Source organism: Amblyomma americanum, chromosome 1 (assembly GCF_052857255.1).
Source record: "Amblyomma americanum isolate KBUSLIRL-KWMA chromosome 1, ASM5285725v1, whole genome shotgun sequence".
Taxonomy (NCBI): Eukaryota; Metazoa; Arthropoda; class Arachnida; order Ixodida; family Ixodidae; genus Amblyomma; species Amblyomma americanum.
The window spans coordinates 516,725,665-516,869,843 of NC_135497.1; the positions used below are offsets into that span (position 1 = coordinate 516,725,665).

General features: G+C 47.4%; 5 protein-coding genes and 2 long non-coding RNA genes across 17 annotated transcripts; 3 read left to right on the forward strand and 4 right to left on the reverse strand.

The window, feature by feature from the left end:
- Positions 1–48,648: 48,648 nt before the first annotated feature.
- On the reverse strand, positions 48,649–60,132 carry LOC144116208 (BTB/POZ domain-containing protein 3-like). Of its 3 annotated transcripts, none has more exons than XM_077650932.1 (5): positions 59,946–60,132; positions 56,717–56,781; positions 53,429–53,646; positions 51,905–52,196; positions 48,649–50,292 (listed from the first exon to the last, which is right to left on the reverse strand). In XM_077650932.1, exons 2-5 carry the CDS (start codon positions 56,723–56,725, stop codon positions 49,912–49,914), a joined length of 900 nt encoding a protein of 299 aa, XP_077507058.1. In that variant the 5' UTR covers positions 56,726–56,781; positions 59,946–60,132; the 3' UTR covers positions 48,649–49,911. The 3 variants fall into 3 exon arrangements, with proteins under 3 accessions (XP_077507058.1, XP_077507060.1, XP_077507059.1); XM_077650934.1 differs by having other exon boundaries at positions 48,649–50,336; positions 59,946–60,127; XM_077650933.1 differs by lacking the exon at positions 59,946–60,132 and adding an exon at positions 58,556–58,705.
- A 162-nt stretch (positions 60,133–60,294) lies between these two features.
- LOC144116210 (uncharacterized) lies at positions 60,295–70,740 on the forward strand. 2 transcript variants are annotated; one of them, XM_077650936.1, is made up of 6 exons: positions 60,295–60,424; positions 60,537–60,723; positions 63,968–64,075; positions 64,604–64,903; positions 65,175–65,255; positions 67,889–70,740. In XM_077650936.1, the coding sequence occupies exons 1-6, from the start codon at positions 60,357–60,359 to the stop codon at positions 67,961–67,963; spliced, it is 819 nt and encodes a 272-aa protein (XP_077507062.1). In that variant the 5' UTR covers positions 60,295–60,356; the 3' UTR covers positions 67,964–70,740. The 2 variants fall into 2 exon arrangements, with proteins under 2 accessions (XP_077507062.1, XP_077507061.1); XM_077650935.1 differs by having other exon boundaries at positions 65,175–70,740.
- Positions 70,741–72,705: 1,965 nt separating this feature from the next.
- On the reverse strand, positions 72,706–83,440 carry LOC144116211 (BTB/POZ domain-containing protein 3-like). Of its 2 annotated transcripts, none has more exons than XM_077650938.1 (5): positions 83,272–83,440; positions 80,033–80,097; positions 76,743–76,960; positions 75,200–75,491; positions 72,706–73,587 (listed from the first exon to the last, which is right to left on the reverse strand). In XM_077650938.1, exons 2-5 carry the CDS (start codon positions 80,039–80,041, stop codon positions 73,438–73,440), a joined length of 669 nt encoding a protein of 222 aa, XP_077507064.1. In that variant the 5' UTR covers positions 80,042–80,097; positions 83,272–83,440; the 3' UTR covers positions 72,706–73,437. The 2 variants fall into 2 exon arrangements, with proteins under 2 accessions (XP_077507064.1, XP_077507063.1); XM_077650937.1 differs by having other exon boundaries at positions 72,706–73,631; positions 83,272–83,435.
- A 180-nt stretch (positions 83,441–83,620) lies between these two features.
- LOC144116212 (uncharacterized) lies at positions 83,621–87,334 on the forward strand. Its single transcript, XR_013311786.1, has 3 exons — positions 83,621–83,750; positions 83,863–84,049; positions 87,302–87,334. It is a non-coding gene; the product is annotated as an uncharacterized LOC144116212 (long non-coding RNA).
- Positions 87,335–88,206: 872 nt separating this feature from the next.
- On the forward strand, positions 88,207–94,054 carry LOC144116213 (uncharacterized). The gene is made up of 3 exons (XR_013311787.1): positions 88,207–88,239; positions 88,512–88,592; positions 89,704–94,054. It is a non-coding gene; the product is annotated as an uncharacterized LOC144116213 (long non-coding RNA).
- Positions 94,055–95,280: 1,226 nt separating this feature from the next.
- Positions 95,281–106,750, reverse strand: LOC144116215 (BTB/POZ domain-containing protein 3-like). Of its 4 annotated transcripts, none has more exons than XM_077650943.1 (5): positions 106,612–106,750; positions 103,370–103,434; positions 100,080–100,297; positions 98,537–98,828; positions 95,281–96,968 (listed from the first exon to the last, which is right to left on the reverse strand). In XM_077650943.1, exons 2-5 carry the CDS (start codon positions 103,376–103,378, stop codon positions 96,669–96,671), a joined length of 819 nt encoding a protein of 272 aa, XP_077507069.1. In that variant the 5' UTR covers positions 103,379–103,434; positions 106,612–106,750; the 3' UTR covers positions 95,281–96,668. The 4 variants fall into 4 exon arrangements, with proteins under 4 accessions (XP_077507069.1, XP_077507072.1, XP_077507070.1 ...); XM_077650946.1 differs by lacking the exon at positions 106,612–106,750 and adding an exon at positions 105,205–105,305 and having other exon boundaries at positions 95,281–96,924; XM_077650944.1 differs by lacking the exon at positions 106,612–106,750 and adding an exon at positions 105,205–105,305.
- Positions 106,751–108,059: 1,309 nt separating this feature from the next.
- Positions 108,060–119,525, reverse strand: LOC144116214 (BTB/POZ domain-containing protein 3-like). 4 transcript variants are annotated; one of them, XM_077650942.1, is made up of 5 exons: positions 119,387–119,525; positions 116,150–116,214; positions 112,859–113,076; positions 111,316–111,607; positions 108,060–109,703 (listed from the first exon to the last, which is right to left on the reverse strand). In XM_077650942.1, exons 2-5 carry the CDS (start codon positions 116,156–116,158, stop codon positions 109,554–109,556), a joined length of 669 nt encoding a protein of 222 aa, XP_077507068.1. In that variant the 5' UTR covers positions 116,159–116,214; positions 119,387–119,525; the 3' UTR covers positions 108,060–109,553. The 4 variants fall into 4 exon arrangements, with proteins under 4 accessions (XP_077507068.1, XP_077507065.1, XP_077507067.1 ...); XM_077650939.1 differs by having other exon boundaries at positions 108,060–109,747; XM_077650941.1 differs by lacking the exon at positions 119,387–119,525 and adding an exon at positions 118,383–118,894 and having other exon boundaries at positions 108,060–109,747.
- Positions 119,526–144,179: the final 24,654 nt, after the last annotated feature.

A 144,179-nucleotide genomic window follows, 5' to 3' on the forward strand; every position in this document is an offset into this window, starting at 1 on the left:
CAGGTGTACCCGCCTGCTCGAGACATCACTTTAACTTGTTTATTTCAAGTATAGCACGCGATTAACACGCTTGCAAGGGCCACGCACCGGCAGATTGCGCCAGGTGTACCCGCCTGCTCGAGACATCACTTTAACTTGTTTATTTCAAGTATAGCACGCGATTAACACGCTTGCAAGGGCCACGCACCGGCAGATTGCGCCAGGTGTACCCGCCTGCTCGAGACATCACTTTAACTAGTTTATTTCAAGTATAGCACGCGATTAACACGCTTGCAAGGGCCACGCACCGGCAGATTGCGCCAGGTGTACCCGCCTGCTCGAGACATCACTAACTTGTTTATTTCAAGTATAGCACGCGATTAACACGCTTGCAAGGGCCACGCACCGGCAGATTGCGCCAGGTGTACCCGCCTGCTCGAGACATCACTAACTTGTTTATTTCAAGTATAGCACGCGATTAACACGCTTGCAAGGGCCACGCACCGGCAGATTGCGCCAGGTGTACCCGCCTGCTCGAGACATCACTTTAACTTGTTTATTTCAAGTATAGCACGCGATTAACACGCTTGCAAGGGCCACGCACCGGCAGATTGCGCCAGGTGTACCCGCCTGCTCGAGACATCACTTTAACTTGTTTATTTCAAGTATAGCACGCGATTAACACGCTTGCAAGGGCCACGCACCGGCAGATTACGCCAGGTGCACCCGCGTGCTCGAGACATCACTTTAACTTGTTTATTTCAAGTATAGCACGCGATTAACACGCTTGCAAGGGCCACGCACCGGCAGATTACGCCAGGTGCACCCGCGTGCTCGAGACATCACTTTAACGTTTTTATTTCAAATATAGCACGCGATTAACACGCTTGCAAGGGCCACGCACCGGCAGATTACGCCAGGTGTACCCGCCTGCTCGAGACATCACTTTAACTTGTTTATTTCAAGTATAGCACGCGATTAACACGCTTGCAAGGGCCACGCACCGGCAGATTACGTCAGGTGTACCCGCCTGCTCGAGACATCACTTTAACTTGTTTATTTCAAGTATAGCACGCGATTAACACGCTTGCAAGGGACACGCACCGACAGATTACGCCAGGTGTACCCGCCTGCTCGAGACATCACTTTAACTTGTTTATTTCAAGTATAGCGCGCGATTAACACGCTTGCAAGGGCCACTCACCGGCAGATTACGCCAGGTGTACCCGCCTGCTCGAGACGTCACTTTAACGTTTTTATTTCAAGTATAGCACGCGATTAACACGCTCGCAAGGGCCACGCACCGGCAGATTACGCCAGGTGTACCCGCCTGCTCGAGACGTCACTTTAACGTGTTTATTTCAAGTATAGCACGCGATTAACACGCTTGCAAGGGCCACGCACCGGCAGATTACGCCAGGTGTACCCGCCTGCTCGAGACATCACTTTAACGTGTGTATTTCAAGTATAGCACGCGATTAACACGCTTGCAAAGGCCACGCACCGGCAGATTACGTCAGGTGTACCCGCCTGCTCGAGACATCACTTTAACTTGTTTATTTCAAGTATAGCACGCGATTAACACGCTTGCAAGGGCCACGCACCGGCAGATTACGTCAGGTGTACCCGCTTGCTCGAGAGATCACTTTAACTTGTTTATTTCAAGTATAGCACACGATTAACACGCTTGCAAGGGCCACGCACCGGCAGATTACGCCAGGTGTACCCGCCTGCTCGAGACATCACTTTAGCTTGTTTATTTCAAGTATAGCACGCGATTAACACGCTTGCAAGGGCCACGCACCGGCAGATTACGTCAGGTGTACCCGCCTGCTCGAGACATCACTTTAACTTGTTTATTTCAACTATAGCACGAGATTAACACGCTTGCAAGGGCCACGCACCGGCAGATTACGCCAGGTATACCCGCCTGCTCGAGACATCACTTTAACTTGTTTATTTCAAGTATAGCACGCGATTAACACGCTCGCTAGGGCCACGCACCGGCAGATTACGCCACGTGTACCCGCCTGCTCGAGACATCACTTTAACTTGTTTATTTCAAGTATAGCACGCGATTAACACGCTTGCAAGGGCCACGCACCGGCAGATTACGCCAGGTGTACCCGCCTGCTCGAGACATCACTTTAACTTGTTTATTTCAAGTATAGCACGCGATTAACACGCTTGCAAGGGCCACGCACCGGCAGATTACGCCAGGTGTACCCGCCTGCTCGAGACATCACTAACTTGTTTATTTCAAGTATAGCACGCGATTAACACGCTTGCAAGGGCCACGCACCGGCAGATTGCGCCAGGTGTACCCGCCTGCTCGAGACATCACTAACTTGTTTATTTCAAGTATAGCACGCGATTAACACGCTTGCAAGGGCCACGCACCGGCAGATTACGCCAGGTGTACCCGCCTGCTCGAGACATCACTAACTTGTTTATTTCAAGTATAGCACGCGATTAACACGCTTGCAAGGGCCACGCACCGGCAGATTGCGCCAGGTGTACCCGCCTGCTCGAGACATCACTTTAACTTGTTTATTTCAAGTATAGCACGCGATTAACACGCTTGCAAGGGCCACGCACCGGCAGATTACGCCAGGTGTACCCGCCTGCTCGAGACATCACTTTAACTTGTTTATTTCAAGTATAGCACGCGATTAACACGCTTGCAAGGGCCACGCACCGGCAGATTGCGCCAGGTGTACCCGCCTGCTCGAGACATCACTTTAACTTGTTTATTTCAAGTATAGCATGCGATTAACACGCTTGCAAGGGCCACGCACCGGCAGATTGCGCCAGGTGTACCCGCCTGCTCGAGACATCACTAACTTGTTTATTTCAAGTATAGCACGCGATTAACACGCTTGCAAGGGCCACGCACCGGCAGATTGCGCCAGGTGTACCCGCCTGCTCGAGACATCACTTTAACTTGTTTATTTCAAGTATAGCACGCGATTAACACGCTTGCAAGGGCCACGCACCGGCAGATTGCGCCAGGTGTACCCGCCTGCTCGAGACATCCCTAACTTGTTTATTTCAAGTATAGCACGCGATTAACACGCTTGCAAGGGCCACGCACCGGCAGATTGCGCCAGGTGTACCCGCCTGCTCGAGACATCACTTTAACTTGTTTATTTCAAGTATAGCACGCGATTAACACGCTTGCAAGGGCCACGCACCGGCAGATTGCGCCAGGTGTACCCGCCTGCTCGAGACATCACTAACTTGTTTATTTCAAGTATAGCACGCGATTAACACGCTTGCAAGGGCCACGCACCGGCAGATTGCGCCAGGTGTACCCGCCTGCTCAAGACATCACTTTAACTTGTTTATTTCAAGTATAGCTCGCGATTAACACGCTTGCAAGGGCCACGCACCGGCAGATTGCGCCAGGTGTACCCGCCTGCTCGAGACATCACTTTAACTTGTTTATTTCAAGTATAGCACGCGATTAACACGCTTGCAAGGGCCACGCACCGGCAGATTGCGCCAGGTGTACCCGCCTGCTCGAGACATCACTTTAACTTGTTTATTTCAAGTATAGCACGCGATTAACACGCTCGCTTGCAAGGGCCACGCACCGGCAGATTGCGCCAGGTGTACCCGCCTGCTCGAGACATCACTAACTTGTTTATTTCAAGTATAGCACGCGATTAACACGCTTGCAAGGGCCACGCACCGGCAGATTGCGCCTGGTGTACCCGCCTGCTCGAGACATCACTAACTTGTTTATTTCAAGTATAGCACGCGATTAACACGCTTGCAAGGGCCACGCACCGGCCGATTGCGCCAGGTGTACCCGCCTGCTCGAGACATCACTTTAACTTGTTTATTTCAAGTATAGCACGCGATTAACACGCTTGCAAGGGCCACGCACCGGCAGATTGCGCCAGGTGTACCCGCCTGCTCGAGACATCACTAACTTGTTTATTTCAAGTATAGCACGCGATTAACACGCTTGCAAGGGCCACGCACCGGCAGATTGCGCCAGGTGTACCCGCCTGCTCGAGACATCACTTTAACTTGTTTATTTCAAGTATAGCACGCGATTAACACGCTTGCAAGGGCCACGCACCGGCAGATTGCGCCAGGTGTACCCGCCTGCTCGAGACATCACTAACTTGTTTATTTCAAGTATAGCACGCGATTAACACGCTTGCAAGGGCCACGCACCGGCAGATTGCGCCAGGTGTACCCGCCTGCTCGGGACATCACTTTAACTTGTTTATTTCAAGTATAGCACGCGATTAACACGCTTGCAAGGGCCACGCACCGGCAGATTACGTCAGGTGTACCCGCTTGCTCGAGAGATCACTTTAACTTGTTTATTTCAAGTATAGCACACGATTAACACGCTTGCAAGGGCCACGCACCGGCAGATTACGCCAGGTGTACCCGCCTGCTCGAGACATCACTTTAGCTTGTTTATTTCAAGTATAGCACGCGATTAACACGCTTGCAAGGGCCACGCACCGGCAGATTACGTCAGGTGTACCCGCCTGCTCGAGACATCACTTTAACTTGTTTATTTCAAGTATAGCACGCGATTAACACGCTTGCAAGGGCCACGCACCGGCAGATTACGCCAGGTATACCCGCCTGCTCGAGACATCACTTTAACTTGTTTATTTCAAGTATAGCACGCGATTAACACGCTCGCTAGGGCCACGCACCGCAGATTACGCCACGTGTACCCGCCTGCTCGAGACATCACTTTAACTTGTTTATTTCAAGTATAGCACGCGATTAACACGCTTGCAAGGGCCACGCACCGGCAGATTACGCCAGGTGTACCCGCCTGCTCGAGACATCACTTTAACTTGTTTATTTCAAGTATAGCACGCGATTAACACGCTTGCAAGGGCCACGCACCGGCAGATTGCGCCAGGTGTACCCGCCTGCTCGAGACATCACTTTAACTTGTTTATTTCAAGTATAGCACGCGATTAACACGCTTGCAAGGGCCACGCACCGGCAGATTGCGCCAGGTGTACCCGCCTGCTCGAGACATCACTAACTTGTTTATTTCAAGTATAGCACGCGATTAACACGCTTGCAAGGGCCACGCACCGGCAGATTGCGCCAGGTGTACCCGCCTGCTCGAGACATCACTTTAACTTGTTTATTTCAAGTATAGCACGCGATTAACACGCTTGCAAGGGCCACGCACCGGCAGATTGCGCCAGGTGTACCCGCCTGCTCGAGACATCACTAACTTGTTTATTTCAAGTATAGCACGCGATTAACACGCTTGCAAGGGCCACGCACCGGCAGATTGCGCCAGGTGTACCCGCCTGCTCGAGACATCACTTTAACTTGTTTATTTCAAGTATAGCACGCGATTAACACGCTTGCAAGGGCCACGCACCGGCATATTACGCCAGGTGTACCCGCCTGCTCGAGACATCACTTTAACTTGTTTATTTCAAGTATAGCACGCGATTAACACGCTTGCAAGGGCCACGCACCGGCAGATTGCGCCAGGTGTACCCGCCTGCTCGAGACATCACTTTAACTTGTTTATTTCAAGTATAGCACGCGATTAACACGCTTGCAAGGGCCACGCACCGGCAGATTGCGCCAGGTGTACCCGCCTGCTCGAGACATCACTAACTTGTTTATTTCAAGTATAGCACGCGATTAACACGCTTGCAAGGGCCACGCACCGGCAGATTGCGCCAGGTGTACCCGCCTGCTCGAGACATCACTTTAACTTGTTTATTTCAAGTATAGCACGCGATTAACACGCTTGCAAGGGCCACGCACCGGCAGATTGCGCCAGGTGTACCCGCCTGCTCGAGACATCACTAACTTGTTTATTTCAAGTATAGCACGCGATTAACACGCTTGCAAGGGCCACGCACCGGCAGATTGCGCCAGGTGTACCCGCCTGCTCGAGACATCACTTTAACTTGTTTATTTCAAGTATAGCACGCGATTAACACGCTTGCAAGGGCCACGCACCGGCAGATTGCGCCAGGTGTACCCGCCTGCTCGAGACATCACTAACTTGTTTATTTCAAGTATAGCACGCGATTAACACGCTTGCAAGGGCCACGCACCGGCAGATTGCGCCAGGTGTACCCGCCTGCTCGAGACATCACTTTAACTTGTTTATTTCAAGTATAGCACGCGATTAACACGCTTGCAAGGGCCACGCACCGGCAGATTGCGCCAGGTGTACCCGCCTGCTCGAGACATCACTTTAACTTGTTTATTTCAAGTATAGCACGCGATTAACACGCTTGCAAGGGCCACGCACCGGCAGATTGCGCCAGGTGTACCCGCCTGCTCGAGACATCACTTTAACTTGTTTATTTCAAGTATAGCACGCGATTAACACGCTTGCAAGGGCCACGCACCGGCAGATTGCGCCAGGTGTACCGCCTGCTCGAGACATCACTTAACCTTGTTTATTCAAGTATAGCAACGCGATTAACACGCTTGCAAGGGCCACGCACCGCAGATTGCGCCAGGTGTACCCGCCTGCTCGAGACATCACTAACTTGTTTATTTCAAGTATAGCACGCGATTAACACGCTTGCAAGGGCCACGCACCGGCAGATTGCGCCAGGTGTACCCGCCTGCTCGAGACATCACTTTAACTTGTTTATTTCAAGTATAGCACGCGATTAACACGCTTGCAAGGGCCACGCACCGGCAGATTGCGCCAGGTGTACCCGCCTGCTCGAGACATCACTACTTGTTTATTTCAAGTATAGCACGCGATTAACACGCTTGCAAGGGCCACGCACCGGCAGATTGCGCCAGGTGTACCCGCCTGCTCGAGACATCACTTTAACTTGTTTATTTCAAGTATAGCACGCGATTAACACGCTTGCAAGGGCCACGCACACGGCAGATTGCGCCAGGTGTACCCGCCTGCTCGAGACATCACTTAACTTGTTTATTTCAAGTATAGCACGCGATTAACACGCTTGCAAGGGCCACGCACCGGCAGATTGCGCCAGGTGTACCCGCCTGCTCGAGACATCACTTTAACTTGTTTATTTCAAGTATAGCACGCGATTAACACGCTTGCAAGGGCCACGCACCGGCAGATTGCGCCAGGTGTACCCGCCTGCTCGAGACATCACTTTAACTTGTTTATTTCAAGTATAGCACGCGATTAACACGCTTGCAAGGGCCACGCACCGGCAGATTGCGCCAGGTGGTACCCGCCTGCTCGAGACATCACTTTAACTTGTTTATTTCAAGTATAGCACGCGATTAACACGCTTGCAAGGGCCACGCACCGGCAGATTGCGCCAGGTTGTACCCGCCTGCTCGAGACATCACTAACTTGTTTATTTCAAGTATAGCACGCGATTAACACGCTTGCAAGGGCCACGCACCGGCAGATTGCGCCAGGTGTACCCGCCTGCTCGAGACATCACTTTAACTTGTTTATTTCAAGTATAGCACGCGATTAACACGCTTGCAAGGGCCACGCACCGGCAGATTGCGCCAGGTGTACCCGCCTGCTCGAGACATCACTAACTTGTTTATTTCAAGTATAGCACGCGATTAACACGCTTGCAAGGGCCACGCACCGGCAGATTGCGCCAGGTGTACCCGCCTGCTCGAGACATCACTTTAACTTGTTTATTTCAAGTATAGCACGCGATTAACACGCTTGCAAGGGCCACGCACCGGCAGATTGCGCCAGGTGTACCCGCCTGCTCGAGACATCACTTTAACTTGTTTATTTCAAGTATAGAACGCGATTAACACGCTTGCAAGGGCCACGCACCGGCAGATTGCGCCAGGTGTACCCGCCTGCTCGAGACATCACTTTAACTTGTTTTATTTCAAGTATAGCACGCGATTAACACGCTTGCAAGGGCCACGCACCGGCAGATTGCGCCAGGTGTACCCGCCTGCTCGAGACATCACTTTAACTTGTTTATTTCAAGTATAGCACGCGATTAACACGCTTGCAAGGGCCACGCACCGGCAGATTGCGCCAGGTGTACCCGCCTGCTCGAGACATCACTTTAACTTGTTTATTTCAAGTATAGCACAGCGATTAACACGCTTGCAAGGGCCACGCACCGGCAGATTGCGCCAGGTGTACCCGCCTGCTCGAGACATCACTAACTTGTTTATTTCAAGTATAGCACGCGATTAACACGCTTGCAAGGGCACGCACCGGCAGATTGCGCCATGTGTACCCGCCTGCTCGAGACATCACTTTAACTTGTTTATTTCAAGTATAGCACGCGATTAACACGCTTGCAAGGGCCACGCACCGGCAGATTGCGCCAGGTGTACCCGCCTGCTCGAGACATCACTAACTTGTTTATTTCAAGTATAGCACGCGATTAACACGCTTGCAAGGGCCACGCACCGGCAGATTGCGCCAGGTGTACCCGCCTGCTCGAGACATCACTTTAACTTGTTTATTTCAAGTATAGCACGCGATTAACACGCTTGCAAGGGCACGCACCGGCAGATTGCGCCAGGTGTACCCGCCTGCTCGAGACATCACTTTAACTTGTTTATTTCAAGTATAGCACGCGATTAACACGCTTGCAAGGGCCACGCACCGGCAGATTGCGCCAGGTGTACCCGCCTGCTCGAGACATCACTTTAACTTGTTTATTTCAAGTATAGCACGCGATTAACACGCTTGCAAGGGCCACGCACCGGCAGATTGCGCCAGGTGTACCCGCCTGCTCGAGACATCACTTAACTTGTTTTATTTCAAGTATAGCACGCGATTAACACGCTTGCAAGGGCCACGCACCGGCAGATTGCGCCAGGTGTACCCGCCTGCTCGAGACATCACTTTTAACTTGTTTATTTCAAGTATAGCACGCGATTAACACGCTTGCAAGGGCCACGCACCGGCAGATTGCGCCAGGTGTACCGCCTGCTCGAGACATCACTTTAACTTGTTTATTTCAAGTATAGCACGCGATTAACACGCTTGCAAGGGCCACGCACCGGCAGATTGCGCCAGGTGTGCCCGCCTGCTCGAGACATCACTTTAACTTGTTTATTTCAAGTATAGCACGCGATTAACACGCTTGCAAGGGCCACGCACCGGCAGATTGCGCCAGGTGTACCGCCTGCTCGAGACATCACTAACTTGTTTATTTCAAGTATAGCACGCGATTAACACGCTTGCAAGGGCCACGCACCGGCAGATTGCGCAGGTGTACCCGCCTGCTCGAGACATCACTTTAACTTGTTTATTTCAAGTATAGCACGCGATTAACACGCTTGCAAGGGCCACGCACCCGGCAGATTGCGCCAGGTGTACCCGCCTGCTCGAGACATCACTAACTTGTTTATTTCAAGTATAGCACGCGATTAACACGCTTGCAAGGGCCACGCACCGGCAGATTGCGCCAGGTGTACCCGCCTGCTCGAGACATCACTTTAACTTGTTTATTTCAAGTATAGCACGCGATTAACACGCTTGCAAGGGCCACGCACCGGCAGATTGCGCCAGGTGTACCCGCCTGCTCGAGACATCACTTTAACTTGTTTATTTCAAGTATAGCACGCGATTAACACGCTTGCAAGGGCCACGCACCGGCAGATTACGCCAGGTGTACCCGGCCTGCTCGAGACATCACTTTAACTTGTTTATTTCAAGTATAGCACGCGATTAACACGCTTGCAAGGGCCACGCACCGGCAGATTGCGCCAGGTGTACCCGCCTGCTCGAGACATCACTTTAACTTGTTTATTTCAAGTATAGCACGCGATTAACACGCTTGCAAGGGCCACGCACCGGCAGATTACGTCAGGTGTACCCGCTTGCTCGAGAGATCACTTTAACTTGTTTATTTCAAGTATAGCACACGATTAACACGCTTGCAAGGGCCACGCACCGGCAGATTACGCCCAGGTGTACCCGCCTGCTCGAGACATCACTTTAGCTTGTTTATTTCAAGTATAGCACGCGATTAACACGCTTGCAAGGGCCACGCACCGGCAGATTACGTCAGGTGTACCCGCCTGCTCGAGACATCACTTTAACTTGTTTATTTCAAGTATAGCACGCGATTAACACGCTTGCAAGGGCCACGCACCGGCAGATTACGCCAGGTATACCCGCCTGCTCGAGACATCACTTTAACTTGTTTATTTCAAGTATAGCACGCGATTAACACGCTCGCTAGGGCCACGCACCGGCAGATTACGCCACGTGTACCCGCCTGCTCGAGACATCACTTTAACTTGTTTATTTCAAGTATAGCACGCGATTAACACGCTTGCAAGGGCCACGCACCGGCAGATTACGCCAGGTGTACCCGCCTGCTCGAGACATCACTTTAACTTGTTTATTTCAAGTATAGCACGCGATTAACACGCTTGCAAGGGCCACGCACCGGCAGATTACGCCAGGTGTACCCGCCTGCTCGAGACATCACTAACTTGTTTATTTCAAGTATAGCACGCGATTAGCACGCTTGCAAGGGCCACGCACCGGCAGATTGCGCCAGGTGTACCCGCCTGCTCGAGACATCACTAACTTGTTTATTTCAAGTATAGCACGCGATTAACACGCTTGCAAGGGCCACGCACCGGCAGATTACGCCAGGTGTACCCGCCTGCTCGAGACATCACTAACTTGTTTATTTCAAGTATAGCACGCGATTAACACGCTTGCAAGGGCCACGCACCGGCAGATTGCGCCAGGTGTACCCGCCTGCTCGAGACATCACTTTAACTTGTTTATTTCAAGTATAGCACGCGATTAACACGCTTGCAAGGGCCACGCACCGGCATATTACGCCAGGTGTACCCGCCTGCTCGAGACATCACTTTAACTTGTTTATTTCAAGTATAGCACGCGATTAACACGCTTGCAAGGGCCACGCACCGGCAGATTGCGCCAGGTGTACCCGCCTGCTCGAGACATCACTTTAACTTGTTTATTTCAAGTATAGCACGCGATTAACACGCTTGCAAGGGCCACGCACCGGCAGATTGCGCCAGGTGTACCCGCCTGCTCGAGACATCACTAACTTGTTTATTTCAAGTATAGCACGCGATTAACACGCTTGCAAGGGCCACGCACCGGCAGATTGCGCCAGGTGTACCCGCCTGCTCGAGACATCACTTTAACTTGTTTATTTCAAGTATAGCACGCGATTAACACGCTTGCAAGGGCCACGCACCGGCAGATTGCGCCAGGTGTACCCGCCTGCTCGAGACATCACTAACTTGTTTATTTCAAGTATAGCACGCGATTAACACGCTTGCAAGGGCCACGCACCGGCAGATTGCGCCAGGTGTACCCGCCTGCTCGAGACATCACTTTAACTTGTTTATTTCAAGTATAGCACGCGATTAACACGCTTGCAAGGGCCACGCACCGGCAGATTGCGCCAGGTGTACCCGCCTGCTCGAGACATCACTTAACTTGTTTATTTCAAGTATAGCACGCGATTAACACGCTTGCAAGGGCCACGCACCGGCAGATTGCGCCAGGTGTACCCGCCTGCTCGAGACATCACTTTAACTTGTTTATTTCAAGTATAGCACGCGATTAACACGCTTGCAAGGGCCACGCACCGGCAGATTGCGCCAGGTGTACCCGCCTGCTCGAGACATCACTTTAACTTGTTTATTTCAAGTATAGCACGCGATTAACACGCTTGCAAGGGCCACGCACCGGCAGATTGCGCCAGGTGTACCCGCCTGCTCGAGACATCACTTTAACTTGTTTATTTCAAGTATAGCACGCGATTAACACGCTTGCAAGGGCCACGCACCGGCAGATTGCGCCAGGTGTACCCGCCTGCTCGAGACATCACTAACTTGTTTATTTCAAGTATAGCACGCGATTAACACGCTTGCAAGGGGCCACGCACCGGCAGATTGCGCCAGGTGTACCCGCCTGCTCGAGACATCACTAACTTGTTTATTTCAAGTATAGCACGCGATTAACACGCTTGCAAGGGCCACGCACCGGCAGATTGCGCCAGGTGTACCCGCCTGCTCGAGACATCACTTTAACTTGTTTATTTCAAGTATAGCACGCGATTAACACGCTTGCAAGGGCCACGCACCGGCAGATTGCGCCAGGTGTACCCGCCTGCTCGAGACATCACTAACTTGTTTATTTCAAGTATAGCACGCGATTAACACGCTTGCAAGGGCCACGCACCGGCAGATTGCGCCAGGTGTACCCGCCTGCTCGAGACATCACTTTAACTTGTTTATTTCAAGTATAGCACGCGATTAACACGCTTGCAAGGGCCACGCACCGGCAGATTGCGCCAGGTGTACCCGCCTGCTCGAGACATCACTAACTTGTTTATTTCAAGTATAGCACGCGATTAACACGCTTGCAAGGGCCACGCACCGGCAGATTGCGCCAGGTGTACCCGCCTGCTCGAGACATCACTTTAACTTGTTTATTTCAAGTATAGCACGCGATTAACACGCTTGCAAGGGCCACGCACCGGCAGATTGCGCCAGGTGTACCCGCCTGCTCGAGACATCACTTTAACTTGTTTATTTCAAGTATAGCACGCGATTAACACGCTTGCAAGGGCCACGCACCGGCAGATTGCGCCAGGTGTACCCGCCTGCTCGAGACATCACTTTAACTTGTTTATTTCAAGTATAGCACGCGATTAACACGCTTGCAAGGGCCACGCACCGGCAGATTGCGCCAGGTGTACCCGCCTGCTCGAGACATCACTAACTTGTTTATTTCAAGTATAGCACGCGATTAACACGCTTGCAAGGGCCACGCACCGGCAGATTGCGCCAGGTGTACCCGCCTGCTCGAGACATCACTTTAACTTGTTTATTTCAAGTATAGCACGCGATTAACACGCTTGCAAGGGCCACGCACCGGCAGATTGCGCCAGGTGTACCCGCCTGCTCGAGACATCACTAACTTGTTTATTTCAAGTATAGCACGCGATTAACACGCTTGCAAGGGCCACGCACCGGCAGATTGCGCCAGGTGTACCCGCCTGCTCGAGACATCACTTTAACTTGTTTATTTCAAGTATAGCACGCGATTAACACGCTTGCAAGGGCCACGCACCGGCAGATTGCGCCAGGTGTACCCGCCTGCTCGAGACATCACTTTAACTTGTTTATTTCAAGTATAGAACGCGATTAACACGCTTGCAAGGGCCACGCACCGGCAGATTGCGCCAGGTGTACCCGCCTGCTCGAGACATCACTTTAACTTGTTTATTTCAAGTATAGCACGCGATTAACACGCTTGCAAGGGCCACGCACCGGCAGATTGCGCCAGGTGTACCCGCCTGCTCGAGACATCACTTTAACTTGTTTATTTCAAGTATAGCACGCGATTAACACGCTTGCAAGGGCCACGCACCGGCAGATTGCGCCAGGTGTACCCGCCTGCTCGAGACATCACTTTAACTTGTTTATTTCAAGTATAGCACGCGATTAACACGCTTGCAAGGGCCACGCACCGGCAGATTGCGCCAGGTGTACCCGCCTGCTCGAGACATCACTAACTTGTTTATTTCAAGTATAGCACGCGATTAACACGCTTGCAAGGGCCACGCACCGGCAGATTGCGCCAGGTGTACCCGCCTGCTCGAGACATCACTTTAACTTGTTTATTTCAAGTATAGCACGCGATTAACACGCTTGCAAGGGCCACGCACCGGCAGATTGCGCCAGGTGTACCCGCCTGCTCGAGACATCACTAACTTGTTTATTTCAAGTATAGCACGCGATTAACACGCTTGCAAGGGCCACGCACCGGCAGATTGCGCCAGGTGTACCCGCCTGCTCGAGACATCACTTTAACTTGTTTATTTCAAGTATAGCACGCGATTAACACGCTTGCAAGGGCCACGCACCGGCAGATTGCGCCAGGTGTACCCGCCTGCTCGAGACATCACTTTAACTTGTTTATTTCAAGTATAGCACGCGATTAACACGCTTGCAAGGGCCACGCACCGGCAGATTGCGCCAGGTGTACCCGCCTGCTCGAGACATCACTTTAACTTGTTTATTTCAAGTATAGCACGCGATTAACACGCTTGCAAGGGCCACGCACCGGCAGATTGCGCCAGGTGTACCCGCCTGCTCGAGACATCACTTTAACTTGTTTATTTCAAGTATAGCACGCGATTAACACGCTTGCAAGGGCCACGCACCGGCAGATTGCGCCAGGTGTACCCGCCTGCTCGAGACATCACTTTAACTTGTTTATTTCAAGTATAGCACGCGATTAACACGCTTGCAAGGGCCCACGCACCGGCAGATTGCGCCAGGTGTACCCGCCTGCTCGAGACATCACTTTAACTTGTTTATTTCAAGTATAGCACGCGATTAACACGCTTGCAAGGGCCACGCACCGGCAGATTGCGCCAGGTGTGCCCGCCTGCTCGAGACATCACTTTAACTTGTTTATTTCAAGTATAGCACGCGATTAACACGCTTGCAAGGGCCACGCACCGGCAGATTGCGCCAGGTGTACCCGCCTGCTCGAGACATCACTAACTTGTTTATTTCAAGTATAGCACGCGATTAACACGCTTGCAAGGGCCACGCACCGGCAGATTGCGCCAGGTGTACCCGCCTGCTCGAGACATCACTTTAACTTGTTTATTTCAAGTATAGCACGCGATTAACACGCTTGCAAGGGCCACGCACCGGCAGATTGCGCCAGGTGTACCCGCCTGCTCGAGACATCACTAACTTGTTTATTTCAAGTATAGCACGCGATTAACACGCTTGCAAGGGCCCACGCACCGGCAGATTGCGCCAGGTGTACCCGCCTGCTCGAGACATCACTTTAACTTGTTTATTTCAAGTATAGCACGCGATTAACACGCTTGCAAGGGCCACGCACCGGCAGATTGCGCCAGGTGTACCCGCCTGCTCGAGACATCACTTTAACTTGTTTATTTCAAGTATAGCACGCGATTAACACGCTTGCAAGGGCCACGCACCGGCAGATTACGCCAGGTGTACCCGCCTGCTCGAGACATCACTTTAACTTGTTTATTTCAAGTATAGCACGCGATTAACACGCTTGCAAGGGCCACGCACCGGCAGATTGCGCCAGGTGTACCCGCCTGCTCGAGACATCACTTAACTTGTTTATTTCAAGTATAGCACGCGATTAACACGCTTGCAAGGGCCACGCACCGGCAGATTGCGCCAGGTGTACCCGCCTGCTCGAGACATCACTAACTTGTTTATTTCAAGTATAGCACGCGATTAACACGCTTGCAAGGGCCACGCACCGGCAGATTGCGCCAGGTGTACCCGCCTGCTCGAGACATCACTAACTTGTTTATTTCAAGTATAGCACGCGATTAACACGCTTGCAAGGGCCACGCACCGGCAGATTGCGCCAGGTGTACCCGCCTGCTCGAGACATCACTTTAACTTGTTTATTTCAAGTATAGCACGCGATTAACACGCTTGCAAGGGCCACGCACCGGCAGATTACGCCAGGTGTACCCGCCTGCTCGAGACATGACTTTAACTTGTTTATTTCAAGTATAGCACGCGATTAACACGCTTGCAAGGGCCACGCACCGGCAGATTGCGCCAGGTGTACCCGCCTGCTCGAGACATCACTTTAACTTGTTTATTTCAAGTATAGCACGCGATTAACACGCTTGCAAGGGCCACGCACCGGCAGATTACGCCAGGTGTACCCGCCTGCTCGAGACATCACTAACTTGTTTATTTCAAGTATAGCACGCGATTAACACGCTTGCAAGGGCCACGCACCGGCAGATTGCGCCAGGTGTACCCGCCTGCTCGAGACATCACTTTAACTTGTTTATTTCAAGTATAGCACGCGATTAACACGCTTGCAAGGGCCACGCACCGGCAGATTGCGCCAGGTGTACCCGCCTGCTCGAGACATCACTTTAACTTGTTTATTTCAAGTATAGCACGCGATTAACACGCTTGCAAGGGCCACGCACCGGCAGATTGCGCCAGGTGTACCCGCCTGCTCGAGACATCACTTTAACTTGTTTATTTCAAGTATAGCACGCGATTAACACGCTTGCAAGGGCCACGCACCGGCAGATTACGCCAGGTGTACCCGCCTGCTCGAGACATCACTAACTTGTTTATTTCAAGTATAGCACGCGATTAACACGCTTGCAAGGGCCACGCACCGGCAGATTGCGCCAGGTGTACCCGCCTGCTCGAGACATCACTTTAACTTGTTTATTTCAAGTATAGCACGCGATTAACACGCTTGCAAGGGCCACGCACCGGCAGATTGCGCCAGGTGTACCCGCCTGCTCGAGACATCACTAACTTGTTTATTTCAAGTATAGCACGCGATTAACACGCTTGCAAGGGCCACGCACCGGCAGATTGCGCCAGGTGTACCCGCCTGCTCGAGACATCACTAACTTGTTTATTTCAAGTATAGCACGCGATTAACACGCTTGCAAGGGCCACGCACCGGCAGATTGCGCCAGGTGTACCCGCCTGCTCGAGACATCACTATAACTTGTTTATTTCAAGTATAGCACGCGATTAACACGCTTGCAAGGGCCACGCACCGGCAGATTACGCCAGGTGTACCCGCCTGCTCGAGACATCACTAACTTGTTTATTTCAAGTATAGCACGCGATTAACACGCTTGCAAGGGCCACGCACCGGCAGATTGCGCCAGGTGTACCCGCCTGCTCGAGACATCACTTTAACTTGTTTATTTCAAGTATAGCACGCGATTAACACGCTTGCAAGGGCCACCCACCGGCAGATTGCGCCAGGTGTACCCGCCTGCTCGAGACATCACTTTAACTTGTTTATTTCAAGTATAGCACGCGATTAACACGCTTGCAAGGGCCACGCACCGGCAGATTACGCCAGGTGTACCCGCCTGCTCGAGACATCACTAACTTGTTTATTTCAAGTATAGCACGCGATTAACACGCTTGCAAGGGCCACGCACCGGCAGATTGCGCCAGGTGTACCCGCCTGCTCGAGACATCACTAACTTGTTTATTTCAAGTATAGCACGCGATTAACACGCTTGCAAGGGCCACGCACCGGCAGATTACGCCAGGTGTACCCGCCTGCTCGAGACATAACTTTAACTTGTTTATTTCAAGTATAGCACGCGATTAACACGCTTGCAAGGGCCACGCACCGGCAGATTGCGCCAGGTGTACCCGCCTGCTCGAGACATCACTTTAACTTGTTTATTTCAAGTATAGCACGCGATTAACACGTTTGCAAGGGCCACGCACCGGCAGATTGCGCCAGGTGTACCCGCCTGCTCGAGACATCACTAACTTGTTTATTTCAAGTATAGCACGCGATTAACACGCTTGCAAGGGCCACGCACCGGCAGATTACGCCAGGTGTACCCGCCTGCTCGAGACATCACTAACTTGTTTATTTCAAGTATAGCACGCGATTAACACGCTTGCAAGGGCCACGCACCGGCAGATTGCGCCAGGTGTACCCGCCTGCTCGAGACATCACTTTAACTTGTTTATTTCAAGTATAGCACGCGATTAACACGCTCGCTAGGGCCACGCACCGGCAGATTACGTCAGGTGTACCCGCCTGCTCGAGACATCACTTTAACTTGTTTATTTCAAGCATAGCACGCGATTAACACGCTTGCAAGGGCCACGCACCGGCAGATTACGCCAGGTGTACCCGCCTGCTCGAGACATCACTTTAACTTGTTTATTTCAAGTATAGCACGCGATTAACACGCTCGCTAGGGCCACGCACCGGCAGATTACGCCAGGTGTACCCGCCTGCTCGAGACATCACTTTAACTTGTTTATTTCAAGTATAGCACGCGATTAACACGCGTGCAAGGGCCACGCACCGGCAGATTACGCCAGATGTACCCGCCTGCTCGAGACATCACTTTAACTTGTTTATTTCAAGTATAGCACGCGATTAACACGCTTGCAAGGGCCACGCACCGGCAGATTACGTCAGGTGTACCCGCCTGCTCGAGACATCACTTTAACTTGTTTATTTCAAGTATAGCACGCGATTAACACGCTTGCAAGGGCCACGCACCGGCAGATTACGTCAGATGTACCCGCATGCTCGAGACATCACTTTAACTTCTTTATTTCAAGTATAGCACGCGATTAACACGCTTGCAAGGGCCACGCACCGGCAGATTACGTCAGGTGTACCCGCCTGCTCGAGACATCACTTTAACGTTTTTATTTCAAGTATAGCACGCGATTAACACGCTTGCAAGGGCCACGCACCGGCAGATTACGTCAGGTGTACCCGCCTGCTCGAGACATCACTTTAACTTGTTTATTTCAAGCATAGCACGCGATTAACACGCTTGCAAGGGCCACGCACCGGCAGATTACGCCAGGTGTACCCGCCTGCTCGAGACATCACTAACTTGTTTATTTCAAGTATAGCACGCGATTAACACGCTTGCAAGGGCCACGCACCGGCAGATTGCGCCAGGTGTACCCGCCTGCTCGAGACATCACTAACTTGTTTATTTCAAGTATAGCACGCGATTAACACGCTTGCAAGGGCCACGCACCGGCAGATTGCGCCAGGTGTACCCGCCTGCTCGAGACATCACTTTAACTTGTTTATTTCAAGTATAGCACGCGATTAACACGCTTGCAAGGGCCACGCACCGGCAGATTACGCCAGGTGTACCCGCCTGCTCGAGACATGACTTTAACTTGTTTATTTCAAGTATAGCACGCGATTAACACGCTTGCAAGGGCCACGCACCGGCAGATTGCGCCAGGTGTACCCGCCTGCTCGAGACATCACTTTAACTTGTTTATTTCAAGTATAGCACGCGATTAACACGCTTGCAAGGGCCACGCACCGGCAGATTACGCCAGGTGTACCCGCCTGCTCGAGACATCACTAACTTGTTTATTTCAAGTATAGCACGCGATTAACTCGCTTGCAAGGGCCACGCACCGGCAGATTGCGCCAGGTGTACCCGCCTGCTCGAGACATCACTTTAACTTGTTTATTTCAAGTATAGCACGCGATTAACACGCTTGCAAGGGCCACGCACCGGCAGATTGCGCCAGGTGTACCCGCCTGCTCGAGACATCACTTTAACTTGTTTATTTCAAGTATAGCACGCGATTAACACGCTTGCAAGGGCCACGCACCGGCAGATTGCGCCAGGTGTACCCGCCTGCTCGAGACATCACTTTAACTTGTTTATTTCAAGTATAGCACGCGATTAACACGCTTGCAAGGGCCACGCACCGGCAGATTACGCCAGGTGTACCCGCCTGCTCGAGACATCACTAACTTGTTTATTTCAAGTATAGCACGCGATTAACACGCTTGCAAGGGCCACGCACCGGCAGATTGCGCCAGGTGTACCCGCCTGCTCGAGACATCACTTTAACTTGTTTATTTCAAGTATAGCACGCGATTAACACGCTTGCAAGGGCCACGCACCGGCAGATTGCGCCAGGTGTACCCGCCTGCTCGAGACATCACTAACTTGTTTATTTCAAGTATAGCACGCGATTAACACGCTTGCAAGGGCCACGCACCGGCAGATTACGCCAGGTGTACCCGCCTGCTCGAGACATCACTAACTTGTTTATTTCAAGTATAGCACGCCATTAACACGCTTGCAAGGGCCACGCACCGGCAGATTGCGCCAGGTGTACCCGCCTGCTCGAGACATCACTAACTTGTTTATTTCAAGTATAGCACGCGATTAACACGCTTGCAAGGGCCACGCACCGGCAGATTGCGCCAGGTGTACCCGCCTGCTCGAGACATCACTTTAACTTGTTTATTTCAAGTATAGCACGCGATTAACACGCTTGCAAGGGCCACGCACCGGCAGATTACGCCAGGTGTACCCGCCTGCTCGAGACATCACTAACTTGTTTATTTCAAGTATAGCACGCGATTAACACGCTTGCAAGGGCCACGCACCGGCAGATTGCGCCAGGTGTACCCGCCTGCTCGAGACATCACTTTAACTTGTTTATTTCAAGTATAGCACGCGATTAACACGCTTGCAAGGGCCACGCACCGGCAGATTGCGCCAGGTGTACCCGCCTGCTCGAGACATCACTTTAACTTGTTTATTTCAAGTATAGCACGCGATTAACACGCTTGCAAGGGCCACGCACCGGCAGATTACGCCAGGTGTACCCGCCTGCTCGAGACATCACTAACTTGTTTATTTCAAGTATAGCACGCGATTAACACGCTTGCAAGGGCCACGCACCGGCAGATTGCGCCAGGTGTACCCGCCTGCTCGAGACATCACTAACTTGTTTATTTCAAGTATAGCACGCGATTAACACGCTTGCAAGGGCCACGCACCGGCAGATTACGCCAGGTGTACCCGCCTGCTCGAGACATCACTTTAACTTGTTTATTTCAAGTATAGCACGCGATTAACACGCTTGCAAGGGCCACGCACCGGCAGATTGCGCCAGGTGTACCCGCCTGCTCGAGACATCACTTTAACTTGTTTATTTCAAGTATAGCACGCGATTAACACGCTTGCAAGGGCCACGCACCGGCAGATTGCGCCAGGTGTACCCGCCTGCTCGAGACATCACTAACTTGTTTATTTCAAGTATAGCACGCGATTAACACGCTTGCAAGGGCCACGCACCGGCAGATTACGCCAGGTGTACCCGCCTGCTCGAGACATCACTAACTTGTTTATTTCAAGTATAGCACGCGATTAACACGCTTGCAAGGGCCACGCACCGGCAGATTGCGCCAGGTGTACCCGCCTGCTCGAGACATCACTTTAACTTGTTTATTTCAAGTATAGCACGCGATTAACACGCTCGCTAGGGCCACGCACCGGCAGATTACGTCAGGTGTACCCGCCTGCTCGAGACATCACTTTAACTTGTTTATTTCAAGCATAGCACGCGATTAACACGCTTGCAAGGGCCACGCACCGGCAGATTACGCCAGGTGTACCCGCCTGCTCGAGACATCACTTTAACTTGTTTATTTCAAGTATAGCACGCGATTAACACGCTCGCTAGGGCCACGCACCGGCAGATTACGCCAGGTGTACCCGCCTGCTCGAGACATCACTTTAACTTGTTTATTTCAAGTATAGCACGCGATTAACACGCGTGCAAGGGCCACGCACCGGCAGATTACGCCAGATGTACCCGCCTGCTCGAGACATCACTTTAACTTGTTTATTTCAAGTATAGCACGCGATTAACACGCTTGCAAGGGCCACGCACCGGCAGATTACGTCAGGTGTACCCGCCTGCTCGAGACATCACTTTAACTTGTTTATTTCAAGTATAGCACGCGATTAACACGCTTGCAAGGGCCACGCACCGGCAGATTACGTCAGATGTACCCGCCTGCTCGAGACATCACTTTAACTTCTTTATTTCAAGTATAGCACGCGATTAACACGCTTGCAAGGGCCACGCACCGGCAGATTACGTCAGGTGTACCCGCCTGCTCGAGACATCACTTTAACGTTTTTATTTCAAGTATAGCACGCGATTAACACGCTTGCAAGGGCCACGCACCGGCAGATTACGTCAGGTGTACCCGCCTGCTCGAGACATCACTTTAACTTGTTTATTTCAAGCATAGCACGCGATTAACACGCTTGCAAGGGCCACGCACCGGCAGATTACGCCAGGTGTACCCGCCTGCTCGAGACATCACTAACTTGTTTATTTCAAGTATAGCACGCGATTAACACGCTTGCAAGGGCCACGCACCGGCAGATTGCGCCAGGTGTACCCGCCTGCTCGAGACATCACTAACTTGTTTATTTCAAGTATAGCACGCGATTAACACGCTTGCAAGGGCCACGCACCGGCAGATTACGCCAGGTGTACCCGCCTGCTCGAGACATCACTAAATTGTTTATTTCAAGTATAGCACGCGATTAACACGCTTGCAAGGGCCACGCACCGGCAGATTACGCCTGGTGTACCCGCCTGCTCGAGACATCACTTTAACGTTTTTATTTCAAGTATAGCACGCGATTAACACGCTTGCAAGGGCCACGCACCGTCAGATTACGTCAGGTGTACCCGCCTGCTCGAGACATCACTTTAACTTGTTTATTTCAAGCATAGCACGCGATTAACACGCTTGCAAGGGCCACGCACCGGCAGATTACACCAGGTGTACCCGCCTGCTCGAGAGATCACTTTAACTTGTTTATTTCAAGTATAGCACGCGATTAACACGCTCGCTAGGGCCACGCACCGGCAGATTACGCCAGGTGTACCCGCCTGCTCGAGACATCACTTTAACTTGTTTATTTCAAGTATAGCACGCGATTAACACGCGTGCAAGGGCCACGCACCGGCAGATTACGCCAGATGTACCCGCCTGCTCGAGACATCACTTTAACTTGTTTATTTCAAGTATAGCACGCGATTAACACGCTTGCAAGGGCCACGCACCGGCAGATTACGCCAGGTGTACCCGCCTGCTCGAGACATCACTTTAACTTGTTTATTTCAAGTATAGCACGCGATTAACACGCTTGCAAGGGCCACGCACCGGCAGATTACGTCAGATGTACCCGCCTGCTCGAGACATCACTTTAACTTCTTTATTTCAAGTATAGCACGCGATTAACACGCTTGCAAGGGCCACGCACCGGCAGATTACGTCAGGTGTACCCGCCTGCTCGAGACATCACTTTAACGTTTTTATTTCAAGTATAGCACGCGATTAACACGCTTGCAAGGGCCACGCACCGGCAGATTACGTCAGGTGTACCCGCCTGCTCGAGACATCACTTTAACTTGTTTATTTCAAGCATAGCACGCGATTAACACGCTTGCAAGGGCCACGCACCGGCAGATTACGCCAGGTGTACCCGCCTGCTCGAGACATCACTTTAACTTGTTTATTTCAAGTATAGCACGCGATTAACACGCTCGCTAGGGCCACGCACCGGCAGATTACGCCAGGTGTACCCGCCTGCTCGAGACATCACTTTAACTTGTTTATTTCAAGTATAGCACGCGATTAACACGCTTGCAAGGGCCACGCACCGGCAGATTACGCCAGATGTACCCGCCTGCTCGAGACATCACTTTAACTTGTTTATTTCAAGTATAGCACGCAATTAACACGCTTGCAAGGGCCACGCACCGGCAGATTACGTCAGGTGTACCCGCCTGCTCGAGACATCACTTTAACTTGTTTATTTCAAGTATAGCACGCGATTAACACGCTTGCAAGGGCCACGCACCGGCAGATTACGTCAGGTGTACCCGCCTGCTCGAGACATCACTTTAACTTGTTTATGTCAAGTATAGCACGCGATTAACACGCTTGCAAGGGCCACGCACCGGCAGATTACGTCAGGTGCACCCGCCTGCTCGAGACATCACTTTAACGTTTTTATTTCAAGTATAGCGCGCGATTAACACGCTTGCAAGGGCCACGCACCGGCAGATTATGCCAGGTGTACCCGCCTGCTCGAGACATCACTTTAACGTTTTTTATTTCAAGTATAGCACGCGATTAACACGCTTGCAAGGGCCACGCAAAGGCAGATTACGCCAGGTGTACCCACCTGCTCGAGACTTCACTTTAACGTTTTTATTTCAAGTATAGCACGCGATTAACACGCTTGCAAGGGACACGCACCGGCAGATTACGTCAGGTGTACCCGCCTGCTCGAGACATCACTTTAACTTGTTTATTTCAAGTATAGCACGCGATTAACACGCTTGCAAGGGCCACGCACCGGCAGATTACGCCAGGTGTACCCGCCTGCTCGAGACATCACTTTAACTTGTTTATTTCAAGTATAGCACGCGATTAACACGCGTGCAAGGGCCACGCACCGGCAGATTACGCCAGATGTACCCGCCTGCTCGAGACATCACTTTAACTTGTTTATTTCAAGTATAGCACGCGATTAACACGCTTGCAAGGGCCACGCACCGGCAGATTACGTCAGGTGTACCCGCCTGCTCGAGACATCACTTTAACTTGTTTATTTCAAGTATAGCACGCGATTAACACGCTCGCTAGGGCCACGCACCGGCAGATTACGCCAGGTGTACCCGCCTGCTCGAGACATCACTTTAACTTGTTTATTTCAAGTATAGCACGCGATTAACACGCTTGCAAGGGCCACGCACCGGCAGATTACGCCAGATGTACCCGCCTGCTCGAGACATCACTTTAACTTGTTTATTTCAAGTATAGCACGCAATTAACACGCTTGCAAGGGCCACGCACCGGCAGATTACGTCAGGTGTACCCGCCTGCTCGAGACATCACTTTAACTTGTTTATTTCAAGTATAGCACGCGATTAACACGCTTGCAAGGGCCACGCACCGGCAGATTACGTCAGGTGTACCCGCCTGCTCGAGACATCACTTTAACTTGTTTATGTCAAGTATAGCACGCGATTAACACGCTTGCAAGGGCCACGCACCGGCAGATTACGTCAGGTGCACCCGCCTGCTCGAGACATCACTTTAACGTTTTTATTTCAAGTATAGCGCGCGATTAACACGCTTGCAAGGGCCACGCACCGGCAGATTATGCCAGGTGTACCCGCCTGCTCGAGACATCACTTTAACGTTTTTTATTTCAAGTATAGCACGCGATTAACACGCTTGCAAGGGCCACGCAAAGGCAGATTACGCCAGGTGTACCCACCTGCTCGAGACTTCACTTTAACGTTTTTATTTCAAGCATAGCACGCGATTAACACGCTTGCAAGGGCCACGCACCGGCAGATTACGCCAGGTGTACCCGCCTGCTCGAGAGATCACTTTAACTTGTTTATTTCAAGTATAGCACGCGATTAACACGCTCGCTAGGGCCACGCACCGGCAGATTACGCCAGGTGTACCCGCCTGCTCGAGACATCACTTTAACTTGTTTATTTCAAGTATAGCACGCGATTAACACGCGTGCAAGGGCCACGCACCGGCAGATTACGCCAGATGTACCCGCCTGCTCGAGACATCACTTTAACTTGTTTATTTCAAGTATAGCACGCGATTAACACGCTTGCAAGGGCCACGCACCGGCAGATTACGTCAGGTGTACCCGCCTGCTCGAGACATCACTTTAACTTGTTTATTTCAAGTATAGCACGCGATTAACACGCTTGCAAGGGCCACGCACCGGCAGATTACGTCAGATGTACCCGCCTGCTCGAGACATCACTTTAACTTCTTTATTTCAAGTATAGCACGCGATTAACACGCTTGCAAGGGCCACGCACCGGCAGATTACGTCAGGTGTACCCGCCTGCTCGAGACATCACTTTAACGTTTTTATTTCAAGTATAGCACGCGATTAACACGCTTGCAAGGGCCACGCACCGGCAGATTACGTCAGGTGTACCCGCCTGCTCGAGACATCACTTTAACTTGTTTATTTCAAGCATAGCACGCGATTAACACGCTTGCAAGGGCCACGCACCGGCAGATTACGCCAGGTGTACCCGCCTGCTCGAGACATCACTTTACCTTGTTTATTTCAAGTATAGCACGCGATTAACACGCTCGCTAGGGCCACGCACCGGCAGATTACGCCAGGTGTACCCGCCTGCTCGAGACATCACTTTAACTTGTTTATTTCAAGTATAGCACGCGATTAACACGCTTGCAAGGGCCACGCACCGGCAGATTACGCCAGATGTACCCGCCTGCTCGAGACATCACTTTAACTTGTTTATTTCAAGTATAGCACGCAATTAACACGCTTGCAAGGGCCACGCACCGGCAGATTACGTCAGGTGTACCCGCCTGCTCGAGACATCACTTTAACTTGTTTATTTCAAGTATAGCACGCGATTAACACGCTTGCAAGGGCCACGCACCGGCAGATTACGTCAGGTGTACCCGCCTGCTCGAGACATCACTTTAACTTGTTTATGTCAAGTATAGCACGCGATTAACACGCTTGCAAGGGCCACGCACCGGCAGATTACGTCAGGTGCACCCGCCTGCTCGAGACATCACTTTAACGTTTTTATTTCAAGTATAGCGCGCGATTAACACGCTTGCAAGGGCCACGCACCGGCAGATTATGCCAGGTGTACCCGCCTGCTCGAGACATCACTTTAACGTTTTTTATTTCAAGTATAGCACGCGATTAACACGCTTGCAAGGGCCACGCAAAGGCAGATTACGCCAGGTGTACCCACCTGCTCGAGACTTCACTTTAACGTTTTTATTTCAAGTATAGCACGCGATTAACACGCTTGCAAGGGACACGCACCGGCAGATTACGTCAGGTGTACCCGCCTGCTCGAGACATCACTTTAACTTGTTTATTTCAAGTATAGCACGCGATTAACACGCTTGCAAGGGCCACGCACCGGCAGATTACGTCAGATGTACCCGCCTGCTCGAGACATCACTTTAACTTCTTTATTTCAAGTATAGCACGCGATTAACACGCTTGCAAGGGCCACGCACCGGCAGATTACGTCAGGTGTACCCGCCTGCTCGAGACATCACTTTAACGTTTTTATTTCAAGTATAGCACGCGATTAACACGCTTGCAAGGGCCACGCACCGTCAGATTACGTCAGGTGTACCCGCCTGCTCGAGACATCACTTTAACTTGTTTATTTCAAGCATAGCACGCGATTAACACGCTTGCAAGGGCCACGCACCGGCAGATTACGCCAGGTGTACCCGCCTGCTCGAGACATCACTTTAACTTGATTATTTCAAGTATAGCACGCGATTAACACGCTCGCTAGGGCCACGCACCGGCAGATTACGCCAGGTGTACCGGGCTGCTCGAGACATCACTTTAACTTGTTTATTTCAAGTATAGCACGCGATTAACACGCGTGCAAGGGCCACGCACCGGCAGATTACGCCAGATGTACCCGCCTGCTCGAGACATCACTTTAACTTGTTTATTTCAAGTATAGCACGCGATTAACACGCTTGCAAGGGCCACGCACCGGCAGATTACGTCAGGTGTACCCGCCTGCTCGAGACATCACTTTAACTTGTTTATTTCAAGTATAGCACGCGATTAACACGCTTGCAAGGGCCACGCACCGGCAGATTACGTCAGGTGTACCCGCCTGCTCGAGACATCACTTTAACTTGTTTATGTCAAGTATAGCACGCGATTAACACGCTTGCAAGGGCCACGCACCGGCAGATTACGTCAGGTGCACCCGCCTGCTCGAGACATCACTTTAACGTTTTTATTTCAAGTATAGCGCGCGATTAACACGCTTGCAAGGGCCACCGAAAGGTAGATTACGTCAGGTGTACCCGCCTGCTCGAGATATCACTTTAACTTGTTTATATCAAGTATAGCACGCGATTAACACGCTTGCAAGGGCCACGCACCGGCAGATTATGCCAGGTGTACCCGCCTGCTCGAGACATCACTTTAACGTTTTTTATTTCAAGTATAGCACGCGATTAACACGCTTGCAAGGGCCACGCAAAGGCAGATTACGCCAGGTGTACCCGCCTGCTCGAGACATCACTTTAACTTGTTTATTTCAAGTATAGCACGCGATTAACACGCTCGCTAGGCCACGCACCGGCAGATTACGCCAGGTGTACCCGCGTGCTCGAGACATCACTTTAACGTTTTTATTTCAAGTATCGCACGCGATTAACACGCTTGCAAGGGCCACGCACCGGCAGATTACGCCAGGTGTACCCGCCTGCTCGAGACATCACTTTAACTTGTTTATTTCAAGTATAGCACGCGATTAACATGCTTGCAAGGGCCACGCACCGGCAGATTACGTCAGGTGTACCCGCCTGCTCGAGACATCACTTTAACTTGTTTATTTCAAGTATAGCACGCCATTAACACGCTTGCAAGGGCCACGCACCGGCAGATTACGTCAGGTGTACCCGCCTGCTCGAGACATCACTTTAACTTGTTTATTTCAAGTATAGCACGCGATTAACACGCTTGCAAGGGCCACGCACCGGCAGATTACGTCAGGTGTACCCGCCTGCTCGAGACATCACTTTAACTTGTTTATTTCAAGTATAGCACGCGATTAACACGCTTGCAAGGGCCACGCACCGGCCGATTACGTCAGGTGTACCCGCCTGCTCGAGACATCACTTTAACGTTTTTATTTCAAGTATAGCGCGCGATTAACACGCTTGCAAGGGCCACGCACCGGCAGATTATGCCAGGTGTACCCGCCTGCTCGAGACATCACTTTAACTTGTTTATTTCAAGCATAGCACGCGATTAACACGCTCGCTATGGCCACGCACCGGCATATTACGCCAGGTGTACCCGCCTGCTCGAGACATCACTTTAACTTGTTTATTTCAAGTATAGCACCCGATTAACACGCTTGCAAGGGCCACGCACCGGCCGATTACGTCAGGTGTACCCGCCTGCTCGAGACATCACTTCAACGTCTTTATTTCAAGTATAGCACGCGATTAACACTCTTGCAAGGGCCACGCACCGGCAGATTACGCCAGGTGTACCCGCCTGCTCGAGACATCACTTTAACTTGTTTATTTCAAGTATAGCACGCGATTAACACGCTTGCAAGGGCCACGCACCGGCAGATTACGTCAGGTGTACCCGCCTGCTCGAGACATCACTTTAACTTGTTTATTTCAAGTATAGCACGCGATTAACACGCTTGCAAGGGCCACGCACCGGCCGATTACGTCAGGTGTACCCGCCTGCTCGAGACATCACTTTAACGTTTTTATTTCAAGTATAGCGCGCGATTAACACGCTTGCAAGGGCCACGCACCGGCAGATTATGCCAGGTGTACCCGCCTGCTCGAGACATCACTTTAACTTGTTTATTTCAAGCATAGCACGCGATTAACACGCTCGCTATGGCCACGCACCGGCAGATTACGCCAGGTGTACCCGCCTGCTCGAGACATCACTTTAACTTGTTTATTTCAAGTATAGCACGCGATTAACACGCTTGCAAGGGCCACGCACCGGCCGATTACGTCAGGTGTACCCGCCTGCTCGAGACATCACTTCAACGTCTTTATTTCAAGTATAGCACGCGATTAACACGCTTGCAAGGGCCACGCACCGGCAGATTACGCCTGGTGTACCCGCCTGCTCGAGACATCACTTTAACGTCTTTATTTCAAGTATAGCACGCGATTAACACGCTTGCAAGGGCCACGCACCGGCAGATTACGCCAGGTGTACCCGCCTGCTCGAGACATCACTTTAACTTGTTTATTTCAAGTATAGCACGCGATTAACACGCTTGCAAGGGCCACGCACCGGCCGATTACGCCAGGTGTACCCGCCTGCTCGAGACATCACTTTAACGTCTTTATTTCAAGTATAGCACGCGATTAACACGCTTGCAAGGGCCACGCACCGGCAGATTACGCCTGGTGTACCCGCCTGCTCGAGACATCACTTTAACGTCTTTATTTCAAGTATAGCACGCGATTAACACGCTTGCAAGGGCCACGCACCGGCAGATTACGCCTGGTGTACCCGCCTGCTCGAGACATCACTTCAACGTCTTTATTTCAAGTATAGCACGCGATTAACACGCTTGCAAGGGCCACGCACCGGCGGATTACGCCAGGTGTACCCGCCTGCTCGAGACATCACTTTAACTTGTTTATTTCAAGTATAGCACGCGATTAACACGCTTGCAAGGGCCACCCACCGGCAGATTACGCCAGGTGTACCCGCGTGCTCGAGACATCACTTTAACGTTTTTATTTCAAGTATCGCACGCGATTAACACGCTTGCAAGGGCCACGCACCGGCAGATTACGCCAGGTGTACCCGCCTGCTCGAGACATCACTTTAACTTGTTTATTTCAAGTATAGCACGCCATTAACACGCTTGCAAGGGCCACGCACCGGCAGATTACGTCAGGTGTACCCGCCTGCTCGAGACGTTACTTTAACGTGTTTATTTCAAGTATAGCACGCGATTAACACGCTTGCAAGGGCCACCCACCGGCAGATTACGCCAGGTGTACCCGCCTGCTCGAGACATCACTTTAACGTGTGTATTTCAAGTAGAGCACGCGATTAACACGCTCGCTAGGCCACGCACCGGCAGATTACGCCAGGTGTACCCGCGTGCTCGAGACATCACTTTAACGTTTTTATTTCAAGTATCGCACGCGATTAACACGCTTGCAAGGGCCACGCACCGGCAGATTACGCCAGGTGTACCCGCGTGCTCGAGACATCACTTTAACGTTTTTATTTCAAGTATCGCACGCGATTAACACGCTCGCTAGGCCACGCACCGGCAGATTACGTCAGGTGTACCCGCCTGCTCGAGACATCACTTCAACGTCTTTATTTCAAGTATAGCACGCGATTAACACGCTTGCAAGGGCCACGCACCGGCAGATTACGCCAGGTGTACCCGCCTGCTCGAGACATCACTTTAACTTGTTTATTTCAAGTATAGCACCCGATTAACACGCTTGCAAGGGCCACCCACCGGCAGATTACGCCAGGTGTACCCGCGTGCTCGAGACATCACTTTAACGTTTTTATTTCAAGTATCGCACGCGATTAACACGCTTGCAAGGGCCACGCACCGGCAGATTACGCCAGGTGTACCCGCCTGCTCGAGACATCACTTTAACTTGTTTATTTCAAGTATAGCACGCGATTAACACGCTTGCAAGGGCCACGCACCGGCAGATTACGTCAGGTGTACCCGCCTGCTCGAGACATCACTTTAACTTGTTTATTTCAAGTATAGCACGCCATTAACACGCTTGCAAGGGCCACGCACCGGCAGATTACGTCAGGTGTACCCGCCTGCTCGAGACGTTACTTTAACGTGTTTATTTCAAGTATAGCACGCGATTAACACGCTTGCAAGGGCCACCCACCGGCAGATTACGCCAGGTGTACGCGCCTGCTCGAGACATCACTTTAACGTGTGTATTTCAAGTATAGCACGCGATTAACACGCTCGCTAGGCCACGCACCGGCAGATTACGCCAGGTGTACCCGCGTGCTCGAGACATCACTTTAACGTTTTTATTTCAAGTATCGCACGCGATTAACACGCTTGCAAGGGCCACGCACCGGCAGATTACGCCAGGTGTACCCGCCTGCTCGAGACATCACTTTAACTTGTTTATTTCAAGTATAGCACGCGATTAACATGCTTGCAAGGGCCACGCACCGGCAGATTACGTCAGGTGTACCCGCCTGCTCGAGACATCACTTTAACTTGTTTATTTCAAGTATAGCACGCCATTAACACGCTTGCAAGGGCCACGCACCGGCAGATTACGTCAGGTGTACCCGCCTGCTCGAGACATCACTTTAACGTTTTTATTTCAAGTATAGCGCGCGATTAACACGCTTGCAAGGGCCACGCACCGGCAGATTATGCCAGGTGTACCCGCCTGCTCGAAACATCACTTTAACGTTTTTATTTCAAGTATAGCACGCGATTAACACGCTTGCAAGGGCCACGCAAAGGCAGATTACGCCAGGTGTACCCGCCTGCTCGAGACATCACTTTAACGTTTTTATTTCAAGTATAGCACGCGATTAACACGCTTGCAAGGGCCACGCAAAGGCAGATTACGCCAGGTGTACCCGCCTGCTCGAGACATCACTTTAACGTTTTTATTTCAAGTATAGCAGGCGATTAACACGCTTGCAAGGGCCACGCACAGGCAGATTACGTCAGGTGTACCCGCCTGCTCGAGACATCACTTTAACTTGTTTATTTCAAGTATAGCACGCCATTAACACGCTTGCAAGGGCCACGCACCGGCAGATTACGTCAGGTGTACCCGCCTGCTCGAGACATCACTTTAACGTTTTTATTTCAAGTATAGCGCGCGATTAACACGCTTGCAAGGGCCACGCACCGGCAGATTATGCCAGGTGTACCCGCCTGCTCGAAACATCACTTTAACGTTTTTATTTCAAGTATAGCACGCGATTAACACGCTTGCAAGGGCCACGCAAAGGCAGATTACGCCAGGTGTACCCGCCTGCTCGAGACATCACTTTAACGTTTTTATTTCAAGTATAGCACGCGATTAACACGCTTGCAAGGGCCACGCAAAGGCAGATTACGCCAGGTGTACCCGCCTGCTCGAGACATCACTTTAACGTTTTTATTTCAAGTATAGCAGGCGATTAACACGCTTGCAAGGGCCACGCACAGGCAGATTATGCCAGGTGTACCCGCCTGCTCGAGACATCACTTTAACTTGTTTATTTCAAGTATAGCACGCGATTAACACGCTTGCAAGGTCCACGCACCGGCAGATTACGTCAGGTGTACCCGCCTGCTCGAGACATCACTTTAACTTGTTTATTTCAAGTATAGCACGCGATTAACACGCTTGCAAGGGCCACCGAAAGGTAGATTATGCCAGGTGTACCCGCCTGCTCGAGACATCACTTTAACGTTTTTATTTCAAGTATAGCACGCGATTAACACGCTTGCAAGGGCCACGCACCGGCAGATTACGTCAGGTGTACCCGCCTGCTCGAGACATCACTTTAACTTGTTTATTTCAAGTATAGCACGCGATTAACACGCTTGCAAGGGCCACGCACCGGCAGATTACGTCAGGTGTACCCGCCTGCTCGAGACATCACTTTAACTCGTTTATATCAAGTATAGCACGCGATTAACACGCTTGCAAGGGCCACGCACCGGCAGATTACGCCAGGTGTACCCGCCTGCTCGAGATATCACTTTAACTTGTTTATTTCAAGTATAGCACGCGATTAACACGCTTGCAAGGGCCACGCACCGGCAGATTACGCCAGGTGTACCCGCCTGCTCGAGACATCACTTTAACGTGTTTATTTCAAGTATAGCACGCGATTAACACGCTTGCAAGGGCCACGCACCGGCAGATTACGCCTGGTGTACCCGCCTGCTCGAGACATCACTTTAACGTTTTTATTTCAAGTATAGCACGCGATTAACACGCTCGCTAGGGCCACGCACCGGCAGATTACGCCAGGTGTACCCGCCTGCTCGAGACATCACATTAACGTTTTTATTTCAAGTATAGCACGCGATTAACACGCTTGCAAGGGCCACGCACCGGCAGATTACGCCAGGTGTACCCGCCTGCTCGAGACATCACTTTAACTTGTTTATTTCAAGTATAGCACGCGATTAACACTCTTGCAAGGGACACGCAACGGCAGATTACGTCAGGTGTACCCGCCTGCTCGAGACATCACTTTAACTTGTTTATTTCAAGTATAGCACGCGATTAACACGCTTGCAAGGGCCACGCACCGGCAGATTACGTCAGGTGTACCCGCCTGCTCGAGACATCACTTTAACTTGTTTATTTCAAGCATAGCACGCGATTAACACGCTTGCAAGGGCCACGCACCGGCAGATTACGCCAGGTGTACCCACCTGCTCGAGACATCACTTTAACTTGTTTATTTCAAGTATAGCACGCGATTAACACTCTTGCAAGGGACACGCAACGGCAGATTACGTCAGGTGTACCCGCCTGCTCGAGACATCACTTTAACTTGTTTATTTCAAGTATAGCACGCGATTAACACGCTTGCAAGGGCCACGCACCGGCAGATTACGTCAGGTGTACCCGCCTGCTCGAGACATCACTTTAACGCGTTTATTTCAAGTATAGCACGCGATTAACACGCTTGCAAGGGCCACGCACCGGCAGATTACGCCAGGTGTACCCGCGTGCTCGAGACATCACATTAACGTTTTTATTTCAAGTATAGCACGCGATTAACACTCTTGCAAGGGACACGCAACGGCAGATTACGTCAGGTGTACCCGCCTGCTCGAGACATCACTTTAACTTGTTTATTTCAAGTATAGCACGCGATTAACACTCTTGCAAGGGACACGCACCGGCAGATTACGCCAAATGTACCCGCCTGCTCGAGACATCACTTTAACTTGTTTATTTCAAGTATAGCACGCGATTAACACGCTTGCAAGGGCCACGCACCGGCAGATTACGCCAGGTGTACCCGCCTGCTCGAGACATCACTTTAACTTGTTTATTTCAAGTATAGCACGCGATTAACACGCTTGCAAGGGCCACGCACCGGCAGATTACGCCAGGTGTACCCGCCTGCTCGAGACATCACTTTAACTTGTTTATTTCAAGTATAGCACGCGATTAACACGCTTGCAAGGGCCACGCACCGGCAGATTACGCCAGGTGTACCCGCCTGCTCGAGACATCACTTTAGCTTGTTTATTTCAAGTATAGCACGCGATTAACACGCTTGCAAGGGCCACGCACCGGCAGATTACGCCAGGTGTACCCGCCTGCTCGAGACATCACTTTAACTTGTTTATTTCAAGTATAGCACGCGATTAACACTCTTGCAAGGGACACGCAACGGCAGATTACGTCAGGTGTACCCGCCTGCTCGAGACATCACTTTAACTTGTTTATTTCAAGTATAGCACGCGATTAACACGCTTGCAAGGGCCACGCACCGGCAGATTACGTCAGGTGTACCCGCCTGCTCGAGACATCACTTTAACTTGTTTATTTCAAGCATAGCACGCGATTAACACGCTTGCAAGGGCCACGCACCGGCAGATTACGCCAGGTGTACCCGCCTGCTCGAGACATCACTTTAACTTGTTTATTTCAAGTATAGCACGCGATTAACACGCTTGCAAGGGCCACGCACCGGCAGATTACGTCAGGTGTACCCGCCTGCTCGAGACATCACTTTAACTTGTTTATTTCAAGTATAGCACACGATTAACACGCTTGCAAGGGCCACGCACCGGCAGATTACGTCAGGTGTACCCGCCTGCTCGAGACATCACTTTAACTTGTTTATTTCAAGTATAGCACGCGATTAACACGCTTGCAAGGGCCACGCACCGTCAGATTACGTCAGGTGCACCCGCCTGCTCGAGACATCACTTTAACGTTTTTATTTCAAGTATAGCGCGCGATTAACACGCTTGCAAGGGCCACGCACCGGCAGATTATGCCAGGTGTACCCGCCTGCTCGAGACATCACTTTAACGTTTTTATTTCAAGTATAGCACGCGATTAACACGCTTGCAAGGGCCACGCAAAGGCAGATTACGCCAGGTGTACCCGCCTGCTCGAGACATCACTTTAACGTTTTTATTTCAAGTATAGCACGCGATTAACACGCTTGCAAGGGCCACGCAAAGGCAGATTACGCCAGGTGTACCCGCCTGCTCGAGACATCACTTTAACGTTTTTATTTCAAGTATAGCAGGCGATTAACACGCTTGCAAGGGCCACGCACCGGCAGATTATGCCAGGTGTACCCGCCTGCTCGAGACATCACTTTAACGTTTTTATATCAAGTATAGCACGCGATTAACACGCTTGCAAGGGCCACGCACCGGCAGATTACGCCTGGTGTACCCGCCTGCTCGAGACATCACTTTAACGTCTTTATTTCAAGTATAGCACGTGATTAACACGCTCGCTAGGCCACGCACCGGCAGATTACGCCAGGTGTACCCGCGTGCTCGAGACATCACTTTAACGTTTTTATTTCAAGTATGGCACGCGATTAACACGCTTGCAAGGGCCACGCACCGGCAGATTACGCCTGGTGTACCCGCGTGCTCGAGACATCACTTTAACGTCTTTATTTCAAGTATAGCACGCGATTAACACGCTCGCTAGGCCACGCACCGGCAGATTACGCCAGGTGTACCCGCGTGCTCGAGACATCACTTTAACGTTTTTATTTCAAGTATAGCACGCGATTAACACGCTTGCAAGGGCCACGCACCGGCAGATTACGCCAGGTGTACCCGCCTGCTCGAGACATCACTTTAACTTGTTTATTTCAAGTATAGCACGCGATTAACATGCTTGCAAGGGCCACGCACCGGCAGATTACGTCAGGTGTACCCGCCTGCTCGAGACATCACTTTAACTTGTTTATTTCAAGTATAGCACGCGATTAACACGCTTGCAAGGGCCACGCACCGGCAGATTACGTCAGGTGTACCCGCCTGCTCGAGACATCACTTTAACTTGTTTATTTCAAGTATAGCACGCGATTAACACGCTTGCAAGGGCCACGCACCGGCAGATTACGTCAGGTGTACCCGCCTGCTCGAGACATCACTTTAACGTTTTTATTTCAAGTATAGCGCGCGATTAACACGCTTGCAAGGGCCACGCACCGGCAGATTATGCCAGGTGTACCCGCCTGCTCGAGACATCACTTTAACGTTTTTATTTCAAGTATAGCACGCGATTAACACGCTTGCAAGGGCCACGCAAAGGCAGATTACGCCAGGTGTACCCGCCTGCTCGAGACATCACTTTAACGTTTTTATTTCAAGTATAGCACGCGATTAACACGCTTGCAAGGGCCACGCAAAGGCAGATTACGCCAGGTGTACCCGCCTGCTCGAGACATCACTTTAACGTTTTTATTTCAAGTATAGCAGGCGATTAACACGCTTGCAAGGGCCACGCACAGGCAGATTATGCCAGGTGTACCCGCCTGCTCGAGACATGACTTTAACTTGTTTATTTCAAGTATAGCACGCGATTAACACGCTTGCAAGGTCCACGCACCGGCAGATTATGCCAGGTGTACCCGCCTGCTCAAGACATCACTTTAACTTGTTTATTTCAAGTATAGCACGCGATTAACACGCTTGCAAGGGCCACGCACCGGCAGATTACGTCAGGTGTACCCGCCTGCTCGAGACATCACTTTAACTTGTTTATTTCAAGTATAGCACGCGATTAACACGCTTGCAAGGGCCACCGAAAGGTAGATTATGCCAGGTGTACCCGCCTGCTCGAGACATCACTTTAACGTTTTTATTTCAAGTATAGCACGCGATTAACACGCTTGCAAGGGCCACGCACCGGCAGATTACGTCAGGTGTACCCGCCTGCTCGAGACATCACTTTAACTTGTTTATTTCAAGTATAGCACGCGATTAACACGCTTGCAAGGGCCACGCACCGGCAGATTACGTCAGGTGTACCCGCCTGCTCGAGATATCACTTTAACTCGTTTATATCAAGTATAGCACGCGATTAACACGCTTGCAAGGGCCACGCACCGGCAGATTACGCCAGGTGTACCCGCCTGCTCGAGACATCACTTTAACGTGTTTATTTCAAGTATAGCACGCGATTAACACGCTTGCAAGGGCCACGCACCGGCAGATTACGCCTGGTGTACCCGCCTGCTCGAGACATCACTTTAACTTGTTTATTTCAAGTATAGCACGCGATTAACACGCTTGCAAGGGCCACGCACCGGCAGATTACGTCAGGTGTACCCGCCTGCTCGAGACATCACTTTAACTTGTTTATTTCAAGTATAGCACGCGATTAACACGCTTGCAAGGGCCACGCACCGGCAGATTACGTCAGGTGTACCCGCCTGCTCGAGATATCACTTTAACTCGTTTATATCAAGTATAGCACGCGATTAACACGCTTGCAAGGGCCACGCACCGGCAGATTATGCCAGGTGTACCCGCCTGCTCGAGACATCACTTTAACTCGTTTATATCAAGTATAGCACGCGATTAACACGCTTGCAAGGGCCACGCACCGGCAGATTACGCCAGGTGTACCCGCCTGCTCGAGATATCACTTTAACTTGTTTATTTCAAGTATAGCACGCGATTAACACGCTTGCAAGGGCCACGCACCGGCAGATTACGCCAGGTGTACCCGCCTGCTCGAGACATCACTTTAACGTGTTTATTTCAAGTATAGCACGCGATTAACACGCTTGCAAGGGCCACGCACCGGCAGATTACGCCTGGTGTACCCGCCTGCTCGAGACATCACTTTAACGTGTTTATTTCAAGTATAGCACGCGATTAACACGCTTGCAAGGGCCACGCACCGGCAGATTACGTCAGGTGTACCCGCCTGCTCGAGACATCACTTTAACGTTTTTATTTCAAGTATAGCACGCGATTAACACGCTCGCTAGGGCCACGCACCGGCAGATTACGCCAGGTGTACCCGCCTGCTCGAGACATCACTTTAACGCGTTTATTTCAAGTATAGCACGCGATTAACACGCTTGCAAGGGCCACGCACCGGCAGATTACGCCAGGTGTACCCGCGTGCTCGAGACATCACATTAACGTTTTTATTTCAAGTATAGCACGCGATTAACACGCTTGCAAGGGCCACGCACCGGCAGATTACGCCAGGTGTACCCGCCTGCTCGAGACATCACTTTAACTTGTTTATTTCAAGTATAGCACGCGATTAACACGCTCGCTAGGGCCACGCACCGGCAGATTACGCCAAATGTACCCGCCTGCTCGAGACATCACTTTAACTTGTTTATTTCAAGTATAGCACGCGATTAACACGCTTGCAAGGGCCACGCACCGGCAGATTACGCCAGGTGTACCCGCCTGCTCGAGATATGACTTTAACTTGTTTATTTCAACTATAGCACGCCATTAACACTCTTGCAAGGGCCACGCACCGGCAGATTACGCCAGGTGTACCCGCCTGCTCGAGACATCACTTTAACGTGTTTATTTCAAGTATAGCACGCGATTAACACGCTTGCAAGGGCCACGCACCGGCAGATTATGCCAGGTGTGCCCGCCTGCTCGAGACATCACTTTAACTTGTTTATTTCAAGTATAGCACGCGATTAACACGCTTGCAAGGGCCACGCACCGGCAGATTATGCCAGGTGTGCCCGCCTGCTCGAGACATCACTTTAACTTGTTTATTTCAAGTATAGCACGCGATTAACACGCTTGCAAGGGCCACGCACCGGCAGGTTACGCCAGGTGTACCCGCCTGCTCGAGACATCACTTTAACGTGTTTATTTCAAGTATAGCACGCGATTAACACGCTTGCAAGGGCCACGCACCGGCAGATTACGCCAGGTGTACCCGCCTGCTCGAGACATCACTTTAACGTGTTTATTTCAAGTATAGCACGCGATTAACACGCTTGCAAGGGCCACGCACCGGCAGATTACGCCAGGTGTACCCGCCTGCTCGAGACATCACTTTAACTTGTTTATTTCAAGTATAGCACGCGATTAACACGCTTGCAAGGGCCACGCACCGGCAGATTACGCCAGGTGTACCCGCCTGCTCGAGACATCACTTTAACGTGTTTATTTCAAGTATAGCACGCGATTAACACGCTTGCAAGGGCCACGCACCGGCAGATTACGTCAGGTGTACCCGCCTGCTCGAGACATCACTTTAACGTTTTTATTTCAAGTATAGCACGCGATTAACACGCTCGCTAGGGCCACGCACCGGCAGATTACGCCAGGTGTACCCGCCTGCTCGAGACATCACTTTAACGTGCTTATTTCAAGTATAGCAACCGATTACACGCTTGCAAGGGCCACGCACCGGCAGATTACGCCAGGTGTACCCGCGTGCTCGAGACATCACTTTAACGTTTTTATTTCAAGTATAGCACGCGATTAACACGCTTGCAAGGGCCACGCACCGGCAGATTACGCCAGGTGTACCCGCCAGCTCGAGACATCACTTTAACTAATTTATTTCAAGTATAGCACGCGATTAACACGCTTGCAAGGGCCACGCACCGGCAGATTACGCCAGGTGTACCCGCCTGCTCGAGACATCACTTTAACGTGTTTATTTCAAGTATAGCACGCGATTAACACGCTTGCAAGGGCCACGCACCGGCAGGTTACGCCAGGTGTACCCGCGTGCTCGAGACATCACTTTAACGTGTTTATTTCAAGTATAGCACGCGATAACACGCTTGCAAGGGCCACGCACCGGCAGATTACGCCTGGTGTACCCGCGTGCTCGAGACATCACTTTAACGTGTTTATTTCAAGTATAGCACGCGATTAACACGCTTGCAAGGGCCACGCACCGGCAGGTTACGCCAGGTGTACCCGCGTGCTCGAGACATCACTTTAACGTTTTTATTTCAAGTATAGCACGCGATTAACACGCTTGCAAGGGGCCACGCACCGGCAGATTACTGCCAGGTGTAGCCCGCCTGCTCGAGACATCACTTTAACGTGTTTATTTCAAGTATAGCACGCGATTAACACGCTTGCAAGGGCCACGCACCGGCAGATTACGCCTGGTGTACCCGCGTGCTCGAGACATCACTTTAACGTTTTTATTTCAAGTATAGCACGCGATTAACACGCTTGCAAGGGCCACGCACCGGCAGATTATGCCAGGTGTGCCCGCCTGCTCGAGACATCACTTTAACTTGTTTATTTCAAGTATAGCACGCGATTAACACGCTTGCAAGGGCCACGCACCGGCAGGTTACGCCAGGTGTACCCGCCTGCTCGAGACATCACTTTAACGTGTTTATTTCAAGTATAGCACGCGATTAACACGCTTGCAAGGGCCACGCACCGGCAGATTACGCCAGGTGTACCCGCCTGCTCGAGACATCACTTTAACTTGTTTATTTCAAGTATAGCACGCGATTAACACGCTTGCAAGGGCCACGCACCGGCAGATTACGCCAGGTGTACCCGCCTGCTCGAGACATCACTTTAACGTGTTTATTTCAAGTATAGCACGCGATTAACACGCTTGCAAGGGCCACGCACCGGCAGATTACGCCAGGTGTACCCGCCTGCTCGAGACATCACTTTAACGTGTTTATTTCAAGTATAGCACGCGATTAACACGCTTGCAAGGGCCACGCACCGGCAGGTTACGCCAGGTGTACCCGCCTGCTCGAGACATCACTTTACCGTGTTTATTTCAAGTATAGCACGCGATTAACACGCTTGCAAGGGCCACGCACCGGCAGGTTACGCCAGGTGTACCCGCCTGCTCGAGACATCACTTTAACGTGTTTATTTCAAGTATAGCACGCGATTAACACGCTTGCAAGGGCCACGCACCGGCAGATTACGCCAGGTGTACCCGCCTGCTCGAGACATCACTTTAACTTGTTTATTTCAAGTATAGCACGCGATTAACACGCTTGCAAGGGCCACGCACCGGCAGATTACGCCAGGTGTACCCCGCCTGCTCGAGACATCACTTTAACGTGTTTATTTCAAGTATAGCACGCGATTAACACGCTTGCAAGGGCCACGCACCGGCAGGTTACGCCAGGTGTACCCGCGTGCTCGAGACATCACTTTAACGTGTTTATTTCAAGTATAGCACGCGATTAACACGCTTGCAAGGGCCACGCACCGGCAGGTTACGCCAGGTGTACCCGCGTGCTCGAGACATCACTTTAACGTGTTTATTTCAAGTATAGCACGCGATTAACACGCTTGCAAGGGCCACGCACCGGCAGATTACGCCTGGTGTACCCGCGTGCTCGAGACATCACTTTAACGTGTTTATTTCAAGTATAGCACGCGATTAACACGCTTGCAAGGGCCACGCACCGGCAGGTTACGCCAGGTGTACCCGCGTGCTCGAGACATCACTTTAACGTGTTTATTTCAAGTATAGCACGCGATTAACACGCTTGCAAGGGCCACGCACCGGCAGATTACGCCTGGTGTACCCGCGTGCTCGAGACATCACTTTAACGTTTTTATTTCAAGTATAGCACGCGATTAACACGCTTGCAAGGGCCACGCACCGGCAGGTTACGCCAGGTGTACCCGCGTGCTCGAGACATCACTTTAACGTGTTTATTTCAAGTATAGCACGCGATTAACACGCTTGCAAGGGCCACGCACCGGCAGGTTACGCCAGGTGTACCCGCGTGCTCGAGACATCACTTTAACGTGTTTATTTCAAGTATAGCACGCGATTAACACGCTTGCAAGGGCCACGCACCGGCAGGTTACGCCAGTGTACCCGCGTGCTCGAGACATCACTTTAACGTGTTTATTTCAAGTATAGCACGCGATTAACACGCTTGCAAGGGCCACGCACCGGCAGATTACGCCTGGTGTACCCGCGTGCTCGAGACATCACTTTAACGTTTTTATTTCAAGTATAGCACGCGATTAACACGCTTGCAAGGGCCACGCACCGGCAGATTATGCCAGGTGTGCCCGCCTGCTCGAGACATCACTTTAACGTGTTTATTTCAAGTATAGCACGCGATTAACACGCTTGCAAGGGCCACGCACCGGCAGATTACGCCTGGTGTACCCGCGTGCTCGAGACATCACTTTAACGTTTTTATTTCAAGTATAGCACGCGATTAACACGCTTGCAAGGGCCACGCACCGGCAGATTACGCCTGGTGTACCCGCGTGCTCGAGACATCACTTTAACGTTTTTATTTCAAGTATAGCACGCGATTAACACGCTTGCAAGGGCCACGCACCGGCAGATTACGCCTGGTGTACCCGCGTGCTCGAGACATCACTTTAACGTGTTTATTTCAAGTATAGCACGCGATTAACACGCTTGCAAGGGCCACGCACCGGCAGATTACGCCTGGTGTACCCGCGTGCTCGAGACATCACTTTAACGTTTTTATTTCAAGTATAGCACGCGATTAACACGCTTGCAAGGGCCACGCACCGGCAGATTATGCCAGGTGTGCCCGCCTGCTCGAGACATCACTTTAACTTGTTTATTTCAAGTATAGCACGCGATTAACACGCTTGCAAGGGCCACGCACCGGCAGGTTACGCCAGGTGTACCCGCCTGCTCGAGACATCACTTTAACGTGTTTATTTCAAGTATAGCACGCGATTAACACGCTTGCAAGGGCCACGCACCGGCAGATTACGCCAGGTGTACCCGCCTGCTCGAGACATCACTTTAACGTGTTTATTTCAAGTATAGCACGCGATTAACACGCTTGCAAGGGCCACGCACCGGCAGATTACGCCAGGTGTACCCGCCTGCTCGAGACATCACTTTAACTTGTTTATTTCAAGTATAGCACGCGATTAACACGCTTGCAAGGGCCACGCACCGGCAGATTACGCCAGGTGTACCCGCCTGCTCGAGACATCACTTTAACGTGTTTATTTCAAGTATAGCACGCGATTAACACGCTTGCAAGGGCCACGCACCGGCAGATTACGTCAGGTGTACCCGCCTGCTCGAGACATCACTTTAACGTTTTTATTTCAAGTATAGCACGCGATTAACACGCTCGCTAGGGCCACGCACCGGCAGATTACGCCAGGTGTACCCGCCTGCTCGAGACATCACTTTAACGTGCTTATTTCAAGTATAGCAACCGATTACACGCTTGCAAGGGCCACGCACCGGCAGATTACGCCAGGTGTACCCGCGTGCTCGAGACATCACTTTAACGTTTTTATTTCAAGTATAGCACGCGATTAACACGCTTGCAAGGGCCACGCACCGGCAGATTACGCCAGGTGTACCCGCCTGCTCGAGACATCACTTTAACTAATTTATTTCAAGTATAGCACGCGATTAACACGCTTGCAAGGGCCACGCACCGGCAGATTACGCCAGGTGTACCCGCCTGCTCGAGACATCACTTTAACGTGTTTATTTCAAGTATAGCACGCGATTAACACGCTTGCAAGGGCCACGCACCGCCAGATTACGTCAGGTGTACCCGCCTGCTCGAGACATCACTTTAACGTGCTTATTTCAAGTATAGCAACCGATTACACGCTTGCAAGGGCCACGCACCGGCAGATTACGCCAGGTGTACCCGCCTGCTCGAGACATCACTTTAACTAATTTATTTCAAGTATAGCACGCGATTAACACGCTTGCAAGGGCCACGCACCGGCAGATTACGCCAGGTGTACCCGCCTGCTCGAGACATCACTTTAACTAATTTATTTCAAGTATAGCACGCGATTAACACGCTTGCAAGGGCCACGCACCGGCAGATTACGCCAGGTGTACCCGCCTGCTCGAGACATCACTTTAACGTTTTTATTTCAAGTATAGCACGCGATTAACACGCTCGCTAGGGCCACGCACCGGCAGAATACGCCAGGTGTATACCCGCCTGCTCGAGACATCACTTTAAATGTGTTTATTTCAAGTATAGCACGCGATTAACACGCTCGCTAGGGCCACGCACCGGCAGATTACGCCAGGTGTACCCGCCTGCTCGAGGCATCACTTTAAAGTGTTTATTTCAAGTATAGCACGCGATTAACACGCTGGCTAGTGCTGCGCCCCGGCAGATTACGCCAGGTGTACCCGCCTGCTCGAGACATCAGTTTAACGTGTTTATTTCAAGTATAGCACGCGATTAACACGCTCGCTAGGGCCACGCACCGGCAGATTACGCCAGGTGTACCCGCCTGCTCGAGACATCACTTTAACGTGTTTATTTCAAGTATAGCACGCGATTAACACGCTCGCTAGGGCCACGCACCGGCAGATTACGCCAGGTGTACCCGCCTGCGCGAGACATCACTTTAACGTGTTTATTTCAAGTATAGCACGCGATTAACACGCTCGCTAGGGCCACGCACCGGCAGATTACGCCAGGTGTACCCGCCTGCTCGAGACATGACTTTAACTTGTTTATTTCAAGTATAGCACGCGATTAACACACTCGCTAGGGCCACGCCCCGGCAGATTACGCCAGGTGTACCCGCCTGCTCGAAACATCACTTTAAAGTGTTTATTTCAAGTATAGCACGCGATTAACACGCTCGCTAGGGCCACGCCCCGGCAGATTACGCCAGGTGTACCCGCCTGCTCGAGACATCACTTTAAAGTGTTTATTTCAAGTATAGCACGCGATTAACACGCTCGCTAGGGCCACGCACCGGCAGATTACGCCAGGTGTACCCGCCTGCTCGAAACATCACTTTAAAGTGTTTATTTCAAGTATAGCACGCGATTAACACGCTCGCTAGGGCCGCGCCCCGGCAGATTACGCCAGGTGTACCCGCCTGCGCGAGACATCACTTTAACGTGTTTATTTCAAGTATAGCACGCGATTAACGCGCTCGCTAGGGCCACGCACCAGCATATTACGCCAGGTGTACCCGCCTGCTCGAGACATCAGTTTAACGTGTTTATTTCAAGTATAGCACGCGATTAACACGCTCGCTAGGGCCACGCACCGGCAGATTACGCCAGGTCTACCCGCCTGCTCGAGACATCACTTTAACGTGTTTATTTCAAGTATAGCAGGCGATTACCAGGCTCGCTAGGGCCACGCGCCGGCAGATTACGCCAGGTGTCTGCAGGACGGCATCAGGCAGCAGCGGCGGTAGGATCGGCTGGCGGCGACCGATAAAGCGGGGGCGACTGCGACCAAAGGGGCAGTTCCCACGAATAATTTCAACGAAGCAGACCAATCTTTCAAGCGCACTTGTACATAGTATCAGCATTTTGCACCAAAAGCGATATGGGCAAGGCAATTTTAATGTTTAGTGCGAAAGCCCTAATTAACGTGGTCCCAAGCACGAATCTTGTGTGAAGCCTCGGAGTAATTCGGGTTGGTTCGGAGGAACGTCGCACAAGCTGTAGCCAATGGGAGGATGACCTCGGCCAAACCTAGCATAGAAAAGCAGCCCATCAGAAATAAATACTGCCGCCACTGGGTTTCGAATGCGCGTGGGCGCGAACAGATCAGCTTCGCTGGCCACTGCACGAGAGCACTATGCTATCGCCTAAGCCAATAACGCCGTGTGTTTAAAGTTCTGCATCCTTCTCGCGCTGTGCAATGCACATCGTCGTCTTCATCAACTTCCATCTGCGGCGCAAAGAGATCAGATCAGCTTGACCTCGATCTGAACTTAACCTGTGTCTAATGTCGTCGTCAGACGTGCCGACTACCCAGCAAAAAAAAAGAAACCATGAGCCATCCAAGCTAAACACATGCTTTCGTGTGTACACTCGGTTTAACTACTTGAAACCCAACCGTTTTTTGTTGGGCTGTCCATCACCTAACAAACGAAGAGCTGTAACATGACAGGAAAGAATGTTTGAGTATTCATTATTGATCACACCATAATTATGTGCGACATCTAGTTTTTCTTTTGGCTTTGTAAGCAGTTTTCCTCTTGGCATATAATATACAAATGTTCTCAAATGTAGTGAAGAAATAACCAGACGATGCGCGATTTTGTGCTTAAGCTTTTTCTCACATATTCTTCACGACTGTATGTCGTATTAAATTCAGTTATTATTTCACCGGTGGTTTAATGAAATCCTTCAACATCAACGCATCCGTGATGCGGCTTTGTTAGGAAAAGAGGACCTTTGACCCCACCTCGAGCCAGCGAAAAATATATATATCAAACCACGCTTAGCGGCCGAGCGATATTTATATGGAGCCACCATGGCGGGCTGTTTATTTTGTCATACTGGGGATCTTAGTACAGATCTAAGCGGGATGGCAAGAACAAAATGAGCAACCAGAAATAAAGATTCAGCGCGCATCACTAAAGGCACCCATGTGCTGTGGGATGTCAGTGCACGTTAAAGATCCCCAGGTGGTCGAAATTATTCCGGAGCCCTCCACTACGGCAGCACTTTCAGTCTCTTACGGCGCGGTTCAGGTGTCCGCCGATATGTGAGACAGTTACTGCGCCATTTCCTTTCCCCAAAAACCAATTTTCAATTTTCACTCTGCGCTGTCGTTGTGTCGACCAACTACACTCTGTCATGGTACTTGGAAAACGGAAAATTAAAAAGTATAAATTCGAGCAATGTACGGGTAAAGTGGACCGGGTTGATGGCGACTTGTGGGGTGTGTATTTTTTTAATTGGTTTTTGGAGGGAAAGGAAATGGCGCAGTATCTGTCTCATATCGTTGGACACCTGAACCGCGCCGTAAGGGAAGGGTAAAGGAGGGAGTGAAAGAAGAACGGAAGAGAGAGGTGCCGTAGTGGAGGGCTCCGGAATAATTTCGACCACCTGGGGATCTTTAACGTGCACTGACATCGCACAGCACTCGGGCACCTTAGCGTTTTTCCTCCATAAAAACGCAGCCGCCGCGGTCGGGTTCGAACCCGGGAACTCCGGATCAGTAGTCGAGCGCCCTAACCACTGAGCCACCGCGGCGGGGCTCCATAAAAACGCAGAAGTGATAGATAGGATGCAGGATCAAGTGCCAGTTAGTTATTCCTTAGTAAGGAAAGAAATCTGTCGCTGGCGTTCCGTCAAAGGTTGAGGCTTCCGCAAACACACACAACCCGGGTTTTTCAGCTTTGCTTTTGAAGTAGTGCTTGCACACTAAAAACTAGAACTGGAGTAATACTAGATTGTAATCTCTAGAAAGGCGCATCTAGCTGCCGAGGAAAACGTTGCGGTATCGAATCCCAGCCGCAGCGGCAGAATTTATATGGAGCTGAAATGCGCGCGCGTTCCGTGCGATGCCAGTGCGTTTTAAGGAGGCCCAAGTGGTCGAAATTACGTAATCCGCAGCAACATACTACTGCGTAGTCTCTCAAAAAGCTCACGCTGATTGTGGATATTAAGCCACGCTTACGAACAAAAAATAAACTGACTTAATTCACACCAAGTTCTGAAAATTTGGTCCGCCAGCATGTGGCGCGGAAACCTTAGAATATGTGGTGCGTATTAAGAGCTCCCAAACTTGTATAAAGTTAGGGCAAGTCCACACCGTTCGCCACAAGTCCGCCGTTCCATCGCATTCCTTGCATCGAGGGCTACGCACCTCGGGGTGCCATGTGCATAAAAGCTGCGAATTCGGAAAGACTCCAGTTTTGCAGTTTCCTCCACGCTACCTCTTTCTTAGAATGTTTACTGTGTGCACTTCGGTACGACTGACGTTCCAACGTGTAACGATTAAGGAGCGTCAAGTCATCGGTCTGGCCATGGCTGCCGCAGCGATCTAAGAGATCCCGACCGCCGGCAATGGGGGGAATTCAAGCGACGGCTCCCCTGCAAATTCTCTGGCGGGTGCCAATAGTTATTTCTCTCCCAAACTTATGACATTTTTTTTTGCGGCGAGGGAAAGCGACAGCTATTCTGCAACCCACACTCATCTTGCGCCCCACACACTCTATGATAAAGCCAACTTCCTGACAAGCATGTTCCTGACTTACCTGTATCCTGTAGCTGAAAACGTAGGAGTTTTCGTTTGCGACGTACATCGCCGGTACAGTGTGCTTAAGAGGCAGTGCAGCGCGAGGCCGGGATCACGTGCTGGGCGCTTGGCCCCGCCATTGGCGAACGAAGCGGCGGCGCTGCAATCGTTCGGCCTGCATTCTTCTGCGAACAGAATGGCAACTTGCGTTGCGGCGCACGCCTGGTGCACAAAACGACTAAATATTTATTTGCGGTTTCACAGCCAGCTGATTGACAGTAATTCGAAAGGAAAAAATTGGAGTACGCCTAAGGTTCGTCTTGCGACAGCATGTTGCAGCGCTGCCAAGAATGCCAATCGGGTGGCCGGAATTAATCTGGAGCCGTCCATGGACGGCTCCAGATTAATTCCGGTTGTGCGGCACGACGCATGGCCCGTTGGACAATTTAAGGAAAGGACGCCTGTCTCACATATATCGGTGGATAAACGAACCGGGCCATAAGGGAAATTGAAATTGGTTTTAAGGAAAGGAAATGACGCCCGTCTCACAATTCTCGCTGTACACCTGTACAGCGCTGTACGTATCCCTTCCTTTGCGTCGCGGTTCAGGTGTCCACCGAGATGCGCCATTTTTCGCTCACAGCCAAATACGCTGACGACAGCGGCTTTTCTGCGACACGAACTCCTTAATGCTGTCGCGTTAAAATAATGCCGCTTAGAACACTCGAACGCCGTGGTGAAAACTGTTGAAAGCGGGCCCCTATAGTGGGGATAAACGGAGACTTGCGTCTGCTGCAGTGTCTGTTCTAGTTCACTGCACCGCCGGCAACGAACGGTGGAAAAGTGATCCAACTGTGACGGAGCCTGTAAAGGTGCCTGAACCACAAAGAGGTAAACGTGTGGCTGTTTATTGAACATTTCTAAATACAGGAAAAATTCGATTCCACCTGGTCCGAGTGCCACACATTGAAACTAGCATACTTCAAGCACTCTCTAGTAAAACAGTAACACCAAAGTTAAAACCAGAACACAAAAATGAGCAAAAATATTTTGTGAATTGAGCTGCTGGTGGCAAAAGTCGATCCCTGAGATTCGAAAATGCCAGAAAATGTTTTCTATGTGCATGGATGAAACATACAGAGGCAAAATGAGTTTGCCGATGTGTGCTTGGCCACACCCAACCCCGCACAGGACCTCACTGGCGAAAATCACGCTATGGTAGTCTGCAGTGAAATACGAAACAAAATATGGTGGCACTGTTCAAGTTATGTTTTTTGCACATAGGGCACCAGCTACAGCACGTTTGTGATAAACAGATCACCTGCAATCTTTTTACCGTAAAAAATAATTGGGCCACAAATTTAACGTTTTTCTGGGGTTGTTATCGAGGCATTCAGTGTTTGCATCTGGACGTTAAATATAACAAGGTAATGAAGAGTGCATAGGGCTCTCAGGTGCTACAGGTGCTCGGTGGCGTGCATTGGCAACGACGTCGATCCTATTAAAAATTCTGCGCTGTTCGACAATGTGGCCTTTCCTGAACTAACCTTATCTAAGAGACCCTGTTCGTTTCGTGAGTGCTTCAACGCATCTCAAGCCTACAGAAGACATAGAAGTCTTTCTCCTCTAAATTTCATGACCATCGGAGCATGACTCTCAATCGATGTGCTATTTTTCCAGCAGAAATGGCAAAGGTTACCGCTCAAGTGCACTTTTCAAGTTGTTAATACATGGAACATCTTGGTATGTTATAATGACCACCTGATTCAGCTGTACTAAGAATGAGGAGGAAATTGCTCACGCAAAACTCCTTAGCATAAATTCGGTAAAATTGAAGGAAATAAGAGTATGTAAGTACCAGACCAGTGAAAATCCTGGGTTCTTCCCAGTCAGTACGCGGTTCCATGCAGGCGCACGCGAACCTCCTCACACTAAAAAAAAAGACACATAATTAAATACGTTTAAGTTGATCTCCACAGTGAACAGCTGTGTTAGTGTTAAATGACTCCAAATGTTTTGAACTGGAAATTCTGACATCAGAAAAGCAGCTGTTTGTTATTCTCAGGTACTACAACTAACTTTAAAATCACAACCTTATGTGATCACCATAAAACATTCAAATAAAATTTTTCATCAACCGAAACATTACTCCATGCACCAAGCTTGATGCTTCGTCACTTCGTGCACAAAAAGTCTCAATGAAATTTTCAATTAACCAAATCGGATTTTCTGCTGGAGAGCCTAACGAGGCGTTTTCTCTTGGCAAACCCACGGTGGCAGCTCGATGGACCTGTTGCCAATCAGCACGCTCATGATGTCGAAAGCGTCGTCCTTTGCCAAGACGCTGTGAGCTCCCATGGAAGTGATGAACGACACGAACTCCTCCAGAGTCAGGGCCAGGAACCTCAGCTTGGGCAAAAAAGGAGCGATGGATTTCTTGACATGCACGGGGTTCTTGTCCGTGGTGGCGTTCCTCTGGCAGTAGTCTTGGGCCCATCTGTGCACGGCCAGGAGGACACAGACCTCTGGAACATTTGTCACCTGCAGTTGCGGTGTGTGCAGAGCTTAGAGATTAAGGCAATGGATTGGATGTGCAGGGGCTGAAGAAGATGCGATGTAGCAAAGATAGGATGGGGTGAGCTCTTGAATTAATGTACATTTGCACAGAGAACGAAAAAAGCTTGAGGGGCAAACACATAGGCGACTCGCTGGTAAGAGAGAAAGAAGAGGGTATCAGGACCTCGCTGCAGAACCGATATTCCGCTTAACCGAGCATGGCGACCTTAGCATTCATGCGATGAATAATAACCTTGCAAGAACCTTGGGGCCTTCTTGACCGCATTCTTAAAGAAAATGTGACATTTGAAGCTGGCCTACCCCAATTATTCCAAAAGAACCCCTAAAGGTTGGAAGAAGCCCGCCCCAGGACATGGAACAAGGTGGATATGTGGGTTGATTAAGCTGAATTAATGAGTGGATTAAGGTGGAAGAGTGGGTCGAGTTGGTATAATCCCATACGATAATCCATGGGAGGTACTCAAACATTCTAGTCCTCAGATTTGTTATTATGGTGGTGCTGATGACGTCACGAGCCTCTCAACGAATCAGGGAATTTTGATAAGGAGACACCTGGTGGTTTTTTCAAGAGGCCAACCTGAATGATATCACATTCGTGTCATTACGGAGTGTGCACTAGAAATGGAGGGTAAGACAGCTAAGCGGAATGCCAGCGAGCTCTCTCGGGAGACGAAAGATCCGATTTAGTAACGCCAAAGCACGAAAGCCTCCAACCCCATAGGTAGGATAGAGCTGGGAGAACTGCTTATAGTTCTTAAACTAATCAAGAAGCCTAAGATGACCGACATGAGGAGGCATAACATGTAGAGAACTGAGCACCAAGCAGCCAAGATAAAGCTAGACACAGACAAAAATCAGATGTGCACAGTAAGAGATAGGAATGTCAGTGTCATTAGCAATATTGATAAGATTGTTAAAACAGTCAACATACTCTACATATAACCGAAAAGCAACCGAAATAACCAGGACGTCAATGACAGAGCCTGTAGTGCACAGGAAATGCATATCCCGGGGCAATTAATGAATTGCAGAAAGGCTTACAGGCAATACAAAGGGGATCGGCGCCAGAGGAGGACCAAATAACTGCAGGTTTGTTAAGGATGGTGGCGACATTGTGCTAGAGATACTTGCTACCTTGTATACGCAATGCCTCACGACATCGAGCTTACCAGACGTCTAGGGGAATAGTCAAGTTATCTTAATCTACAAGAAACGGGATGTCAAGGACTTGAGAAAATATAGATCGATTACAGTCGCACAGGACTGACTGCCCCAGCACCACAGCTAATCGACCCAAAATTCAGAGTGTATTGGTAAAGGCCGGTCCTACTAAACAACAGAGTGAAACCATTCATCTGAAATATTGGGTCGATTACCTGTGCTGCTTGCGGTATATACGCAGAGCTTCATTCTTCTGGTTGACCTCCCCTCCTTTCCGCTTGTACAGCCTATCTCATTCAAAGACGTTTTTTGATCCCTTGGTACTTCATCCAACAGAACCATCTAGGTTCTTGTTAAAGGACACCGCTTACCTTGTCCAGAACGTAGTGCACTGCCTGCTCATGACAGTCAGTGAAGGCGTCCGACGCAAGCACTTGCTCAGGATTCTCCTTTAGCAGAACGTCAACCACTTCGTCGATGTTTCCACCATCGCTCAACATTAGGCAGTCGATCACGCGGCACACTTGTTCAGCTTTCACGTGGGCCTTGATGTACAGAGTACAGGCCAGCTCCAGCTCCGGGACCAGGTATTTGCCGGCAGCGGATCGCGTGTAGATCGCTTCCTCAACGCTATTGATATTGGGCTTTCCCTTGTACAGGTACCTGCACGAAAAAACTTGAATATGCACTCACGTAAGTTGAAACAAGCTTCAGTGTCAACTCATAATAAAGTCGTTTCATGTAAGGTAACTATTAAAAAGTGTCCAGCGGCGAGGGTTTCCTGAGGAACCCTATTACTGGACAACTACGGCGTCCCTATGGTTCCAAAATCACGGAGGGTAAGCAGATTATTGTCCTTCGTACTGCAGGGCTCTGGAGGTTCAGCGGTGCCATATGTGCCTTGTTGCACAGTTAACGGCTGAACTCAGTGTGCTGCATACTTTTGACAAAGGCGATGTAAATGGAGGTTGGTAAGGTCATCCACGCCTCTTAATTGCAGATCCATTTTGTATAGCATTAAGAGGCAATGCTGTGAAACAAATTTCTGAAATACTCTTGGGAAGAAACCATTGAAAGTAAAAGCTGACCCTCCGAATGTTGAGAATGAAATGTGAAATACGGTTGATCGAAATTTTTGCGTCAGTGGCTGAAGAATAGTGGAAGGAGGTGAAAATAGTCTTGATGTTTTACAAAAGTGGGTTATTACTACTCGTTCACTGAACGACTAAAACATGCCGCAGTTATAGCAGCTGACTTAGTTATAGCAAGACTTAGTGATAAAGCAGAAGGTATTCGAGTTTTGTCAAAAACTAACATGAAATTTTGATCAATGAAATATAGTTTATTCAAGTTGATTAACGCAATGCTTGTTGTAACTAATGAGTCATTGAAAGGACAGACAAAATTTCTAAACTGTTTTTACATTAGATTTCCCGAACACTGTATAGCCGCCTGAATGAAAGCGCCCTCGTTGATATTCGTTTAAATTGCGATTGCTTGTTAGCTAAGGTAACGAATAGCAAGAAATATCACTTGTTTAAATTTTGGTCACTGGTAACAACATCCTGTAATATGTATAAAACATCCTGAGTTTAAAGCATGTTTATAGGTTTACTTTCATGGGCACTCCCATGGGTATTGAAAAACTTGTTGCAAAAAATCTAGGTGACGGGGAGTAGCTGCGCAGAAGTGCTTTAAGTTTGTCTACTAATTAGCCCACAGAAAACAAAACTTCATTTTGTTCTGCATTCCGATTAATGCACGTCAACCCCCTTCTCCAGCACTTATTTGAACTGCCCCGTACGAACATGACAGAGATATCTTCCCGAATCTAGGATAGCTCTGCACTTCTGAAGAAAAAAAAAACAAAAACGAGTGAACTGTAATAGACCTACTTGAGCAAACTGTAGAAGCCGTCAGGGTGGAGGTCTTTGATCACCACAGTGTCTTTTTCGGCGAGCGGGCCGTAAAACATGGCGCCGAACACTTCATTCTTCATGGCCAGTAGTTGCCGGTGTCCTTTGAATGTCTTAGAGACAGGATACTTCTCTGACTTCACATTGAAGTCCACGTCGGAGTACTGGCCAGTTTCCAGGAATTTCTTGAAATTGAACTGTCCAGCCCCGTACGTGTCGGGAACATGAAAGACAGCAGAAAATGCATGTAATCATCAAGCATAAACTTGAACAAAGCCTTAAGGAAATATTTTCGAATGATCCGACAGACACACGAAGTGATTAAAAAACAGGGTTCATGTGATTTGCAAACTTCACTGAAACTATCCGTTCCCAAAGGCTTCCGCTTGATTTATATCCTTTCTCAGAATTATTCCGCATGACGTATAGTAATGGACACAAGTTAACGGGTGCAGGCTCACAGAAAAATAAAATTCGGCATGGTTTAACACGGATAGCATTTTGACGAAATCCCGGGCCAAATTTGGAGGTCGCGATCACGCCGCAGGCCAGCTCACTTATGTGCAAATAAGCAAAGGTCAAATTTCGGGGGTGACTGGGCCAAATTTTGGGACTAACCAGGGCCAAATTTGGAGATTAATATCGTGATGACCATAGTCAAATTAGTGTGGAGATCGAGTTTGGTAGCAAATCGAAGGTGACATTTCAGGGGTGGGCCAATTTAAGGAGTGGCTCGGATCAAACTTGGAGGCTACAATCTATCGCGCCATTCCAATTAGCCTGGACATCAATTTTTGTCCAAATCGAAGGAGTCAAATTTCTGTGGTGGGCCAAATTTAGGAGTGACCCGGGCCAAACTTGGAGGCCAAATCTATCGAGCACATCCAAATTAGCCTGGACATCGATTTTTGTCCATATCAATGGAGGTCAAATTTCGGGGGTGGGATGAGCAACATTTTGGAAACGATCCGGGTCTGATTTGGAGATGCCATCGCATTGACCACAGTCAAAGTATGCTTTGGCATATAACTTAGGTGTTTGCTGAGAAATCGCCCAGTTCGAAGGCCACTTCAATGTCATATACGCATAGGGATCGAAACTCATGTTTTGCATTGAGTAAAGCTATCGCTCTGAAGTATTTCTGTGCGGTCGGGCAAAGCATAACCGTGCGTAACAGGAGGGCGGACTAGGGACACTGCACGAGATGCCTAACGGTGGTATGATCACGTGGCCACCACGTGCACATGGCCTGGGACGCGAAGTGACTACGGAACGCTGCTATGATTTCGAGACACGCCTAACGACTCGAGGCCACTACTATGAGTCACTTGAAAATTCATTCTTGTTGAATACACAAAAACTAAAGCTGTTCTGCTCTGCCGTAAATAACAACATGTAATGCCTTTACCAATTCGCATTTCAATGATTCTGTAATTGAACTTTCTTCTGTTCTAAATCACTTGGTATTTGTTCCACGAGTTTATGCTATGGGATCATTACGCTGATTATTCGCTGCGATGTTGACACTTGCTACCAACAAATCAAAATCGCTCACTCTAAAAGCACTTTTTAACTCACACTTGAGCTATATGTGTATGAAGGAAGCCAGCAGTCACCGGAACCAAGGAGAGTAGGAGATGCTTTTTATATATTTGTTGTATTGATTAAAGGGAAATAATGGTGTAATTATTTTTATCGGTTAAAGGTAACTGATCAGCAAGCGCAAGAAAAAACAACCACGTGCCAACGGTGAGACCCGAAACCACTAAACCTGTGCACCGGACGCAAAATTCGGAGGTCATGGGTTCGGATCCCACCGGTGGTATGTGGTTCTTTGATGTTCTGCTTTCTGATCCCATCTTCTCTTACGAATATCTTTTCTACTACACCACATAATGTTGTGATGCCTGCCTGCAGCGGAAACTTCACTCAGGAACGACAACTGTACATTTCGCCTGCCCCCAGTGCCGAACGTGCTGTGCTCCGAGGTGAAGAGGCGCAAAGAAACGACACAACTTATTACAGCGGAAGAGCTCAACTATAAATTTTTTATAGCTTTAAACAAAAATCTCCTTGATTAAATCGCCCAAATTTAAAGACAATAAACTTTGCTAAAATTACCATCCTTTGTTTCTAATTTTACTTGGACCAACTAAGGGTGATAGAAACGCCTGTTTATGTCCAAAACGCACTTGTCTGCAACTTCAGTATTTTATTTCACTTCGATGTATTCAGTTCCACGAGCTGTAACATTTTTATAGGTAATATACATTTAGAGAATTTCTTAATTTTCGAGAGGAAGTTGATGTTTCTTAAAAAAATTCGAAACAGTACAATTTCATTATGAAAAAGAAATTGGAGAGGACACTTAAGCTCCGCCTCAAGGGTATGACGCAATAGCGTAATGGGCTATTCCCCATATATGCATAAGGTTATTGTCTGCCTCACATTCATAGGCCCCTGGGAGGAGTCATACCCTTCCTGCCCACCGATGGCAGGTGCTCCCAGTGGTGGGCCTTGAGCGGCCCAGCTCGCTCTTCCCGAGCCACCAATAATTTATTTAACAACCACCTGCCACGATAGGCAATTTTCTCACTATCCAGTGGGTAGGTTGTGATGACTCCGCAAGGGCACCTGAAAATCCGCCGACGCCAAATTTTCTACGTAACGGGGCCTTTTAATGTTATTGCATTCACATTTATATCGTCCAAAAATCCATCATCTGAATTATATAAAAAACCATAATCTGTGCAAATGCTATAAAAGAAGTCTGTGAAGTGTTCTGTACACATTTTCAATTTTTTATCGATTATTGAACGGTGCCCGGTTTCATGCCTTTTCGAAACACGCAGACTGAGCCCACCTCACTAAGAAATATTTTTCGGAAAAAATATTTCAGGCTTGATTTACGCACGTTGCGAGAATTTTCCATGAATTTTTTCAACAAATTGGAGACGGTCGAGCACAACGTCTCGGACGTTTAGCGTGGAGACCCCAAAGCATGCGTTCATCATTGGCGGGGTTTAAATAGGGCATTCGCTCCAAGGAGGAAGGTCCGGTGGAGAGAGAGGAGGGCGTGAAGTGGGAAGGTTGTTAGAACAGGGAGGTTGAATCTTGTCCAACCATGATGGCTGCTAGGATTAAGCGGTGGACCTGCAAAACTGTGAAGTCATCCCTGGATTCTTAGCGTCAAATAATGGCTAATAATTTAGTACATTTTCAAATATACACATTCCCAATAGAGTGTGTTGAAAAGAGCCCACTCACAGCAAACATGGCTGGGCACCTTGTGAAAGGTCACTTGTTGCAGCACGCACTGAAGCCGAGCGATCCTGCGAAAGCCAAAAGTAATTTGTAGAGCACAAAGCAGATGCACACTCTAGTAATGACGCGCAACAGTAAACAAAACACGGAAAATAACAGCATAACATTATTTAACTCTTCATGCCTCGTCATACCAGGAAACGTGTACAACCGCCACTGTTCAGAGCATAAACAGTCCTGAACGGCGAACGAGAAACTGAGATAGGATTAAGAGCGCATTCGATCCATATCATTGTGGGCTACTAGTTAACTATACTGGTTTACTATTTAGTAACTAATACTAATGTCTGAAAGGCCTTTAAGTCAAAGAATTTAGGGTGAATACGTTTATGAAAAAGCACACGACATGCGTGTACATAAAAAGTGCATATTTAACCAAGTCACCACCCCTCTTCCAGTTTCAGTTTCGGTCTGCTGACATCACTTCCAGTTTGACTTCCGGTTTGGTTGACGTCAATTCTCTGTCATCATCATGGAGACATCGTTCTCCAGGGTGCTGCTCTGAGTCTTGTGTCATTTTTGGCATTCGTGAACAGGATCTTTTAGCAGGACATAAGAACTGAGACACAGTAATAAATATTTTATTTAATAGGGTTTAACGTCGCAAAGCGAAGCAAGCTATGAGGGACGCCGCAGTGGGGGGCTCCGGATGATTTCGGCCACTTGATTTTCAAGAGCGTTAGCTCTTACTCATCACGTTTCTCGACTTCTTGGGGTCTGCTACCCCCTCCCTTCTAAGTCCGAGTAATTCAAGATGGCGGCCCACATAGCAAATCTTTATAACAACCAAATTGGTGATTGACTAGTGATGTCACTAGTATAAAAAAATCAGTGATTGGTGACGCCACTTATAAATCCAAGATGTCGGCCAATAGTAGAAGTTAATTGATTATGAATTCTATTAAACCAAACAGCTAGCGCTCGTTACTTCAACATCTTCCAGACGGTGGCAGGATCCTTTTTTTAAACGTTCGCAGACATAGCACACTACAGGAATTTTAATAAATCTGCAAAAACATGTTTTGCCTAATTTATCTTGGGCGCTTTTCCTAAGCCGCCTTGCACGATTGCACGAGGGCATAAACATTTAGGCACCCTATTGTGCCTCTCAGTTTAGGTGAATGATTCAGTGAACCTCAGTACCATTCTCATAAATCAAAGCGCTGTTGCCGAAATCGTTCCCACTGAGGTTCTTTTGAATTTTTTTTTCGCCCTAAAAGCAGCTATCACGTATGAGTGCCTATGACAACCAACATTCCATGTCTATATACACACATGTAGGGAAAAAAAGATGCAAAACAACAACTTTTCTTGAACCAAATTTGGGCATAGTTAACAATAAAGTCATTTATTGTGAACGAAATGAAATATGTAACAGTAATCGAAAATTTTAAAAAGGCTGTACCTTTTAGACGGGCTAAAGAAAACAGCGGATGATATACAGTACTTTTTGTGCAAAGGCAGCCAATACACGTGTGAGCACGCCCATCCAAACTCAGAACTTCTTCGGGACATGAGTTATATCTTACTACCCGCCGCGGAGCACCAGTTCAGGCTTGGGCATTCGGCTGCTGAGTGCAAGGGAGCGGAACCCTAATCCCAGCTGACGGAGGTGAAACGCTTAAACGCTCACTTGCTGTACTATGTTATTGCGAGTCAAATAACTCCAGACAGTAAAAACTAAATTCGGAGTCCCCCGTTACGACGTTCTTCACAGGCCCCAGGATGTGAAACCCCACACACCGCGCCAAAAAAAAAAAATATATATATTGCAAGCGCTACCAGATGTGCGTGGCACCGGAAGTCGGTGAACAGAAACTTTGCCGCCTTCCCTGCCAGGCGGAATTCGAGGGCGTTCATCTCGCGACGGATCTGCTCTTGAAAACGTCTGCAATAACACGGGCAGCCATCATCGTCGCAGAGTCCCGAGCGGTACTTCAAACCCTGCGCCGAACTCCCCCCCCCCCCACACACACACACACATTTTAATAATCACAACGTGTTAGCGGCCAAGGCAACGGCTTATGTCATAATGCCCAAATAACTGTCCGATCCTCTTTACCTGCTAGTTCGACTGGACCGAGGCGCCCGTGCAGGCTCTTCCGACGTTAATAACCTCCTCACAATGACCTTCGAAGTTCGCTAGGAATGAAATATGAAGTGATCACCTTCGTGCGAAGCCAGTTTCGAGGCAAGAATTCTAGGTGCTTGCGAGTTTGCATGTTGCGTCGGCTACACAGGTTTCGGGTCGACGGTGCGTGCAATTTCGCCATGCGTATCGTATGAATGCTACGCAATACGCCGAATTTAAGCTACGCGTATTAACGCGTCATTTGAGAAAAACGTAAACTTCAAACCTGCAGTGTTTAACCCAAGCGCAGGGAGTACATAACGAACACTGCACATTCGAATGATTTACAAACTATAGGGACACAAACTACGAACACACAACGGCATCCGACTAGAACCATTATCTCTTATTAAGAGCCTTTTGTTGATCTTTGCCCCACAACACACGTTCCGAAGAAGCGGGCACGGAGGCGCAGGTGAGTGCAGCGAATTCGGTACGCTTCTATGGAACGAGATGTGAAGACCGCGCCAGCCCATTCACGAGATGAAGTAATGGAACTCAACGCGAAGCTTCAGAAACAGTGCGCTAAAAACGACAGGGAGGCGACGCAGCATTCACCCAGCATCGCCAGACTACATTACCAGCCAAGGGGAAAGGGGACAACAACAAGCGAGAATTACTAAATAAAAATGAGTTCGCACAAGTTTCCAAACAGAGAGGGCTGTTTTCAAGCGGCGCCTTCCGACCCTCCCTTCAGAAAACCGACACGGACCGCAAGCATCACAGCACAGCACAAGTGAAAGCGATGACGCGAGCGCGAAACACAAAGGACGAATTCATCCAGAGCTACGGGATCAAACCAGCACACGGTAACCAGCCTGGCAAACTGTTCGCGCGGAGGTTACGCGGTTCCAAGCCCAGCCGTCCTCTTGGGTCCTTGGCGGCTTTGGTAACTACGATTATCGAACTAAAGAAAAGCGCCCCGCTCGATTTCCGCGCGCGCGGGTACAACCCGCCTTGCTGACGCAACGTCAGTCAAAAACGGAACTTAACGACGCTTCAAGCGTATGCCAATATCAGCCGTCGAGCGCACACACTTGCCTGTTCAGTTGGGGATACGTCGGAGACCTTCGGGGGGTGGTCACGACCGCACGGCGACTTGTACGGTACGGTGTAGCGAAGGCAGCAAGCACCACGTGGGAAATCGAAACTAGAGAATCTGCAGGGCAACCGAGAAGCCCGAGATGTGCGCCGCGCTCGCCTCACGCTCGCCTCCGCTTTGGGCGGACAGCGCCGGCATGGAGGAAAAAAAACTGAGGAGGGAGCGTCCGGAGAGAACCTTGAAGCCAGTCATAAAAAGCAAAAAGCATACAAAAAGAAGGGAGTCGGTCCCCCCGTGACCATATCACGTGGTGGCGTGCGGTGATTTTTATCAGCGCGCGCGCATGCGCGCACCAGCGCGGAGAAACTGAAACCGAAACATTTTTGACGGGCTCAGGCGGGCACCGCATCATGAAGTGCTGCGTGCCCGGGTGCAGGAGCCGCACAGAAATAGTTTCTTCGGAGGTTTCGTTCCACCGGTGAGTGAATATTTCATAGTGCTGCGGTGAACATATGCGCTGTGGTTCTGCATGGCAAAGAGCCCAACGGGCATGAATGGGTAACATTTCTTTTTTCAATATTTCGCGACAGGTTTCCGAATGACCCTGCCGCCAGAAAACGGTGGACTGACGCACTGCAACGTTCGGACAATTGGTTGCCGACAAAATGGAGCGTTGTTTGCTCCCTGCATTTTCGTGCAGAGGACTTCAAGGCTGCGACAGGGAACCTTCGCCGACTGACTGCAAGCGCCGTGCCATCGCTTTCTCTTGCTTCAGCTGTAAGTAGCATATGCGTGCATGCCAATTAATTAACAGCAGTGTTTATAGGAGCGAATAGGTGACTGATATGACGACATCTTTGCGTGCTTAGTCACCCTAATATTTAAGTGAGAGTGAATGCTTCTATAATAAGCACGACTGCAATGCACATATGCGCAATTTCGTGGCGTTGTATACAGCAAGTTCAGAACTATGCGCGGTATAGTACCATATATGACACCAGCCGGGACGAGGTTTGCCGACCGCCGTACGTTGGTTATGCCATGACAAAACAATTTAACGAGCTGTCATTCCCAATTGTAGCGCTCAGCTTAAAATCTATACAGCATTAATTATCAATCCGCTCTGTCTATGTATGAATACGCTAGTTGAAGACACTCTGGTTTTCTAAGGACATATGCATGCATGGTGTTGTAGAGGACGAGAAGAGGACGTACGCGCCGACACCGCCGTGGGTCGGACACACGAGATGCCTCGATATATATCGCGCATCCGCGCCGCTAACTTTTTATGCCTCACACCTGCGCGGCGAGACAACATCAAACCGTCTCTCTCTCGTTGGCTCCGCGCTCTCGACCTTTCGAATTTGTTTTTATTTTGTGAAGAACAAAGTACTCAGTCTGCTGGGAATCTCGGATCCATGCTGTCAGCACGTCTCTTTTTATCCTGCAGCGCTAGGGCGAAGACCTGGCTATAATATACTGTGTAATATCGGTGTGAAACCAGCTTTACCTATCATAATCATTTTACTACACTGAACATGCGTGAGCAGCGTACGCCTCCCTCCTTAATGCCTGCATGCCTGTCGGCAACTTCACTGAATCTCCACATGTCGATGAAATTAAGCCTCAAACAAACGTATAGTTTCCTGTACTGTTGCGGAACAGCTCCTTTAGTGGCGTCGTTCCCGCAGATCATCGTCGCTTTTTGTCTATATCCGATAAATTCGAAGGCCAACCGGGCTAATAAACCTACGCGAGTCAGGGCTGCGACGTACTCCACCCCTTGCGGCTTAGCCCCACTGTTCGTTTTCATCACGAAAAGCGATATGCTATCTCTTCAACGGGCGGCCTTTTGGCAGGCAAAGTCAGTCCTATTCGCTGCCTCGTATTTTTTTTTTTCATGTTGTGTGTGTGTGCGCGCGCGTGCGTTTGCGAACGAGGCGAGCTTTGAAACAAGCCGAACCCTCGCCTCCCAAAGCTGCTGGCAGCGTTTATGAGGTCTGCGAGTATGCCGGTCTGCGCGCTATCCCCCCCCCCCCCCCCCCCCCCCCATCCGCCACACACACGTGCCCACACACGCCGCTTCTCGCTATCAGTGTTATCTCGCTTCTTATTTTCCCTGAGATATGGCTGTCGATTAGACCTAGCCTACGTAAGTATGATGGCATCTGTTTGTAGACCTTACATGCGTACTCGCAAACATATCTTTACAGTCGGGCCCACTGATAACGGTTCGAACACTCGTTTAATACGAATAAAGATGCGCTGCGATTGATATTGTATGGCCATTGCGCCGAGTCTCAGAGGGTGCGAACATCCGGGACACAAAATTCAGTTACAGCAAACATGCATAGCACCAGGCACTCGCGTATCGATTCGGACGAGCTGCGCGCGCTCTTGCGCGGGCATCGATCGCTGTCGCTTTTTTGCGCGAAGGCCAATAAAGGGGCGTGGTTTAGGGGAAGCAAATGCAAAAAAAAGTTCGGACGTTTTCGTCAGTCGCATTAGTTATAGCCTGCCGCGCACGCACTGATCAGCGATTCCTTAAGACATATTGAGCACTACCATATGAAAAAAATTAAAGGTGCATTGAATTCTCCTTCCGTTGCCTCCTCTGATATAGTAATGTAATTGTGCATTGATGGTAAAATTGATTAATTACGAATCAAACACTAATTAACAATTACATAACATTTCATTGTTAATTTTATGAATTTACAGCTAATAGTTATATTCAATAATTATCAATCAAATGATTTAATTGTTATTTTTATTGTTCATTCAGTTCTAAAGGAAATATTAGTAATTCACCAATCTCATCACATACTCAGAGTAATTGGTGAAATTAATTGCCTTATGTATTCAATTATTTTATTTAGTCATTTAAACATTCCATTCAATCATTATTGATCATTACAAGATACGCTGTGCCAAGAGCAGAGTTAACAGTAGTGATTCACAGGCAATAATTAGCGCTGTGTAGGAGTTTCCTAAAACGACTTGTTCATGCTAATATTGTTGCCTGCCAAAGCGCGTTGGCCCTTAATTAAATTGATTGATTATAGAGGGATATACTAAAACTTAAATATTGTGGTGTTTTTTGTGCACGAAAACCGACTGCCCTCGCCATTGCACTCGCATGCAACGATGGCGCAATCTTCCGCAAAAGGATGACACTGGTTGCCGTTGACCAAAGACTGCATTGTGAAAAAAATTGAAATGCCACAGACGCAGAAATGGCAACATATGTAGGTACACATATCTCATGTCTGGCTGACAGCAGACTTTCTCATTGTGGGATACCTTAGGCCTGAACGCACAACACTGATCGCCCTGTGGTTGCAATATGCGTGATGCTCGCAGTGTACCCTAATCAAAACAGAAGTGGGAGGCATTGACATGAATAAAATACGGCCTGCTGGTGTCTCTATCAAGCATGATCAATCCACTTGCTGTGAATTTCCGGGTACAATTCACAAGCGACGTGTGGCGGTCATGTACAGTTGAGGTCAAGAGTCTCTGGACCACGTGTTACTCAAACGAAGCCGATAGCTTATATACTATTAGTCGGCGGCTGTGGAGGTCGCACTTGTAGAGATGAAAGAAAAAAATTTTCCCTGGTCTCCAGCTGCCGAATAATAGTGGGGCTATCGGCTTCGTTTCATTCACATGTGGTCCAGAGACTTTTGACCCTGATTGTACATCATACTTGTAATTTCCCAGCATTTTTTTCCAATCAAAGAGATTTGGAAACTAACCTACACATGCCAGAATGCTTCCATGCCAATGTTCGATTGCCCCGAAGTGCTCCAGATTAGAAATATTAGCGCTCAAAGCTCGGCGCACCTCAGCTCAAATTCTCCAAAAAGAAAATTTTCAGTTCTAAAAATTGCTCTAAATTCTGATTTAAGATACTGCCACACTGTGTAATGCCACTTCTGAAGCACGCATCAAACCATGTTTAATTATTCCATAATAGTAAGCGTGTTGTCTTATTACGTGCCTATTTTCTTCTGTGCAGACACACACAGGAGAAGCATCGACAGCAGCTGCAGCAACGGCAAGTGAACAAGAAGTTCCGCATGAAAAGGATATTATACAAACAAGCCTACAGCCCTCAAATGAATCAGTATGTAAACCTGTGCAAATTCGTTTAGTGAGAGTGAGATCAAGATTGGCCTCTTCTGAGGGCATTGCAGATGTTTAATCAATGCAGCAAATTTCTTTGAGGACTCTAACAATTAATGAAATTTTATTAGTGTAACACACATGCACAAGGGAGCATATTTCGGACCATTTTACAATTACACTTTGCGTAGCACTCACCATGCTCTTGCATTGCTTGCAACTGCACTTATTTTCCACTTCCAGTTACTTTAAAGCTAGTAAATTGTACTGCATGCTATCTCGTGATGAAACAAGTACCTTAGAAACATTGCACAGTCAAAAAATAGGCAAAAATACCAGCGTAGAAATGCTTAAGACGGCACTTTTATGTGGCGAATCCATCCAAACTTACAGTTGCTTGGCCAATTTTTTTTTGTGATTTCGCAAATGTGTTTTATAAGGTGTAAATAGATAGAGACCAACATGCATGTCAGCACTCACAGTTCAGTTCTAAATTCTTTGATTCTGTTGCCCTTAATTATGGCTGCAGGTGCAGCATCTGTGTGATGCCGGCAGTGCTGCTGAAATTGCTGGTCCCTCACAAAGCGACTCGCAAGGCACAACTACTGCTCCGCCGCTTGCAGAGCAACACAGTGTTTCACCAGAGGAGATGGCAGCAGAAGAACTGAAGGAACAAGAGGTGGAGGTCCTGATGGAGTGGGAAACAGATTCTTCAGGAACCATATCTGCCGAAGAGGAAATGCCAATTCCTGTGTCCCCTCCGATGCGAAAGAAGCCTTGCCACAGGCAGCTGCCCTTCGACCGCAACCAGAGTGATCGCGAAGCTGCAGTGAGTTATATTCATTTACACTTCTGCATTATGCAAAAAATATGCTGCACTATTTGCCTGTGCCAGTTGGCCAATGAGCGCAACCCAATTTTGCAACCTTTCTATTCCCTAAGTAATGGATTAAATTTTGATTATTTTTCTTGTTCTCTTTTAAGGCTGTGGTCTGCAGCTTCATGCACTTGTTTTTTTTTTGGTAGCATTCTGAGCAGAAAGGTCAAGTTGACTTGCTTTTGTGTGTCCTCACAACAGCTGTGTGTTCGTGTCCATGCAGGTGGCCGGCCTAAGACAAGGCACTGGAAATGCACAAGCCACTGCAAGACCGTCTCTGCAAGCCAGGAGGGTTGCAGTCATGGTGAGACGGCTACTAGACATTACTTGTATTCACTCAAAGCAACAGTTGGAAGAAAGTGGGACCCCTGTAATCCCTGTTTAGTACATAAAATGTATCATTAACTACTTCAGGAACATTATGCTTTGAAAATTTTCAGTTGGGTTATATGTTGAATGTTGCAATCAAATGCATTCTTGATTTTGAAGTTTTCTGTATTAACGGAAAGTGAAGGAGGTTCTGTGAGGTTGCACTTCACAATTCATAGATAGCTTTGTCAGAAAAAATATATATCGTTTTCAAACCTAAACAAAAATGAGGCTTTACAGTTATTCTTGAAGCCTGGGTGTTCAAAATAATGCAGAGAAAAAATGTGGCAGTTTTTCTTCCCCATACTTTTTGTTCCATGCCTCCGGCCTTCGGCAATGTGCCACAATCGCTTATGATGCACATTTCGTTAAATACAAATGTGATGGAATGTGCGTTTGTTCCAGGACCAAACTTGAAATTATCTCAAAATAAAGCACTGGAGCTATGTGACCACTGAACACAAAAATCAGATTTAGACTATTGAACTAACTTGGAAGGCTGTGAGTGCTCATACTATTACAAGTTTTTGAAGGGCGACACTGAGGCGACAGGGAGTACTTTCTAATTACTGATGGCATGCCGGCTGCAAAAACTATATCAAGTATAAATAACTGGAAGCTCATTCCGTCCAGCCCTATTCTGCCTACCGTACAGCTTTGTGTGTTTAGCTTGATTATGAAAAGCATTTATCAGATGTAAACTTATGAAAAATTATTTTGAAGTTCTGAGAAACGTTACTTTGCAAGTCATTATTGCTCTAGCATTTTAATATGTCCATCACCTTTCCTAGCAGGATTTCTATGAGAAGCACTTTAGGCTCAAATGCTTGCTTTCATAAGCCAAGTGGTGCTTATGACACAACCACCATTGAATTCCCACCATATTTTTGCATGAGCTCTGGTTTTTGTGGTAAAAAAAATTGCTCACCGTTACTTTTTTGCCTGTGTATACTCAAACTTGGGGTGATACATGCAATCATGTCTTCATCATATCAATAAAGTGCAATGAGAAAATTTTTGATATTTGTATGTGCTATTATTGCCAGCCTTCAGGAAAAAAGGATACCCCCGAAAAGGCGTTCCTGCGTCATCAGGTGAAGCGCTATGCTGCCATCCATGTCTTCACCAAAAAGAAAATAAAAAGACTGCAGCAAGCGCAGCGCCGTCTTCAACGCAAGGTTGCTCGCCTTTCAAGTGTGATTGATGATCTATCAAAAAACAAAATTCTGATTGAGGAAAACATTGCTGCACTCCAAAGCCTTGCAGGCTCCAAAGAAAACTTATTGATGCGTCACATCGTGGAAAAAACAGGCAAACCACATTCAATGGCCTACTCTCCAGAGTTAAGAGCTTTTGCTTTAACTTTGCATTTTTATTCCCCCAGGGCATACAACTATGTCAGGGCTGTTTTTGACACATGTTTGCCTCATCCCAAGACATTATCAAAATGGCTTGAGCACATTGATGGCTCTCCTGGTTTTTCAAAAGAAGCATTGGCTGCACTTGAAATGAAAGTGGAAGAAAATTCAAAGCTGGGCCATTCCACACTCTGCAACTTGGTTGTAGACGAAATGGCGATTAGGCGACATGTCGAATGGGACGGTAAGAGGTTTCATGGGCATGTGGACATGGGCACTGAAGTGAACGATGACAGCTTCCACATTGCTAAAGACTCCTTTGTTGCTATGCTGGTGGCAATCAATGGGAGATGGAAGCTACCATTAGGGTACTTCCTTGTTGATGGCCTAGGAGGTGAGCAACGGAGCAACATTGTCCTCCAGGCTACTTCTCTTGCACACGAAAAGGGCACACATGTAGTAAGTTTAACTTGCGATGGTGCAGCTGCGAATGTTTCTATGTTGCGCAACCTTGGTTGCAAGCTTGGCTTGGAAGAGCTGAACACTGCTTTTCCTCACCCTGTTACAAATCGGCCAATATTTGTTTTATTGGATGCCTGCCACATGCTTAAGCTTCTTAGAAACACACTATGCGACAAAAAAGTTTTAGAAAATGCCAGTGGAGGCCTAATAATGTGGAGGCACATCGAACAGCTGCATGAGTTGCAATACTCAGAGGGACTACATTTAGCAAACAAATTGAGACAATCCCACATCAACTGGCACTCTCAGCCAATGAAAGTGTCCCTTGCAGCACAGGTATTCAGCACATCTGTAGCAGATGCTATTGCAGAATGCAGGGAACTAAATGTAACAAGCTTGCGAGATTCTGCAGCCACAGAAGAGTTTGTAAGATATGTGAACAATGTGTTCGACATTCTCAACTCGCGACACTTGAAGCAAAGAGGCTGGAAAAAGCCCTTGTGCCCTGAAAATGTGGCTGCTGTTACCACATACTTGCAAAAAGCAAAGGAATACTTTTCCTTTATTCGAGACCCAGCACAAAAAAAACTGATCACAGAAACTAACAGAAAGACAGGATTTATTGGCTTTTTAATTTGCATGCAGAGTGTAATTTCCTTGTACATCCATTTAGTTCAGGACAATGCAGTATTAGCATACCTGCCTACTTCGAAATTGAGCCAGGACCACCTTGAACTGTTTTTTGCAGCGATACGTTCATTCGGCCGCTGCAACGACAATCCAACTGCACGGCAGTTTGCTGCAGCATTCAAGCGCCTTATAGTGCAAAATGAGGTGAAAGATGTTGCCAGTGGAAACTGTCTTCCACTTGAGCACATAAGCATTCTCTATGTGAGCTCATCTGTGAAGCCATCTTCAACAGAGGTAATAAACATGACCACCACTCGCAAAAGCCTAACAGAAAATGAGCCTTCTGTCGAAACAGTGCCGAGCATTATTGAAGAGCATGCTTACTGCTCTGATCCATGCGAAATTTCAGAAACTTCCGAGGTTGTTGTTTCATACATTGCTGGATTTGTGGTAAGAAATCTACAAGCCAGTCTGAAGTGTCATGAGTGTGTATCTGCACTAACCACATCACGTCATGATGACAAAACCTACTCCCTGATTCGAAGGAAATCGCATGGTGGCTTAATCTACCCCTCAAAGGATGTCCTCACAATCTGTCAGCAATGTGAGAAAGAACTGCGTCGAGCCATAGCTTGTTCTCCTTTGATGTCACGAGGGCTTGTAGATAAGGTTGCAGTAGCTGCAATGACAGCATTTATAGGTAAAGACCTTTTTAGAGTTCTTAATGAACACATGATTGATAACCTTCCCCTTGAAAATCACTCATCCCACCTTGTGAGGGCAATTGTACAAAAATATCTAGACATCAGGATGCATTATCTTGCCAAAACGGCCACAGGGCAACTTCACCTAGAAAGGGTGCGACAAAAGCACACAAAGCTGACACAATTCAAAGGTCAATAGTTAAAAAAATTATTGAAAACGCAGTACTATGCTATGGGACAGATATTACTGCAGTAACATCTTTAAATCATTGGCTATCAGCCCTGCCAAGCCACTAAGGCAGTTTTCTTGCGGCTGCTTCCTGTCTTGAGGTCAGTGAAAAATAAATATTGTTATTATTAATTACCAAGAACTGACTTAATAGCTGTTAGGGAAATTGTGTTACATGATTAACCGAATTTGTTTCAACAAAGTGTGTGTGTTGTCTTTGAACAAAGTGTCTTCTTTAATTGTGTTTCATTTGATGCTTGCAGTACACACTAACATGCAAAGCTTTGAATGCATGTCGAGGCTGTTGCATGTTCTTTAACTCTAAATGTTGTATACTGCTCAAGAGTTCATACAAAGCGTGGGCAAGCAATGTTATTGTTTTTACTACCCTTGTCAAACTGCATATGCATCATAATTAATGCATTTTATTATTGTTTTTTTAAGCACACAGCATTTCTACAGCCCAAGTGCTACTGGAAGTCCAATTGTACTTATTATGTACCTGTGTTACATTGTGTGTATAATAATGATTACCACTTATTCAGAACTGTATAATTATAGGGAAGCTCAACCTTAACCTATCCAACAATCAGCGCCCATAATATACATTTTCTTCTTATGCATCACAATGTTTGATGTTTCTACAGCTTATATTTAGTTCTCGAAATTGTGTATAATAGTCCTGAAATAAAATGTCTTGCTTACTGCTTCACGCATTGCCGTTTCAGTTCGTATTGCACCACAACGTGCATCTGAGCATAAGGTTTAATTTGATCACGCGCAAGTTTTGCATATTAATGTGTTTCGGAATTATACGCGCGCCGCATGCTTCTCTGAGCTCAACTGGTGAATCGCTCGAGCTAAAATTTCGCACACAAATGAAATTTGGTCGCCAGTATTAATGTTTTAAACCACATTTTTGGGGGGTACTCGCCTGATATTCTATCAAAGAAGTCGCATATTTGCATCGTCTGCGGCGACGGCGAAGCAAAACTAGCCACGGCGCGCGTATAATTCCGCAATGCCCTTCACTGAGAGCAGCACAGATAATCCCAGCAATTCCAATTAACGGGCCTCTGCATTTCGCTACCACTGAAATGCGGCAGCCGCGACTGGGATTGTAATTATCCACAGTAATGTGCGAGCGATTGTCTGGTTTCTTCATCTCTGGAGCAGGTTTGTCTTAAAAGTCCAAGCAAACAATTTACGGCAGATCCTTTCCCGCGTTTTATGCTGGAAGACGGGAAAAGATGCCTATGCTAAGGCAAAACTGCCGCGCGTCATCACAGGCGGACGCCTTCAGCTACGTGTCTCCCCATGTACAGTACTCACGGATTGAAATAGGACATTCGGAGCGCGTGGCCGTCGCTTCATGGAGCGCCGCCCGTAGACGCTCATGGAACCAAGGTGGTGCATTGTGGTATGGCGTGAGAGGGAGAACATCTACAAAGCAGAATTGTTCCTTCCAGTAGCCAATCAGCCGGCCTGTGGTTTACCACATGCCTGCGTGGCACTGCAAGGCTAGCGCTCCGAATGTCCTATTTCAATCCGTGAGTACTGTACAGTGAAAATTTAAACGAAAGTACGGAGAGAGAGCCATCGTAAATAGTTGCTTCACTTTTCTATTGAGTATAGTATTGAATCCGCGCAAGCCATTGTCGTGAGACGTACCAGATGTGCACGCTTCTGCCTGGCGCTGTTAGTTTGGTGAATGACATGTGTGTTCCACCAAAAATACCAGCTGTTATCTCTCATAAATTTCATAGGGACCACCGAACGATTGCACATACCGAACCAAAAAAAAAAAAAAGCGGCTTGGAGCTCGCCACAGTAGGCGGCCGCGCCGTAGCCCGTGCGGCCGAGCAGACGCGCGCACTAAAACATACCGACACCAAAACATTAGGGGCCGACTCGGAGAGCGAAAAAATGGGGGAAAAAACGGCTTCATAAACACTCGGCTTGCGAAGGCTGGCCGCGTGACGTCATGCTCTCTCCTAGTTTTCCTTCCTCCATGAGCGCCGGCAAGCGAGAGCGAGCTACCACGGGGGCGCTACTGTAGAGCTCGGTGGCCTTGGAGCCCCTCATCCGTCCTGCGTTTCGGTTTCTGAAACGTGTTGAGTACATTTGTCCGCAGGGATGCTGGCAGCGCCGTCGCGGCGTGGGATTGAGAGGCTGTCGCTTACTTGGACAAATGACCTGTGTGTTCACTAAGCTGTCTCAGGACACGAAGCATTATGTGTATTGGAAAGATTTCTAGCACCAAATAGGAGATAGCTGGGCTGACAGCTGAAGAGTGAAGACGACGCACGATGACTCACTGCCAAGGATTTCCTTATTATTACATTTTTTTTCGCATTTAATCACCTAAGCGATTCAGTCGCTGTAGGATTTGGGCTGTTATTCATGACTTTGCGGGTGCGATCTTGCCGCAACAGGCTCATTACGATGGACCTAGGCGACTTGTAGAGATGCTCATTTAGTTAGGTTTGGTCTAGGTTAAGTTGTGTCCTTCCATGGCTCCTACTTCAGCCAAATAGCACTTCCATGCAAATGCACCTAATGACCGTTTTATGTTTACATGCATTTGTCCATATGGTGTACGTTTTAATAGTATATCAAGTGTTTCGTCCACAAGACGTTACTTCCTGTTACTACAATTGTGCACAAAACGACTAAATATTTATTTGCGGTTGCACAGCCAGCTGATTGACAGTAATTCGAAAGGAAAAAATTGGAGTACGACAGCATGTTGCAGCGCTGCCAAGAATGCCAATCGGGTGGCCGGAAATTATCTGGAGCCGTCCATGGTCCATGGACGGCTCCAGATTACTTCTGGTTGTGCGGCACGACGCATGGCCCGTTGGACAATTTAAGGAAAGGACGCCTGTCTCACATATATCGGTGGACACCCGAACCGGGCCACAAGGGAAATTGAAATTGGTTTTAAGGAAAGGAAATGAGGCCTGTCTCACAATTCTCGCTGTACACCTGTACAGCGCTGTACGTATCCCTTCCTTTGCGTCGCGGTTCAGGTGTCCACCGAGATGCGCCATTTTTCGGTCGCAGCCAAATAGGCTGACGACAGCGGCTTTGCTGCGCCACGAACTCCTTAATGCTGTCGCGTCGTGGTGAAAACTGTTGAAAGCGGGCCCCTATAGTGGGGATAAACGGAGACCTGCGTCTGCTGCAGTGTCTGTTCTAGTTCACTGCACCGCCGGCAACGAACGGTGGAAAAGTGATCCAACTGTGACGGAGCCTGTAAAGGTGCCTGAACCACAAAGAGGTAAACGTGTGGCTGTTTATTGAACATTTCTAAATACAGGAAAAATTCGATTCCACCTGGTCCGAGTGCCACACATTGAAACTAGCATACTTCAAGCACTCTCTAGTAAAACAGTAACACCAAAGTTAAAACCAGAACACAAAAATGAGCAAAAATATTTTGTGAATTGAGCTGCTGGTGGCAAAAGTCGATCCCTGAGATTCGAAAACGCCAGAAAATGTTTTCTACGTGCATGGATGAAACATACAGAGGCAAAATGAGTTTGCCGATGTGTGCTTGGCCACACCCAACCCCGCACAGGACCTCACTGGCGAAAATCACGCTATGGTAGTCTGCAGTGAAATACGAAACAAAATATGGTGGCACTGTTCAAGTTACGTTTTTTGCACATAGGGCACCAGCTACAGCACGTTTGTGATAAACAGATCACCTGCAATCTTTTTACCGTAAAAAATAATTGGGCCACAAATTTAACGTGTTTCTGGGGTTGTTATCGAGGCATTCAGTGTTTGCATCTGGACGTTAAATATAACAAGGTAATGAAGAGTGCATAGGGCTCTCAGGTGCTACAGGTGCTCGGTGGCGTGCATTGGCAACGACGTCGATCCTATTAAAAATTCTGCGCTGTTCGACAATGTGGCCTTTCCTGAACTAACCTTATCCAAGAGACCCTGTTCGTTTCGTGAGTGCTTCAACGCATCTCAAGCCTACAGATAGAAGTCTTTCTCCTCTAAATTTCATGACCATCGGAGCATGACTCTCAATCGATGTGCTATTTTTCCAGCAGAAATGGCAAAGGTTACCGCTCAAGTGCACTTTTCAAGTTGTTAATACATGGAACATCTTGGTATGTTATAATGACCACCTGATTCAGCTGTACTAAGAATGAGGAGGAAATTGCTCACGCAAAACTCCTTAGCATAAATTCGGTAAAATTGAAGGAAATAAGAGTATGTAAGTACCAGACCAGTGAAAATCCTGGGTTCTTCCCAGTCAGTACGCGGTTCCATGCAGGCGCACGCGAACCTCCTCACACTAAAAAAAAAGACACATAATTAAATACGTTTAAGTTGATCTCCACAGTGAACAGCTGTGTTAGTGTTAAATGACTGCAAATGTTTTGAACTGGAAATTCTGACATCAGAAAAGCAGCTGTTTGTTATTCTCAAGTACTACAACTAACTTTAAAATCACAACCTTATGTGATCACCATAAAACATTCAAATAAAATTTTTCATCAACCGAAACATTACTCCATGCACCAAGCTTGATGCTTCGTCACTTCGTGCACAAAAAGTCTCAATGAAATTTTCAATTAACCAAATCGGATTTTCTGCTGGAGAGCCTAACGAGGCGTTTTCTCTTGGCAAACCCACGGTGGCAGCTCGACGGACTTGTTGCCAATCAGCACGCTCATGATGTCGAAAGCGTCGTCCTTTGCCAAGACGATGTCAGCTCCCATGGAAGTGATGAACGACACGAACTGCTCCAGAGTCAGGGCCAGGAACCTCAGCTTGGGCAAAAAAGGAGCGATGGCTTTCTTGACATGCACGGGGTTCTTGTCCGTGGTGGCGTTCCTCTGGCAGTAGTCTTGGGCCCATCTGTGCACGGCCAGGAGGACACAGACCTCTGGAACATTTGTCACCTGCAGTTGCGGTGTGTGCAGAGCTTAGAGATTAAGGCAATGGATTGGATGTGCAGGGGCTGAAGAAGATGCAATGTAGCAAAGATAGGATGGTGTGAGCTCTTGAATTAATGTACATTTGCACAGAGAACGAAAAAAGCTTGAGGGGCAAACACATAGGCGACTCGCTGGTAAGAGAGAAAGAAGAGGGTATCAGGACCTCGCTGCAGAACCGATATTCCGCTTAACCGAGCATGGCGACCTTAGCATTCATGCGATGAATAATAACCTTGCAAGAACCTTGGGGCCTTCTTGACCGCATTCTTAAAGAAAATGTGACATTTGAAGCTGGCCTACCCCAATTATTCCAAAAGAACCCCTAAAGGTTGGAAGAAGCCCACCCCAGGACATGGAACAAGGTGGATATGTGGGTTGATTAAGCTGAATTAATGAGTGGATTAAGGTGGAAGAGTGGGTCGAGTTGGTATAATCCCATGCGATAATCCATGGGAGGTACTCAAACATTCTAGTCCTCAGATTTGTTATTATGGTGGTGCTGATGACGTCACGAGCCTCTCAACGAATCAGGGAATTTTGATAAGGAGACACCTGGTGGTTTTTTCAAGAGGCCAACCTGAATGATATCACATTCGTGTCATTACGGAGTGTGCACTAGAAATGGAGGGTAAGACAGCTAAGCGGAATGCCAGCGAGCTCTCTCGGGAGACGAAAGATCCGATTTAGTAACGCCAAAGCACGAAAGCCTCCAACCCCATAGATAGGATAGAGCTGGGAGAACTGCTTATAGTTCTTAAACTAATCAAGAAGCCTAAGATGACCGACATGAGGAGGCATAACATGTAGAGAACTGAGCACCAAGCAGCCAAGATAAAGCTAGGCACAGACAAAAATCAGATGTGCACAGTAAGAGATAGGAATGTCAGTGTCATTAGCAATATTGATAAGATTGTTAAAACAGTCAACATACTCTACATATAACCGAAAAGCAACCGAAATAACCAGGACGTCAATGACAGAGCCTGTAGTGCGCAGGAAATGCATATCCCGGGGCAATTAATGAATTGCAGAAAGGCTTACAGGCAATACAAAGGGGATCGGCGCCAGAGGAGGACCAAATAACTGCAGGTTTGTTAAGGATGGTGGCGACATTGTGCTAGAGATACTTGCTACCTTGTATACGCAATGCCTCACGACATCGAGCTTACCAGACGTCTAGGGGAATAGTCAAGTTATCTTAATCTACAAGAAACGGGATGTCAAGGACTTGAGAAAATATAGATCGATTACAGTCGCACAGGACTGACTGCCCCAGCACCACAGCTAATCGACCCAAAATTCAGAGTGTATTGGTAAAGGCCGGTCCTACTAAACAACAGAGTGAAACCATTCATCTGAAATATTGGGTCGATTACCTGTGCTGCTTGCGGTATATACGCAGAGCTTCATTCTTCTGGTTGACCTCCCCTCCTTTCCGCTTGTACAGCCTATCTCATTCAAAGACGTTTTTTGATCCCTTGGTACTTCATCCAACAGAACCATCTAGGTTCTTGTTAAAGGACACCGCTTACCTTGTCCAGAACGTAGTGCACTGCCTGCTCATGACAGTCAGTGAAGGCGTCCGACGCAAGCACTTGCTCAGGATTCTCCTTTAGCAGAACGTCAACCACTTCGTCGATGTTTCCACCATCGCTCAACATTAGGCAGTCGATCACGCGGCACACTTGTTCAGCTTTCACGTGGGCCTTGATGTACAGAGTACAGGCCAGCTCCAGCTCCGGGACCAGGTATTTGCCGGCAGCGGATCGCGTGTAGATCGCTTCCTCAACGCTATTGATATTGGGCTTTCCCTTGTACAGGTACCTGCACGAAAAAACTTGAATATGCACTCACGTAAGTTGAAACAAGCTTCAGTGTCAACTCATAATAAAGTCGTTTCATGTAAGGTAACTATTAAAAAGTGTCCAGCGGCGAGGGTTTCCTGAGGAACCCTATTACTGGACAACTACGGCGTCCCTATGGTTCCAAAATCACGGAGGGTAAGCAGATTATTGTCCTTCGTACTGCAGGGCTCTGGAGGTTCAGCGGTGCCATATGTGCCTTGTTGCACAGTTAACGGCTGAACTCAGTGTGCTGCATACTTTTGACAAAGGCGATGTAAATGGAGGTCAGTCAGGTAAATGGAGGTTGGTAAGGTCATCCACGCCTCTTAATTGCAGATCCATTTTGTATAGCATTAAGAGGCAATGCTGTGAAACAAATTTCTGAAATACTCTTGGGAAGAAACCATTGAAAGTAAAAGCTGACCCTCCGAATGTTGAGAATGAAATGTGAAATACGGTTGATCGAAATTTTTGCGTCAGTGGCTGAAGAATAGTGGAAGGAGGTGAAAATAGTCTTGATGTTTTACAAAAGTGGGTTATTACTACTCGTTCACTGAACGACTAAAACATGCCGCAGTTATAGCAGCTGACTTAGTTATAGCAAGACTTAGTGATAAAGCAGAAGGTATTCGAGTTTTGTCAAAAACTAACATGAAATTTTGATCAATGAAATATAGTTTATTCAAGTTGATTAACGCAATGCTTGTTGTAACTAATGAGTCATTGAAAGGACAGACAAAATTTCTAAACTGTTTTTACATTTGATTTCCCGAACACTGTATAGCCGCCTGAATGAAAGCGCCCTCGTTGATATTCGTTTAAATTGCGATTGCTTGTTAGCTAAGGTAACGAATAGCAAGAAATATCACTTGTTTAAATTTTGGTCACTGGTAACAACATCCTGTAATATGTATAAAACATCCTGAGTTTAAAGCATGTTTATAGGTTTACTTTCATGGGCACTCCCATGGGTATTGAAAAACTTGTTGCAAAAAATCTAGGTGACGGGGAGTAGCTGCGCAGAAGTGCTTTAAGTTTGTCTACTAATTAGCCCACAGAAAACAAAACTTCATTTTGTTCTGCATTCCGATTAATGCACGTCAACCCCCTTCTCTAGCACTTATTTGAACTGCCCCGTACGAACATGACAGAGATATCTTCCCGAATCTAGGATAGCTCTGCACTTCTGAAGAAAAAAAAAACAAAAACGAGTGAACTGTAATAGACCTACTTGAGCAAACTGTAGAAGCCGTCAGGGTGGAGGTCTTTGATCACCACAGTGTCTTTTTCGGCGAGCGGGCCGTAAAACATGGCGCCGAACACTTCATTCTTCATGGCCAGTAGTTGCCGGTGTCCTTTGAATGTCTTAGAGACAGGATACTTCTCTGACTTCACATTGAAGTCCACGTCGGAGTACTGGCCAGTTTCCAGGAATTTCTTGAAATTGAACTGTCCAGCCCCGTACGTGTCGGGAACATGAAAGACAGCAGAAAATGCATGTAATCATCAAGCATAAACTTGAACAAAGCCTTAAGGAAATATTTTCGAATGATCCGACAGACACACGAAGTGATTAAAAAACAGGGTTCATGTGATTTGCAAACTTCACTGAAACTATCCGTTCCCAAAGGCTTCCGCTTGATTTATATCCTTTCTCAGAATTATTCCCGCATGACGTATAGTAATGGACACAAGTTAACGGGTGCAGGCTCACAGAAAAATAAAATTCGGCATGGTTTAACACGGATAGCATTTTGACGAAATCCCGGGCCAAATTTGGAGGTCGCGATCACGCCGCAGGCCAGCTCACTTATGTGCAAATAAGCAAAGGTCAAATTTCGGGGGTGACTGGGCCAAATTTTGGGACTAACCAGGGCCAAATTTGGAGATTAATATCGTGATGACCATAGTCAAATTAGTGTGGAGATCGAGTTTGGTACAAATCGAAGGTGACATTTCAGGGGTGGGCCAAATTTAGGAGTGGCTCGGATCAAACTTGGAGGCTACAATCTATCGCGCCATTCCAATTAGCCTGGACATCAATTTTTGTCCAAATCGAAGGAGTCAAATTTCTGTGGTGGGCCAAATTTAGGAGTGACCCGGGCCAAACTTGGAGGCCAAATCTATCGAGCACATCCAAATTAGCCTGGACATCGATTTTTGTCCATATCAATGGAGGTCAAATTTCGGGGGTGGGATGAGCAACATTTTGGAAACGATCCGGGTCTGATTTGGAGATGCCATCGCATTGACCACAGTCAAAGTATGCTTTGGCATATAACTTAAGTGTTTGCTGAGAAATCGCCCAGTTCGAAGGCCACTTCAATGTCATATACGCATAGGGATCGAAACTCATGTTTTGCATTGAGTAAAGCTATCGCTCTGAAGTATTTCTGTGCGGTCGGGCAAAGCATAACCGTGCGTAACAGGAGGGCGGACTAGGGACACTGCACGAGATGCCTACGGTGGTATGATCACGTGGCCACCACGTGCACATGGCCTGGGACGCGAAGTGACTACGGAACGCTGCTACGATTTCGAGACACGCCTAACGACTCGAGGCCACTACTATGAGTCACTTGAAAATTCATTCTTGTTGAATTACACAAAAACTAAAGCTGTTCTGCTCTGCCGTAAATAACAACATGTAATGCCTTTACCAATACGTATTTCAATGATTCTGTAATTGAACTTTCTTCTGTTCTAAATCACTTGGTATTTGTTCCACGAGTTTATGCTATGGGATCATTACGCTGATTATTCGCTGCGATGTTGACACTTGCTACCAACAAATCAAAATCGCTCACTCTAAAAGCACTTTTTAACTCACACTTGAGCTATATGTGTATGAAGGAAGCCAGCAGTCACCGGAACCAAGGAGAGTAGGAGATGCTTTTTATATATTTGTTGTATTGATTAAAGGGAAATAATGGTGTAATTATTTTTATCGGTTAAAGGTAACTGATCAGCAAGCGCAAGAAAAAACAACCACGTGCCAACGGTGAGACCCGAAACCACTAAACCTGTGCACCGGACGCAAAATTCGGAGGTCATGGGTTCGGATCCCACCGGTGGTATGTGGTTCTTTGATGTTCTGCTTTCTGATCCCATCTTCTCTTACGAATATCTTTTCTACTACACCACATAATGTTGTGATGCCTGCCTGCAGCGGAAACTTCACTCAGGAACGACAACTGTACATTTCGCCTGCCCCCAGTGCCGAACGTGCTGTGCTCCGAGGTGAAGAGGCGCAAAAAAACGACACAACTTATTACAGCGGAAGAGCTCAACTATAAATTTTTTATAGCTTTAAACAAAAATCTCCTTGATTAAATCGCCCAAATTTAAAGACAATAAACTTTGCTAAAAATTACCATCCTTTGTTTCTAATTTTACTTGGACCAACTAAGGGTGATAGAAACGCCTGTTTATGGTCCAAAACGCACTTGACTGCAACTTCAGTATTTTATTTCACTTCGATGTATTCAGTTCCACGAGCTGTAACATTTTTATAGGTAATATACATTTAGAGAATTTCTTAATTTTCGAGAGGAAGTTGATGTTTCTTAAAAAAATTCGAAACAGTACAATTTCATTATGAAAAAGAAATTGGAGAGGACACTTAAGCTCCGCCTCAAGGGTATGACGCAATAGCGTAATGGGCTATTCCCCATATATGCATAAGGTTATTGTCTGCCTCACATTCATAGGCCCCTGGGAGGAGTCATACCCTTCCTGCCCACCGATGGCAGGTGCTCCCAGTGGTGGGCCTTGAGCGGCCCAGCTCGCTCTTCCCGAGCCACCAATAATTTATTTAACAACCACCTGCCACGATAGGCAATTTTCTCACTATCCAGTGGGTAGGTTGTGATGACTCCGCAAGGGCACCTGAAAATCCGCCGACGCCAAATTTTCTACGTAACGGGGCCTTTTAATGTTATTGCATTCACATTTATATCGTCCAAAAATCCATCATCTGAATTGTATAAAAAACCATAATCTGTGCAAATGCTATTAAAAGAAGTCTGTGAAGTGTTCTGTACACATTTTCAATTTTTTATCGATTATTGAACGGTGCCCGGTTTCATGCCTTTTCGAAACACGCAGACTGAGCCCACCTCACTAAGAAATATTTTTCGGAAAAAATATTTCAGGCTTGATTTACGCACGTTGCGAGAATTTTCCATGAATTTTTTCAACAAATTGGAGACGGTCGAGCACAACGTCTCGGACGTTTAGCGTGGAGACCCCAAAGCATGCGTTCATCATTGGCGGGGTTTAAATAGGGCATTCGCTCCAAGGAGGAAGGTCCGGTGAGAGAGAGGAGGGCGTGAAGTGGGAAGGTTGTTAGAACAGGGAGGTTGAATCTTGTCCAACCATGATGGCTGCTAGGATTAAGCGGTGGACCTGCAAAACTGTGAAGTCATCCCTGGATTCTTAGCGTCAAATAATGGCTAATAATTTAGTACATTTTCAAATATACACATTCCCAATAGAGTGTGTTGAAAAGAGCCCACTCACAGCAAACATGTCTGGGCACCTTGTGAAAGGTCACTTGTTGCAGCACGCACTGAAGCCGAGCGATCCTGCGAAAGCCAAAAGTAATTTGTAGAGCACAAAGCAGATGCACACTCTAGTAATGACGCGCAACAGTAAACAAAACACGGAAAATAACAGCATAACATTATTTAACTCTTCATGCCTCGTCATACCAGGAAACGTGTACAACCGCCACTGTTCAGAGCATAAACAGTCCTGAACGGCGAACGAGAAACTGAGATAGGATTAAGAGCGCATTCGATCCATATCATTGTGGGCTACTAGTTAACTATACTGGTTTACTATTTAGTAACTAATACTAATGTCTGAAAGGCCTTTAAGTCAAAGAATTTAGGGTGAATACGTTTATGAAAAAGCACACGACATGCGTGTACATAAAAAGTGCATATTTAACCAAGTCACCACCCCTCTTCCAGTTTCAGTTTCGGTCTGCTGACATCACATCCAGTTTGACTTCCGGTTTGGTTGACGTCAATTCTCTGTCATCATCATGGAGACATCGTTCTCCAGGGTGCTGCTCTGAGTCTTGTGTCATTTTTGGCATTCGTGAACAGGATCTTTTAGCAGGACATAAGAACTGAGACACAGTAATAAATATTTTATTTAATAGGGTTTAACGTCGCAAAGCGAAGCAAGCTATGAGGGACGCCGCAGTGGGGGGCTCCGGATGATTTCGGCCACTTGATTTTCAAGAGCGTTAGCTCTTACTCATCACGTTTCTCGACTTCTTGGGGTCTGCTACCCCCTCCCTTCTAAGTCCGAGTAATTCAAGATGGCGGCCCACATAGCAAATCTTTATAACAACCAAATTGGTGATTGACTAGTGATGTCACTAGTATAAAAAAATCAGTGATTGGTGACGCCACTTATAAATCCAAGATGTCGGCCAATAGTAGAAGTTAATTGATTATGAATTCTATTAAACCAAACAGCTAGCGCTCGTTACTTCAACATCTTCCAGACGGTGGCAGGATCCTTTTTTTAAACGTTCGCAGACATAGCACACTACAGGAATTTTAATAAATCTGCAAAAACATGTTTTGCCTAATTTATCTTGGGCGCTTTTCCTAAGCCGCCTTGCACGATTGCACGAGGGCATAAACATTTAGGCACCCTATTGTGCCTCTCAGTTTAGGTGAATGATTCAGTGAACCTCAGTACCATTCTCATAAATCAAAGCGCTGTTGCCGAAATCGTTCCCACTGAGGTTCTTTTGAATTTTTTTTTCGCCCTAAAAGCAGCTATCACGTATGAGTGCCTATGACAACCAACATTCCATGTCTATATACACACATGTAGGGAAAAAAAGATGCAAAACAACAACTTTTCTTGAACCAAATTTGGGCATAGTTAACAATAAAGTCATTTATTGTGAACGAAATGAAATATGTAACAGTAATCGAAAATTTTAAAAAGGCTGTACCTTTTAGACGGGCTAAAGAAAACAGCGGATGATATACAGTACTTTTTGTGCAAAGGCAGCCAATACACGTGTGAGCACGCCCATCCAAACTCAGAACTTCTTCGGGACATGAGTTATATCTTACTACCCGCCGCGGAGCACCAGTTCAGGCTTGGGCATTCGGCTGCTGAGTGCAAGGGAGCGGAACCCTAATCCCAGCTGACGGAGGTGAAACGCTTAAACGCTCACTTGCTGTACTATGTTATTGCGAGTCAAATAACTCCAGACAGTAAAAACTAAATTCGGAGTCCCCCGTTACGACGTTCTTCACAGGCCCCAGGATGTGAAACCCCACACACCGCGCCAAAAAAAAAAAATATATATATTGCAAGCGCTACCAGATGTGCGTGGCACCGGAAGTCGGTGAACAGAAACTTTGCCGCCTTCCCTGCCAGGCGGAATTCGAGGGCGTTCATCTCGCGACGGATCTGCTCTTGAAAACGTCTGCAATAACACGGGCAGCCATCATCGTCGCAGAGTCCCGAGCGGTACTTCAAACCCTGCGCCGAACTCCCCCCCCCCCCCCCCCCCACACACACACACACACATTTTAATAATCACAACGTGTTAGCGGCCAAGGCAACGGCTTATGTCATAATGCCCAAATAACTGTCCGATCCTCTTTACCTGCTAGTTCGACTGGACCGAGGCGCCCGTGCAGGCTCTTCCGACGTTAATAACCTCCTCACAATGACCTTCGAAGTTCGCTAGGAATGAAATATGAAGTGATCACCTTCGTGCGAAGCCATTTTCGAGGCAAGAATTCTAGGTGCTTGCGAGTTTGCATGTTGCGTCGGCTACACAGGTTTCGGGTCGACGGTGCGTGCAATTTCGCCATGCGTATCGTATGAATGCTACGCAATACGCCGAATTTAAGCTACGCGTATTAACGCGTCATTTGAGAAAAACGTAAACTTCAAACCTGCAGTGTTTAACCCCAGCGCAGGGAGTACATAACGAACACTGCACATTCGAATGATTTACAAACTATAGGGACACAAAACTACGAACACACAACGGCATCCGACTAGAACCATTATCTCTTATTAGGAGCCTTTTGTTGATCTTTGCCCCACAACACACGTTCCGAAGAAGCGGGCACGGAGGCGCAGGTGAGTGCAGCGAATTCGGTACGCTTCTATGGAACGAGATGTGAAGACCGCGCCAGCCCATTCACGAGATGAAGTAATGGAACTCAACGCGAAGCTTCAGAAACAGTGCGCTAAAAACGACAGGGAGGCGACGCAGCATTCACCCAGCATCGCCAGACTACATTACCAGCCAAGGGGAAAGGGGACAACAACAAGCGAGAATTACTAAATAAAAATGAGTTCGCACAAGTTTCCAAACAGAGGGGGCTGTTTTCAAGCGGCGCCTTCCGACCCTCCCTTCAGAAAACCGACACGGACCGCAAGCATCACAGCACAGCACAAGTGAAAGCGATGACGCGAGCGCGAAACACAAAGGACGAATTCATCCAGAGCTACGGGATCAAACCAGCACACGGTAACCAGCCTGGCAAACTGTTCGCGCGGAGGTTACGCGGTTCCAAGCCCAGCCGTCCTCTTGGGTCCTTGGCGGCTTTGGTAACTACGATTATCGAACTAAAGAAAAGCGCCCCGCTCGATTTCCGCGCGCGCGGGTACAACCCGCCTTGCTGACGCAACGTCAGTCAAAAACGGAACTTAACGACGCTTCAAGCGTATGCCAATATCAGCCGTCGAGCGCACACACTTGCCTGTTCAGTTGGGGATACGTCGGAGACCTTCGGGGGGTGGTCACGACCGCACGGCGACTTGTACGGTACGGTGTAGCGAAGGCAGCAAGCACCACGTGGGAAATCGAAACTAGAGAATCTGCAGGGCAACCGAGAAGCCCGAGATGTGCGCCGCGCTCGCCTCACGCTCGCCTCCGCTTTGGGCGGACAGCGCCGGCATGGAGGAAAAAAAACTGAGGAGGGAGCGTCCGGAGAGAACCTTGAAGCCAGTCATAAAAAGCAAAAAGCATACAAAAAGAAGGGAGTCGGTCCCCCCGTGACCATATCACGTGGTGGCGTGCGGTGATTTTTATCAGCGCGCGCGCATGCGCGCACCAGCGCGGAGAAACTGAAACCGAAACATTTTTGACGGGCTCAGGCGGGCACCGCATCATGAAGTGCTGCGTGCCCGGGTGCAGGAGCCGCACAGAAATAGTTTCTTCGGAGGTTTCGTTCCACCGGTGAGTGAATATTTCATAGTGCTGCGGTGAACATATGCGCTGTGGTTCTGCATGGCAAAGAGCCCAACGGGCATGAATGGGTAACATTTCTTTTTTCAATATTTCGCGACAGGTTTCCGAATGACCCTGCCGCCAGAAAACGGTGGACTGACGCACTGCAACGTTCGGACAATTGGTTGCCGACAAAATGGAGCGTTGTTTGCTCCCTGCATTTTCGTGCAGAGGACTTCAAGGCTGCGACAGGGAACCTTCGCCGACTGACTGCAAGCGCCGTGCCATCGCTTTCTCTTGCTTCAGCTGTAAGTAGCATATGCGTGCATGCCAATTAATTAACAGCAGTGTTTATAGGAGCGAATAGGTGACTGATATGACGACATCTTTGCGTGCTTAGTCACCCTAATATTTAAGTGAGAGTGAATGCTTCTATAATAAGCACGACTGCAATGCACATATGCGCAATTTCGTGGCGTTGTATACAGCAAGTTCAGAACTATGCGCGGTATAGTACCATATATGACACCAGCGGGACGAGGTTTGCCGACCGCCGTACGTTGGTTATGCCATGACAAAACAATTTAACGAGCTGTCATTCCCAATTGTAGCGCTCAGCTTAAAATCTATACAGCATTAATTATCAATCCGCTCTGTCTATGTATGAATACGCTAGTTGAAGACACTCTGGTTTTCTAAGGACATATGCATGCATGGTGTTGTAGAGGACGAGAAGAGGGACGTACGCGCCGACACCGCCGTGGGTCGGACACACGAGATGCCTCGATATATATCGCGCATCCGCGCCGCTAACTTTTCATGCCTCACACCTGCGCGGCGAGACAACATCAAACCGTCTCTCTCTCGTTGGCTCCGCGCTCTCGACCTTTCGAATTTGTTTTTATTTTGTGAAGAACAAAGTACTCAGTCTGCTGGGAATCTCGGATCCATGCTGTCAGCACGTCTCTTTTTATCCTGCAGCGCTAGGGCGAAGACCTGGCTATAATATACTGTGTAATATCGGTGTGAAACCAGCTTACCTATCATAATCATTTTACTACACTGAACATGCGTGAGCAGCGTACGCCTCCCTCCTTAATGCCTGCATGCCTGTCGGCAACTTCACTGAATCTCCACATGTCGATGAAATTAAGCCTCAAACAAACGTATAGTTTCCTGTACTGTTGCGGAACAGCTCCTTTAGTGGCGTCGTTCCCCGCAGATCATCGTCGCTTTTTGTCTATATCCGATAAATTCGAAGGCCACCGGGCTAATAAACCTACGCGAGTCAGGGCTGCGACGTACTCCACCCCTTGCGGCTTAGCCCCACTGTTCGTTTTCATCACGAAAAGCGATATGCTATCTCTTCAACGGGCGGCCTTTTGGCAGGCAAAGTCAGTCCTATTCGCTGCCTCGTATTTTTTTTTTTCATGTTGTGTGTGTGTGCGCGCGCGTGCGTTTTGCGAACGAGGCGAGCTTTGAAACAAGCCGAACCCTCGCCTCCCAAAGCTGCTGGCAGCGTTTATGAGGTCTGCGAGTATGCCGGTCTGCGCGCTATCCCCCCCCCCCCCCCCCCCCCCCCCCCATCCGCCACACACACGTGCCCACACACGCCGCTTCTCGCTATCAGTGTTATCTCGCTTCTTATTTTCCCTGAGATATGGCTGTCGATTAGACCTAGCCTACGTAAGTATGATGGCATCTGTTTGTAGACCTTACATGCGTACTCGCAAACATATCTTTACAGTCGGGGCCCACTGATAACGGTTCGAACACTCGTTTAATACGAATAAAGATGCGCTGCGATTGATATTGTATGGCCATTGCGCCCGAGTCTCAGAGGGTGCGAACATCCGGGACACAAAATTCAGTTACAGCAAACATGCATAGCACCAGGCACTCGCGTATCGATTCGGACGAGCTGCGCGCGCTCTTGCGCGGGCATCGATCGCTGTCGCTTTTTTGCGCGAAGGCCAATAAAGGGGCGTGGTTTAGGGGAAGCAAATGCAAAAAAAAAGTTCGGACGTTTTCGTCAGTCGCATTAGTTATAGCCTGCCGCGCACGCACTGATCAGCGATTCCTTAAGACATATTGAGCACTACCATATGAAAAAAATTAAAGGTGCATTGAATTCTCCTTCCGTTGCCTCCTCTGATATAGTAATGTAATTGTGCATTGATGGTAAAATTGATTAATTACGAATCAAACACTAATTAACAATTACATAACATTTCATTGTTAATTTTATGAATTTACAGCTAATAGTTATATTCAATAATTATCAATCAAATGATTTAATTGTTATTTTTTATTGTTCATTCAGTTCTAAAGGAAATATTAGTAATTCACCAATCTCATCACATACTCAGAGTAATTGGTGAAATTAATTGCCTTATGTATTCAATTATTTTATTTAGTCATTTAAACATTCCATTCAATCATTATTGATCATTACAAGATACGCTGTGCCAAGAGCAGAGTTAACAGTAGTGATTCACAGGCAATAATTAGCGCTGTGTAGGAGTTTCCTAAAACGACTTGTTCATGCTAATATTGTTGCCTGCCAAAGCGCGTTGGCCCTTAATTAAATTGATTGATTATAGAGGGATATACTAAAACTTAAATATTGTGGTGTTTTTTGTGCACGAAAACCGACTGCCCTCGCCATTGCACTCGCATGCAACGATGGCGCAATCTTCCGCAAAAGGATGACACTGGTTGCCGTTGACCAAAGACTGCATTGTGAAAAAAATTGAAATGCCACAGACGCAGAAATGGCAACATATGTAGGTACACATATCTCATGTCTGGCTGACAGCAGACTTTCTCATTGTGGGATACCTTAGGCCTGAACGCACAACACTGATCGCCCTGTGGTTGCAATATGCGTGATGCTCGCAGTGTACCCTAATCAAAACAGAAGTGGGAGGCATTGACATGAATAAAATACGGCCTGCTGGTGTCTCTATCAAGCATGATCAATCCACTTGCTGTGAATTTCCGGGTACAATTCACAAGCGACGTGTGGCGGTCATGTACAGTTGAGGGTCAAGAGTCTCTGGACCACGTGTTACTCAAACGAAGCCGATAGCTTATATACTATTAGTCGGCGGCTGTGGAGGTCGCACTTGTAGAGATGAAAGAAAAAAATTTTCCCTGGTCTCCAGCTGCCGAATAATAGTGGGGCTATCGGCTTCGTTTCATTCACATGTGGTCCAGAGACTTTTGACCCTGATTGTACATCATACTTGTAATTTCCCAGCATTTTTTCCAATCAAAGAGATTTGGAAACTAACCTACACATGCCAGAATGCTTCCATGCCAATGTTCGATTGCCCCGAAGTGCTCCAGATTAGAAATATTAGCGCTCAAAGCTCGGCGCACCTCAGCTCAAATTCTCCAAAAAGAAAATTTTCAGTTCTAAAAATTGCTCTAAATTCTGATTTAAGATACTGCCACACTGTGTAATGCCACTTCTGAAGCACGCATCCAAACCATGTTTAATTATTCCATAATAGTAAGCGTGTTGTCTTATTACGTGCCTATTTTCTTCTGTGCAGACACACACAGGAGAAGCATCGACAGCAGCTGCAGCAAACGGCAAGTGAACAAGAAGTTCCGCATGAAAAGGATATTATACAAACAAGCCTACAGCTCCTCAAATGAATCAGTATGTAAACCTGTGCAAATTCGTTTAGTGAGAGTGAGATCAAGATTGGCCTCTTCTGAGGGCATTGCAGATGTTTAATCAATGCAGCAAATTTCTTTGAGGACTCTAACAATTAATGAAATTTTATTAGTGTAACACACATGCACAAGGGAGCATATTTCGGACCATTTTTACAATTACACTTTGCGTAGCACTCACCATGCTCTTGCATTGCTTGCAACTGCACTTATTTTCCACTTCCAGTTACTTTAAAGCTAGTAAATTGTACTGCATGCTATCTCGTGATGAAACAAGTACCTTAGAAACATTGCACAGTCAAAAAATAGGCAAAAATACCAGCGTAGAAATGCTTAAGACGGCACTTTTATGTGGCGAATCCATCCAAACTTACAGTTGCTTGGCCAATTTTTTTTTGTGATTTCGCAAATGTGTTTTATAAGGTGTAAATAGATAGAGACCAACATGCATTGTCAGCACTCACAGTTCAGTTCTAAATTCTTTGATTCTGTTGCCTTAATTATGGCTGCAGGTGCAGCATCTGTGTGATGCCGGCAGTGCTGCTGAAATTGCTGGTCCCTCACAAAGCGACTCGCAAGGCACAACTACTGCTCCGCCGCTTGCAGAGCAACACAGTGTTTCACCAGAGGAGATGGCAGCAGAAGAACTGAAGGAACAAGAGGTGGAGGTCCTGATGGAGTGGGAAACAGATTCTTCAGGAACCATATCTGCCGAAGAGGAAATGCCAATTCCTGTGTCCCCTCCGATGCGAAAGAAGCCTTGCCACAGGCAGCTGCCTTCGACCGCAACCAGAGTGATCGCGAAGCTGCAGTGAGTTATATTCATTTACACTTCTGCATTATGCAAAAAATATGCTGCACTATTTGCCTGTGCCAGTTGGCCAATGAGCGCAAACCCAATTTTGCAACCTTTCTATTCCCTAAGTAATGGATTAAATTTTGATTATTTTTCTTGTTCTCTTTTAAGGCTGTGGTCTGCAGCTTCATGCACTTGTTTTTTTTTTGGTAGCATTCTGAGCAGAAAGGTCAAGTTGACTTGCTTTTGTGTGTCCTCACAACAGCTGTGTGTTCGTGTCCATGCAGGTGGCCGGCCTAAGACAAGGCACTGGAAATGCACAAGCCACTGCAAGACCGTCTCTGCAAGCCAGGAGGGTTGCAGTCATGGTGAGACGGCTACTAGACATTACTTGTATTCACTCAAAGCAACAGTTGGAAGAAAGTGGGACCCCTGTAATCCCCTGTTTAGTACATAAAATGTATCATTAACTACTTCAGGAACATTATGCTTTGAAAATTTTCAGTTGGGTTATATGTTGAATGTTGCAATCAAATGCATTCTTGATTTTGAAGTTTTCTGTATTAACGGAAAGTGAAGGAGGTTCTGTGAGGTTGCACTTCACAATTCATAGATAGCTTTGTCAGAAAAAATATATATCGTTTTCAAACCTAAACAAAAATGAGGCTTTACAGTTATTCTTGAAGCCTGGGTGTTCAAAATAATGCAGAGAAAAAATGTGGCAGTTTTTCTTCCCCATACTTTTTGTTCCATGCCTCCGGCCTTCGGCAATGTGCCACAATCGCTTATGATGCACATTTCGTTAAATACAAATGTGATGGAATGTGCGTTTGTTCCAGGACCAAACTTGAAATTATCTCAAAATAAAGCACTGGAGCTATGTGACCACTGAACACAAAAATCAGATTTAGACTATTGAACTAACTTGGAAGGCTGTGAGTGCTCATACTATTACAAGTTTTTGAAGGGCGACACTGAGGCGACAGGAGTACTTTCTAATTACTGATGGCATGCCGGCTGCAAAAACTATATCAAGTATAAATAACTGGAAGCTCATTCCGTCCAGCCCTATTCTGCCTACCGTACAGCTTTGTGTGTTTAGCTTGATTATGAAAAGCATTTATCAGATGTAAACTTATGAAAAATTATTTTGAAGTTCTGAGAAACGTTACTTTGCAAGTCATTATTGCTCTAGCATTTTAATATGTCCATCACCTTTCCTAGCAGGATTTCTATGAGAAGCACTTTAGGCTCAAATGCTTGCTTTCATAAGCCAAGTGGTGCTTATGACACAACCACCATTGAATTCCCACCATATTTTTGCATGAGCTCTGGTTTTTGTGGTAAAAAAAATTGCTCACCGTTACTTTTTTGCCTGTGTATACTCAAACTTGGGGTGATACATGCAATCATGTCTTCATCATATCAATAAAGTGCAATGAGAAAATTTTTGATATTTGTATGTGCTATTATTGCCAGCCTTCAGGAAAAAAGGATACCCCCGAAAAGGCGTTCCTGCGTCATCAGGTGAAGCGCTATGCTGCCATCCATGTCTTCACCAAAAAGAAAATAAAAAGACTGCAGCAAGCGCAGCGCCGTCTTCAACGCAAGGTTGCTCGCCTTTCAAGTGTGATTGATGATCTATCAAAAAACAAAATTCTGATTGAGGAAAACATTGCTGCACTCCAAAGCCTTGCAGGCTCCAAAGAAAACTTATTGATGCGTCACATCGTGGAAAAAACAGGCAAACCACATTCAATGGCCTACTCTCCAGAGTTAAGAGCTTTTGCTTTAACTTTGCATTTTTATTCCCCCAGGGCATACAACTATGTCAGGGCTGTTTTTGACACATGTTTGCCTCATCCCAAGACATTATCAAAATGGCTTGAGCACATTGATGGCTCTCCTGGTTTTTCAAAAGAAGCATTGGCTGCACTTGAAATGAAAGTGGAAGAAAATTCAAAGCTGGGCCATTCCACACTCTGCAACTTGGTTGTAGACGAAATGGCGATTAGGCGACATGTCGAATGGGACGGTAAGAGGTTTCATGGGCATGTGGACATGGGCACTGAAGTGAACGATGACAGCTTCCACATTGCTAAAGACTCCTTTGTTGCTATGCTGGTGGCAATCAATGGGAGATGGAAGCTACCATTAGGGTACTTCCTTGTTGATGGCCTAGGAGGTGAGCAACGGAGCAACATTGTCCTCCAGGCTACTTCTCTTGCACACGAAAAGGGCACACATGTAGTAAGTTTAACTTGCGATGGTGCAGCTGCGAATGTTTCTATGTTGCGCAACCTTGGTTGCAAGCTTGGCTTGGAAGAGCTGAACACTGCTTTTCCTCACCCTGTTACAAATCGGCCAATATTTGTTTTATTGGATGCCTGCCACATGCTTAAGCTTCTTAGAAACACACTATGCGACAAAAAAGTTTTAGAAAATGCCAGTGGAGGCCTAATAATGTGGAGGCACATCGAACAGCTGCATGAGTTGCAATACTCAGAGGGACTACATTTAGCAAACAAATTGAGACAATCCCACATCAACTGGCACTCTCAGCCAATGAAAGTGTCCCTTGCAGCACAGGTATTCAGCACATCTGTAGCAGATGCTATTGCAGAATGCAGGGAACTAAATGTAACAAGCTTGCGAGATTCTGCAGCCACAGAAGAGTTTGTAAGATATGTGAACAATGTGTTCGACATTCTCAACTCGCGACACTTGAAGCAAAGAGGCTGGAAAAAGCCCTTGTGCCCTGAAAATGTGGCTGCTGTTACCACATACTTGCAAAAAGCAAAGGAATACTTTTCCTTTATTCGAGACCCAGCACAAAAAAAACTGATCACAGAAACTAACAGAAAGACAGGATTTATTGGCTTTTTAATTTGCATGCAGAGTGTAATTTCCTTGTACATCCATTTAGTTCAGGACAATGCAGTATTAGCATACCTGCCTACTTCGAAATTGAGCCAGGACCACCTTGAACTGTTTTTTGCAGCGATACGTTCATTCGGCCGCTGCAACGACAATCCAACTGCACGGCAGTTTGCTGCAGCATTCAAGCGCCTTATAGTGCAAAATGAGGTGAAAGATGTTGCCAGTGGAAACTGTCTTCCACTTGAGCACATAAGCATTCTCTATGTGAGCTCATCTGTGAAGCCATCTTCAACAGAGGTAATAAACATGACCACCACTCGCAAAAGCCTAACAGAAAATGAGCCTTCTGTCGAAACAGTGCCGAGCATTATTGAAGAGCATGCTTACTGCTCTGATCCATGCGAAATTTCAGAAACTTCCGAGGTTGTTGTTTCATACATTGCTGGATTTGTGGTAAGAAATCTACAAGCCAGTCTGAAGTGTCATGAGTGTGTATCTGCACTAACCACATCACGTCATGATGACAAAACCTACTCCCTGATTCGAAGGAAATCGCATGGTGGCTTAATCTACCCCTCAAAGGATGTCCTCACAATCTGTCAGCAATGTGAGAAAGAACTGCGTCGAGCCATAGCTTGTTCTCCTTTGATGTCACGAGGGCTTGTAGATAAGGTTGCAGTAGCTGCAATGACAGCATTTATAGGTAAAGACCTTTTTAGAGTTCTTAATGAACACATGATTGATAACCTTCCCCTTGAAAATCACTCATCCCACCTTGTGAGGGCAATTGTACAAAAATATCTAGACATCAGGATGCATTATCTTGCCAAAACGGCCACAGGGCAACTTCACCTAGAAAGGGTGCGACAAAAGCACACAAAGCTGACACAATTCAAAGGTCAATAGTTAAAAAAATTATTGAAAACGCAGTACTATGCTATGGGACAGATATTACTGCAGTAACATCTTTAAATCATTGGCTATCAGCCCTGCCAAGCCACTAAGGCAGTTTTCTTGCGGCTGCTTCCTGTCTTGAGGTCAGTGAAAAATAAATATTGTTATTATTAATTACCAAGAACTGACTTAATAGCTGTTAGGGAAATTGTGTTACATGATTAACCGAATTTGTTTCAACAAAGTGTGTGTGTTGTCTTTGAACAAAGTGTCTTCTTTAATTGTGTTTCATTTGATGCTTGCAGTACACACTAACATGCAAAGCTTTGAATGCATGTCGAGGCTGTTGCATGTTCTTTAACTCTAAATGTTGTATACTGCTCAAGAGTTCATACAAAGCGTGGGCAAGCAATGTTATTGTTTTTACTACCCTTGTCAAACTGCATATGCATCATAATTAATGCATTTTATTATTGTTTTTTTAAGCACACAGCATTTCTACAGCCCAAGTGCTACTGGAAGTCCAATTGTACTTATTATGTACCTGTGTTACATTGTGTGTATAATAATGATTACCACTTATTCAGAACTGTATAATTATAGGGAAGCTCAACCTTAACCTATCCAACAATCAGCGCCCATAATATACATTTTCTTCTTATGCATCACAATGTTTGATGTTTCTACAGCTTATATTTAGTTCTCGAAATTGTGTATAATAGTCCTGAAATAAAATGTCTTGCTTACTGCTTCACGCATTGCCGTTTCAGTTCGTATTGCACCACAACGTGCATCTGAGCATAAGGTTTAATTTGATCACGCGCAAGTTTTGCATATTAATGTGTTTCGGAATTATACGCGCGCCGCATGCTTCTCTGAGCTCAACTGGTGAATCGCTCGAGCTAAAATTTCGCACACAAATGAAATTTGGTCGCCAGTATTAATGTTTTAAACCACATTTTTGGGGGGTACTCGCCTGATATTCTATCAAAGAAGTCGCATATTTGCATCGTCTGCGGCGACGGCGAAGCAAAACTAGCCACGGCGCGCGTATAATTCCGCAATGCCCTTCACTGAGAGCAGCACAGATAATCCCAGCAATTCCAATTAACGGGCCTCTGCATTTCGCTACCACTGAAATGCGGCAGCCGCGACTGGGATTGTAATTATCCACAGTAATGTGCGAGCGATTGTCTGGTTTCTTCATCTCTGGAGCAGGTTTGTCTTAAAAGTCCAAGCAAACAATTTACGGCAGATCCTTTCCCGCGTTTTATGCTGGAAGACGGGAAAAGATGCCTATGCTAAGGCAAAACTGCCGCGCGTCATCACAGGCGGACGCCTTCAGCTACGTGTCTCCCCATGTACAGTACTCACGGATTGAAATAGGACATTCGGAGCGCGTGGCCGTCGCTTCATGGAGCGCCGCCCGTAGACGCTCATGGAACCAAGGTGGTGCATTGTGGTATGGCGTGAGAGGGAGAACATCTACAAAGCAGAATTGTTCCTTCCAGTAGCCAATCAGCCGGCCTGTGGTTTACCACATGCCTGCGTGGCACTGCAAGGCTAGCGCTCCGAATGTCCTATTTCAATCCGTGAGTACTGTACAGTGAAAATTTAAACGAAAGTACGGAGAGAGAGCCATCGTAAATAGTTGCTTCACTTTTCTATTGAGTATAGTATTGAATCCGCGCAAGCCATTGTCGTGAGACGTACCAGATGTGCACGCTTCTGCCTGGCGCTGTTAGTTTGGTGAATGACATGTGTGTTCCACCAAAAATACCAGCTGTTATCTCTCATAAATTTCATAGGGACCACCGAACGATTGCACATACCGAACCAAAAAAAAAAAAAAGCGGCTTGGAGCTCGCCACAGTAGGCGGCCGCGCCGTAGCCCGTGCGGCCGAGCAGACGCGCGCACTAAAACATACCGACACCAAAACATTAGGGGCCGACTCGGAGAGCGAAAAAATGGGGGAAAAAACGGCTTCATAAACACTCGGCTTGCGAAGGCTGGCCGCGTGACGTCATGCTCTCTCCTAGTTTTCCTTCCTCCATGAGCGCCGGCAAGCGAGAGCGAGCTACCACGGGGGCGCTACTGTAGAGCTCGGTGGCCTTGGAGCCCCTCATCCGTCCTGCGTTTCGGTTTCTGAAACGTGTTGAGTACATTTTTCCGCAGGGATGCTGGCAGCGCCGTCGCGGCGTGGGATTGAGAGGCTGTCGCTTACTTGGACAAATGACCTGTGTGTTCACTAAGCTGTCTCAGGACACGAAGCATTATGTGTATTGGAAAGATTTCTAGCACCAAATAGGAGATAGCTGGGCTGACAGCTGAAGAGTGAAGACGACGCACGATGACTCACTGCCAAGGATTTCCTTATTACATTTTTTTTCGCATTTAATCACCTAAGCGATTCAGTCGCTGTAGGATTTGGGCTGTTATTCATGACTTTGCGGGTGTGATCTTGCCGCAACAGGCTCATTACGATGGACCTAGGCGACTTGTAGAGATGCTCATTTAGTTAGGTTTGGTCTAGGTTAAGTTGTGTCCTTCCATGGCTCCTACTTCAGCCAAATAGCACTTCCATGCAAATGCACCTAATGACCGTTTTATGTTTACATGCATTTGTCCATATGGTGTACGTTTTAATAGTATATCAAGTGTTTCGTCCACAAGACGTTACTTCCTGTTACTACAATTGTGCACAAAACGACTAAATATTTATTTGCGGTTGCACAGCCAGCTGATTGACAGTAATTCGAAAGGAAAAAATTGGAGTACGACAGCATGTTGCCACGCTGCCAAGAATGCCAATCGGGTGGCCGGAATTAATCTGGAGCCGTCCATGGTCCATGGACGGCTCCAGATTACTTCTGGTTGTGCGGCACCGCATGGCCCGTTGGACAATTTAAGGAAAGGACGCCTGTCTCACATATATCGGTGGACACCCGAACCGGGCCACAAGGGAAATTGAAATTGGTTTTAAGGAAAGGAAATGAGGCCTGTCTCACAATTCTCGCTGTACACCTGTACAGCGCTGTATGTATCCCTTCCTTTGCGTCGCGGTTCAGGTGTCCACCGAGATGCGCCATTTTTCGGTCGCAGCCAAATACGCTGACGACAGCGGCTTTGCTGCGCCACGAACTCCTTAATGCTGTCGCGCCGTGGTGAAAACTGTTGAAAGCGGGCCCCTATAGTGGGGATAAACGGAGACCTGCGTCTGCTGCAGTGTCTGTTCTAGTTCACTGCACCGCCGGCAACGAACGGTGGAAAAGTGATCCAACTGTGACGGAGCCTGTAAAGGTGCCTGAACCACAAAGAGGTAAACGTGTGGCTGTTTATTGAACATTTCTAAATACAGGAAAAATTCGATTCCACCTGGTCCGAGTGCCACACATTGAAACTAGCATACTTCAAGCACTCTCTAGTAAAACAGTAACACCAAAGTTAAAACCAGAACACAAAAATGAGCAAAAATATTTTGTGAATTGAGCTGCTGGTGGCAAAAGTCGATCCCTGAGATTCGAAAACGCCAGAAAATGTTTTCTACGTGCATGGATGAAACATACAGAGGCAAAATGAGTTTGCCGATGTGTGCTTGGCCACACCCAACCCCGCACAGGACCTCACTGGCGAAAATCACGCTATGGTAGTCTGCAGTGAAATACGAAACAAAATATGGTGGCACTGTTCAAGTTACGTTTTTTGCACATAGGGCACCAGCTACAGCACGTTTGTGATAAACAGATCACCTGCAATCTTTTTACCGTAAAAAATAATTGGGCCACAAATTTAACGTGTTTCTGGGGTTGTTATCGAGGCATTCAGTGTTTGCATCTGGACGTTAAATATAACAAGGTAATGAAGAGTGCATAGGGCTCTCAGGTGCTACAGGTGCTCGGTGGCGTGCATTGGCAACGACGTCGATCCTATTAAAAATTCTGCGCTGTTCGACAATGTGGCCTTTCCTGAACTAACCTTATCCAAGAGACCCTGTTCGTTTCGTGAGTGCTTCAACGCATCTCAAGCCTACAGAAGACATAGAAGTCTTTCTCCTCTAAATTTCATGACCATCGGAGCATGACTCTCAATCGATGTGCTATTTTTCCAGCAGAAATGGCAAAGGTTACCGCTCAAGTGCACTTTTCAAGTTGTTAATACATGGAACATCTTGGTATGTTATAATGACCACCTGATTCAGCTGTACTAAGAATGAGGAGGAAATTGCTCACGCAAAACTCCTTAGCATAAATTCGGTAAAATTGAAGGAAATAAGAGTATGTAAGTACCAGACCAGTGAAAATCCTGGGTTCTTCCCAGTCAGTACGCGGTTCCATGCAGGCGCACGCGAACCTCCTCACACTAAAAAAAAAGACACATAATTAAATACGTTTAAGTTGATCTCCACAGTGAACAGCTGTGTTAGTGTTAAATGACTCCAAATGTTTTGAACTGGAAATTCTGACATCAGAAAAGCAGCTGTTTGTTATTCTCAAGTACTACAACTAACTTTAAAATCACAACCTTATGTGATCACCATAAAACATTCAAATAAAATTTTTCATCAACCGAAACATTACTCCATGCACCAAGCTTGATGCTTCGTCACTTCGTGCACAAAAAGTCTCAATGAAATTTTCAATTAACCAAATCGGATTTTCTGCTGGAGAGCCTAACGAGGCGTTTTCTCTTGGCAAACCCACGGTGGCAGCTCGACGGACTTGTTGCCAATCAGCACGCTCATGATGTCGAAAGCGTCGTCCTTTGCCAAGACGATGTCAGCTCCCATGGAAGTGATGAACGACACGAACTGCTCCAGAGTCAGGGCCAGGAACCTCAGCTTGGGCAAAAAAGGAGCGATGGCTTTCTTGACATGCACGGGGTTCTTGTCCGTGGTGGCGTTCCTCTGGCAGTAGTCTTGGGCCCATCTGTGCACGGCCAGGAGGACACAGACCTCTGGAACATTTGTCACCTGCAGTTGCGGTGTGTGCAGAGCTTAGAGATTAAGGCAATGGATTGGATGTGCAGGGGCTGAAGAAGATGCAATGTAGCAAAGATAGGATGGGGTGAGCTCTTGAATTAATGTACATTTGCACAGAGAACGAAAAAAGCTTGAGGGGCAAACACATAGGCGACTCGCTGGTAAGAGAGAAAGAAGAGGGTATCAGGACCTCGCTGCAGAACCGATATTCCGCTTAACCGAGCATGGCGACCTTAGCATTCATGCGATGAATAATAACCTTGCAAGAACCTTGGGGCCTTCTTGACCGCATTCTTAAAGAAAATGTGACATTTGAAGCTGGCCTACCCCAATTATTCCAAAAGAACCCCTAAAGGTTGGAAGAAGCCCACCCCAGGACATGGAACAAGGTGGATATGTGGGTTGATTAAGCTGAATTAATGAGTGGATTAAGGTGGAAGAGTGGGTCGAGTTGGTATAATCCCATGCGATAATCCATGGGAGGTACTCAAACATTCTAGTCCTCAGATTTGTTATTATGGTGGTGCTGATGACGTCACGAGCCTCTCAACGAATCAGGGAATTTTGATAAGGAGACACCTGGTGGTTTTTTCAAGAGGCCAACCTGAATGATATCACATTCGTGTCATTACGGAGTGTGCACTAGAAATGGAGGGTAAGACAGCTAAGCGGAATGCCAGCGAGCTCTCTCGGGAGACGAAAGATCCGATTTAGTAACGCCAAAGCACGAAAGCCTCCAACCCCATAGATAGGATAGAGCTGGGAGAACTGCTTAAAGTTCTTAAACTAATCAAGAAGCCTAAGATGACCGACATGAGGAGGCATAACATGTAGAGAACTGAGCACCAAGCAGCCAAGATAAAGCTAGGCACAGACAAAAATCAGATGTGCACAGTAAGAGATAGGAATGTCAGTGTCATTAGCAATATTGATAAGATTGTTAAAACAGTCAACATACTCTACATATAACCGAAAAGCAACCGAAATAACCAGGACGTCAATGACAGAGCCTGTAGTGCGCAGGAAATGCATATCCCGGGGCAATTAATGAATTGCAGAAAGGCTTACAGGCAATACAAAGGGGATCGGCGCCAGAGGAGGACCAAATAACTGCAGGTTTGTTAAGGATGGTGGCGACATTGTGCTAGAGATACTTGCTACCTTGTATACGCAATGCCTCACGACATCGAGCTTACCAGACGTCTAGGGGAATAGTCAAGTTATCTTAATCTACAAGAAACGGGATGTCAAGGACTTGAGAAAATATAGATCGATTACAGTCGCACAGGACTGACTGCCCCAGCACCACAGCTAATCGACCCAAAATTCAGAGTGTATTGGTAAAGGCCGGTCCTACTAAACAACAGAGTGAAACCATTCATCTGAAATATTGGGTCGATTACCTGTGCTGCTTGCGGTATATACGCAGAGCTTCATTCTTCTGGTTGACCTCCCCTCCTTTCCGCTTGTACAGCCTATCTCATTCAAAGACGTTTTTTGATCCCTTGGTACTTCATCCAACAGAACCATCTAGGTTCTTGTTAAAGGACACCGCTTACCTTGTCCAGAACGTAGTGCACTGCCTGCTCATGACAGTCAGTGAAGGCGTCCGACGCAAGCACTTGCTCAGGATTCTCCTTTAGCAGAACGTCAACCACTTCGTCGATGTTTCCACCATCGCTCAACATTAGGCAGTCGATCACGCGGCACACTTGTTCAGCTTTCACGTGGGCCTTGATGTACAGAGTACAGGCCAGCTCCAGCTCCGGGACCAGGTATTTGCCGGCAGCGGATCGCGTGTAGATCGCTTCCTCAACGCTATTGATATTGGGCTTTCCCTTGTACAGGTACCTGCACGAAAAAACTTGAATATGCACTCACGTAAGTTGAAACAAGCTTCAGTGTCAACTCATAATAAAGTCGTTTCATGTAAGGTAACTATTAAAAAGTGTCCAGCGGCGAGGGTTTCCTGAGGAACCCTATTACTGGACAACTACGGCGTCCCTATGGTTCCAAAATCACGGAGGGTAAGCAGATTATTGTCCTTCGTACTGCAGGGCTCTGGAGGTTCAGCGGTGCCATATGTGCCTTGTTGCACAGTTCACGGCTGAACTCAGTGTGCTGCATACTTTTGACAAAGGCGATGTAAATGGAGGTCAGTCAGGTAAATGGAGGTTGGTAAGGTCATCCACGCCTCTTAATTGCAGATCCATTTTGTATAGCATTAAGAGGCAATGCTGTGAAACAAATTTCTGAAATACTCTTGGGAAGAAACCATTGAAAGTAAAAGCTGACCCTCCGAATGTTGAGAATGAAATGTGAAATACGGTTGATCGAAATTTTTGCGTCAGTGGCTGAAGAATAGTGGAAGGAGGTGAAAATAGTCTTGATGTTTTACAAAAGTGGGTTATTACTACTCGTTCACTGAACGACTAAAACATGCCGCAGTTATAGCAGCTGACTTAGTTATAGCAAGACTTAGTGATAAAGCAGAAGGTATTCGAGTTTTGTCAAAAACTAACATGAAATTTTGATCAATGAAATATAGTTTATTCAAGTTGATTAACGCAATGCTTGTTGTAACTAATGAGTCATTGAAAGGACAGACAAAATTTCTAAACTGTTTTTACATTTGATTTCCCGAACACTGTATAGCCGCCTGAATGAAAGGGCCCTCGTTGATATTCGTTTAAATTGCGATTGCTTGTTAGCCAAGGTAACGAATAGCAAGAAATATCACTTGTTTAAATTTTGGTCACTGGTAACAACATCCTGTAATTTGTATAAAACATCCTGAGTTTAAAGCATGTTTATAGGTTTACTTTCATGGGCACTCCCATGGATATTGAAAAACTTGTTGCAAAAAATCTAGGTGACGGGGAGTAGCTGCGCAGAAGTGCTTTAAGTTTGTCTACTAATTAGCCCACAGAAAACAAAACTTCATTTCGTTCTGCATTCCGATTAATGCACGTCAACCCCCTTCTCCAGCACTTATTTGAACTGCCCCGTACGAACATGACAGAGATATCTTCCCGAATCTAGGATAGCTCTGCACTTCTGAAGAAAAAAAAAACAAAAACGAGTGAACTGTAATAGACCTACTTGAGCAAACTGTAGAAGCCGTCAGGGTGGAGGTCTTTGATCACCACAGTGTCTTTTTCGGCGAGCGGGCCGTAAAACATGGCGCCGAACACTTCATTCTTCATGGCCAGTAGTTGCCGGTGTCCTTTGAATGTCTTAGAGACAGGATACTTCTCTGACTTCACATTGAAGTCCACGTCGGAGTACTGGCCAGTTTCCAGGAATTTCTTGAAATTGAACTGTCCAGCCCCGTACGTGTCGGGAACATGAAAGACAGCAGAAAATGCATGTAATCATCAAGCATAAACTTGAACAAAGCCTTAAGGAAATATTTTCGAATGATCCGACAGACACACGAAGTGATTAAAAAACAGGGTTCATGTGATTTGCAAACTTCACTGAAACTATCCGTTCCCAAAGGCTTCCGCTTGATTTATATCCTTTCTCAGAATTATTCCCGCATGACGTATAGTAATGGACACAAGTTAACGGGTGCAGGCTCACAGAAAAATAAAATTCGGCATGGTTTAACACGGATAGCATTTTGACGAAATCCCGGGCCAAATTTGGAGGTCGCGATCACGCCGCAGGCCAGCTCACTTATGTGCAAATAAGCAAAGGTCAAATTTCGGGGGTGACTGGGCCAAATTTTGGGACTAACCAGGGCCAAATTTGGAGATTAATATCGTGATGACCATAGTCAAATTAGTGTGGAGATCGAGTTTGGTACAAATCGAAGGTGACATTTCAGGGGTGGGCCAAATTTAGGAGTGGCTCGGATCAAACTTGGAGGCTACAATCTATCGCGCCATTCCAATTAGCCTGGACATCAATTTTTGTCCAAATCGAAGGAGTCAAATTTCTGTGGTGGGCCAAATTTAGGAGTGACCCGGGCCAAACTTGGAGGCCAAATCTATCGAGCACATCCAAATTAGCCTGGACATCGATTTTTGTCCATATCAATGGAGGTCAAATTTCGGGGGTGGGATGAGCAACATTTTGGAAACGATCCGGGTCTGATTTGGAGATGCCATCGCATTGACCACAGTCAAAGTATGCTTTGGCATATAACTTAGGTGTTTGCTGAGAAATCGCCCAGTTCGAAGGCCACTTCAATGTCATATACGCATAGGGATCGAAACTCATGTTTTGCATTGAGTAAAGCTATCGCTCTGAAGTATTTCTGTGCGGTCGGGCAAAGCATAACCGTGCGTAACAGGAGGGCGGACTAGGGACACTGCACGAGATGCCTACGGTGGTATGATCACGTGGCCACCACGTGCACATGGCCTGGGACGCGAAGTGACTACGGAACGCTGCTATGATTTCGAGACACGCCTAACGACTCGAGGCCACTACTATGAGTCACTTGAAAATTCATTCTTGTTGAATTACACAAAAACTAAAGCTGTTCTGCTCTGCCGTAAATAACAACATGTAATGCCTTTACCAATTCGCATTTCAATGATTCTGTAATTGAACTTTCTTCTGTTCTAAATCACTTGGTATTTGTTCCACGAGTTTATGCTATGGGATCATTACGCTGATTATTCGCTGCGATGTTGACACTTGCTACCAACAAATCAAAATCGCTCACTCTAAAAGCACTTTTTAACTCACACTTGAGCTATATGTGTATGAAGGAAGCCAGCAGTCACCGGAACCAAGGAGAGTAGGAGATGCTTTTTATATATTTGTTGTATTGATTAAAGGGAAATAATGGTGTAATTATTTTTATCGGTTAAAGGTAACTGATCAGCAAGCGCAAGAAAAAACAACCACGTGCCAACGGTGAGACCCGAAACCACTAAACCTGTGCACCGGACGCAAAATTCGGAGGTCATGGGTTCGGATCCCACCGGTGGTATGTGGTTCTTTGATGTTCTGCTTTCTGATCCCATCTTCTCTTACGAATATCTTTTCTACTACACCACATAATGTTGTGATGCCTGCCTGCAGCGGAAACTTCACTCAGGAACGACAACTGTACATTTCGCCTGCCCCCAGTGCCGAACGTGCTGTGCTCCGAGGTGAAGAGGCGCAAAGAAACGACACAACTTATTACAGCGGAAGAGCTCAACTATAAATTTTTTATAGCTTTAAACAAAAATCTCCTTGATTAAATCGCCCAAATTTAAAGACAATAAACTTTGCTAAAAATTACCATCCTTTGTTTCTAATTTTACTTGGACCAACTAAGGGTGATAGAAACGCCTGTTTATGGTCCAAAACGCACTTGTCTGCAACTTCAGTATTTTATTTCACTTCGATGTATTCAGTTCCACGAGCTGTAACATTTTTATAGGTAATATACATTTAGAGAATTTCTTAATTTTCGAGAGGAAGTTGATGTTTCTTAAAAAAATTCGAAACAGTACAATTTCATTATGAAAAAGAAATTGGAGAGGACACTTAAGCTCCGCCTCAAGGGTATGACGCAATAGCGTAATGGGCTATTCCCCATATATGCATAAGGTTATTGTCTGCCTCACATTCATAGGCCCCTGGGAGGAGTCATACCCTTCCTGCCCACCGATGGCAGGTGCTCCCAGTGGTGGGCCTTGAGCGGCCCAGCTCGCTCTTCCCGAGCCACCAATAATTTATTTAACAACCACCTGCCACGATAGGCAATTTTCTCACTATCCAGTGGGTAGGTTGTGATGACTCCGCAAGGGCACCTGAAAATCCGCCGACGCCAAATTTTCTACGTAACGGGGCCTTTTAATGTTATTGCATTCACATTTATATCGTCCAAAAATCCATCATCTGAATTATATAAAAAACCATAATCTGTGCAAATGCTATTAAAAGAAGTCTGTGAAGTGTTCTGTACACATTTTCAATTTTTTATCGATTATTGAACGGTGCCCGGTTTCATGTCTTTTCGAAACACGCAGACTGAGCCCACCTCACTAAGAAATATTTTTCGGAAAAAATATTTCAGGCTTGATTTACGCACGTTGCGAGAATTTTCCATGAATTTTTTCAACAAATTGGAGACGGTTGAGCACAACGTCTCGGACGTTTAGCGTGGAGACCCCAAAGCATGCGTTCATCATTGGCGGGGTTTAAATAGGGCATTCGCTCCAAGGAGGAAGGTCCGGTGAGAGAGAGGAGGGCGTGAAGTGGGAAGGTTGTTAGAACAGGGAGGTTGAATCTTGTCCAACCATGATGGCTGCTAGGATTAAGCGGTGGACCTGCAAAACTGTGAAGTCATCCCTGGATTCTTAGCGTCAAATAATGGCTAATAATTTAGTACATTTTCAAATATACACATTCCCAATAGAGTGTGTTGAAAAGAGCCCACTCACAGCAAACATGGCTGGGCACCTTGTGAAAGGTCACTTGTTGCAGCACGCACTGAAGCCGAGCGATCCTGCGAAAGCCAAAAGTAATTTGTAGAGCACAAAGCAGATGCACACTCTAGTAATGACGCGCAACAGTAAACAAAACACGGAAAATAACAGCATAACATTATTTAACTCTTCATGCCTCGTCATACCAGGAAACGTGTACAACCGCCACTGTTCAGAGCATAAACAGTCCTGAACGGCGAACGAGAAACTGAGATAGGATTAAGAGCGCATTCGATCCATATCATTGTGGGCTACTAGTTAACTATACTGGTTTACTATTTAGTAACTAATACTAATGTCTGAAAGGCCTTTAAGTCAAAGAATTTAGGGTGAATACGTTTATGAAAAAGCACACGACATGCGTGTACATAAAAAGTGCATATTTAACCAAGTCACCACCCCTCTTCCAGTTTCAGTTTCGGTCTGCTGACATCACTTCCAGTTTGACTTCCGGTTTGGTTGACGTCAATTCTCTGTCATCATCATGGAGACATCGTTCTCCAGGGTGCTGCTCTGAGTCTTGTGTCATTTTTGGCATTCGTGAACAGGATCTTTTAGCAGGACATAAGAACTGAGACACAGTAATAAATATTTTATTTAATAGGGTTTAACGTCGCAAAGCGAAGCAAGCTATGAGGGACGCCGCAGTGGGGGGCTCCGGATGATTTCGGCCACTTGATTTTTAAGAGCGTTAGCTCTTACTCATCACGTTTCTCGACTTCTTGGGGTCTGCTACCCCCTCCCTTCTAAGTCCGAGTAATTCAAGATGGCGGCCCACATAGCAAATCTTTATAACAACCAAATTGGTGATTGACTAGTGATGTCACTAGTATAAAAAAATCAGTGATTGGTGACGCCACTTATAAATCCAAGATGTCGGCCAATAGTAGAAGTTAATTGATTATGAATTCTATTAAACCAAACAGCTAGCGCTCGTTACTTCAACATCTTCCAGACGGTGGCAGGATCCTTTTTTTAAACGTTCGCAGACATAGCACACTACAGGAATTTTAATAAATCTGCAAAAACATGTTTTGCCTAATTTATCTTGGGCGCTTTTCCTAAGCCGCCTTGCACGATTGCACGAGGGCATAAACATTTAGGCACCCTATTGTGCCTCTCAGTTTAGGTGAATGATTCAGTGAACCTCAGTACCATTCTCATAAATCAAAGCGCTGTTGCCGAAATCGTTCCCACTGAGGTTCTTTTGAATTTTTTTTCGCCCTAAAAGCAGCTATCACGTATAGTGCCTATGACAACCAACATTCCATGTCTATATACACACATGTAGGGAAAAAAAGATGCAAAACAACAACTTTTCTTGAACCAAATTTGGGCATAGTTAACAATAAAGTCATTTATTGTGAACGAAATGAAATATGTAACAGTAATCGAAAATTTTAAAAAGGCTGTACCTTTTAGACGGGCTAAAGAAAACAGCGGATGATATACAGTACTTTTTGTGCAAAGGCAGCCAATACACGTGTGAGCACGCCCATCTAAACTCAGAACTTCTTCGGGACATGAGTTATATCTTACTACCCGCCGCGGAGCACCAGTTCAGGCTTGGGCATTCGGCTGCTGAGTGCAAGGGAGCGGAACCCTAATCCCAGCTGACGGAGGTGAAACGCTTAAACGCTCACTTGCTGTACTATGTTATTGCGAGTCAAATAACTCCAGACAGTAAAAACTAAATTCGGAGTCCCCCGTTACGACGTTCTTCACAGGCCCCAGGATGTGAAACCCCACACACCGCGCCAAAAAAAATATATATATATTGCAAGCGCTACCAGATGTGCGTGGCACCGGAAGTCGGTGAACAGAAACTTTGCCGCCTTCCCTGCCAGGCGGAATTCGAGGGCGTTCATCTCGCGACGGATCTGCTCTTGAAAACGTCTGCAATAACACGGGCAGCCACCATCGTCGCAGAGTCCCGAGCGGTACTTCAAACCCTGCGCCGAACTCCCCCCCCCCCCACCTCCCCCGCCCACACACACACACACACACATTTTAATAATCACAACGTGTTAGCGGCCAAGGCAACGGCTTATGTCATAATGCCCAAATAACTGTCCGATCCTCTTTACCTGCTAGTTCGACTGGACCGAGGCGCCCGTGCAGGCTCTTCCGACGTTAATATCCTCCTCACAATGACCTTCGAAGTTCGCTAGGAATGAAATATGAAGTGATCACCTTCGTGCGAAGCCAGTTTCGAGGCAAGAATTCTAGGTGCTTGCGAGTTTGCATGTTGCGTCGGCTACACAGGTTTCGGGTCGACGGTGCGTGCAATTTCGCCATGCGTATCGTATGAATGCTACGCAATACGCCGAATTTAAGCTACGCGTATTAACGCGTCATTTGAGAAAAACGTAAACTTCAAACCTGCAGTGTTTAACCCCAGCGCAGGGAGTACATAACGAACACTGCACATTCGAATGATTTACAAACTATAGGGACACAAACTACGAACACACAACGGCATCCGACTAGAACCATTATCTCTTATTAGGAGCCTTTTGTTGATCTTTGCCCCACAACACACGTTCCGAAGAAGCGGGCACGGAGGCGCAGGTGAGTGCAGCGAATTCGGTACGCTTCTATGGAACGAGATGTGAAGACCGCGCCAGCCCATTCACGAGATGAAGTAATGGAACTCAACGCGAAGCTTCAGAAACAGTGCGCTAAAAACGACAGGGAGGCGACGCAGCATTCACCCAGCATCGCCAGACTACATTACCAGCCAAGGGGAAAGGGGACAACAACAAGCGAGAATTACTAAATAAAAATGAGTTCGCACAAGTTTCCAAACAGAGAGGGCTGTTTTCAAGCGGCGCCTTCCGACCCTCCCTTCAGAAAACCGACACGGACCGCAAGCATCACAGCACAGCACAAGTGAAAGCGATGACGCGAGCGCGAAACACAAAGGACGAATTCATCCAGAGCTACGGGATCAAACCAGCACACGGTAACCAGCCTGGCAAACTGTTCGCGCGGAGGTTACGCGGTTCCAAGCCCAGCCGTCCTCTTGGGTCCTTGGCGGCTTTGGTAACTACGATTATCGAACTAAAGAAAAGCGCCCCGCTCGATTTCCGCGCGCGCGGGTACAACCCGCCTTGCTGACGCAACGTCAGTCAAAAACGGAACTTAACGACGCTTCAAGCGTATGCCAATATCAGCCGTCGAGCGCACACACTTGCCTGTTCAGTTGGGGATACGTCGGAGACCTTCGGGGGGTGGTCACGACCGCACGGCGACTTGTACGGTACGGTGTAGCGAAGGCAGCAAGCACCACGTGGGAAATCGAAACTAGAGAATCTGCAGGGCAACCGAGAAGCCCGAGATGTGCGCCGCGCTCGCCTCACGCTCGCCTCCGCTTTGGGCGGACAGCGCCGGCAAGCGAGAGCGAGCTACCACGGGGGCGCTACTGTAGAGCTCGGTGGCCTTGGAGCCCCTCATCCGTCCTGCGTTTCGGTTTCTGAAACGTGTTGAGTACATTTGTCCGCAGGGATGCTGGCAGCGCCGTCGCGGCGTGGGATTGAGAGGCTGTCGCTTACTTGGACAAATGACCTGTGTGTTCACTAAGCTGTCTCAGGACACGAAGCATTATGTGTATTGGAAAGATTTCTAGCACCAAATAGGAGATAGCTGGGCTGACAGCTGAAGAGTGAAGACGACGCACGATGACTCACTGCCAAGGATTTCCTTATTATTATTACATTTTTTTCGCATTTAATCACCTAAGCGATTCAGTCGCTGTAGGATTTGGGCTGTTATTCATGACTTTGCGGGTGTGATCTTGCCGCAACAGGCTCATTACGATGGACCTAGGCGACTTGTAGAGATGCTCATTTAGTTAGGTTTGGTCTAGGTTAAGTTGTGTCCTTCCATGGCTCCTACTTCAGCCAAATAGCACTTCCATGCAAATGCACCTAATGACCGTTTTATGTTTACATGCATTTGTCCATATGGTGTACGTTTTAATAGTATATCAAGTGTTTCGTCCACAAGACGTTACTTCCTGTTACTACAATTGTGCACAAAACGACTAAATATTTATTTGCGGTTGCACAGCCAGCTGATTGACAGTAATTCGAAAGGAAAAAATTGGAGTACGCCTAAGGTTCGTCTTGCGACAGCATGTTGCAGCGCTGCCAAGAATGCCAATCGGGTGGCCGGAATTAATCTGGAGCCGTCCATGGTCCATGGACGGCTCCAGATTACTTCTGGTTGTGCGGCACCGCATGGCCCGTTGGACAATTTAAGGAAAGGACGCCTGTCTCACATATATCGGTGGACACCCGAACCGGGCCACAAGGGAAATTGAAATTGGTTTTTTCTCACAATTCTCGCTGTACACCTGTACAGCGCTGTACGTATCCCTTCCTTTGCGTCGCGGTTCAGGTGTCCACCGAGATGCGCCATTTTTCGGTCGCAGCCAAATACGCTGACGACAGCGGCTTTGCTGCGCCACGAACTCCTTAATGCTGTCGCGTTAAAATAATGCCGCTTAGAACACTCGAACGCCGTGGTGAAAACTGTTGAAAGCGGGCCCCTATAGTGGGGATAAACGGAGACTTGCGTCTGCTGCAGTGTCTGTTCTAGTTCACTGCACCGCCGGCAACGAACGGTGGAAAAGTGATCCAACTGTGACGGAGCCTGTAAAGGTGCCTGAACCACAAAGAGGTAAACGTGTGGCTGTTTATTGAACATTTCTAAATACAGGAAAAATTCGATTCCACCTGGTCCGAGTGCCACACATTGAAACTAGCATACTTCAAGCACTCTCTAGTAAAACAGTAACACCAAAGTTAAAACCAGAACACAAAAATGAGCAAAAATATTTTGTGAATTGAGCTGCTGGTGGCAAAAGTTGATCCCTGAGATTCGAAAACGCCAGAAAATGTTTTCTACGTGCATGGATGAAACATACAGAGGCAAAATGAGTTTGCCGATGTGTGCTTGGCCACACCCAACCCCGCACAGGACCTCACTGGCGAAAATCACGCTATGGTAGTCTGCAGTGAAATACGAAACAAAATATGGTGGCACTGTTCAAGTTATGTTTTTTGCACATAGGGCACCAGCTACAGCACGTTTGTGATAAACAGATCACCTGCAATCTTTTTACCGTAAAAAATAATTGGGCCACAAATTTAACGTGTTTCTGGGGTTGTTATCGAGGCATTCAGTGTTTGCATCTGGACGTTAAATATAACAAGGTAATGAAGAGTGCATAGGGCTCTCAGGTGCTACAGGTGCTCGGTGGCGTGCATTGGCAACGACGTCGATCCTATTAAAAATTCTGCGCTGTTCGACAATGTGGCCTTTCCTGAACTAACCTTATCCAAGAGACCCTGTTCGTTTCGTGAGTGCTTCAACGCATCTCAAGCCTACAGAAGACATAGAAGTCTTTCTCCTCTAAATTTCATGACCATCGGAGCATGACTCTCAATCGATGTGCTATTTTTCCAGCAGAAATGGCAAAGGTTACCGCTCAAGTGCACTTTTCAAGTTGTTAATACATGGAACATCTTGGTATGTTATAATGACCACCTGATTCAGCTGTACTAAGAATGAGGAGGAAATTGCTCACGCAAAACTCCTTAGCATAAATTCGGTAAAATTGAAGGAAATAAGAGTATGTAAGTACCAGACCAGTGAAAATCCTGGGTTCTTCCCAGTCAGTACGCGGTTCCATGCAGGCGCACGCGAACCTCCTCACACTAAAAAAAAAGACACATAATTAAATACGTTTAAGTTGATCTCCACAGTGAACAGCTGTGTTAGTGTTAAATGACTCCAAATGTTTTGAACTGGAAATTCTGACATCAGAAAAGCAGCTGTTTGTTATTCTCAAGTACTACAACTAACTTTAAAATCACAACCTTATGTGATCACCATAAAACATTCAAATAAAATTTTTCATCAACCGAAACATTACTCCATGCACCAAGCTTGATGCTTCGTCACTTCGTGCACAAAAAGTCTCAATGAAATTTTCAATTAACCAAATCGGATTTTCTGCTGGAGAGCCTAACGAGGCGTTTTCTCTTGGCAAACCCACGGTGGCAGCTCGACGGACTTGTTGCCAATCAGCACGCTCATGATGTCGAAAGCGTCGTCCTTTGCCAAGACGCTGTCAGCTCCCATGGAAGTGATGAACGACACGAACTGCTCCAGAGTCAGGGCCAGGAACCTCAGCTTGGGCAAAAAAGGAGCGATGGCTTTCTTGACATGCACGGGGTTCTTGTCCGTGGTGGCGTTCCTCTGGCAGTAGTCTTGGGCCCATCTGTGCACGGCCAGGAGGACACAGACCTCTGGAACATTTGTCACCTGCAGTTGCGGTGTGTGCAGAGCTTAGAGATTAAGGCAATGGATTGGATGTGCAGGGGCTGAAGAAGATGCAATGTAGCAAAGATAGGATGGGGTGAGCTCTTGAATTAATGTACATTTGCACAGAGAACGAAAAAAGCTTGAGGGGCAAACACATAGGTGACTCGCTGGTAAGAGAGAAAGAAGAGGGTATCAGGACCTCGCTGCAGAACCGATATTCCGCTTAACCGAGCATGGCGACCTTAGCATTCATGCGATGAATAATAACCTTGCAAGAACCTTGGGGCCTTCTTGACCGCATTCTTAAAGAAAATGTGACATTTGAAGCTGGCCTACCCCAATTATTCCAAAAGAACCCCTAAAGGTTGGAAGAAGCCCACCCCAGGACATGGAACAAGGTGGATATGTGGGTTGATTAAGCTGAATTAATGAGTGGATTAAGGTGGAAGAGTGGGTCGAGTTGGTATAATCCCATGCGATAATCCATGGGAGGTACTCAAACATTCTAGTCCTCAGATTTGTTATTATGGTGGTGCTGATGACGTCACGAGCCTCTCAACGAATCAGGGAATTTTGATAAGGAGACACCTGGTGGTTTTTTCAAGAGGCCAACCTGAATGATATCACATTCGTGTCATTACGGAGTGTGCACTAGAAATGGAGGGTAAGACAGCTAAGCGGAATGCCAGCGAGCTCTCTCGGGAGACGAAAGATCCGATTTAGTAACGCCAAAGCACGAAAGCCTCCAACCCCATAGATAGGATAGAGCTGGGAGAACTGCTTATAGTTCTTAAACTAATCAAGAAGCCTAAGATGACCGACATGAGGAGGCATAACATGTAGAGAACTGAGCACCAAGCAGCCAAGATAAAGCTAGGCACAGACAAAAATCAGATGTGCACAGTAAGAGATAGGAATGTCAGTGTCATTAGCAATATTGATAAGATTGTTAAAACAGTCAACATACTCTACATATAACCGAAAAGCAACCGAAATAACCAGGACGTCAATGACAGAGCCTGTAGTGCGCAGGAAATGCATATCCCGGGGCAATTAATGAATTGCAGAAAGGCTTACAGGCAATACAAAGGGGATCGGCGCCAGAGGAGGACCAAATAACTGCAGGTTTGTTAAGGATGGTGGCGACATTGTGCTAGAGATACTTGCTACCTTGTATACGCAATGCCTCACGACATCGAGCTTACCAGACGTCTAGGGGAATAGTCAAGTTATCTTAATCTACAAGAAACGGGATGTCAAGGACTTGAGAAAATATAGATCGATTACAGTCGCACAGGACTGACTGCCCCAGCACCACAGCTAATCGACCCAAAATTCAGAGTGTATTGGTAAAGGCCGGTCCTACTAAACAACAGAGTGAAACCATTCATCTGAAATATTGGGTCGATTACCTGTGCTGCTTGCGGTATATACGCAGAGCTTCATTCTTCTGGTTGACCTCCCCGCCTTTCCGCTTGTACAGCCTATCTCATTCAAAGACGTTTTTTGATCCCTTGGTACTTCATCCAACAGAACCATCTAGGTTCTTGTTAAAGGACACCACTTACCTTGTCCAGAACGTAGTGCACTGCCTGCTCATGACAGTCAGTGAAGGCGTCCGACGCAAGCACTTGCTCAGGATTCTCCTTTAGCAGAACGTCAACCACTTCGTCGATGTTTCCACCATCGCTCAACATTAGGCAGTCGATCACGCGGCACACTTGTTCAGCTTTCACGTGGGCCTTGATGTACAGAGTACAGGCCAGCTCCAGCTCCGGGACCAGGTATTTGCCGGCAGCGGATCGCGTGTAGATCGCTTCCTCAACGCTATTGATATTGGGCTTTCCCTTGTACAGGTACCTGCACGAAAAAACTTGAATATGCACTCACGTAAGTTGAAACAAGCTTCAGTGTCAACTCATAATAAAGTCGTTTCATGTAAGGTAACTATTAAAAAGTGTCCAGCGGCGAGGGTTTCCTGAGGAACCCTATTACTGGACAACTACGGCGTCCCTATGGTTCCAAAATCACGGAGGGTAAGCAGATTATTGTCCTTCGTACTGCAGGGCTCTGGAGGTTCAGCGGTGCCATATGTGCCTTGTTGCACAGTTCACGGCTGAACTCAGTGTGCTGCATACTTTTGACAAAGGCGATGTAAATGGAGGTCAGTCAGGTAAATGGAGGTTGGTAAGGTCATCCACGCCTCTTAATTGCAGATCCATTTTGTATAGCATTAAGAGGCAATGCTGTGAAACAAATTTCTGAAATACTCTTGGGAAGAAACCATTGAAAGTAAAAGCTGACCCTCCGAATGTTGAGAATGAAATGTGAAATACGGTTGATCGAAATTTTTGCGTCAGTGGCTGAAGAATAGTGGAAGGAGGTGAAAATAGTCTTGATGTTTTACAAAAGTGGGTTATTACTACTCGTTCACTGAACGACTAAAACATGCCGCAGTTATAGCAGCTGACTTAGTTATAGCAAGACTTAGTGATAAAGCAGAAGGTATTCGAGTTTTGTCAAAAACTAACATGAAATTTTGATCAATGAAATATAGTTTATTCAAGTTGATTAACGCAATGCTTGTTGTAACTAATGAGTCATTGAAAGGACAGACAAAATTTCTAAACTGTTTTTACATTTGATTTCCCGAACACTGTATAGCCGCCTGAATGAAAGGGCCCTCGTTGATATTCGTTTAAATTGCGATTGCTTGTTAGCCAAGGTAACGAATAGCAAGAAATATCACTTGTTTAAATTTTGGTCACTGGTAACAACATCCTGTAATTTGTATAAAACATCCTGAGTTTAAAGCATGTTTATAGGTTTACTTTCATGGGCACTCCCATGGATATTGAAAAACTTGTTGCAAAAAATCTAGGTGACGGGGAGTAGCTGCGCAGAAGTGCTTTAAGTTTGTCTACTAATTAGCCCACAGAAAACAAAACTTCATTTCGTTCTGCATTCCGATTAATGCACGTCAACCCCCTTCTCCAGCACTTATTTGAACTGCCCCGTACGAACATGACAGAGATATCTTCCCGAATCTAGGATAGCTCTGCACTTCTGAAGAAAAAAAAAACAAAAACGAGTGAACTGTAATAGACCTACTTGAGCAAACTGTAGAAGCCGTCAGGGTGGAGGTCTTTGATCACCACAGTGTCTTTTTCGGCGAGCGGGCCGTAAAACATGGCGCCGAACACTTCATTCTTCATGGCCAGTAGTTGCCGGTGTCCTTTGAATGTCTTAGAGACAGGATACTTCTCTGACTTCACATTGAAGTCCACGTCGGAGTACTGGCCAGTTTCCAGGAATTTCTTGAAATTGAACTGTCCAGCCCCGTACGTGTCGGGAACATGAAAGACAGCAGAAAATGCATGTAATCATCAAGCATAAACTTGAACAAAGCCTTAAGGAAATATTTTCGAATGATCCGACAGACACACGAAGTGATTAAAAAACAGGGTTCATGTGATTTGCAAACTTCACTGAAACTATCCGTTCCCAAAGGCTTCTGCTTGATTTATATCCTTTCTCAGAATTATTCCCGCATGACGTATAGTAATGGACACAAGTTAACGGGTGCAGGCTCACAGAAAAATAAAATTCGGCATGGTTTAACACGGATAGCATTTTGACGAAATCCCGGGCCAAATTTGGAGGTCGCGATCACGCCGCAGGCCAGCTCACTTATGTGCAAATAAGCAAAGGTCAAATTTCGGGGTTGACTGGGCCAAATTTTGGGACTAACCAGGGCCAAATCTGGAGATTAATATCGTGATGACCATAGTCAAATTAGTGTGGAGATCGAGTTTGGTACAAATCGAAGGTGACATTTCAGGGGTGGGCCAAATTTAGGAGTGGCTCGGATCAAACTTGGAGGCTACAATCTATCGCGCCATTCCAATTAGCCTGGACATCAATTTTTGTCCAAATCGAAGGAGTCAAATTTCTGTGGTGGGCCAAATTTAGGAGTGACCCGGGCCAAACTTGGAGGCCAAATCTATCGAGCACATCCAAATTATCCTGGACATCGATTTTTGTCCAAATCAATGGAGGTCAAATTTCGGGGGTGGGATGAGCAACATTTTGGAAACGATCCGGGTCTGATTTGGAGATGCCATCGCATTGACCACAGTCAAAGTATGCTTTGGCATATAACTTAAGTGTTTGCTGAGAAATCGCCCAGTTCGAAGGCCACTTCAATGTCATATACGCATAGGGATCGAAACTCATGTTTTGCATTGAGTAAAGCTATCGCTCTGAAGTATTTCTGTGCGGTCGGGCAAAGCATAACCGTACGTAACAGGAGGGCGGACTAGGGACGCTGCACGAGATGCCTACGGTGGTATGATCACGTGGCCACCACGTGCACATGGCCTGGGACGCGAAGTGACTACGGAACGCTGCTACGATTTCGAGACACGCCTAACGACTCGAGGCCACTACTATGAGTCACTTGAAAATTCATTCTTGTTGAATTACACAAAAACTAAAGCTGTTCTGCTCTGCCGTAAATAACAACATGTAATGCCTTTACCAATTTGCATTTCAATGATTCTGTAATTGAACTTTCTTCTGTTCTAAATCACTTGGTATTTGTTTCCCCGAGTTTATGCTATGGGATCATTACGCTGATTATTCGCTGCGATGTTGACACTTGCTACCAACAAATCAAAATCGCTCACTCTAAAAGCACTTTTTAACTCACACTTGAGCTATATGTGTATGAAGGAAGCCAGCAGTCACCGGAACCAAGGAGAGTAGGAGATGCTTTTTATATATTTGTTGTATTGATTAAAGGGAAATAATGGTGTAATTATTTTTATCGGTTAAAGGTAACTGATCAGCAAGCGCACGAAAAAACAACCACGTGCCAACGGTGAGACCCGAAACCACTAACCCTGTGCACCGGACGCAAAATTCGGAGGTCATGGGTTCGGATCCCACCGGTGGTATGTGGTTCTTTGATGTTCTGCTTTCTGATCCCATCTTCTCTTACGAATATCTTTTCTACTACACCACATAATGTTGTGATGCCTGCCTGCAGCGGAAACTTCACTCAGGAACGACAACTGTACATTTCGCCTGCCCCCAGTGCCGAACGTGCTGTGCTCAGAGGTGAAGAGGCGCAAAGAAACGACACAACTTAATACAGCGGAAGAGCTCAACTATAAATTTTTTATAGCTTTAAACAAAAATCTCCTTGATTAAATCGCCCAAATTTAAAGACAATAAACTTTGCTAAAAATTACCATCCTTTGTTTCTAATTTTACTTGGACCAACTAAGGGTGATAGAAACGCCTGATTATGGTCCAAAACGCACTTGTCTGCAACTTCAGTATTTTATTTCACTTCGATGTATTCAGTTCCACAAGCTGTAACATTTTTATAGGTAATATACATTTAGAGAATTTCTTAATTTTCGAGAGGAAGTTGATGTTTCTTAAAAAAATTCGAAACAGTACAATTTCATTATGAAAAAGAAATTGGAGAGGACACTTAAGCTCCGCCTCAAGGGTATGACGCAATAGCGTAATGGGCTATTCCCCATATATGCATAAGGTTATTGTCTGCCTCACATTCATAGGCCACTGGGAGGAGTCATACCCTTCCTGCCCACCGATGGCAGGTGCTCCCAGTGGTGGGCCTTGAGCGGCCCAGCTCGCTCTTCCCGAGCCACCAATAATTTATTTAACAACCACCTGCCACGATAGGCAATTTTCTCACTATCCAGTGGGTAGGTTGTGATGACTCCGCAAGGGCACCTGAAAATCCGCCGACGCCAAATTTTCTACGTAACGGGGCCTTTTAATGTTATTGCATTCACATTTATATCGTCCAAAAATCCATCATCTGAATTATATAAAAAACCATAATCTGTGCAAATGCTATTAAAAGAAGTCTGTGAAGTGTTCTGTACACATTTTCAATTTTTTATCGATTATTGAACGGTGCCCGGTTTCATGCCTTTTCGAAACACGCAGACTGAGCCCACCTCACTAAGAAATATTTTTCGGAAAAAATATTTCAGGCTTGATTTACGCACGTTGCGAGAATTTTTCATGAATTTTTTCAACAAATTGGAGACGGTCGAGCACAACGTCTCGGACGTTTAGCGTGGAGACCCCAAAGCATGCGTTCATCATTGGCGGGGTTTAAATAGGGCATTCGCTCCAAGGAGGAAGGTCCGGTGAGAGAGAGGAGGGCGTGAAGTGGGAAGGTTGTTAGAACAGGGAGGTTGAATCTTGTCCAACCATGATGGCTGCTAGGATTAAGCGGTGGACCTGCAAAACTGTGAAGTCATCCCTGGATTCTTAGCGTCAAATAATGGCTAATAATTTAGTACATTTTCAAATATACACATTCCCAATAGAGTGTGTTGAAAAGAGCCCACTCACAGCAAACATGGCTGGGCACCTTGTGAAAGGTCACTTGTTGCAGCACGCACTGAAGCCGAGCGATCCTGCGAAAGCCAAAAGTAATTTGTAGAGCACAAAGCAGATGCACACTCTAGTAATGACGCGCAACAGTAAACAAAACACGGAAAATAACAGCATAACATTATTTAACTCTTCATGCCTCGTCATACCAGGAAACGTGTACAACCGCCACTGTTCAGAGCATAAACAGTCCTGAACGGCGAACGAGAAACTGAGATAGGATTAAGAGCACATTCGATCCATATCATTGTGGGCTACTAGTTAACTATACTGGTTTACTATTTAGTAACTAATACTAATGTCTGAAAGGCCTTTAAGTCAAAGAATTTAGGGTGAATACGTTTATGAAAAAGCACACGACATGCGTGTACATAAAAAGTGCATATTTAACCAAGTCACCACCCCTCTTCCAGTTTCAGTTTCGGTCTGCTGACATCACTTCCAGTTTGACTTCCGGTTTGGTTGACGTCAATTCTCTGTCATCATCATGGAGACATCGTTCTCCAGGGTGCTGCTCTGAGTCTTGTGTCATTTTTGGCATTCGTGAACAGGATCTTTTAGCAGGACATAAAAACTGAGACACAGTAATAAATATTTTATTTAATAGGGTTTAACGTCGCAAAGCGAAGCAAGCTATGAGGGACGCCGCAGTGGGGGGCTCCGGATGATTTCGGCCACTTGATTTTTAAGAGCGTTAGCTCTTACTCATCACGTTTCTCGATTTCTTGGGGTCTGCTACCCCCTCCCTTCTAAGTCCGAGTAATTCAAGATGGCGGCCCACATAGCAAATCTTTATAACAACCAAATTGGTGATTGACTAGTGATGTCACTAGTATAAAAAAATCAGTGATTGGTGACGCCACTTATAAATCCAAGATGTCGGCCAATAGTAGAAGTTAATTGATTATGAATTCTATTAAACCAAACAGCTAGCGCTCGTTACTTCAACATCTTCCAGACGGTGGCAGGATCTTTTTTTTAAACGTTCGCAGACATAGCACACTACAGGAATTTTAATAAATCTGCAAAAACATGTTTTGCCTAATTTATCTTGGGCGCTTTTCCTAAGCCGCCTTGCACGATTGCACGAGGGCATAAACATTTAGGCACCCTATTGTGCCTCTCAGTTTAGGTGAATGATTCAGTGAACCTCAGTACCATTCTCATAAATCAAAGCGCTGTTGCCGAAATCGTTCCCACTGAGGTTCTTTTGAATTTTTTTTTCGCCCTAAAAGCAGCTATCACGTATGAGTGCCTATGACAACCAACATTCCATGTCTATATACACACATGTAGGGAAAAAAAGATGCAAAACAACAACTTTTCTTGAACCAAATTTGGGCATAGTTAACAATAAAGTCATTTATTGTGAACAAAATGAAATATGTAACAGTAATCGAAAATTTTAAAAAGGCTGTACCTTTTAGACGGGCTAAAGAAAACAGCGGATGATATACAGTACTTTTTGTGCAAAGGCAGCCAATACACGTGTGAGCACGCCCATCCAAACTCAGAAATTCTTCGGGACATGAGTTATATCTTACTACCCGCCGCGGCGCACCAGTTCAGGCTTGGGCATTCGGCTGCTGAGTGCAAGGGAGCGGAACCCTAATCCCAGCTGACGGAGGTGAAACGCTTAAACGCTCACTTGCTGTACTATGTTATTGCGAGTCAAATAACTCCAGACAGTAAAAACTAAATTCGGAGTCCCCCGTTACGACGTTCTTCACAGGCCCCAGGATGTGAAACCCCACACACCGCGCGAAAATATATATATATATATTGCAAGCGCTACCAGATGTGCGTGGCACCGGAAGTCGGTGAACAGAAACTTTGCCGCCTTCCCTGCCAGGCGGAATTCGAGGGCGTTCATCTCGCGACGCATCTGCTCTTGAAAACGTCTGCAATAACACGGGCAGCCATCATCGTCGCAGAGTCCCGAGCGGTACTTCAAACCCTGCGACGAACTCCCCCCCCCCCCCCCCCCCCCCACACACACACACACATTTTAATAATCACAACGTGTTAGCGGCCAAGGCAACGGCTTATGTCATAATGCCCAAATAACTGTCCGATCCTCTTTACCTGCTAGTTCGACTGGACCGAGGCGCCCGTGCAGGCTCTTCCGACGTTAATAACCTCCTCACAATGACCTTCGAAGTTCGCTAGGAATGAAATATGAAGTGATCACCTTCGTGCGAAGCCAGTTTCGAGGCAAGAATTCTAGGTGCTTGCGAGTTTGCATGTTGCGTCGGCTACACAGGTTTCGGGTCGACGGTGCGTGCAATTTCGCCATGCGTATCGTATGAATGCTACGCAATACGCCGAATTTAAGCTACGCGTATTAACGCGTCATTTGAGAAAAACGTAAACTTCAAACCTGCAGTGTTTAACCCCAGCGCAGGGAGTACATAACGAACACTGCACATTCGAATGATTTACAAACTATAGGGACACAAACTACGAACACACAACGGCATCCGACTAGAACCATTATCTCTTATTAGGAGCCTTTTGTTGATCTTTGCCCCACAACACACGTTCCGAAGAAGCGGGCACGGAGGCGCAGGTGAGTGCAGCGAATTCGGTACGCTTCTATGGAACGAGATGTGAAGACCGCGCCAGCCCATTCACGAGATGAAGTAATGGAACTCAACGCGAAGCTTCAGAAACAGTGCGCTAAAAACGACAGGGAGGCGACGCAGCATTCACCCAGCATCGCCAGACTACATTACCAGCCAAGGGGAAAGGGGACAACAACAAGCGAGAATTACTAAATAAAAATGAGTTCGCACAAGTTTCCAAACAGAGAGGGCTGTTTTCAAGCGGCGCCTTCCGACCCTCCCTTCAGAAAACCGACACGGACCGCAAGCATCACAGCACAGCACAAGTGAAAGCGATGACGCGAGCGCGAAACACAAAGGACGAATTCATCCAGAGCTACGGGATCAAACCAGCACACGGTAACCAGCCTGGCAAACTGTTCGCGCGGAGGTTACGCGGTTCCAAGCCCAGCCGTCCTCTTGGGTCCTTGGCGGCTTTGGTAACTACGATTATCGAACTAAAGAAAAGCGCCCCGCTCGATTTCCGCGCGCGCGGGTACAACCCGCCTTGCTGACGCAACGTCAGTCAAAAACGGAACTTAACGACGCTTCAAGCGTATGCCAATATCAGCCGTCGAGCGCACACACTTGCCTGTTCAGTTGGGGATACGTCGGAGACCTTCGGGGGGTGGTCACGACCGCACGGCGACTTGTACGGTACGGTGTAGCGAAGGCAGCAAGCACCACGTGGGAAATCGAAACTAGAGAATCTGCAGGGCAACCGAGAAGCCCGAGATGTGCGCCGCGCTCGCCTCACGCTCGCCTCCGCTTTGGGCGGACAGCGCCGGCAAGCGAGAGCGAGCTACCACGGGGGCGCTACTGTAGAGCTCGGTGGCCTTGGAGCCCCTCATCCGTCCTGCGTTTCGGTTTCTGAAACGTGTTGAGTACATTTGTCCGCAGGGATGCTGGCAGCGCCGTCGCGGCGTGGGATTGAGAGGCTGTCGCTTACTTGGACAAATGACCTGTGTGTTCACTAAGCTGTCTCAGGACACGAAGCATTATGTGTATTGGAAAGATTTCTAGCACCAAATAGGAGATAGCTGGGCTGACAGCTGAAGAGTGAAGACGACGCACGATGACTCACTGCCAAGGATTTCCTTATTATTATTACATTTTTTTTCGCATTTAATCACCTAAGCGATTCAGTCGCTGTAGGATTTGGGCGGTTATTCATGACTTTGCGGGTGTGATCTTGCCGCAACAGGCTCATTACGATGGACCTAGGCGACTTGTAGAGATGCTCATTTAGTTAGGTTTGATCTAGGTTAAGTTGTGTCCTTCCATGGCTCCTACTTCAGCCAAATAGCACTTCCATGCAAATGCACCTAATGACCGTTTTATGTTTACATGCATTTGTCCATATGGTGTACGTTTTGATAGTATATCAAGTGTTTCGTCCACAAGACGTTACTTCCTGTTACTACAATTGGTGAACTAATATGGCGATGGCAACCGTTTTGTATTTTGAATAAATATTTCTCGCTTGAAAGTTGCTCGCTTATTGTTGCCGCGTTTTAGTGAATTGCATTTACCCAGTCTTTCTTCCTTTGCGTGCGACGTATTGTCACATCTCTTTTCTTTACTGTTGTAGGCTATCTTTATGTTGGGGCGCGAATTAACGGCAGGATGCCTTATTACTTTTTCAAACTGTTTATTAACAAGGTTAAGTTTAGAGTGATTACATGGGTGCGTACGGTTCAGCGTCCATCTTGCGTCTCTAGTCTTCCTCCCCAGGGTTGCTATCCGCCTGCTCGCCCAGGGTGCCCGGACAACTGCGCGCGATCGCCGCGCACCGGAAGGTCCGCTAACATTCGGCCTTTCTGGCATCAGAAGCGCCCTCGCTTTCGTCCGAAGTCTCCTCAAAGTCTTCAACGTCTTTGTTCGACGTGGACCATGTTTTTAGCGAACTGATGTGAGCCGTTGTTGCGTAGTGCCTGCTTCGTGTCCCCTTCAGTGCCGCTACTCCATACGTGTCATTTGACTTCACTTCGGTGACAACCAGCGGCCCTTTGTAGCGAGGCTCCGTCCTTGTCGGCTCGCCGGTGTGCTCGGGCGCACATCGCATGACGACTGCGTCGCCAGCCTTGAGCGCGTCTCCACTGCAGTGACGCACGTCGAACCTTTTCTTGTACTTTGCCAGAGAATCCAGTATACGCGTTCGCATTTCAGCTAGAAGTTGTTCTGGATTCGTCCCGGGGACATTAACTTCTGTCTCTGCAATCTCACGCAACGCTCCGCCGTGAAATTTCGAGTTGTACACCATAAAGCACCTCGAACGGAGTCCTTCCGGTACTCTTGCTGTAGGACGTGTTGAGGAAAGCTTCGACACCCTTTAATCCAATGTACCATTTTCGCTGGTCGTTTCCGTCCATGGTGGTCATGATGGTCGGAACAAGGGTTCGGCTGACCCTCTCAACTTGACCGTTCGCGCGAGGGTATCTCGTTGAGTTCAGCACGTGCTGGATAGCCTAGCTTTGCAGAATTACTCAAATGCTTTTGATGTGAAGCACGTTCTTCGGTCGGTTGTTATACTTTCCGGCTGACCGTGACTCAAGGTGAAGACCTCACAAGACTTGATCACACTTTTTGCCGATGTGTCTCGAGAATGGAAGAGCTTCACGTACTTTGTCAAGTTGTCGATGACGACAAGGATGTACTTGTCTCCCTTTTTGCTTCTCACAAATGGGCCCAGGTGATCTGCATGAATGGTCTCGAACGGTCGCCGCCCAGGAGTGTTTGAGTGCAGGAGTCCCTTTTCCTTGCCACTTGGCACACTGCAGATCAGGCACGCAAAGCACCATGTGATGTGCTCACGGACGTACCTGCGCATCACTGGGAACCAGTATGTTTCACTGACCTTTGCGATTGTCCGATCAAGCCCGAAGTGACCTTCCAAGTCGTGAAATTTAACACAAAGGCTTTTTCGCATGGACTTAGACATAACGTAGAGCAACTTTTTCTTGCCGTTTGCCTCTGTTTCGCGAAACAGTCGTCGCTCCTTCGGCACAAAGTTCTGTGCCAAGGCGCGTTCTTCTGCAGTTCGACAGTATGACTTTTTCTCTAGAGTGGTAGCTATCCGACGAATTTCTTCGTCCGACCTTTGAATTATAAAAGCTTGGTCGTGCAAACTGATTGTCATCCCCGTGTCCAGTTTGTCGGCGATGACGTTATACCACGGATCGCTTGGGTCTTCAACTGCAGCGCGACTCATTGCATCAACGTGCTCCATCTTCGAACCTGGTCGATGGCGTATGTCGAAGGTATACTCTTGAAGCATGTCAAACCATCTGGCTATCTGTGGCTTGAGCGTCTTTGTGGCATTCAGGTAGATCCGAGCCTGACAGTCCGTCACAAGGGTGAACTCAATTCCAATCAAGAACGATCTCAATCTCTCGATGGTTCACACTATTGGCAGCAGCTCTAACCTAATCGAATGGTAGAACCTTTCAGCTTTGCTGGTCTTTTTGCTGACGTAGTAGACGGGGTGTAGGACTTCATTCTCGTCCGCCTGCAGAAGAATGCCCGCCAACCCGCACTCTAAGAAAAAAGGGTGTGAGAAAGGGGTAAAAAGGACTTTTACCCCCTTTAGAGGACCCTAGGAATAACTTTGCACCCGTTAAAAGCACGCTACTGATCACTTACCCCCTTTTAGAAAACTTACACCCTACTTACGCACTCTACCAGTGTTGATAACTGCGCGTCCTTTCTTGCCCCCAAAACAGCGGGGTGATTATACTTTGCTCGCATGCCGCGATGGGGCGCTCGTGGAGAATTTTGTGTAGGGTGCCTCGATGCGCGCCCGCTCTCCGCTTAGGGTGAGGACAACCGCGTCGTCTGCTAGCGCGACCGCCATTTTCTTGCTTCCGCTGGTCGCGAGACGCTCGTTTGCTGCGTGGCGCGCCTAGATAGAGGTGGCCCCGCTTGCATTGGGAGCTTGAATTTGACTTTACTTTTGAAAATCATTCATTTCATAGTTTAGATGAAAAGTAAGAGTAAAGATTCGGTGATGCATTCGCTATTTCGAGACGATTAGCGAAAGTATAGCGGATATCTTTCTTTGTTTTGCTATAGGTGATCACGGCGGGCAGCTGATCGTCGTCGTTGGAATACCGGCGCCACGGAGTTGCTATCATTGCGCTTACTTGTGGATATAGCGGAAAGAGGGTGAAGTGCGCCAAGTGAACAGCTGCATATTCAAGTACGAACGCATGACATACTTACGTTAACTTACACTATTATGCAATGGTGGCAAAAACATTTTGCAGTCAAAACATAAAAACCTAGGCGCACGCAAGAACAATCATTTAATGCCTTAATGCACAAGTACAATATCTACAAAATGATTACAAAAGACGATTCAATGCAAGCGTAATGCAACTTGTGTGTCTTACGCTTTAATTTTTCTCACACTTATGTGCATGCACACGAAAAGTTCACACTTATTACAGCGTCTTCAAGGAAGAGAAACACCAGCACAAGTTTTACTTCCGTGACCACCAGCACGTGTGGCTGGGTACTGACGTAGATGTATACGTAGCCGCAGTCTTGTGTAGGCGGCTATCAGCATTTTTCCTATTGCTTCCTTGTGATCTGCACATGTGTTCAGGCATGGTCGGTCTATCTTTGCAAAGTATTCAGTGAGCGATTTCAGCGGGGACTTCATCGTGTGTATTTTGTTAGTGCACCACGCGGCAGCGCCTGTGAAGTACTCCTCGTAGTTCTTGAGAGTGCGCATCACTTCACTGCTAGGATAAATCAAGTTTCCTCCATCCCTCACATACTCCTTCAGAATTGTCAAAGAGGCATATTCATTACAAGCTGTTCCGATGAGAGCATCTTTGCACTGGGAGCAAGACACAGACTTTAAGACGCTTTTCAGGATGAACCCTCCCAGGTAGTACAAAATGGAACATTCCGTTGACGTCAGTTCTTCGATGAACAAAATCTCAGAGTCATCTATTTCTTCAGGCAAATTTTCTGAGTGCTGCTTCTTTGCTTGAGAAAGGAGATCGACGAGGTACTCTCGATCATCAAGCTCATAGCTTGTTGTTCGTGGCGTGTGTAGAAATTGGCTCACACTAACAAGCCTCAGAGCACATTTTAAATCATATGCCGTCGGCACTGGCTTCCTTAGGCGTACTACTGAAAAAAGATTTTCGAGGCAGTCTTGAAGTAGCCTGCTTGTTAAGAAAAACTCGTAGCGTTCATTGCCCAGAAAAACTTCTTGGAGGCGAAGGACAACTGTCGTGGAAATAAGCAGCCCAGCTTGAATGGTTTCCACTGAGAGGTGGCGCCCATATTCATCCCTTGTATAGTTTCTGCTGCAAGGCGCAAGGTTTTCAGAGCAGCGTAATATTTCTCCATATTTCGGTGGCTTAAAGCTAAAGTGGGATGGCGTGATGACATCAGGGCATACCACTTTGACACCAGATCGAAGAACCATGCTGTCGTTTCGGCAGATGGGTCAAGCAGCCCTTCTTTCACCAAAAATCGGATAGCCGGTGCCGCCTCTCTGAAGAATTGAAGAGCTACTCCTACCTTCATTTTTGTAAAGTGGCCGGAGCTGACATGAACTTCCGATAGGGCAGGGGCTACTTTAAGTTCCCTCTCTGCGTCGTAGTCCACCACTGCCTGGACGTGCTCCAGTTTCACGTTTGGTGACGGGAGGTTGTTGTCGAGCACGGTGGCATCGCTCAGTGCAAACACTTTCGAGCTTAAAAGTTGCCCTCGTAGGTTCTTCAACACATGTGCTGCCTCAGCAGTGAAAAAAAGCTCTTTCCCGTCCAAGCATGGATGCGGTATTGAGCACACTGTGGTAGAATTTCTGTGGCTTGAAAATCCTAATTCTCGCCACATCGCTCGATTTGCTGATCCCATGTCACATGTGACAGCACGGACTCTGAGGGAAATCTGGCCACAGCGCCGAATGATGTCGAGTACATAGTCTTTAAGCACGGCACCTTCCACGTGTTGGCCAGTGAATTCATAGCCGATGACCTGCTTCCACCGCTGATTGATTCCTCCCAGCATGAACACCAAAGCGTGATTGGCGGGCTCCTCTGGCTTCGAAGGAAGTGTTATACTTCCAAGGAGAACGTCTTCACCTCGATCCAGTTCAAATGCTGTAGCAATTTCCATCTCGTCTAGAAACAGCACACAGTCTTTTTCCACGTTTTCCATTGTGTCAGTCTTGCACTTCATGACATCAAAAACTTCTTGAAGAATGCCTGGAAGGAACCTCAGTCCCTGGATCCTCCGTGCCAACGTCCTGCTGGACGGAAGAGGGTAACCCAACTTCCTCAATGTCTCATATCCTGTCGTTCCGCAAGCAAACTTAATTTGCAACCCTTGCTTAACCGTCTCCGCAGACCACGTGTGACCCTGAGTGCTATTTTTAGAAATAGCGGAAATTTGGTCTGCATTCAAGAACCGTGTATTTTTTGCGAAATTATCAGCCATGCTTTCATGCTTTTGAACTTGCTTTTTGAGCTTTTGGATTGTCTTGTTAGCAATTGTGTGATGTTCTTGAAGCGTGGCGTATTTCCTTTCCATGTCTACCAACTGCTTTCTCAACTCAGCACAATCCGTTTGTGTCCCACTAGCTGTAGGTGTTTCATCTGTCGAGCTTGGACTTCCGACGTTCGAAGATTCTACATCTAAGCTGTCGACTTGGAGATTGACCGATGACGTATCTCGGGACACCATTTCGGTTGAATCGGGGAGCAAATCTGCCTCTGATGCGATGTGAAGTCCTTCAGCGGGGTTGTTCACCTCTTCATTGGCGGATATGGGCACAAGCTGCGTTCTGTCTCTAGGTGGCTTTCGGTTCCTTGGAGCAACTGGAAGCAGGAGGATGTACAAACCAATGATCAAACTGAGCACTATGTAAAGGAAAAATGCGGGAATCACGGGATATGGAAAATCAAGATAAAGAGCAAAGCGAAAACAAGGCATGACCAGCGTCTCGGCATTTTATTTTTCAGTCTTTAGTTTTGCACAAAAAATTCTAAGGGTAGGGGCCAAAAGGTGCACATAAGTACTTCACTTGTTCCCCGCTCCCTGTATTAATTACAATGCCGTCTTGGTTAATTCCATTTTTAATAATTAGAGAAGGCGACCGATTCTGCCTTTTCAAGTAAGAATGGGTTAAGTGGGCGTTTGAGATGAAGGCTGCTGCGTGAGCCGATCGACAGTAGAATTGAATAAGTGGGAGGCTTCTTGATGAGCGTGCGAGAAGACATGCATGCATGCACACATAACCTGTTAAAGGCGAAATAAGTGACCCATACCGGGCAAGCGGCTCAAATGCCACCACTTTTTTTAGTAACGAATGTATGCACTTATACAGAATCAGGCAGCGAATCAAACGGGAAATACCTACCCCTGAATGAGAAAACCGTTGGTACAGCATTAGGTTTCAGCTTTTTCCATCCATCTGCCCGGTTTTGCTCAAAACATGATTCTTCAAAGTGAGCCTGCATGAAAAATTTTTTTTGCTAATATAAATGCCTTATTCCCCGAAAAATAAGATTAAATTACGATAAATCAAGAAAATCAAACAAACGCACGCCGGCACGCATATGGGCTCACATCCGCACACATTTACAAAATAGAGATGTACTTCACACTACTCCGTTTTTTTTTTATTTCCATGCGCTACTTCCATGACATATAAGCTAGAATAAATGTCATGAATAACAATTTTCGCACTGAACAAAAGTATAAAAGATCTGAATTTGATGCAATGTGGACAAACACAAGCCTAAAACGCGTCCCATGCTATTCTGCACTCCGGGATTCCCTTTTCATACTGCTATACAGGTATGCGCCTGCCAAAATTAAGCGGGCAGCGAGGGCTTTTTGTGAAGTAAGCGTGATGCACTGCTGCTCAAGATTCGTGGCTGACAAAGATCGTAATAATTTTAGAAGGCTGAGCCTTATTGCCACGTGAAATGAACGGAAACGTAAATGCGCCAGAGGTTCCATATCGCCCCCCAAGCTCTAAGAGACTACGACCGTTTGCAGCGATCAAATATCAGAAACCTGCAAAAGCATGACATGACGCCTCCGACAGGAACACGAAATCGTAAATATGGTCATCAGAAACAGACTCAAAGACAAGCTGACACGAGCCTCGAAATAAATTTAGCACTGCTGAGAAGTCGGGTACTTACACTGCATATGCAAGAGTAGTTCGTCGGCTGCCACTTGTCCCGCTTCACTTTCACAGTCCATAGAAGACGTCGTTTTTTGTCTCTAGGAAACGAAAACATTCTCCAGCCATTTTTAGCGCTGTTAGTGCACTGGGGAACGCAGCACCCAGGCATTCTGCAAAAAGACTGTGAAGAATGCCGCTTTCCGTGTCTAGCGTGGGCAGTCGACGGGACGCGGGAGCGGAATGCAAGAAAATGGCAGCGGCGCCTCCCGAGAACCGGTTTTGGCGGCGGCGACCCCTTCAAAGAGTGGCTCCACCCTCAGCGGAGAGCGGGCGCGCATCGAGGCACCCTAATTTTGTGTGAAGTGCCTCGATACGCGTGCCGACTTCATAGAGGGACGGGAAAGAATTTATATAATGGTCGATTTCTCTTGTGTGGCAAATACATCAAGTAAAAAGATTAAGCTTAGCAGTCTACGCTCAAAACGGAATTCAAATGCTTACATCTTTTTTTCATATAGACTGTTTCTAGTACGACTAAAAACATTCCATGCTTTAATTTGACATGATGCGGCGATCAGCTCCAACGCTCACGTTCTATGCGCATTTAATCTGTGTCCGTTTCAAGCAGTGCATATTTCCTCCTCATGCTCACATGCACGTAATGGCAAGATTGGCGGGCCCTGATTTAGTGCCATGATTAAACTTGCACCATAAGCTCACTCTCGTCTGTAGGACATTCGTGCTTTACATAATACTTCATTTTATGTTACGAGTGATAATGCAAATGCAATTTGCCCTTGACAGCCTTGCTGTTAACAGGGCTGGGGGTGAGCCCAAGGTAATCTTTTACAAAGGAGCAGAAATAGGGAAATGCTGAGTGGCGCATACACAGATGAACCTACTGATTTGTGGGAAGGAGTCTTGGGTCCTCTGACGCTTTCTCCTCCTCCCTGGCAATAAAATTTTTTGTTTATTTCTCAATTAAATTTGAAAATGACTTTTGAATGCTATACGCCAAGAGAAAAACAGAAAGCAGAAAACGTGCTTGTCATAAATAATTATGGTGTAATCAATAAAAGAGTGCTCAAACTTTGTTAAAGCTCACATTTCTCATGGCACACTCGCAAATTCCTGTAGCAAGGGCTGGACAGGAAAGGGGAAAAGGAAGGCGCCTTTGGCCACGTGTCACAGCAGCAATTAGTCCAAGGAGTTTTTTTGTCGCGAGTCCGCTTCTCCAGATTTTTAATCCGCTTTGTGCTGCTTCATTCTTTCGGCGAAGTTCCTGGTCTCGCCGATGTACGACGCCGAGCGCTATTGGGATCCTGCGCAGAAAGCTCTTCCTTGAATCATCATTCAGACGCGGGGCAATGTTAACACTCCCTAGGAATACTTGTCCCCTCTTACATACAGGGTCTACGTTCAGTGACCTGGCGGATGACTAACCGAAGGCGGGATAGAGCAGCGGACGCGCAGCTCGGAAGCCACGCTAACCCCTCATCGTGCTGTCCTTGCTGTCTATGCACAGCGCTGACTTCCTGCTCACAGGAGTACACTCAAGGGTTTGAAGTTATCCCGCATTAGAAGCTTTTCGACTGATTTGCTGATGCGAGCGCAAGTGAGCGTGAATCCTAGACACACGTGTGAACACTGCAAGAGCGTTGTGAAGCTTATTTTTTATTAAGTATGCTGTTTGACTGAGCAAATTTCACTACGTTCAGGTCAGCGCACAAATCTGTGTCCCACATCTTGTGGACCATCTTTACATGCACATTTTATCGATTATATATATGTGTGTGTGTCTAAGGCTTCGTAAATATGAGTAAACTAGTACCTGTATTCTTAGTATACATTGACTTGATTTGCTCTCCTGTGACAACAACAAGCTGACATTTGCTTGATTTTGATATCTGGCGCATTGTCTTGGCCGTTATTTAATAACAACGTTTGGAAAATCTTTCAAAGTATGGATGGTTCATGGTTTATGAGGGTTTGACATCCCAAAGCGACTCAGGCTGTGAAGGATGCCGTAGTGAAGTGCTCCGGAAATTTCAAACACCTGAGGATCTTTAACGTCCGCTGACAGCGCACAGTACACGGGCCTCTGGAACTTCGCATCCACACAAATTCGACCGCCGCGGCCGGGATCGAGCCAGCGTCTTTCGGGTCAACAGCTGAGCGCCATAACGACTGAGCCACCGCGGCGGCTTCAAAGTAGAGAAAATATGACGATACGTACCAGAGTTGTACGTAACGCAATACATGTAATTGATTACTTGTAATCAGCTGCACTTTCTTGCAGTTTTGTGATTAATTTGTAACTTTTTTTCAAACGGCAAAGTTCCAGGCAATTCAATTACTTTTTCTGTAGTTGATTACAGGTAATCAGTTCCTTTTTTCCAAAAAAAAAAAGCTGGAGCCAAAGGTACAGCTTTCCTGACGGCAAGTAGTTTTCTTTGTGACCGAGCGACAACAGACCGGTTGCCGAGAAGCATCGCGCACGATCATGTCCACACCACAACCGGGTCAACGCCGTCTTCTATGGGAATTCTCCTCCCGAGAGGTATCACGTGACCGCTCTGTAGTCCCCCCCCCCCCCCGGTCTTGTCAGATGGCGCCGCAGCTTACCTCTCATTACACCCAAAATCGACGCAAGGTGTTCTAAATGTGATCAGTGCGGCCGCTAATCGCTTCGCGAGTAAACGTAGGAACGTTTTTGACCGCAGCTTCGAAAAACAATTGCCCTCTGAAATTAACAGCGTAGAACAAATCATTGAAAACTAAACATTTTGACAGATTTGTCTGTCTTGTTGGGTTTGAAGACTTGTAATAAACTGCACATCTCGAAACAAAAATTTTAATTTTAGGTTGGAACATTCCGAAGACTCCGACCATAGAATCAACTTCGAAGAAACCCGCATCCTGGGAACCGAAACAAATTACCACAAAAGGCTCCTTCTGGAATCTTGGCATTTTCAAACCACCCCGAACAACATCAACCGCACAAAAGAAAACCTGCCCCCAGTATATGCCCAGGGACTTCGCTCTTCAACTCAACAAAAAAAAGTCGCCATTGACCGCCTCCCCACAGTGCGACAACGTGACTAACAGCCTTAACGCCCTCTCTCCCTCCACCATGCCTTTCGCATCACACCTGTCATTCCTTTGACCCCCTCCCTCCTCTATACTTAAAAGACACTAGCTACAGCCCTCAGTCACCCCTGATGAAGGAGCCGAGTCAGCCTGGAAACGTTGGGTTACAATTAAAATTTTTGGTTGGAGATGTGTAGTTTATTAAAAGAACAAATCATCAAGCAAGCTGCTTCAGTTCACTGCAGTCTGAGTAAATTTGTGTCATGGAACTATAAATGTTGGGAGGAAAGTAACGGAAGAGTAACAGTCTAGTTTTCTGTAATTGTTACGTTACTTTCCTGAGGCTGTAATTCACCCCGGTATTCATATACATTTCTGATGGAGTCATTTCAATTGTACTCGATTACTTATTTTCTGTAAGATGTTGAAGAATGATATATAACGGAGCTGTGTCAACTTTTAGTTTTCTTTCTAGCAATAGTATAGCAGCAATTGTCGTACATGTAAGAATTAGCAGACACAGAATCCGAAAACAGGGTTTTCCCGCTTAAGTGCGTGCACTTGCTCATTTTCTAACTTATACGCAATATTTCAAATAACTTATATTAAAGCACGCTTGCACCACCTTCATTGTGGCTGCCATTTTAGAGACTAGAAGCGCAGAGCATATGTACATTCGCGATATTTCCTACCGCACACCATCAAGAAAACAGGCGATTTTCTATTCGGACAGTTAACCAAGGAATTTTTTACATATGCGCAGAAGCAAGCTCCCGGCCGGGAAGGGCCACTGCACGTGCACAACAGGCGCACCTAAAGCCGGTAGTATGTCTCCGGTATGCTAAATCCCTCTACCAAGAAAGCATACGCGGCGGACACGCGGAATCCGGTCCGGGGAACAAAAAGAAGAGAAGAAAAAAATCTGCCCGCAGGAGGAGGAAAGCGCGACCTGTCATGGCACTGCCTGATACTGGCAGCTGCTGCAGGGCGCAGTTTGCACTTCGCGTCTCTGGACAGTCTGTCATGCTATCTGCTGTCCGACTCTGTACCTGTGGTGTGCAGTCGCCGAGCGAATAACGCGTTTCGATAGCCTGCCAACAGGCTAACTTTGCGATGACGCCGTATCAGTCCTGGTAAGTACGGTCGAATGTTTATCTGCTTGTATTTTGTAGAAGGCGGGGTGGCGGTGGGAAATTACGCTCATGTACACTTTTAGTAAAACAACTCAATTTCGCCCTCGCCAGTTCGTGGATCTTAGAAGCGATATTAATTGTCATGATCCAAATTGTGCAATGCACCTTTATATCTCCAGCAATAAGTTGTGGATACGAAGCAATTAGCTGTTTTCCGCACAGTCGCTTTTCTTGAACTCTTGGCGGCGGGTGTACGCTGCAAAATGCATGCGACCTCAAGCATGAGTGCAGCTAATGTGGTCTTTGAGCTTCAGAGGGTGAGTCCTACTTTCTTTCAGAACCTTGATGATTGCTCTGAGCGGTAGAAGTTTAAAAATTGATTGAACTGGAGTACAAACCTTTTTTATGATGAGGCCCAAATCCATATGGCTTTTTTTTCTAGACGCAGCTGAGTGGCGCGGTCAGGATTTTCTCTTCTTTTTAATGCAGAAAAAGGGCCTATTTTTTCCCCCGAACTCGAGCATTATCTCCATGCTGCTATGGCCCTGCTTAACCTTCACCCGCAAACATTTTTCTATCGCTATTTCAAGTCACTTAATCCTCACGAGAGTTGACAACTTGCAAAATAGACCATTTGCAGAAATGTGTAAGTCAGCTTCTCCGCAAGGCTTGTTTTGCAACCAAAAGTTCTCGTTCCCGGACGACACTCTCGCATTTTTTGTGGAAACGAAAAGAGTGATGTTCTCTCTTCTGAGTAAACTCGGGAATGTCGCCAGTTTACTTCAAAGTGGCCTGGAGAGAGCCATCAAGAGTACAATTGTACTCATGCAGTCAACCTTCGGTAGCACTGCAGTAGAGGCTAGGCAGGAAATAGAAGGGAATGGGCCTTTGTTCCTGTGCGGCGGAAGTAGTGAGCTAGCTCACGCTAAACTTTCTAAAACTTTTCTACTGAACAACACCGTCGCGCTAACTTCCTTCCCTCCCCCCTCCCCCGCGCACTCCTAGCCAGTACAAGGAACAACCCACTCCCCACTGCTCTGTGACGAAGGACGGTATCCCTCCTTTTTCTGCCTGCACTCTGCTGCAGGCAGTGGGCGGCCATCCGGAGTTTTCATTCGCTCGAAGAATGTGAGTGTGTCCTCTGGGTTCGAGACATTTACCACAGTCTTCGTTATCACTTCCTGTTCTTGCCACGAAAGGGGAGATGGGTTAGTCGGTCCCGAAATAGATTAAGGGGAATCCAACCTTTTTCTGAAAATGCGAGACTGCTGTCTGTAAACGAGTACTTTTGGTCGGAAGACATCATTTTGAACAAGCTGACTTATATAATATTGCAAGTTGTTGCAGAAAGAAACGCACTATCTCAGTGCACATACGCTTTTGTTGCGCGCAGGCGGAAAAAATTCAGCCACAATTTTGCTAGCTAGCGCCAAAAGCATAACTGGACAACAGCTGAACAAGAGCTCACTTCAGGTCATTTTTGTTTGCAAAAAATATTACATGGTCATGCACTGACTCTAACTAAATGGTAGCACCACTGCATGCACGATAGCAACGGGGTGAGTGAAGACGCCGTGCTTATCATTTTACAAGCGTCAAATATACTGCGGTACGGTTTCTTATGTCTTGTAGATTTCAGCTGCAAAATCGGGCTCCTTTGAATCAAAGCCAAAAGAACGCTGTAATTAAAAAAAAACTAGGCCATTTACTGAAGTGGGAGCTGCGCTCTATACTTCCACTGCATGTGAGATATGTGTACTGCACACCAAATGTAGGAGCCTTCTAGTTTGGTCTAGCTGGTGGGGCATGCATGTTCTTCAATCAGTATCATGATTTGGTATCTTGAGCTCGTGTTGTTCATTCTTTTACTTATTTCTTGGCCTGTACAGCATGCTCGCTTGGAAAACACCACACGTACGCCTTCGCGCTTCACACCAAATTGTCGCAGATTAAATTTTGATCTCATAATTATAATTTATGCATTAGATGTGTATACTGCCCGTCATGTTTCAAGGATTTCTTTTTGTCACACAGGTTCGCTTGGAGAATGGATGCCATCATGACGTTGACAGAAGACTGCTGAGTTATGCTGCCATTTTAAATTCCATAAGAAATAAACTCTGTCGTGCATACTGGTGTACAATCACTGGAGTCCGAAACTGCACTCTGAAGTGCAGCACGGCACGCCACAATCTTATCGCACTAACACAAACATAACCAGGAATGTGGGAGAGAAAAACATCTGTGAACTTGATGGCAGTGAGGTGCTTATCATGCCTTTTCAGCAAGCAGCTTTGTTCTGTAGGTGTATTGTAATGGTGCGTTTGGTTTCGATGTGTGTAATACATTAAAGTAGATGCACCATTACCGACACCTACAAAGTGAAGTGGTTTGCTTTACAGGCCCAAAAACGATCTTACTTACTTTAATAACAATGGATGCCTAGTATCACAGCGAAAGTGCCTGTGCCCTACATTCTAGAAGTTGTAACAATACACTGTAATATGGGATACATTCCTCTGGACGGTAACGTTACCTGTCCAAAAGAGACGTAAGGATGCACCTAAAAGAGCAAAACATACACACTTTCAGAGCAATGTTATGCCCACTGACGTGGTGCAAAGTTGCACCATAGAAGCGTTGTAAAAAACTCATTAGGTAACTATAGCCCCTGCGAAGGTAAGCTTACGCTTACGTTACCCTTCCTAACATGGCGTAAAGGTGCACCTAATACAGGAACCCATATGCTCTTGCAGACCAATGTTACGCCCATTGATAAGGTGCAAAGTTGCTCTGTAGGAGGGTTGCAGTAAGCTCATTAGACAGGATTAACTGTAGCCCTTGCGAGTATAAGTTTGCGCCCTGGGATTGAGCATAAGCTTATTCCGAGTGGGCGTAAACATGCGCCAGAAAGTGAAGCATATGTTTACACTTTCATGGCCTAAGCGTTAGTCTTTCTGAGGAGGGATAACGTTAGTCATCTAAGGGTTATACTTACACTTGGCCAGAGAGAATAAAATTACCCCGATAACAGCCTAAACATTACACTGTGCGCACTTAGTCCCCCGACGAAGGTGTAACGTTACACCAAAAGGGGGTCGCCACAGCGTCATTGGATTTACCCCCTCAAAGGACTAACACTCCTTTTTTTCTTAGAGTGAGGCTGGTACGTGGCTGATACCGTCGGGGAAACAGTAGGGCGATTGTCTGTGAGCTGGCAACATGACCACGGAAGAAGTGTCTTCAAACGGTGAAGTTGGAGAAACTGTTTTTGAGCTGTGTTTGCCACCCGTTAATATATGAGTTAACTGAGTGTATTAAGTTGGGCGAACTCATGTAGCACACGTATCGGTGTTAAACGAGGCAGTCATGTTACTTCGCGCATAACCTCACGATTGATAGCTTCAAGGGAGTCACACTGTCTGCGGGTGAGACGTTGAAATTGTGCCTGATATACTATCCGTGGTTGAAAGATAGAGCGCACAAATTGGCAGGCAGTATGAGCACGTGCGCCACCAGAGCGCATAGCTATGCGAAGAATCAGACCTAGAGGAGCGTGAGACAATCTACGGGTGGCTGTCAGCCACGGGATGCCAGTCCAAGATGTATGGAGAAGACCAAGAATACGAACAGTTTGTACCTGAGGAATCTGAGAATAATGTATCGTGAAATTTAAAGGGGGATATTTCCGTAAGCCGGCTTTATTTCCAATGCGAATGAAATATGATTTAGTAGGAGAGAGCGTTCCACCCAAAGGTGGGAGGCGAGATGTCAATACATCCAGCGCGTGTGGAAGGACCGACTGATGGACCGACCCACTGGATGAATGTGGGGGCGAGAATGGAGCCCTGAGGCACTCGTCTATTGGAAGTGAAGTTACCAAAGAGCTTTTCGTGGATACGCATATTGAAGGTTCCACTTGTTAAAAAGGCGTGAACGGAGAGGAGGAAACAGTGAGGGAGACAAAGAGTTTGAAAAGAGGAAAGAATGGCAGAGCGAATGATGTTATCATATGCGTTTGTTATGTCTGTAGCGATCACGTTTTGTACAAGGTGACTCTACGGAGAGTGGTCAACCACGTCAGCAGCCATAGTAGCAAAGCCGTCCTCTGTTCCAATTTCTGAAGGGCCGAGAGATTTGCTGGAGGCTGACATGACTTGTTATTGGAACCACAATAGAATGCTTCCAGTCTCCCGACATGACGCCTGATTGCCACACTTCGTTCAAAGTATTAAGTACGGTTTGCAAAACCGTCCCTTCCAAGTTACGGAATAAGTTGTTAGGTATGCCTTCGTGCACAACAAGCCGCCCGTCAGTTTTTTCTACATCATGACGGCACCGCTACTTCTCCGCCTGACTTATCGGTTACAGAGCCCTCCAGGGGGATTACTTTTGACCTAACCATAGCAGAGCTGCTGGCCTCCATTGAACACTTAAAACATTCTACTACTCTAAGGTGCCCAGTTGTTACTCGTCCGAGGAAGCATACCCAGAGCGCTAGGTCACTGCGCGACACTACCAGACGCGAAACAGACGCGACATCAAGACCGTCTGCTCGGGAACGGCACAGAGGCTCACCAAGGTTAGCTCACGGTTTTGCGCAATGCCCTGCGGCCACAATAGCATCTTTAGCGAGCCTGGAAATATGCCCACCGCCCTTTCGGCTGCGAGCATAGCACGACGAGCGTCGGCGAACGCAGCACAGCGAAGGAGCGCAGGTGCTCCAGTTTTTTACTGCACTGCACCCGTCACACACATCACTCGACGCTATTGCTTGACGCACCCGCCTTTCATCGGCCCACACGCATCTAATGCCCGCGCGGATGATTATAGCGCGTTGCGACCGCGAAGAGCGCGGCAGCCGTTGATGCTGGCGATGCGTTCAACTCCTGCGATGCGTGGATTGGGGTGCTGCCGTCGGAGATGGCCTGGATGACCGCACGCACGTCCTCCAGGGCAAGGGGCAGTTCGCTTGGACGTAGTCGGTGTGCGGCGGTTGCGAGTTCGTCGGCCTCCTCGTAGCCGGCGATGCCGCAGTGACCGGGCACCCACTGTGCACGCACAGCGCATCCGTTCTGCGCGAGACGCTCGATGCTTAAGCGAATGTCGCGACCTAGTGGAGTACCGAGGCCGTTGCACCGCAGGCGGCTGAGGGTGCTGCGAGAGTACCCCTGCAGAGCACTCCAGGGTGGCAGAGGGACGATGGAGAGCAGCAGGTCCATTCCCAGCCAGATCCCTATCAACTCCGCCTTGGTGGAGAGGCTCAGGAAGGGGGCGTGTGTATGGCAAACGCAGGGCGCGGATGCATGGTAGCCGCCGCTGCTAGGCAGCGGCTCTCACGGACCACTAAGCCGTCTGTGTACATGAGAAGATGGTCCTGAAGCTCCTCGTATATGACGGCTCTGGCCAGCTGCTGCCCAGCACAGAGGAGTGTGCTCTGATTTCACGCGACGCCGACGATCTCTATGTAAAATTTCAAAATTTGTATTGTTTCCGCTGCCCCAACTCAGGTTCTTCAGTATCGATGGCAGATGCCGTTGCTAGCAGAAATATTATCCTCCTTATTTATTATTATTATATTAATTAACCACTACTACTTCTACTGCGGGTACTCGCCGCAATGGCTCAGTGCTTAGGTGTCACGGATCTCCCCGGAGAACACTCGGATGGAAAGAAGGGACTAGGCGACAGGTGTACCCACACAGACGCACATTTAATACACCCTACGTGACACACACACTAACAACAAAACTAATTAACAAAACAAAACAAAACACAAATACTATAAATACACACGACCCGGGAACACAGCTACCAGCGTCTACTACTAGCGTTCTACTGTTAGTGTTCGGCGTTCGTGCTCACGGTTGGTTCGGTGGTGCTGCGGCGTTGTATGGGTCCAGTAGCCAGCGTCGAGATGGCGTTCGACGTGCTTGGGCTGGCGTCGCTGGCTGCGTCGTTGGCTGCGTCGTTGGCTGCGTCGTACAAGCTCCCGGTCCAAGCGCCCGTGGAGTTGATGCCGGTGTTGTTGGCGTTAGGGGCACCACCCGGATGAGTGGCAACAGAGCTGCAGACACCCCTGGTAGTAGGAGGCGGTAGCATCCTCTGTTAACTCCCCGGAATGGGCTCAGGAACGGCAGGAAGTTCACGATGCGAAGCCGTAGGACGCGAGCTCACCAAAGCAGGAGCCGGCGGCGCTCTCTTCGGAGCGTCCCTGACCCGCCGGAGCCTCCGCTAATCAGTTCTTCACTCCCCTCCATGTCTCGCTCTCCCTCGCCCTTTTTTAGCCTTGGCATTAGTCCACGTAAGCCTTGTGGTCGTGTTCTCTTTCTTCTCTTCACCAATCCTCTCTCTACACCTCACCGAATGCTTTTTCATCTTCTTTAGTCTTCGGCTAATCCACGTCGTCTTCTTCACACCTCTTTCCTTCATAATTTTAATTTGGGCTCTCTATTATATGTGACAAAAGCCCCCTCTCAAGTGTTTTTCCGTGAAAAACTGCTCACAGCATCCTTATCTTCAAGCCTTCCAGCCAACCGACTATCTTCTATGGCGATTCTGGACCCAGCAGACAACACACCGCAGATGTCCAGCACACACCAAAAGCACACCGCTGACACAGCACACCAAACTGCATTTTCGGAACACTAAAACACAAATGCCGTTGTTCGTATAAAGTTTTTAATAAACATGTTAATGCCCACAACACACGCTCTTGCATAATCACATAACAATAGCAACAACAACTCAACAGCACCAAAATGATACATTCCAGAGATAGCTAGAGCCTTTTAGTTGGCTCTATATGTAGAGAGGTCTAATTTCCAACATATAACCTCCGTTTTGCCCTGCACATCTGAAAACACCTCCCTCTTCTTGATTTGAAGTACAGCATTGATCGTCTGTCTTCATTAACATTGGGCTGCATTAGTATCTCATCCCCTGCTGCATTTTTTTTCCAACTGCACGTGTGCACCTCGGCAACATCACTTGTCTCCTCGGCTACAACCGAGCATGCTACCTTGAAGGCGTACCGTACGGCACCCCTTTCTTCGTATTACTTCAAAATATTTTCATGAAAACCTTCTTGGCGTCATCAATTATTCATAATCCACGTCATTTTTCTTCCGCTTCACAAGGTACGGGCCCTTCCATTGCATCATTAAGATATTATGATCCATGGGTAGCAAGACGGGAACCCTGTCGTCCGTATTCAGATTTCTGTGAATGGCTTTCGTCTCATAGTATCCCCATAGCGTTCGCGCGCCCTTTCCAGGCCTTGATGTGCAAGCCTGCATGTTTCCTTCAACCTGTCCCGCAACTCAAGAATGTGCGTGTATGTTGTCTTGAGATCTGATGCGATTTCTTTAGTAGCTCACCGATCCTTGAGTATTGCAAGTGAAGTTCTAACGATTCTCCCATACAACATCTCGAAGGACGAGAAACCAAGACTCGTTTGCGGCACTTCGCGGTAAGCGAGCAAAAGAGCTGGGAGATATCTATCCCAATCAGTAGGTCTCTCCTGGCAAATTTTATTGATCATATTTTTGACGGGGCTGTTGAACCCCTCTACAAGCCCATTACGCATGGGATGATAAGGAGTTGTCAGTAACTGCATTACTGACAAAAGGCAGTTAACCTCCCTCATTAGTTCCGATCTGAAGTTCGAGCCCCGGTCACTCAATATTTCCCTCAATATTGCCAAAAGGTACGGGACCCACTCTTCCCTTCGAAACTGTGCGCTGGTACACGTCACATGAGCGAAGAAAGCGTATAATGTCACTCTAGACACCTGGCCAGAACTCCTCGGTGATCCTAGACACCGTTTTTTGAACACCCTGGTGTCCGGCCATAATGGCGTCATGTCCTAAGCGTAGCACTGTCTCTCGCATATCTCTCGGTAACACCAGCGCTTGGACCCGCCTTCCTGAGCTAAATATGCATTCCCTGTACACAAGACCATATACCTATTGATATTCGAATGACGTACGACTCTTATTTCTTCCCTTTTTCCCTGACTCTTTCTAAGCAGACATTCAAGCTAAGGTCTTTTGTTTGCCTAACAGCAATTTCGCCCGGTGTTACGCTGAGGCACATCATTAAAGGAGTAGAGAGCGGACGCTGCGCTGCTCGGGCTGTCGCTAAGCTCTTGTCACCACTGACGACTAGAAACTGACTGCACCATCACCCGCCTGAGCTGTCGAGGGGCTTTCCTCTTTTGGGTGTTCTTAAAAGTCGATCATCCTCCACTCGGGACCGGGGTCCTCGAAACTTCTTGCACCCGTAACGTTTCCCAAGATGAGATCGTATTGGGTTGCTCAACGCATTTTGCCATTACCTGCCCAGTATAATATGGCGTAGACACTAGAATCCTGGCTTCGGGAAGGTACCTTACTGTGCCATCTGCAAGAGTGACGGCCGACGCTTCCCTGTAAGATCCTCGCCCTTCACCAGGCTCCTCCGAACCAAAACTGTGTTGGCTCCGCTGTCTCTAAGAACCAATACAGGACGGTCCGCTCTTTGCCCAACCATCACCGACATTATTGCTCTCGACTTGGATGTTCCATTCACCGCTCCATTTCCCTGCGGCGTTTGCTATTCTTTCAGCTGTGGACCTTCAGGAGGTGTGACAAGTTCTGCCCGAGAATCGACAACGCATGCAGCTTGGTCCTGCGTTCTGTATCGGCACTCATGAATCCTGAGTATGACCCCTCCTCTTACAACCCTGACACACATCCTGTGTCTTTCGGGCAACGCTACTAGTCCGACCGTCAACTCCACCATGCCCCACCTTGCGGCAGAGAAAACACCTTACTGGCGCCTTAGATGCACCACGATATGCTCTTGGTTTTGTCGAATCTGTCTCTAGGACCTTTTGTGTTTCCTCCCTTGCCTTACTCATATTTCACAAGCCTTGAGCCTCGAGAAATTGGTCTGCAGTGTCGGCAAACGCTTCTAGTGAACATAACTGTTACAGAAATAGCGCCAGCTTTGACCTGCAGCACGCTAAAAATTGCTCTGTTACCAGCTTGTCACGCAAACCTTCAAAACTATTTTCTGTGTTTGACATATCAAGCCACCTACCAAAATAGTTGGATAGCCTGCAGGAAAACTGCTTAGCGATTTCCGAATCCTCAGGTTTCGCCGTGCGAAATCTCTCACGAAAACCTTCTGCCGTAAGCCTGAATCTTTGGAGGAGCGCCTTTTTGACTTTCTCGTAGTCCATGGAATCAGCAGCAGGCATCCTTCCAAACACGTTCAGCGCCTCTCCGACTTAACACATGCTCAATGCCGTGGCCCATTCATTGCGCTCCCAACCTGGACCCAAAGCTATCCGCTCGAATCGTTGCAGATATGCGCCGAGATCATCTCTTTTGTCATCGAAAGGAGCCATCAGGACAAACTCTGGCCGTCTAGGAGATTCTCTACCCGCTAACGAACGCTGATCATTGTCCGTGATCTCCTCGTATCCTTCCGCGACATGCGCATGTTTCCACAAAATAAACTCCTCCCTTTCTATCCTTCTTTTCTATCCCCTCGCTCTTCTGCCTCGCGAGCGTATACGCGGGCGCGCGTCCTTTCCTCTGTCTGCCTTTTTGCCACCTCTTTCTCCTCATCGCTGAGACGCATCGCCTCTCTTGCTTAAACCTAGCTTGAGCGCCAGTTCTAACGTTATTGCCAAATCCATACTTTCTGCCGTCGAGAGATCGGAAAAATTCGAGACAAAGCAAGAAAAAGGAAATAAACCTTGGCACAGGCTCGCCACTAATTCTTGCCACCGATCTCCCGGGAGAACACTCGGACCGAAAGAAGGGACTAGGGGACAGGTTGTACCCCCACAGACGCACATTTAGTACGCCCTACATGACACACACATACAAGCGCACGACCCTAACAATCTGACGCAAAACACAAGGACTACAAATACACACGACCCGGGAACACTGCTACCAGCGTCTGCTTCTAGCGTTCTACTGTTACTGGTCGGCGTTCGTGTTCACGGTTGGTTCGGTGGGGCTGCGGCGTTGTATGGGTCCAGTAGCCGGCGTCGAGATTGCGTTCGACGTGCTTGGGCTGGCGTCGTTGGCTGCGTCGTACAAGCTCCCGGTCCAAGCGCCAGTAGAGATGATGCCGATGCTGGTGGGAGCCCTCCACTTCAGCACCTCTTTCTTTCTTCCTTTCTTCTTTCACTCCCTCCTTTATTCCTGCCCTTAAGGCGCGGTTCAGGCGTCCAATGATATATGAGACAGATACAACGCCATTTCCTTTCCCCACAAACACTGTGCAAACACAGTTGCTTCCAAGTACAAGGTGCCAGTGGTTTTTTCTGCTCCCAGGAAACTCGCCGCATTGTGCCGAATGACTAACCCGGATAAGGACAAGAATAAAGTTTGCCAAACGAAACATGCTAATCCTTTTGTAGATTGTGCGGTTGGAGTTGTGTATAGCATCCCACTGACGTGTGGTAAAACTTACATCGGCCAAACGGGACGATGTACTAATGACCGTTTGAGAGAACACAGTCTGTCATTAAAGAATGGAACCGGGTCAAATCTACCGATTCACTGTAAGGATTGCTGGAAAGGAGAAGAAGGAAGAAAGAAGGCATGTGGAGCAAAACTTCTGGAAACAAGTGTGATCTGCAAAAGTAAAGACACGATCGCACGCGAATTGATAGAAGCGCACAGAATATGTAAGAGTGGGAGTGCATGTGTTAGCACCCCGTCGATCGTGATGTATAAAAAAGAATGTCAGTTTTTAGATATGGCATAGTATCTGCGGAATCACCTGTTCTTGTTGTGCCATATTCGAGTTTTCTACGCACGTGCTTTCAACTGTGTTCCCCCCTATCTGTCTTTACCCCCCCCCCCCTGTGGTTGATATATACGCTGCGGTTTATGAAGACAGTAAAGTGTTGCAAGTTAGCGCCTGTCCTGTCGGTTTCCTCCTTCTTTGTGTCGTGTTGTTGCGGTTTTATTCTTGTTAGCTCTCTACACAGCTTTCGAAGCAATATTTTTCAACCATTTAGATGCTTTCCCCAAACACTCTCTCAATTAGAAGTAGCATCAGGAGTTGTACAGATGTGACCTGGCATGAACACCTTTTTAAAGCAAGCACCAAACAAGCATAAATACTCAGCACTGCCTTTTGACATGGCATGCAGAATCACGTTATGTCACAAGGAAAGTGTTATTACCAGTTACTTTTTCATGGATGCCGAACCTTTCAGCGAATCATCAAATTCCAAAAATGCGTCCATGTTTTGCGGCACTTCGATGTCATCCACATCATCCTCCAGATTTCACACCCGTTATCTCACCCAGGATGTCAGGAAGTTCAGTTGTGACGAATGTTCAAGCTGCCGGTACCGGCCGAATGCTATGAAACAGTGTTAGGAGCTCTGGCTGTAGTGCACCTAGATATTGCAACAACACATTAATATTGCAAAGAAAAAGCTTTAAAATAAAAGGTTAAATTATCCTGAATATGTGTGCACACTTCTTGCAATGCTTGTCAAGCACATCTGATGCTGTCTGCGTATGATGGCCATAAATACTACCTCTTGGCATGCAATATTGTGACACAAATTTTATTTTGAAGGCAGTGCAATAAGTTCAGAACCAATATGCTAGCATTAAAATCAAATGAGCTTGCAATACACACTTTGGTCACATTTTGGTGCTGGTGTCATGTCCTTCCTTCGCACAGATTCTTTAGCAACCTACAAACAAAAGAAAAAATACCACTATTCTGCGCAGTCACCTTAACATACGTGCAAAGATCATTGCAAGCAATATTATTAATGTTTATGGCTTTGCATAGCAAAAAACAAATCTGGAATTAAAAGAAAAGCAAGGTTAACAGGCGCAGGGATTAGGAATGCTTTCCCATATGTTAAGAGCAGTGAGCTCGTTAGGAGACAGCTCGCGGAATTAGGAGACAGCTCGGTGAAAAAATATGCTTTAAAAATGGAAAAGCTTTCTCTGTACGAATTGTTATCTCATGCAAGCTGAGATTCACCAGGAAGTGTTTGCTAAAAAAAGTCAACTGCAGTGGTCCAATAATTATAAGCGCTCGAAAAATTTGCACATTCTAGATATTTTTGCAGTGCAGCAACCGAGCGGCATTTATCTTAATTGGGCTCGACACAAAGTTTACAATCCTACACTTTCATATCTGGCGCCACAGTTCCATGCAAACGGACATAAAGAAATTCAAGCACTTTCCGCGCGTCAACATAACTGGCCATCTTGGCTTCCGACCAGCGTTCTCCGCCGCAGGTGAGTTGGCGGGGAACTACAGAAAGAAACGCCATGCATAACGAATAGCGGTGCCGCGTTGATCTTATGCAGCTAAACAACGCATGCATACAGTCTTGCTCCTTTGGGACGAATACCACACGCCATACAGGACCAAGACTAAATAACAGCTTCATGGCTATCTTAGGCCCTTCAGGAAAAGGAGGCGTATGAACAAGATGTGAGAAATGACTTACCTTTGGACGTTGTACTCATGGCCACGCCAGCGCCGGTCGATCCAAAGCGTGCTGCAATCGGTGACAGACCGCACGGCGCACACAGGCAGTGCAGACAAAGACAAGCGGCCAATCGCCAAACGCGCCAAAACACACGCTGCCCGCGCCAACGGCCCGCGCTGCCGAAAGGAAAACGGTACACGGCAGGACCGCAGCGCGTCAAAGGCTTCATATATGCATCATTTATTATTTGTTTCAGCGTAGGCATAGGTAATAAAACGCACTTGTTTCTAAATTTATGTCTAAATATTTCAAAATTTGGTTTTTATTTTTATTTATTATACACTGCCGACATCTGAGTGTGGAAAACTTGAAAGTTCGAAAAAGAACCTATAAATAGAATGCGTTGCACACGTGCGCAACATGAGGTCGTGTTTAGATGTAGGATTGATCGAAAAGCGAAGAAACGACTCAAACAATCCCATCAAGGCCGCAGTGTTTATTATATATCTGGCGACGCAAAATATTC

Coding starts and splice junctions, on each gene's coding strand:
- LOC144116211 (XM_077650937.1), bottom strand. Junction 75,492..76,742: donor GGCTTCTACAGTTTGCTCAA/GTAGGTCTATTA, acceptor TTTTTCGTGCAG/GTACCTGTACAAGGGAAAGC. Junction 73,632..75,199: donor TGCACTACGTTCTGGACAAG/GTAAGCGGTGTC, acceptor CCGCAACTGCAG/GTGACAAATGTTCCAGAGGT.
- LOC144116215 (XM_077650943.1), bottom strand. Junction 98,829..100,079: donor GGCTTCTACAGTTTGCTCAA/GTAGGTCTATTA, acceptor TTTTTCGTGCAG/GTACCTGTACAAGGGAAAGC. Junction 96,969..98,536: donor TGCACTACGTTCTGGACAAG/GTAAGCGGTGTC, acceptor CCGCAACTGCAG/GTGACAAATGTTCCAGAGGT.
- LOC144116208 (XM_077650932.1), bottom strand. Junction 52,197..53,428: donor GGCTTCTACAGTTTGCTCAA/GTAGGTCTATTA, acceptor TTTTTCGTGCAG/GTACCTGTACAAGGGAAAGC. Junction 50,293..51,904: donor TGCACTACGTTCTGGACAAG/GTAAGCGGTGTC, acceptor GGCCGTGCACAG/ATGGGCCCAAGACTACTGCC.
- LOC144116210 (XM_077650935.1), top strand. CDS start 60,357: ATGAAGTGCTGCGTGCCCGGGTGCAGGAGCCGCACAGAAATAGTTTCT. Junction 60,425..60,536: donor TCGGAGGTTTCGTTCCACCG/GTGAGTGAATAT, acceptor ATTTCGCGACAG/GTTTCCGAATGACCCTGCCG. Junction 60,724..63,967: donor CGCTTTCTCTTGCTTCAGCT/GTAAGTAGCATA, acceptor TCTTCTGTGCAG/ACACACACAGGAGAAGCATC.
- LOC144116214 (XM_077650939.1), bottom strand. Junction 111,608..112,858: donor GGCTTCTACAGTTTGCTCAA/GTAGGTCTATTA, acceptor TTTTTCGTGCAG/GTACCTGTACAAGGGAAAGC. Junction 109,748..111,315: donor TGCACTACGTTCTGGACAAG/GTAAGTGGTGTC, acceptor CCGCAACTGCAG/GTGACAAATGTTCCAGAGGT.